Genomic DNA, 121,896 nt, shown 5'->3' on the forward strand with positions numbered 1-121,896 from the left:
TGCACCACGACACGTCAAACTTTTCTCTGCCTTGTGATGGTTGGAAAAGACAATTCACTTAATCAAGACTTTGTTTGGCTGCACTGTCAAAAGCTTCACTAGTTTTATCTTTCAGCCTCTTTTAGCACAAAACTCCTTAAAATGTTTTCAATATTTTTCGGGGTGAGCTACATGTGTGAACACAAACGACTGATCAGTACATCCCAAAATTTACAAGAAACCTTTTCCAGCCAGCCGCCAAATGAAACTCCAGCAAAACTCAGAGTGAGCAGGGTTGATGACATTTATACCACAAGACAAGTGCATGATCGGGCAGCAGGGGCTTTCGATGGCGGTCGCCATGCTGGAGATGCTTGTCTCATTCTAACCAACAGGCTAAGAGCCGGAGCACGTTAGCCTGCTACATCTCTCTGCAAATATTATATTTGCACAAGATGCCATGTCCAGATATTGTAATAATGTTATGATCAAAGTTTATAAAATGGCTCTTTTGTTTGAACTAAGGAGGTTTAGTGCACAGCTGTGTTTTTATCTCACTAAATTTCCCTGCCTTACCTTTTTAACCCCCCCCCTGTATCCCGGTACAGTTGGTGGAGGCAAAGCACCTGCAAGCTTAACAGGCCAAGAAATCCAACTCCCTTTCATTTACATCGACAGTTAGAAACAGAGTATCACTTTATGTCATGAGCCGTTCTTGTGAGCAGCTCTGGGAAAGGAAATACAAGCATAAAGTCCAGCTCTTTTGAAGAGCCGTTACAGAAATCACTTTGAAGTCACAAGTCTCCGCACTTCATCACTTAAGTATTTCATCGTGTCTCTGTACCTGTGAGACAAAAAAGGACCAAACAAATGTGACTGTGAATCATCTTAAAAAAGGGTCGAGTGTTGCAGTAATGAAAAGTTGGGAGACTTGCAAAGACCAGTAAAGGGAGTGTGAATGGAAGCAGCAGATATACCGTGACTCTTAAACAATGGTTTGGATCGCACTTCAAAAGCGTTGGATTTTAGGGCGCCAGTGGCTGAGGCGTTGAACTGGACTGGATTGTGATTCTGTGACATGTGGTCATGCAGTGAAGAAGAAGAAGAAGAAGAAGAAGAAGAAGAAGAAGAAGAAGAAGAAGAAGAAGAAGAAGAAGAAGAAGAAGAAGAAGAAGAAGAAGAAGAGACTTTATTTTATTTTTACTGTAATCTTCATCGTGATTAATAAATGGGTCAGGACAACGTTTCACTGGCAGACAGAGCGTCGGCCTTAGCGTCACATTCAGAACAAAAACCTTTGATGTGTCCGTGTATGAGCGTAGAACTGCAACAGATGTGATATGGACTTTATCCTTGAACTACAATCTCTCTTTGACAGATCGTTGACACATTCTTAACTTTCACAAAGCAAAATAGCCGTATGTTACACCCCGACTCTGCAATATTATCTCAACCAAAGTCAGTCTTTTGTTGTCGTCTGTGTAAAACTGGGTTAAGTCTAACACACGTGTTTCTAGCTGCACTCCTCAGGGCAAGATATCATAAAGATCCAGACCAGGTACATCGATATTACACAGATGTAAATTGCTTGCTATGAACAGTTCAAAAGAAAAGAACATTTTGCTCTTGTCCAAGAAGAGATACGGGTAATCATCCATTGGCATCAAAAAATACTTTGAAGTAGTCAGGACATTGTACTCAATTCATCATCATCATCATCATCATCCTCCTCCTTGTTTCTGAGCCCACACACTAGCTGCTCACACAGATTGGGGGCAGAGTGTTTCACCACAGGGGTGCCAGACAAAGTCAAGGACCGATGGTTTGAACAGACTTCTGTCAGAAGGGGTGGGAATGTAAGAAAGGACGCCATTCACCGAGGAATGCCAGGGGGGGATTCAAGGGCACGCTCCACTATTTCAGAAAACTGACCAAGAAAACCAAATGTATGTGTGTTAAATCTTATAGACAATAAGAGCACTCACACTAACAAGCCTCTGAATGGGAGCAGGATCATTACTTTGTCAGTAACAACATCATCGTCAGCTTCTCAAGTAAATTAGTTATTTTTACTTCCTAATTGGGCAGGCAGACTGAAAATAACACTGCACAGAAAAGTAGGGGGATGCTTTGCTCCAATTTGAGCCGTAGCTTTCATGAGTGTCAAACACTGGGGTTTTATTAAAGTCAATGCATCAAGTGAGCCACAGGGCCAATCCTAGTGGCGAACAGAAGTACTGCAACTAGACAAAGCGTTCTCTTTGTTAATCATTGCATGTCTGGAGGCGTCTGTGAAACTGCTGATAGGACATCGTCAACTGCAAACATTTACATTATTACTCTTCAAACTATGCATCAATAGTATTGGAGCTCGGCTGCATAAAGAGAGAAACGTTAAATGTGAAGAAGAGAGTAAGAATTGTGTTTATTTATTCAGCCAGTTTTACTCTTTTTTATGACAATTATTATCTTCAAGAAAAGTGAATCCAAACCAAAACTAAAACATATTTATTTCACGCCCAATCAGGGCCCCTTCTCTCTTTGGGTCCCTCCATAACTACGTCCATGACCACAGCCGCCCCCATTAAAGCAAAAATAAAGCTCTCCTTTCATCTCATTAGGTTCCAGGTATATCCTCTCTGGATGCAGCTCTGCTCCGGGGGGATGTTGTCAGATGTGATGGGGCATTTGGCTGCTAAGCTCCGTAGAAAGTTCACTGTTTATGTGTTGAAGTTACACACGCAGATGATCATGTAAGGTTTGACCACGTTTGATAGGAGCTTGTAATTTTAATGTCACAGTATAGTGTGACGTTTCAGAAAATGCTGAACCAGGTTTGACCGTTTTCGACACATGATCGTGCTTTCGTATGTTTGAGCTCTTTAACGTCACTTTCTTTACTATCTTGCATCAGCACGGCGGTCTTATCATAATGAAAGAGGAGTCTTTGATTGTTGGCACAGCCCTGACGTCAGTATTATCACTGCCTGGTTGAATATCAAAACTGATAACTGCACAATCTTTCTACACAATAACCGTACGTATGGTGGCTGTTGTGACATGCATAAGAAAAAAATCACAGGTGTAAAAAATAAAACGAGTGTTGCTGAATTTTATTTGGTTTCTGCAACTGTGCGTTCTTGCTCACTGTCACATGGCTGTCATGGCTTGGCGGGACGTTAAAGCAGAACAGAGCCATTGTTAATGTGATTAGCAACACCTGTGCTTTCCCTACATGTGACCAGTCAAACTGTCGGCTGTGAAAAATGCTTTTTTCCCCCCTCATATGTCCCACAGCAGTCAACTGAAATTGAAAAGTGCAGCTATTAGGCTGGAATATTTTTCACAAACTCGCTGCATCCTTATCACTGTGACCGCAGAATGAACAGGCCAATTGAAAACTTTTGACTTTCTTATCCGGCTCACAGTGTTTTGCTGAGGACACATTTCCAAACTGTGCAAGCAAAGCTCTTTTTTTTTTAAACAACAGAGTGCATCGCCCAGGAGGACTTTTACAGTTTGTCAAGCGAACAGAGATAAAAATCTGCCCAGCTGAGTGTGTAATTATGCAGTATATCACCAGGTCACATATGTTTACTGCTGCTGTGATTACAGCTGTAGGTGAAAGGACCTCATGATGAACCGGCTTCGTCTCTGCTCTTAAAATATCCTTACATGTAGAGAGGTTAGTGTTACATCAAGTCCTGCTTCTTGTTTGTTTGTTTTTTCACTCCCGCTTATAATTAAAGGACAGAGTACAAACATAATTGCAGTTTTATTGCCAGAAATTGATAATGCAATAAAAGGACAAAACCCAATTAAATTCCTCTGAAGTTGTGCATTATTCTGAGGTGGCTGCATGCCATGAGATATACCCTTTGAAAACGGCTGTACAGTGGGATGTTTAATTCTTTTCACTGCTTATTTTTGACTGAAAGTGCCACGGGAATGATGAAACACAAGGAATCAATACAATCAGTAGCGCTTGAATGAATGCAATAATTTGAAACAAGTAAATGGGAGGGTTTTAAAACTCAAAGGGAAAAACTTTTCTACGATTAACAAAACGTGTTTGATGCATCCAATTTCATACGGAGCCAGAATAATGTAAAACAGACACCATTTAGTTCAAAAAGTCAGAGTCCAAGGTGTGCAATTGTTTTCTTGGCTGTGTTTGAATAGCACGAAACAATTACACACTCAGTGCATTTCCACTGCTTACACACCGTTATATGATATAGAAAGAAAAGAAACGTGGTTATCAATTGTCTCCTTATCTCCTAATGGTGCCCTTTTAGATTTGTCTTTAAAAAAACATAAACTGACATCATGAATGAGCTCCCGAAAAGAACTTTGTCTCCTCTTCCTCTGCAGCTAACTTTGTGTTATGACGTCCTGTTTCTCAGCACTGTCCTGCTTTCAGTGATCAAGGTACATTAGAGGGTAAAAACAAACACAGTTTCTATAGCTACTTCTGCAGCACCAACCCCACTGAGAAGCTGAATAAATTGAGCACACTGTCAGATGTGATTTCAAGGAATATAAAGAAAGAAAACCATGAGCCTTCACCTCTTGTTAGCTGGGGTGAAATTTTGGAGCCGTACGCTTACAGGAACAACAATCATTAGATATACTACCAAGAATTTTTGATTAGATTATGGTTGGATCATTGTGCGCTGTGGAGGCGTGTGCACGTGTGTGTGTGTGTGTGTGTGTGTGTGTTTTTGTAAGGCAGAGGGCATAAATGAGTTATGGGACCTCTGGATGTTGTTTGGGGGAGGGATAACTGATCGTACCTCCCACCATTGCTCAGATCATGTGACAGGGTTTGCCCTGAAGGGGCCTGTCATGCTCCCATTGACCTCTTGGAAAGATTGTTGCCATGGTCACAAGACGCCTTAATGAACTAATGAATCACTGCGGCACACCTCAGCTCAGACACATCAGTGTCTTGTTGAGGGCGCAGGAAGGGAGGGGGCGGGGCCACGACTCCACACAGACACAATACAGGATTTGGTTAAAGCAGTCTGAGGGACCCAGGTGGTCAATTGTTTAAAATGTAGTGAATCAGGATTTGGTCAGGGCAGCACTTAATCAGCTGGAGACGGCACACTTCTCATTCAGTCCTCTCTGATTACATTAGCAAGAAGTCTAGGACTGAACGGCCTATTTTTCACTCATAATATGGAGGTAATAAAACCCCCATTCTACGTACTGAGGGACATCATGAGGCCATCTTTTAAGACATTTAGTCCCATACGTAATCTATCATATATATTATTATTTTCTGTATTAGTAATCAAATCACACGCTTAAATTAAAGGAATAGATGATTAAAGGAAGATTGTCACCACTCTTGTTTCTGTGGATGGATGTAGCATAGCTTAGCTCCAAAACAGGAAGTAGAAGGCTACAGCTAGCTTGGGTATTAAAATTAGCAATTTTTTTTTATTTTGCTGCCTTAGCAAAACATCTCATAACAATTACATTATTATTAATAAAATAAGCCAGCACCTCCAAATATTTGTTCAACCAATTTACAGTCAGAACTTTAAAGAAGGACAATTCGCTCTTTTACAGAAATTGTCTCTTGGCAGGTGAGTCCATGTCGAAACAAAGCGCTGCCCAAGCAGACCATCTGTCACCCTAAAATGTATTTTTTTTACATCTATGTTTGTGTACCGATATGAAGGATTAATCTGACACAAACCTATCAGCAAAAGCCACGTTCAATAGAGCCCTCGAGGCTGAATATCTTCAGGACACTCTTGAGGGACCACCGCAATATAAAATATAAGAGTCACGTTACTGATTGGGCAAGTTAAGTCAGCACTTAAGATAGTAAACATCTCTGATTACATTCATAGTATTTTTTTAAACTCATCTGCATGTTGACTAACCTTGAGAGGGTATCGTTTTTTTTATTACTTTAGACAAGCATGAAGTTCTGTGAAGAAGAAAAAATGACAACTTCAAGACTGAACACAGCAGCTCAGTGGGCGGCTTTGGATCAGTGGTAGAGTCGGTAACCTCTCAGCTGGAAGGTCAGGCGGTCTCATCCCCGGCCCCTGCAAACACTTGGGCAAGACACTTAACCCCAAATTACTCCCGTCAGCTGCATGCCAGTGTGTATGAATGGAATTATTTCATAGAGATGGACACTTGACAGAGCAGCCTCTGCGAGTGTGGGAACGGGTAAGTGTGACCTGTGGTGTAAAGCTCAACTCTATTAACCATTTACTGCAGACAGGTGTTCCTGTCCCTCGTTAGGAACAAAAGTTGACCTGTTTTTACTTTTGTTAGAGCGTCGTGTAACTTTAGAAATGTTAATGGAAGTTAAAGGAAATGGTTCTACACAGTTTTTATTCAGACATGTTTGGAAAGTAGCCTTCACGTGGATTTAGGAGTCTTGCTGTATCCACCAACTGCGCCTGCATAATTCACATTCACTAAACTGATCACAGACGGGACTGAGATAGCGTTGGATTAGGGCGTAAATGCAAAGGCCTGTGACATGCCATTATACAGATAACACAGACAGAGATCACATGTTAATATAAATTAATAGGAAGGAAGGAAGCAGGGTTCACCTCGTGCACCAAATGAAGAGGAAAAGGTTTGCATTGTGAGGTCTGGTGAGAGAGGTGACAGATATGTAGAGAGGAGATAAATAAGCTAATTTATGTGAAGAATTCAGAGTAGTTTATTTTACAGTGGGTTCAGCTCTGCAGGAGTCCAAGTCAATATTCTTATCAAAATTACCACTTTAAGCAGGTATAACAATGTTCCCAGGTGTTACACAGTGCATAAATAAATCATGCAAGCCTTGAGGATTTCTGTGAGTCAGCCAACTCCTCCTCTAATATGTAATACACACAGTTAGACTTCGAATCTATCCGTACATTTCGCGGTAACAATAAACAGAGCAGCTTTAATGGTGTGGCTCTTGACTTTACATGTGTTCAGTAATCCTTGTGAAATTCAATTCAAAAAAAAAAAACAGGGTTTGCATTAAGGAGCTGGAGCCTTCAGGCGGCTCTGATAAGGCAGCTTTAACCTCCCCCTCCTCTGCCACATTAGCCCTCTCAGCTGTTTACGACTCCGCAGACAAGAAATCAGAGCCTCGCCGCTCGCTCTTTTCCCACAGGCTGAAAACATGCGCTCAAAATTAGACTTTACAAAATGTAAGCAGCGTCCTCAGCAGACCTGGTGAAAGCCCTTTTAACATTTCCCATAGTAAAGAGAGATACTGTTTCATTTAACGAAGGGTCAAGATTGGACCCCTGAAACCGGCCCTCTGCGACTTGACTGACAACTGCATGTGCAGGAGCTAACACGGTCAACCTTACACAGTTCAATCATCCAATCACATTAAAAAGTCGAGTGTGTAGTCGTCCCAGAAGTGTTCACATTCACACCACTTTAACTTTTATGGGGTTTATTTTAGGGTGTAAGGTTCTCCTTAAAGTGCACATAAAAGCTGCTTTTAGGGTTTTATCTTCATTGCTCATCTGACGGATATAAAAGCCATTAATGTGTTGTTGTTATTTTTTTCAGTAAGTGTTAATCACAACCATTTTACTCTGAACTCTTCCTCAATTGGCTTTCTTTTCTGTTTGTTTGTTTTTAAGGTAATTTCTTCCTTTATGTCAGTGACTGGATCGTGGATAGAGTCAGAAATCAGGGTGAAAGAGAGAGTTGGGATTGACGTGCAGGAAAGAAGTCACAGGTCCGAGTCTAACCCGAGCCATTCACTTGGAGAGCAACATCCTCCGGTCATGGGCCGCACACACCAACCAGCACGAAGCTGTCGGTGCCCCAAACACACTTCCTTCTTTGACGTTTTATTGTCTTAGCTGAAAGAAGCTGAAGCTCTTTTTTGTGTTGGTTTTATTGTTCCAGTCAGTGTCGCAGCTCTATTCTGTTTCATCGTGACACAGCAGGGGGCTGTTGTACGTTCAGGTTTCTATAGTGGGACGCTCCTGCTTGCAGCTGCCCCCGGTGTTGTTTTTGTTTTTAGCTATGTTGTGCAATTGTACTTTATATTACTTTTTATTTCACGATAGCTTTGCTAAAATGACACACGCAGGATCCCAGGGTAAAAACATCCCTATTAAACAAATCAGCACCTCTTGATTTATATCCTGAGCTTCCACTCTGAGGCCATGCAGGAAGTTGTCGAAGAAATCCTCAGAGGCAGAAGGTAATAATGCCAATTTGAGAAAGCAGCAGGACATATTTAAGAAAATGCATGGGAGGGAAGACTTTTAAATCCTGAAACCGGCACACGACCACAGACTGTGTAGCGTATGATCCAAGTAACGTAAACGGCTCCGCTCATTTATGACCTCAATATTCTCTTCTCTGCTCTTTTGATGATGTTGCATCCAAATACACGTGGAGTTGATATCAAAGCATTCGGCTCTTTATCCACCACATCTGTGTCGTTCTCTTGATGTCAGGACTTGCCTCCTGGGACCCTCCCACCCCCACTCACTCTTGTCCTCCTGTGCAACAGGGAAAGCCCCCCAGCTGTGAGGTGCATGTGTGAACAACCACCTCAGGTAGATTTCAGGGGAAATACACTGAAACTGAAATGTACAGTAATATGAGTGCATGTGAGAAAAGAGCTGCAGTTGGCGTTCTTATACAATATCTCTGTTTAAATTGTAACGTAAACAAGACGAACACATTGATTGTCTTAACTTCTTTAACTCATCTCGGTATTAAACATAAAACCTGACTGTTGTGTTTCTGTGTTTGAGGTATTTTCGCAGGTGTCAAATCGTAGCTGTTATTATAGGAGGAGAGAGACGGGGATATGGATGTGCTCTGTAACTTATCATGCAGAGTTTCACTGCAGACTTTGCAACATGTTGAAAAACAACAACTTTTAAAAAAACCCTTGAGGAAACGACTGTGCTATATCATGACGCCCCCAAGAACATATCCTGATGTTCCTGCTGACCTCTTGACCTCTACGCCGGACAAAGAATCGAATTATGCAAGAAATATTACTGTGATCGTGATGAGCATACAGTATTTGCTTCCTATTCACTAACAAGATTTGAGCTCCCCTGAGGATGAACCCTGCCCGTTATTAGATATCCTGCAAACAATGACATCACCTCTGCATGCATCATACAGAGCGTGCATCGCCATGAGCGTCGCTTCTCATATTCACCTCTTCTGGTCGACACATCCTTTCCGTGCCACACGTTTTTTTTCTATGCTTTGCTTGTTTTACTTTGTTAAACTTTAACACTATAAACTTAAGTTCAGCTGCAGTTTAGTTTTATTTTCATGCTTTTGGGGCAGGAATCATTTACATTTCTGCCTCCTCTGCAGAGTGAACACAGGTGCAACATCATTTGTATTTATTTGGAGCCTTTGTTACAAATGTGTGTGTACCCTCACTGCAGCTTTGTTTTATTTGCTTGTTTACACCTCAGCTCAGTGTGGGGGCACATCAGGATTTCAAAGGGAAATGGTAACCAGGGGAAACTGGAAATAGCAGCGACCAGCACTCGCCAACAATGGCTGCAGAGAAAGTAACAATGACAACCCGGGCTTTGGAAGCCTTTTTTTTAAACTCGTGTTTCATGCTGAAAAGATGGAAACAAAGGCAATAAACCGGATGTTGGAAAGAAAAGCTTTTCAACAAAATGGTGATGTGATATTTCAAACCTGTCACAGTGGGGGGGCTCGTGTGTGAACAATGGGAGTATTCCTGCCCTCCAGACTGTGTAATGCCCTGCAGCCTCCCTCTGTGCTGCTGATGTCGGTTTAACTCTGCTTCTGCAGCGTTTATACGACTGAACAGCCTTGTTGGGCCTATTTGCTGTATTATGAAGTATCGGTGTCACAATAAAATATTTTTGACTTTAAAATGACTCTAGCAACAATTGATTCTTTGACTTGGCACCAAAAGTCCTCGGCACCCAATATTAGGACATCTCCTGTCCTTACTTACCAGAGGATGAAGGCTTCTCTTTCAGTCCTTCACACTTTCTGAATTGCACAAGTAGGTTTGCAATGTTTTCATAGTAAAATGTTGCCAACCCACTTATTTGCAATTTGGACTGCTCTCTCTCTCTCTCTCTCTCTCTCTCTCTCTCTCTCTCTCTCTATCTATCTCTCTCTCTCTCTCTCTCTCTCTCTCTCTCTCTCTCTCTCTCGCACCTTATGGTAAAAAAATCAGACTGAAGATCTGACCATCTTTAAAAGCTTTGTTACGATTTGATTCGATGTGGTATTATAAGTAATTATAGTATCAAACATTTTTATCAATCTTATTAAAAAGAAAAAAGTTATCCCCCCTCATTATAGATGTTGAAAAGTGCAATAAACCTTTAAGACAGAACAGTGCCCTTCTGTAATTTCCATGTGGTTTTCAATATGTGTCAGAGAAGATACCAGCTCATTGTTCATGAACAACGCTGACCACACAGACTGAAGCTCAGGTACACATCCCACGCTAAGAAAAGGTAACACTTAGATATATACAAGAACATGAAACCTGTTCTCCAGAACACACAGCTGTGCCACTCTGACAATAAAAGGTGTCTGATTGTGTTTGTACACGTCCCCTGAATCTGCTGCATCAGACACGCTGACAGTGCACGACGGGAGGCTGCAGGGCGTTTATTCTGCACGGAGCAGGGTGATTGTATTCTGTCAGACTGGGGACAAAATGTGTTGTGATTAATTTTCTTTTGGCTCACACTAAATTGGCCATCTGGTTTACACGAACAAACTGTGTGTGTGGGAGTGGGCCTATTGACCTGCTTCATTGTTCAGTCTTTTTGTCCCTCAGGGTCGAATATTTCATATAAATGTGGGTCAAGGACTCTCTGGGTCGAAGCTACGATTGTGTCTGTAAATGTGTAAATATGAACGTCTTCAAGGTAAAATGGGAATAAATATACAAATCATAAACTGTATTGGCCAACATGAAAACCCAAAAAAGAGGAAAATAATAATCATTTACTATCACAAACATGTTTAAAAAAAAATCTCGCTGAACTTTCAGTGTTTTTTTGTTATAATTCAGACAAACAAACTGAATCCTCTTGTTACCTTTTGGATATTGTGGTTGTTATTGGCTGCATGTCATCCAGGTACAATAAAACTTTATTACTTTAATAGAAAACTGTTTCTTTGTTTTGTTTTTCAAACCAAACAACATTCAGACAGTCAGTGTTGTGAATCTCAATCTGTTTTGCACCAAACATTCACGTAAGCGTATGGTGCGATATTTACAACATAATGAAGCAGCTGCATGCTCTTTTCTACACATCACTCGTTCTTTGATACATTAAATAACTTTGATTGCAAGGAGCATTCTTCTGAAATCTTCTTGGATTTCTGCAGCATCTTTGATACATCACATCCATCTGTGAGGGTCATGTGTCTGTAAGCAACTCGGGGAACATTTCAGGTGCAGGCTTGTCCTAAAATGTGCTTGAAGTTTTTCAGGATGTCTGAAAACAGCTCTCGAGTCAGGCCTCGAAAGGAGAATCCAGGTCTGGTAGTACGATGCCTTTTCAGAGACCAGAACCTGTCCAGACCGACCCTCCAAGACCTCCGTTACAGACTGTGTCAGCAGGCAGTCTGTGATGAAGCTGGAGGTGCAGACGTGCTGGGTGAAGGGATTTTCTTTTTAGAAACAACTGCTATAGTGAAGTAAAAGTTGTGGACTAACTCAAATCCATCACTGACTACTCACTGACAGTGTAGCTGAGCTTTTTAGCTGCTTATGTAACAGTCAATATGCATTAATCTGCAGGTGAGAGGTGCAGCATTTCTAATGGATTAAAAAGGTTGTTTTTTGTACTTCTAGCTAAACCAGAAAGAGAATACATGAATAAATTGGTTTTTATGTATTTCATAAAAAAGGGGGGAAAGCAGATATGAGTCCTGAAATGTAATGTTGTGGGCTGCTCCTTTCTGTCTCTCATTTTTACTCACAGTTTGTTTTCTCGTTGATTACAACCTGAAGTTCCTGAGAAGTCTGACGCTCTCGACAAATAGATAGATAGATAGATAGATAGATAGATAGATAGATAGATAGATAGATAGATAGATAGATAGATAGATAGATAGATAGATAGATAGATAGATAGATAGATAGATAGATACTTTATTGATCCCGAGGGAAATTCAAACAGGACATATTGCCAGAATCTGAACATGGCACACTTTTAGCAAAGAGGATAAGGTTTAAGAAGTGTGCAAATCCCCTGTTTCACTACTAAATGTCTCAGCCAGAGGTGTTTGTTTTTAGAAACGCTGGAGGAGCTTTACACTCACGTGTTACTTCACTCGTTATAATCGGAGGTGTTCACTGTGAGCAAAGAAACTCTCTTTTATAAAGCAGTGGTTCAATTATTAGCTTCAATAAATCGGCCTCCATATTTGGGTCTGTGGATTATGCAGAACACCAGAGACACTGTTTCTACTGAGATAGGTTGCTGTTGAATATGCAAATGCTTTCCTCAATGCTTAGAGCAATAAGAATTTAATGCTGGTGGAGGCAAAAATTACAAGACACGTATCTCAAATCCTGGAAAACAAAACCGAGTGGATGGATGCGGCTGAGGAAGAAGGAGGAAGGAATGTGTCGTTTCAACTACTTACCTGTTAGCTTGCTAGCACAACAGCTTCCGATTAAGGAAAAAACATTTTTATGCTAAATAGTAGAATGACTTTTTTGTTGTTGTGAGTGTGAAGCGTGCTGCTGTTGTCATTTCCTGCAAATGATTTCAAAGCAAAACGTGACTTCAAGAGCTCAAAGTGTCCCAGATGCCGACCGGCCACCACTGCTTAATGTCTGTTGAGAAAAGACGTCATATTCATCCTTCACAAGATGCAGTTTGATGAACTGTGGAGAAACTAAGTTCTCTGTCTCTTTTCATAGACAAGGATCACAAAAAACACAATTCTGTATTGTTTTAATGGAGCCTGATGCAGCCATGCTAGGCTAATTAGCTTTTGCAAACGTAACAAACTTGTCATCCAAACACATTAAAATGCTTTAGCCTTGTGCTTAGTGCTTGCACGGCATGTACAGAGGCTAATGTCCTCCAAGCGGGCGGTCCAGGTTCAAAATTGACCTGTGGCTCCTCTCTCTCTCTCTCTCTCTCTCTCTCTCTAAACACGTAAAAGCATAATAAGCCCCCAAAAAGAAGCCAAACTTTTAGATATCACTTTAAACAATGAACATGTAACTGATTAACGGTTGATAAAAATGAAGTCAGGGTTACATGTTATATCATAGATTGTTTCAACGTCTTCTTCTTCCTAGATGGATTTTTAGGTTCTGATTCCAGTTTGACAAAGAAGTGTATCGAGCCGAAGAAGACACTTGGCAGCACATAGCCTGATCCAAAATGCTGTTTGATAGTTCAAGGGGCGAAATGTTAAAGGCGCATGGCAAGCGAGTTTACTCCATACTGTCTCTTTCTGTGGTTGCTATAGAAACACGCAGTCCGAATCCCCAGAATGCCGGCGTGAGTGCAATCAGAGCGACGGAGGGGGGGAAGTCCTGCTTGGGTTACTCCCAAAGAGCTGCGTTAAAATAAAGATGAATTCTGTTTTTTCTTTCACACTCTGCAGGCCATGAAGCTCTCACTCTGTGTCTCTGATTTCCTCGTGCCTCGTGCTCCCATTTAACAAGTGGATGTATTCATGTTCCCCTCTTATTAAATATGCATATTTAATCTGGCACTCAGTTCATATTTCAAGAGGTGGAGGAGTTGCTGTCGTGGGACTTAATTTACTAATGAAGAGGGGAAAGATCTGAATGTCATAGCTGCAGGAGCACAGGCCTGAGTTTCTTTGTGACCCTTATTTTGTCAGATCATTTACTTTGATTAAATTCATGTATTTAATTTCCTTTCTGCTGATTGGCAGTACATGTTGTTGGATGTTTTTTGTTCTGAATCGTGACTCCCACTTTCCTCTGCAGAAAGACCCATAGAGTCAGAGTTAAGCGGCTCAAAACAAAGGCAGATTGTTTGAGTGACTCTGTGAAGCTACAAGTCAGTTTTTTGGATTCAGACAAACTTCGACTTGAATTTTGCATCATTTGGCAAAATTCGGGATGCTGCTCTTCAAAGGGAAGTACACACTGACATATCATAGCCGCGCAGATGCTAAAATATTGAACTGTTTCATGGTGAATAATGAACTGTGACTCATCCAAACTCGCCAGATTTATCGTCCATGCAAACATATTTTTGTGTTCAGAGATGACAGGTCACTGACAAGCAGCAGATTGCACACTAGCTTGTAAGAAGGTGAACTACTGATACACTTGGAGCAAGCAGCCCGCTGCAAAATGATGCATCACTGTTACTAATACAAACCAAACAAACAAACAACTTTGTTAATTCTTCCACCAAGACGAAGCAGAGAAACAGTTTGCACTCTTCAAGCTCTACAATAAATGAAACCCTTTAACATCTACCTGTCATTTCTTCTTACAGCCTAGCAGGAATGAACAGATCTTTTTTTTTTTGGCACTTGGGGGCAGCAGATAAAACCATAAACATAACATTCAATCCAATCCAATCCAATCCAATCCACTTTATTTATATAGCACATTTAAACAACAAAGAAATGTCTCCAAAATGCTGTACATATGATAATAATTGTCTTTTTAAAAAAAACACGCATCTATTCTGAGTGGCCTGTTAGGGGCTGAGATGATTTCCTGCCACCTTGTTGTCACTACTTACTCGTTGGAAAGTCAGAGAAAATTTAGTCACCTGAGTTAGAATCCAACATGCCTGCTACGCTACCTCTAAGTTAAAGCTGTAACTATCGTGTTTATTAGATGTTTGTTTGTAAAATTGTGTAAATCAATCAATCAAGGAAGTTAGTGGTGAAAAATGACACTACACATACGATTGGCTAATTTTAAAAATGTTGAAAAATGAACATTTGACATGAACCATGGTGAAGTCCATAAAATTTAAACATTGGAAAAAAACAACGAACCAACACAAAAACGACTCAAACTTTAAATAAACTGTCAGTCTCTCCAGGCAGACACCCACCGTGATTCAGTCCTGGATCTGCCTCTTGCCTCAGAATCACCTCTTCTATCTGGCTCCACTTCCTCTGCTCGCCTCTTTTAATCAGTCAGTCCCAGATGGAAGCTCATCAGTGCTGCCCTCCTCTTTCATAAAACCCTGTCTGAGAAAATGCATGTGTATTACTTCGGACCTACTCAACCAAATACACCTCCTCCCTCACTTCCTGCTGCTAGAGTCGTTCCCAGGCCTGGAGAGAAGGTGAGCGCAGATAAGAGGTCTTTATCTGCATCCCAGAGGGAGGTGGGTTAAGTTTAAGGTGAAGGTTTGACATGGCCGCCTGTCCGCTCACTCTGCCTGTTCCCTCCCTCCTCCTCCTCCTCCTCCTCCTCCTGATGCGAGGCTCAGGCTCGGTCCCCGATCCCCATGTCCTTGGGCTCATTCTTGACGGCCCCCACTGCTCCGGTTTTAATGAGAAAGATGAAAGCGGTGCAGGCTGGGAGAATACCCAGCCCTCCTCCTCCCCTTCTTACCACCTCATTCACTCTGCTCCTTCTCTCTGGCCCTGCAGCAACAACTCATCCAAGACTTTCTGCGTGGAGTGGGGGGAAGTTCTGCTGTAGTGAATTAGAAGTGAGGCTGGTTTCCATTTTAAATTTTCCAGGTATTATTCCCTCTGATCTTATGTGCAAATTTCTCCCCAGCCATTATTTCTTTGTGTTCTGGCACTACGACTACTGTGGACATGTTTAAATCATAAACCTGAACAAGTGCAGCTTTCTTGAAATCTTTTCACTCATCGTTTCTCAGAGGACTCTTCTTTTGAGCTGCGATGTTACACTGATAATTGTACTGATGTCATACAGTATTTACTAACCTTATTATGCAGACACAACCTGTTTGTCCACAATTACTTCCAAGACACCACATAATTAAAAAGAACACCTTGCTCTCTTTTTCAAGCTTCAAAAAATTACTCATTAAAACTTAAAAGCTCATTGGGACAATTTGAAATACTTGAAAGATGCTAATAGATTAATATAGGACAAAATGGATTAAAAAAAATTGATAAAACACAGAGATGATCCACCACAAGAAGTAAATGTTTGGTGTCATTTCGTTTTGTATTTCAGAGTTTAGGTTTCCATGTTTTAATTTCTATCCTTCATTGTTTACTTGTTTTAGTGTTTCCTGTTTTATTTTGTAATTTCTTCCCCTTGTGCCTCTCTGTTTTGTTCCATTCTTCAGTTCTCTGTTTCATGATCATTAGTGTGTAGTTGTCCTCAGCTGTCCTTTCTGGTCTTGTGTTTATTCCTGCCTCTTCTGATTGTCCTCACCTGTGTCTTGTTGGTCTCACCTGGGTTTGATTTCCCCTGTCTATATAGTCCCATTGTTTCAGATCATTGTCGTATGTGAGTCCATGTTAGTTGTCAGTGGGTTCCTGGTGGTGTTTTCTTCTTTTTGAATTTTTGTATTTGTATCATGTAAGTTTTTCTTTTTCCGTCTGCACTTGGGTCCTTTCCCTTGTTTCCAGTCATGAAAGTAAAGACAGGAAGAAAAGTAATCCAAACCAAAGCAGTGCGTCCAGAGTGATGAACAAGTGAAAACACATTACAAACCAATTTTTAAAGTCCCAGTTGCTAACACTCACGCCCATCGCTATCGGCGGCCAATAAGGGCCTGCCCGCATAAATGCTTGTGCCCCCCGACTTGAGGCACAGATCTTTTATTTTTCATTTTAAATCTTAATAGTATATTATCATAGATGCAAATTATGTTGTATTCTTTATCAGTAAACCATCAAAAATATAAAGAAACAATAGTGTGATTGTGTTTGGGAATTTACACTGCAACAGCCAATCACGGACTGACTAAAATGAAAGTTAAGCTGCGTACGTGATGTAGCCTACGTCACTGTAGCCACTTGACGTTACCGCGGATTTTTGAAAGCTGGATGAGTTTTTGCCGGCTTACTCACTTAATATGAGCCATGGATATCAGTATAAATCCAGGCTATGTCGACTGTTCTCACAGCACACACCTTTGCCCTAACTTTAGGAGCTTCTACAGTCATGTGTGAAAACTCATTTTCCATGCTCTAAAGCGTCTTCTCAGAGCATCGGCGCAGTATGCTGCTCGGAAGCAAGGCCCAGCTGATTCCAGCTCAAAAGGTTTTGAGTAGTAAACAGACATAGCTTAGAGTCTGCTTTAAACTATGTACAGTATGCAATAAATGTAATTTCTTACATTTCTTGTAGTATGGGGAAGAGGATCTTCTTCTTCATAAAATGATTGATTTTATGACTGAGCAAACAAAACAAACAAATTTTCTTCTGAAATATGGATCAAAACATTTAGGTATGAAAATGTGTGCATAGGTGCATTGTCAGTGCGAGCTAAGCTTCATTAGACCTTTTAAAAAAGTCCTGGGACCAGATTGTCAAGTGTTTGACTTCAGGAAAAAGGAAGGACTCTGATTTAGTTCTTAGCTCCTGTGTGAACTGCTAGAGTCTGTGTGTGTGGAGAGGAGAGATGACTGTCACTGTTACTCTCTGCAGCATTATTCCAGTGTCGCTCTGTCAAAATATATTCACAATCAATCAGAAACAATACATACAAAAAAACAATATATACTCAAAAGCAATGCTGATAATAAAACCAATAAAAGAGAGCCGACTGACCTGTATGAAGTCCCATTCAGAGTCAGAGGGTTTCTTTATGGCTGCAGGAGACTTCTTCTGGACAATAACATTTCTTCTTTCTTCTTGGAAAACCTTTGAACCAAATCAACAAGACGTGTCAGTTCAGATACAACAACCAAACTACACTTTGAGAAGACAAGGATGACACTTGTTGACCGTTTATAAAACTCCAACAGCAATCTGGCAAAACATAGTTAAAATTTGAATTGAGTGTATATGTATACATTCTCCTGTGTCACTATTGCAACTCATTTAGTAATGCAGACATGTTTGAGGGAAATTGTAATTGTTTGAATTTGTTTGACCTCTCCTGACCCCGCATCACGCCTCCTGGGGGTGGCGGGAGAGGGTGAGGTCGCCGCGACCTCCTGACTCCCTCTCCTGAGGGCAACTCCACGGCACATGGTCCTAACTTCAGACTCGTCTTGTCAATCAGACATCACATCGGGGTCACCAGTTAAAAGATTTTTAGTCTTCTTATCTGAAAGGAAGATCGCGACCAACTGAGATCAAGTCAAAAGCTGGTTTATTGCAGGTCGATCACAGGTAATACAAAGAGCCACCCAGCTGAGAATTTCTCTGCTCGACCAGCAAGAAAGAAAAAGAACTGATAATGGCAAAACAAGAGTTTTAATAAAGACAGTTTCATGAAGGACAGTATCAGGGGACTGTCTTCTGCTATCTAGGCAGTGGACTAATACAGAGAGGTACAACTGCTGATTATTGTGCAACAACAGGAGAAGCAGTGATCTTGAGCAACTAGAACAAAGAGCAGCTGGTGAGAAATATATGAACAGTACACTAATAAAATATGAATTTGTGTGATTCTGTTTCATATGTATTAAATCGAACAAAGACATTTTTATTGCATTTAGAAAGAACAGAAAACAGGATATACAGGTGTTTACAACTTAAAGGCCACGTATTATGTAAAATACACACTACCATCATTTTGTTACTTTAACCCCCGTTATTAGAAAAGTCCATCCTCTCCGTCTTCTGTTTACTAAGTCTGTAAGACAGAGAAGACAAAATAATAATAAAATGCATCCAAATAAAAGTAAGCACCTGTTCTTCTGCAAAGCCTCTCTGAAACAACACCTCCGCTATTCTGAAGTCTCAGCTCTCCTCCAGCAACACACCTCCAAAAACCCCCTCTCCACTCACATTCACACAAAGATTAATACATTTGAACACACTGTAATTAAGCACCATTTAGAGCAGGTGGTTGAAAAAAAAAATCCTTTGATTGAATAGCAAAATGCCATGGTCTGCATTGTAAGCAGGTTTATGATAGCACACTGTTAACCGATAGCATTGAAGCACATTGAACATAAATTGATACAGAATGATCGATATCTAAACACACTGACATGACATCTGAATAAGCAGCAAGTATGTTATTCTTATTTTCTCCAGTCCTTGACTAAAATAACTTTATACACACGACCGTCCCAAGACTGCAACAACAGTACAGCTGGTGCTTCTTACTCATTGTAGACATTTAAAGAGAATTTATTTCTGCTGTTTATGTAAAATGTTGCACTAGCTCCATTATCCAATTTTTTTTTTTTTTTTAACTTTCAGCTGTCATACACATTATTTTGGTTTACATATGTTAATTTGAGGTATATATAATTAGTATATAATATATTTATCAGAGACGATCACTTTAAGAAGATATCCTTTATTGAACCACACACTAGCTTTGTGCTTCCTCTGATTCTTTAGTTATGCTCAAAATTAGCTACTATTGTCACTACTGAAACACATGGTAGCGTTCAGCAGTGACGTGATCATTTTAAATAGCTAACAAAGTGGAAAGGCGAGTTAAATCCCATCATTTTGAAATAAATGTGTTTGAAATGATGAAAGAAAAGAAAACTCACTGAGTTTATGACTTTCAATCATCTATTTATAGCAAATAAGCAATTCATAAGTAATATTTGTACATAAATGATCATGGATTATACATTTTTTCTTCAAAAATAATTTATTTTATTGACCAAAAAGCACGTGTTTGTAATATTCCCAACATCCGCCATGTTCTGAGTTAATATTAAGCAATACGGTTGAGTGAATATGATAAAACACTGTAAAGAAGAAACTGGTCACCACGGAAACACTGGCTGTTTTTTAAAATGTATAAATATATTGAGTCATCAACTAAAATGTTGGAAACAATAATAATTGTGCCCCCCATGCATTTCATATGTCTGCTAACACTGAATCATGGAAAGGCCAGTTACAGTACCACAATAAAACCAAAGCACATCCTAATGTAAGCACTGTTGAAGTGAGAATAAACAGCGCCCCCATCTGGAACCACCACCAGGTGTAAAACAGGGGTTTCTTTCCCTGCTGATTCTGCTAAAACCCATTTGCTCGGCTTTGATTTCACGAGATGGCAGGTAGGTCATCTCTAACAGCTCTCCAGGTGTGTCACTTACTAGCTGGAGCCACACAACCTGCAGCTCATTCATTCTGATAAAGACATCTTTACAAATGTGGAGTTTTTATTTAGGCTGAATCATTTCTTTAACATCTGGCAGTCTTTGTTTTTGTTTTTTTAGCCATACATTATTATTCAATGAGGAACCAATAGTGAATTTGGGTCTCTTTCTTTCCGAGGTGGATTAAAACACATTTGATGCACTACAGAAAATCATGATCATGAGTCTTTTCTTGTTTAAATTCTGATGCTAATGTACAATGAGGGAGTATCAGGGCAGAGAAAGGGATTGTTTTACTCCTTTTTTTCTTCAGATGACTTTATGTAAATAATATTAAATAACGTTACTTTTATCTGTTATCGATGGCATCAAAACGAGGGTCTCAAAGTTCTAATATTTGTCTGAATTGAACTACAACAATGATCATTATATTCTGAAGGGATTCTGTTCGTGCTTCAGGGCCGTGCAGCCCCAAGTGACCGAGTGTAACCACCTTACAGAGAAGTTTATCCAGCTGGGAAAATGATTTCCAATGTTTGTGCAGAACAACACAAAAAGAGCCAATTACACAATAAGTTTGATGCTGCCACCTTGTGGCCAATTGCAGTAATGCATCTAAATTAGAAGTAGATTTGAGCAATATCACCGAATTTAAAAGTAAGGTGGGTCAGAAAAGAGCCATTAATCAATCAAAATTAGAAGAGGAGTAAATACTTAAAATTTAAAGGGTTTTTCTTTGAAATAGTTTGAACTTTTTAAATACAAATTGGGACCTTAGTTCAGATCTTCTCAACTGTTTCAGGGTTTCTCCAAAGGGCCCAAACAAAAATCTGACATCTTATTAATCTTTTATTTTAGTAGGGAGAACCCATGATGTACCCCTGAGCAATACAATAAAGCCTTGTTTTCACCCCTCGATTCAGTAAAAGGCAGAAAACAAGGAAAAAAAGAAGATATAAAACACAATTTAAAATATAACAGAAACATTCATAAAAAGTCACATATTTAAAACACACTCACTTTCCGTTTGCAGTTCAGACACCATCTCTGAGAGAAGGAACGATAAAGCAGTGAGAAAGAAGACGACAAATCTGCGTGTGGCTTTTTTTTAATTCTTTATTTTGAACTTCCTCCATCCTTTATCTTTTGTTGTAAAACACTAACACATCTCTCGACTTTGGGGTCTCATGTTGTATTTAAATAAAGCGATCTGGGGAGTTTTTGAGGGGAATGAGTGTAAACATAAAGCAGTGGAGGGCTTGGAGGAGTGTTTTATAAAAGTTCAGTAACAGATTGTAGATTTCCCTCATAAACATACAAGGCATATTTAGTAACAATGTCTCACGAGGTTGTACAATATTTGGACCTTTACAGAAACCTGACAGTCGCACAGAGCGACAAACCTGCAGGCGAGGTACCTGGTTATTTTGTGTGACAGAACATTTTGTACATATAGCTTTAGAATTCATTTAGGCACACTCTTGAATGTAAGCGGACACTGATCAAAGGGGCGGTACATGTAAAAAAAAGTCTCTAAGGACATCTGTTATAACATCATAAAGTGCCTGAACGAGAATATTAAAGCTGTGGTGATTTCGCGTAAAACTTGAGGATATTTGGCGATTCAGCTCGGCTGATTATCGAGGTCCTATAAGCTCTTGGACTTGTCCTGGTTGTTCTTGTACTTCTGGTAAACGACTCCGAGTGTGGTGAAGAAGTTTCCCAGGAAGAGCACCATGTAAGTGCAGCCGCACATCACAACCTAAAGCACAGCACAGACGACAGCCTGAGTCAGAAGCTCTTGAAACTTGGAGAACAGAAACCGCACGACGACTTTGACTTTGAGTGTCCCTCATGAACTAACCTGCCACTCTTTACACTGCGGGAGCTGAGACATCTTGAAGAGTGTGATGCTGTTGTAGAACTGCCAGAACTGTAAGAAGAGTAACGGCACACGATCAGGAATGTTTTAAAACACGCTGTAAGTGAGTATTTCTGTGTTCTTTGTGTACATGCGAATCAGTGCTTTTCTTTGTTTACTCCCTGCTGGCTGTTAAACAAATTGCCCCTCTGGGATGATAAAGTGGAGCAGGAAACTTTGACTCATCTATGAATCATTTTGTTTTTAATTTAAACCCTTAATATATGCGCTCTACAGTGAAGTTAGCAGTGAGCTGTATGACGGGAAAGGCTACTCACGTGACCAAAGAACAAGAAAGGCAGAAGGAAGGTCAAGCCTCTCCACATCCACGACTGGAAACCTTCTGAACACGAGGAGAGGAGAGGAGAGGAGAGGAGAGGAGAGGAGAGGAGAGGAGAGGAGAGGAGAGGAGAGCAGAGAGTCAGCGCTTACTGCCGCGAGGTTAAGTAAACATGCAAACAATAAAAAGGAATCATCTCCTGAAATTAGCAGCAGACCTGGACAATGTATTAGAAAAAATGAGTTTGGGCACATGGGATAAACAGCGGGAGAAAAAGGGTCATTGTTGTTGACACGGTTGTCAACCGTAGTCCAGCCCCTTCGTTGTTTTGATTGGACAATGACTGTAAGCAGCTGGCGCAGAGAGCAAACTGCACTAGTTTCATATGAAAAATAAGAACTGCCAAGAAAAACGGCATTAGTCGACACCGACCCATTCTGTCAGCGTCTCCTAATTCTGAATTTAAAATGTGACAGCAGCTTCAGCTCGGACTGTACTCACCGACTGTAAGGTCCATGTTATGTCTTTCTCCGAGCGCTCTGAGTCGGTACAAGCAGCCACTCTGGTAGTAGTACTGCAGAAACTGGACGAAGCCTTAACGAACAGAGCAGAGAAAAAAACAAACAAAAGAAGACGTCACACTTTATGTCGTACGTTTGAAAGAAGACATGTTTCGTTCCAAACATTCAACCTGCAGTGGACTTCCTGTGTGAGCCTGGTACATGGACATACAGCTGGGAACTATCGACACTCTCTAATATTATTTTTCATTTTTAGGGTTGATTTTTTTTTGTGAAATGTTTTTTCTGAACATAAAGAACCATCATTAATAACTTAAGACAGTTTTGGACCTCGGAAACATTGCTTATTCAGAAGTAATGAGTTATAGAGAGAGCCGCGTATGTAGACATACAGGAAAGTTCAGTGGCATTTTTTATGTCCAACCTATAGTGATATTCTGTGATAAGAAGAAATGACCAAACTCCAGTGTACAGCTGTTCTTAATGGCGTACTGTTCTGATTACAATGTATATAAATCAAACGGAGACACTTGAGACACTGCTCTCTCACTTTGGTAGAGACAGTAGGAGATGAACTGGTTCCTAAACATCTGGTAGAGAACCCCTTCAGGCCTGAGAACAAAGAGAGACGAGCTGGTTAGAAAAGAGCGCAAACATCTACGAGGGAAAATGTCAATTGGTTACTATGGAAACAAGCAATCGAAGATAAAAGCACGACTCACCAGGTGAGCATGACTCCAGACAGAAAGGTGGACACATAATGATGAAAGACCCACCAACCTTTGATCCTAAAACAACATGGAGGATGGAGCATGAAGGATACAGGACAGTTTGTTACAGGCTTCTCATAGTTTCCATACGTACACCCCGTCTTTTAAAATGACACTGTGTCACTTTCATTTAATGACCAATGGTATTAAAAGGTACAAAAATCTTCAGATCTTAACGTTTAGGTACCTGGGGCTCTAGGACTTCTTTCTTGCCATGGTATCAATAACTAGTTTCAAAGCTCATCTCTAAACTCCAAGGTCCAAAGAACCCCCTGTGTGAACAGAATATCTCTGTATTAAAAACAGTGGAAACAGGAAATGAGTTGCCGACCTCGAGCCGTTGCTGATGAGGACGCTCTCCCGGATGGTGAGTGTGCAGTAGTACCACACCAACAGGAAGTAGAAGAGGGCATCCAGGGCTCTGGAAACACAAGCCATAAAACTTAACCACAGTGGGATTTAATGCGAGTCGAAAGGAGGTGAACGTTTTGGACAATAACGTTCCTTTAATTCCAGCACAGGCTGGATAGTGAAGGCAGGAGTCCTCTGTGAGTTCTCCTCTCATCATCCACCTTGGTCATAGTGACCACTTAATCACATTTCAGGGTTCATTATTAACGCTTTGTTTGACTCTGCACCCCTTCAGTGTTTGAACTCCAAGCTTCATTCCTGCAAGTCCACTGCTCGCTCACTTCCTCCCTTTCTCTTCTCAGCTTCCCTTCGTCTGCGTCCTTTTTTTGGCCACTTTGCCTCGACCTTGATGTTTCTACAAAGAGAACAGAGCTGACACCGGTAATGAGAGAGGTTTCCCTCCAGGGAGCTTCGTCTTTAAGCTTTACTCGCCTCTCCCGCGAGATCAATCGCTCAACCGTTCAACACAAGTCACATGGTCCACCTTCACAGAGGCACCGGCCTCCTTTTATTCTCTGAAGTCAGACTACGGGGGAGGGCTGTCACCAAAGCATAATTTGTAACTTTGATACGAGCGCTTGCATAATAGGACCGCGTGTGGATTCCTTGGTTTTTGCAGCCGCCCTCAAGTGGACACTTGAGGAACTGCAGCTTTTTTTTTTTTTTTTTCACTTAAACGCTGGAAAAAGTTTTCAACACTGGAGAATGTCACTTTTAAGACACAAAATCTTACTGCATACAACATCCACTAGAGCCCTAATTAAATATCCATCCAATAATTAAACCCTCAACTGGCTACTCTGTAGTGCAGCAAATATAAACGAGACTGTGGGAAATCTTACCTGTAGCTGAAGACAAAGCGACACGTGAAGGAGAACACGAAGAGGATGACCGTGAGGAAGAGTTTGAATTTCTCATATTCATCTTTGTAGGCAAATCTGCAAAACACAAATCATGTAAACGTGACGAGAGGTGACTGACCGCGGTTTGAATCGTCTTTGTGTGAACGATGACGGCGTGGCTTACTTTGACTGTTTGTTCAGGAGTGTTACATTGACGCCTCCGAGCACAAGGCTGAGGTATAACCTAAACGGGGCGAGTCAACATTTCATCATGTTTGTGCTGTATCGTCGACTCCTCTAAATACACAACAACAACAAAAATCACATGACTCAGACTAACCCGTTCTTCTTTGGCAGAAAAGCTTCCATCTCAGAGAAGGCGTCTTCTCTCTCTTTGATGGACTCTCTGATTTCAGTGATTGCCTCCAACTCCTCAGGACTTAAAGTTGGTGTCGGGCTGTTCTCTTTGCATCTATTGATGAAAACATTGTGTCAACTTCACCATACATACACCGTAGAGTTGTTTGATAATAACAAGCTAGATCTGTTTTCATGTGTTTGCTCTTTTGCAGTTTTACAACACTAATAAATTTACACGTTGTACTTGTACCTGTTACAATGACAATCAAGATTCATTCATTCATTTACGAAGCACTTTTCACTCAAAAACGGTTCATAAAAAAAGACAGACGGATCGGAAAAGTAAGAACAACCTATACAGAACAGGTTTGGTTCTATGTGGGGGAGACAGGAGACAGGATGTTTGGTTCTATGTGGGGGAGACAGGAGACGGGAGGTTTGGTTCTATGTGGGGGAGACAGGAGACGGGAGGTTTGGTTCTATGTGGGGGAGACAGGAGACGGGAGGTTTGGTTCTATGTGGGGGAGACAGGAGACGGGAGGTTTGGTTCTATGTCGGGGAGACAGGAGGTTTGGTTCTATGTGGGGGAGACAGCAGGTTTGGTTCTATGTGGGGGAGACAGGAGACGGCAGGTTTGGTTCTATGTCGGGGAGACAGGAGGTTTGGTTCTATGTGGGGGAGACAGGAGGTTTGGTTCTATGTGGGGGAGACAGGAGGTTTGGTTCTATGTGGGGGAGACAGGAGGTTTGGTTCTATGTGGGGGAGACAGGAGACAGGATGTTTGGTTCTATGTGGGGGAGACAGCAGGTTGCCGTTGGAGGAGTGGAGGCTGTGTGAAGCAGAGCCGTGAGATAAGAGGGGGCCTGGAGGTTGAGCGCTTTATCTGTGAGGATTTTAATTAGACACGCCCCTTTCTCCTCGCTTCAGTCTCCAGAACTACAGCTCGAGAGCGGCGTCTTCTCCTCAGCTGAAGGGATGTTACCGCCATCCTGGTTATGTATACGATGAATCAGGATCCGTTTAAAGAAGAGACAGAAACTTGGACGCTGGTCCCAGTCAACAAAACACGCAGAGTTCTGAAGCTCTGACACTAATGATTCCTGCTCCCTCAGAATAAAACCAGCGCTGCTAAATAACACGAAATAAAACATTTTAAAAGTCAAACTCGGCCTCGCCATAAATGTTCTGCACACTTAAAACTCATTTTCAAGCTACAAGCGTAACAAGATCAATGTGCTGCGATAAAACGCTTCACAGTACAGTGACGCTGTTGTTCATTTTGGACCATTCTTAATAAATGTTCAGTAATGAATTTCATGGATTGACCGTGGCTCAGTATCAGCCGAGGAGCTTGAAAGACCAAAGCCCCACTTATAGCACAGGAAATGGCTCCTGTAATACGTCAGAGCACTTCAGATGCAGGACTGCTCCCGCACAAATATTTACAGCGTGTCCTCGGAGACGACGCTGATCCATACTCACGCTTTGAGAGACACAGACAGCTCTTTTAGTCTCTTCCTCTGACGGGAGATAGCACTGGAGCTGCTCTCCTGCAGTTTGGTGACTTCCTCCAGCTTCTGTTTGTAAAGCCGGTGGGTGTCCTGAAAGAGGGAAAAACCAACATGAATCAACTTGTAGTGTGTAGTGATGTAATAACTGGAAGTATTTGAGGGTACAGAGGTCACGAAACATCCGTGTGTGGATCGTCAACAATTCTACCCAACAGGGGTCACTCGTGCATATTTATCTTCAGAAGTTCAGCTTGAATCGTCATGTAAATAATCAATGACTTTTTTTTTTTTTTTTTTTTAGTAAATTAGACTTCCTTAATACTGGACACTACTCTCTGTCCTGTCTCTCAAAAATAAATGTAAAACAAAAAAACCAAAACAGGACAGTCCTTTCATTCTAAACCAATTGGATGGAGGTTGTTGTGGTTCAGCCTCATTTATTCAACAACGACTTCACCCATTTGATCAACAACCTTCCTATCGCACACGCCATAGCTGAATATTTCCCTGTCTGTCAGACACACATCGTTAAGTTTGCATGAATGGCACACGCAGACAGAGGCTGATTGTTTTTAGCCGGGTATGTGACCTACAATGGCAGTTGCCTAAGAGTGCTGCATAGTCAGCTCTGTGGTAATCGAGATCATGTTTCAACAACTGCGTGGTCATTGGAGACGCTCATTCACATACTTTTCATAAGCGTGTGATCCGTCGCTCCTGTTAGAGAGAGAGAGCTTTGGAAGGTAACCTGGTGCATCAGGTACAACTAAAACACATTGAAGGTACTTTCACAGAGGATTTATTGCTTCTATTTCCCATCTTTAAAGAGTGATTTGACTTTCAATACATTTATGCCTTGCTCAAGGGAACATTGCCAGTGCTCAGGAGGTGAACTGGCACCTCTCCAGCAACCCTACAGACTGAGCTACTGCCGTTGCACAAGTGAAATAAGTGTGAAAAAAGTTAAATTGATGGTACTTTGCTATGTTTTCATGAAAACCTATTGACGGTTTGGATGTACAGATGTTTTTTTGTGGTTAATTTGGCAAGAAGAAGAAGAAGAAGAAGAAGAAGAAGAAGAAGAAGAAGAAGAAGGAGAAGAAGAAGAAGAGGAAGAAGAAGAAGAAGAATAGAGACAAAGAGGGAAGAAACAACAACAATGACTAAGATACATTTAAAGCTACACTATAAGTCAGAATGGTTACAGTACAGTGTTAGCAGTAACAGCTGATCATGACAATAGACTGATCAGTTTAATATTAACATCAGAGCAACTTATAGATAGGTTGAAGTTGAGCAGAAAACACATGAATTAAAAGTTTATAATGATAATGATAGATGTCAGGATGTTATTAATAGTATTAGTAAAATCAGAGTTTTCTTATTGATTCAATTTAATAATAATTTGATATTGGTAAACCTACAGTATGTACTTCTTTATTAGGTGGTTATTTAATGACAATATGGCAAAAAACAACACGATGTACGATGTATATGTAGATGTGTGCCTTGTAACTAAAATGTGTCAGACTGTAATGAACCCCTCAGTTGACCTTTTGCACTGTTATCATGTCACAAAGACTTTAAGGAGGTTTGTCACTGATTAAATCTACTCTACTTTATCCTTTATTCCCCCCCCCCCTATCTACAGGGACATTTAACACTTCATGCATCATGTGTGACTTTAAGTCACCCAATCACAAAAACTCACCTGGATTTGTTGGTGATCTTTCTCCAGATTCTCCCATTCTCTTAAACACTCAGTGAAACCTGTCGGAGCGAACAGCATGTTCTACAGTGACATGAGGAAACCTCCTGAAGTTGTGTAATATTCACAGTCTGCTGTGCAAGTTCTGCACACACGGCTGTCGATGTCAAAAATAAATGTATCGAACAATGCTTACTTCCGGTCTGAACCTTCACAGTAAAAGCTTTTCTGGGCAAGGACATTTGCCCTTAAGTAGATTTTTCCCTTCTTTTGAGCACACATTGAAATACTAAAAATACCTGCATTTTCCCCTTAAGTGTGTAGGTATTGCCAGCTAAAGTTAAAGTTACCTACTCATTATAACTTTTTGTTTTTTAAACATTTAAATTACAGCTGTATTTATGTGCTTTACTGTCTTGGTTGTTTCTGCTTCAAGGAGCTGCAATATATTGGAAATGTTCACATACCAGAGCAAATAACAGCAATGGTTATTTCCCCATATTTAAGAAGGAAAAATACTAGGAATAAATGTATAATTGAGGCAAAGAAGTTCCTAAAATATTTACTTTTACAGAAAACAACAAAGCCCAGAAAACACCCATCTCCAAATGCCCTCCCATGGGAAGACTGCAACATTCAGGTCCAATAAAAGAGGACATTAAATGTCTGTATTGTCCATAAACATGACTAACAACATCATCTTCGATAATACAGTCTAATCTAAAATCGGACTTTACACTGATCTTTTACTTTTTAAGGTAACGCGAAAGATCACAATATTTTGCGTCATTTCCGGCGCGTGTCACGTGTTTTAGACGTGTTAGAAAGACGTGTTGACGTGCTGGAAGATCCAATCCGAAGTCGAGTTGTTTTTTGTGTGGTTCCTCTTGTCACCTTTTAAATACTTCAAGTGACGTCACAACACGCTGCCCTGACTTTTAACCATGAAGGGAATTCCTTCTTATAAATCACCGGATTTTTGTTTTTTATTAAAACACGAACTTTGAGCCGACTTTTAGCCACAAAAACAAAGTTTATTGATTTGGTTGGTTTGGTATCTCTGACCCATGAGAGGTAATCAATTGGCACTTTGCCTCTATTTTTAGAGCTGGCGTTTTGTAACAGGACAAACTGTCTTCGTCAATATTGTTAAAAAACTCTGGCATGGGAATGGATTTGAATACAACTAATGTGATGAAGTGAGGAGGGTTAAAACACATCTCAATATTTAGAAATAGAAAAAAAAAGCAGAGTGAGAATCAAAGCACACAATAAGGCCCCTAAGGACACTAAAATAATCCTCTTTTTTTCCCTTCTTGCAATGTCCAAATTCATGAAGAAATATTTCAGAGGGGACAACCTAAAACACACAACTCCATATAATAAAACCACTTGTCGATGTTATTCTTTGCCGACTGTGCACACAGACTTTAAGCTTTTTGTTTGCATTTACTTGTTTCCTCCTTTCTGGATCCGTGCTTGTGTTAGTTTTTACTCTCTCATGTGAATCAATCTCAACATCTTTTTCTCAAGACAGGTGTACAAAAGGCAAACTACTGCACACTGTCTACATCACAAAAATCCTTTAGCAAAACATACTTGTATTTTTGCAGTTCTGGCAGGTGTTTACTTGCAATTATTGATTACTAAATAAAAGAAATGACCTGACATTGGGTGCACAGAATTTCTAGTTTTTAGTTGACTTAGTCTAGAAATACAGATCACTAGGCTATCGTTTGATTATTACTCTTATAGCAGAGGTCAAAATTCTATTACGATAACCCCACTGCTTATTTTAGTGAGTGCAGAGTAACACAGTCACCAGTCTTTATTGCTGAATGTGAATAGAGTCATGTTGTCAAAGCTGTGGCTTCATTTGTCAAAAACAAGGTTCACAGGTGTCAGTCACTTTTGTGCCCATCGTGTGAAGCTCCCAGTCAGACAGCTGCTGTAGAAACCCCGTGTTTGGCCTCATGGCGGGTTTACATTTGCACATGTACCTCCAGGCCTCCTGTAAAAAGTCAAATTATTTATACATTGTGAACTTTTAAATGTAGTACTTCACATTTCCTTGAAATTATTAATGTAAAGCTCACATTAGGACATATCCAATTTAAGGAGACACAAAAGCAAAGACTGATACCATAGCTGATATGTGGTTAGATCCAGTTGGGCCAACAGTTAACTCTCTCTCCTGACAGTCAACTGAGCCTGGTCCTACTTATGCTAATGCAGGCAGAACTCTTAGCCTGAAAGGTGCACTATGTAGTTTTAGTAGAGGAATTTGAAAGTTGGAGAAATGCACAGATTCTGTGATATTTGTCCATAACTCAATCCACAAGCTGTCCTCAGAGGGAAATGTGGAGCCTGTTGGAGGTGGACGTTGGAGGTTCCTGCTCGAATGAACCCGACTTGCCTGTAGTGTGCATTTGTGGTGGTGCATCAGAAAAGCGATGGTAACAGCACTGCAGCGGCTTCTGCCATGCTCTGAAACGATCAGGACACGTGAGCCAGTGTTGATGTTCGAATCTGAAAACAGAAGATAAGTGGCTTTTTCAATCAACGCACAACTCAACATTAAGAAGCTTAGTAGTAAAATGTGTGTTGACGTGTGTGTGCAAAATTCACAGACAATTCTGTTCGTATTTTGCTGAACGCCTTGTTTAATTTTTATCCATTTTAAAACTAATATCCAAAACACCAACTTTCTATTTTATTAAGTGTGGTCATGACTTACGGATGAAACTACAAATCTTTTCAAAACTTGAGTACAGATCAAACGCCGCTGAGTCGACAGCAGGGACGTTTAGGATGGTCGGGTTCCCCTTTATGGATCTAGATCTAAAAGAGATTCAAAAAACGTATGAACAGATTCCACCAACAGCAGGTTTGATTCCCAGAACTTTCTCTGACGATGTTAAAAAATAATCAATCCTGCCTTACGCCACAGAGTCACTCTCTGAAAAACAGACGACAGCGCTGATCTTCAGGTTTTTTAAGATACTGGAGTCCAAGCTTTGATTCTGGTCGCCCATATACAGCAGTCCTGCGATGATCTCCACAGGATAAGTCTTCAGGTTTTCCAGCTCCTGAGATCATTCACAAATATCATCAGCATTAATTTGGCTCAACTCAAAACATGGATGGCATATGGACGAGAATGTAGTGTCTGGATATTTTCATAAATACAGAACCTAGGAAAAGGTGATCAGCTTTACTTGAACACTACATTTCAATGTCAACGACAGCAGTGTGCTTGTTCAGTGTGTGTTAAAGACTGTTAAAATGATCCATTTTTTAAAAGCATCATTCATTCAACTTCACCTCAATCTACAAAATAATTTTCCAATTTGAAGATTCAATGCAATCTAAACTGTGCAGGTACTGCTGTTCTAATAGTACTGAACAGGGTTTAGTCTACACACGATGTGACATGTGGGTGTATATTGTTTGATGTGGTTATTCAACATCAGTTTACACAAAAGTCATTTCACCTAATGTTGCACACAGTTCACACTTTCAGGACGCTAAAAAGAGGTAGACACAATTTAAAGAATATCAAAAGAGAAATATGAGGATGGAAAAAAGAAGAGAAAATAAATGTAAATAAACATTTATTGTTTGGCTTACCAAGATGGTGTAGATAATTTTCTCTGTCCTTAGAAAAGTGTACAGAGCTGAGAACCTCTCAAAGCCTCCTCTTAAGATCTTGACTGGATAGAGGCTTCCTTGAGCAAAGGCCCGTGCACAGTCAGCTGCCCTGCCTGCAAATCAAACACAGAAACTCACTGGTGTGAAGGTGAACTTCATTCATTGCTGAATACTAAAAAATATTAACTTTGATGGATTACCTTGCTCCTCCAAACAGCTTGTGTTGCTGTCATAGACTACCACATGCTGCATACTATCCACCTCCACAGCCACTGGCAAAAGAAAAGTACCATCTGAATCCTGTAAATAACAGAAACAGAGGTAAGATCTCTGTCTGTCTGTCTGTCTGTCTGTCTGTCTGTCTGTCTGTCTGTCTGTCTGTCTGTCTGAATTATATCCATACCACTTTGGCATTTCGAGCTGTTGGGATGTGGCTTATTTGGTAATCTTGGGCTTGACGAGCATCTAGAAAATATACACACAAAATCATCAGTTCATTTGAATTATTACGAAGATCAAATCAAACCTTCATGAAGTGGTCAAATCACACCTCTTACCAACCAAACAGAGGTAGTTGATCTCTGCCAGCCTTGAAACACAACCGTGGCGTTGGTTGAGAAGATTGTAAAGCTCCAGAGGCTCACACATCATGATTTCTGCCATCATAGGAAGAAAAAACAAACTATTAACTAAAAGCAAGTGTCAAGATCAGATTAACACTACTATTAGTTAGACCTGTCTGGAAGAGCACAGTTGTTGTTTGTTCTATTGCTTAGCAACTCAGGTCATTCTCCCCTATTGGTGGTTGGAGATGATGCAGAGCCTTAAAGTGACAGGCATCCATTTCTGAAGCAAGAGAAGTTTATTGATGGAAGAAGTTTCAGGGATATCCTCCTTTCAAGGACTTGAAATGAAGTCTTAATAGACTGAAAGTGCTGTAATAAAAAATTAACCAGAGTGAATTCATGGATTTATTTTTAAGGTTGTTTTTTTTATTGTGTATATGAAGACGAGGAAAAACTTCCAAATGGGAAGAAACCTCAGGTAAGGCGTTTCAAAGAGAGGCTGGGGATGCTGTTTTTTTTCTTTTTAGTTCCCCCTCATTTTAATTTGTATTTTTCTGTTCCACATCCCAACTAATTTACTTCTCAACTATTTTTTAAATAATTTGTAATTTCTTGGCCATCAATTTTTAATTGTCATTATTATTATGACTGAAGTTAATTAAATGTTCATTTTATTTTGAAAGCCTGCTAAACTGTACTGTTTTCTATTTTGTGACAGTGAAAACAGTTAAAGCTTCAGGATCTCAACACGTCTTTTGGGTCTCTTTCTTACTTTTAAATGATGCCAATTCAAATTATAGTTGAGAACTTTAGAAAATTTAAGCACTTCAGTTTCAAATTTACATCTATTTGGACGTTTTTAAATTTGCCAATTAAAAACCTATTGGAATTACAATAGGAAAATGAAGTCCAAATTATTGAGTCGAGTGTGTGGGTGTGCATTTGTGTGGGATGAATTATCTTAACCAAGGGTGAAGCTTCAGTTCCTCCAATGTCGAGCGTTCCTCTGGGGCCGTGGTCAAGCACCTCCGGAGGAAATCCTGGCCATCTGGAGAGAAGGACAGAAAATACAGATGAAGATGACGGCTTCACTGACAATCAAAATGAACTATCATGAGCAGATGAAGTGTTTAGTTCTTGTGACTTGACACACAAGTGGGCTTTAACCTACCTTTAGAAAGTCGCTTGTTGATCTTCAGCCTTTTTCCCAGGAACTTCTTGGTCTCGAACGATGACCTTTTGTGCAGACATTCGTACAGGACCACACCAAGCTGCCACACTGTAGTGGGGCCTGCCTTGTACGCGTGACGCTCGTACCACTCTGGAGGCATGTGATCAGCAGTTCCTACAACATAAAAACAGAAATGTTAAGTTGAGGAAGAGGAAATACTTTTGTTGAATATAAGAGTAACAATTACAGCATGAGTTGAAGCTCGATATCTTACCATAGAAAGAGCGAAATAAGGATCTTTGTTTGAAGAAGCAGCTCAGTCCAAAGTCGATGAGTCTAACACGTGGAACAGCAGATCCAGACTCAATGAGGATGTTTTCCACCTTGATGTCACGGTGAAAGATCATATTGTCCTTTAGTTCTTGTGCTGCATCCAGAAGCTGGGTCATTATGATCTATCAGAGAGAAAGACAAAGAAAGAGAGAGGGGGTTAGGCACATATACAAGATAGTTATAGTAAGATGTAATACTGCATTTGTTTTCAATGTTCGTTTCAGCTTTACTGCAGGTTAAGTTCCTGCAGTGAAGCAAAAACATTTACAAGTGTCCTCAAACCTACCTTTGCCTCCTCTTCCTGCAGGCCTCCTCCTTTGTCCCAGACGTAATTTAAGAGATCTTTAGAGGGGACTGGTCTCTCTAGCACCAGTACCAGCTCCTTCTCCAGATCGTACCAGTCCAGCAGTGACACGGATGCTGATGTCCCCACAGATCCAGGGTTTCCTGACGCAAGCCTTTCCATAACCGCCACTTCAATTGAAACCTGCCTCCCAGTCTCGTCCGTGTGTTTGCAGCAAACATTGTCCCTTGGGATGTGTTTGATTGCAACCTATAAGACAAGAAAAAGTCGTTAGCACTTCCTGATCATGTTTTATCTTGGTATGTATGTGTAAGTGTGATTAAGTGTACATTTGTGAGTAATACTTACAGGTAGATTGTCTGCTTTGCGATTGCCGGCAAACACAGATCCACAGCCTCCTTCGCCAAGCTCTTCTCCTTGCTCATATTTGGCCTGGAGTGAAGCTGACAAATCCTCTGTGTTGTCTCGTTTTGTCAAGGCCCTCTTCTTTCCGCTCGGCCCTTCTCCGTCAGCGTTGGACTTTCTTTTGTGGCCCCTCTTGCTCGCATCATCCAAAGCTGTGTTATTGCTGCTGTCTGTAAAATCAAATGCAAAACAGGAATGTTAGCTCGTTGACACTCATTTAACGTGACTAAATAATCTTCTAAACTAAATGACAGTGAAGTTTTTTTGGTTAAAACGATAATAAATATAAAACAGTAACATACCTTTGCCTGTGTCTGTGGATGCTGATTCCAGGTCTTCCTGGCTCGCTTCAACTCTCCTCTTTTTTGTTGCCTCCTCTGAGGGTCCCTCTCCATCTTCTAGGACTTTTCTCTTCACATCCCTGACCCTCAAATCCTCCTTCGTTGAGTTTTGGGACTCAGAATCACAGTTCTTTGTCCTTTGTGTGCAGGCCTTGGTGTCAGGACTGGCCTTCCTTTTAGTCGGCTTAAGTAAGTCATCCATAGCAGAAGCTGCAACCTGTTGCTCTCTGCTTTGGGCTGAAGGTCGGGGAGCCTTCATCATCTGAGCTGATTCCTTTTTCATGATGTTTTAATTAAAACAATTTCAAACGATACACTTCAGATCAGTGAGCGACTGACTATGAATCCAACACTTGTTAACTAATGGACTTCTCTATCTGCAGTGTGCTATACAAAGGTTAATGTTCTCAACGCGCCTTTGATCTTTTAATCTATGACGCCATAATGACGTCATACCTTGAATTGACCCCCGGGAGGGACAAATAAAGTTTTTTTGAATTAAAAAGTCCTTATGAAGTTGCCATGGTAACAAGACTAGATGTGCTGTGTTCCAGGTTGCAATTGAGCCTCTGATTGGTCTGCTGACCACCAATCATAGAGCTCCCTCTTATAGCGACTGTCACTACACTACATTTCAAAACTTTTCTCTAAAGTTACTAAACAGTAAAAAAAACAGTGTGTCTACAGGATCAGCAGTGATTTGTACATAGATACAGTATATATTTCATATATACTTTTATTTACATTATTGAAAAATCAACTACTTAAAGCTTCTTTTTACGTGATGTACAGAAAACTTTCCGGAAAAGGAAAAACATATTTTTCTCATCTCAGGGCAAAATGAGGGCTGAATTCACGACCATTCAACACTACTGCCATGTTTCTAATGATACACAGCTTCATGCAAGTGGGTGAAGAACCCCTTTAAGTTCTAACTTTGTTTTCTTGGATTTTCCATCATCTAAATATTATGTCTTAAACTGTATTATTTGCAATTAATACACAATAATGTCCACATCAGACAGGAGGCTGACATTTCGTGCATAAAGGCAAGATTAATATATTTAGAAAGTTTAATTCTTACCATTGCTCCTGTCTTGTAGAAGTGTGACAGACGGGAAACACAGTGTGCAGAGACATCTGATTGAGACATCTGAATTGAATTCTGATTTTGAATTCTGATTGAATTCTGATATCTGATTGAATTCACAGCAAATTGTGTGTAATTTTGGTTTCCTGTCTTCTGATGAAACAAGTCGAGTGGTGAAACAGGCAGCCATTATGTTCATCTTTGAAGCATATCTGCAGCTCTTTGAATTCAAAAATAAATGTGATGCTTTTCAATCCCAGTGTTTGAATAATGAAACAGACATTTTAAATGGTCTCCTTACTCAGAAAATCTCCAGCAGGGTGTCATCTTACCAACTAATGATATATGAGATCCAATAATTACACAGAAACACAGAGGAAGAAGTCATTAACTTCATTGTACAAAATATAATCACATAACTGAATGTAATTACAGGCCTCTCTATGCAGGTGACATGAGAGCAAATAGACTCAAACCTGTTTACTTCTCTTTTATGCAAATCCAGCTAATAACACTAAATAAAGACATCACAAATCTGATATGTGCTGAGAATTTTGTTTATTAAACCAGGTTTGTGCAACTTTACAAAACTCTTACAAAAGAGTTGTTAATACACAGCGCTAATAACACAGACGAGGTTTGACCGTTTTAACATTTATAAGTTCACAAAGGTCAACACAATGACCTTCAGAAAAGACGACGAGGTCTTTGCACATTCAGATATTCATAAGAAATATGTACAGTGACAATATGTACAAAGAAACAGAAAACATATCACAGTGCACGAGAGACTCAATGAAATATTGAATTCTGTTCATGACTGTACCGGCACTGATTTTTTTTTTTGCTTCTCTTTTTGGGAAGCACAGTGAACTAGCAACACATTATTTTGGAGTTGTGTGTTTTCTGGACAAATACTCAAAAGCAGCATCTTCATTTCAAACAAGAAGAAGTCCATTTAAAATCGATCAAATCAAATAACAAAATCCAAAATTAAAAAAAGACCAGAGGTTCTATAGCTCTGGTTTCTGCCCATATTGCATGTCTGTTTTTATGTAGAAATAAAGTTTAGTTTTTTTAAATGTCAACACTTCTCTGCAGGAAATTGCATAAAATCCCCCCCAAAAAAAATTCTGCAAGAGTTCACACTGAAGTATTTTTCCTCCAACAGATTCAGATTTAAGTCAGGGTACTTTCACTCAGTCATCGACCTCTTCTGTCTGACTTTAAATACCAAGATTTGGTAAACTCGTCTGTTTAAAAACAAAAACAGAGGTGTAAATGAAACCAGCAGATCTTCATGGCTTCTGCTCACGATGACTCGTCTCTCTTCCACACGATCACCATGTTCTTGTCGCTAAGAGCCACCAGGAAGTTGAGCTCAGGGTCCATCGCGACGCTGTTGATGGAGGGGCCCTCCACCCGGCCGAGGCCTTTCTTCACCGGGGCCGGCCACTCCAACACCTGCCAGAACACACAAACACACCAGAGGCTCAGTGGTGACAAGAGGAGACGATAAATGTCTCCAATAATCCAGATATCACCATGGTGACGTGAATGGATTGATGAACACGCCTCGGCCTACTTTCTTAACTTCAACACATCCTGCAAACAATCCTTGGAGTGTCGTGTAAGCGTGACCAGAGGAGAATATGAAATTCAATTTGTTTCTGCAAACTATTAAGTGACAGCAGAGCGCTGAAGTAAAAAGGGGAAAAAGTGAAGATGAGATGAATACCTCAGTGGGCAGGATGGGTTTCCCAGCCTGGAAAGTGTTTTTCTGCAGGTCGCTGACGTGGTAGGTCCACAGCTTGCCCTCGTCATCGCCACACACGATGTAGGCCTGGCCTAAAAAGAGTCCAGGGAACATTTAAATGCTAAGATGATGCTAACACTCAAATGCTTTTTTTCTGAAACACAAAACTCAATGAACAGAGCACGCTGACATACTGGTTTATTAAAATAGGAGCATGTACACTCGACGCAGTGCACTAGTTTCACTTACCAGGACAAGTGTTCAGAGCCAGGTACGGGATGTCCGTGCTGGCCCACTGCAGCTCGGCCAACACCACGGCACACACCTCGCTGTTCTTCTTATCAGGACGCTGAGCCTTCGTCCTGCTCCAGCTCCACAAGTAGATGCAGCCATGCATGTAGTTCTTGGAGGCTAGAGGGAAAAAAAAAAATCCACCCATGAATGTAAAGAAGGAAGAACATGGGAGGACCTCTGAGAGCGTGAGGAGAAAAAAAGATGGTGTTTACATTGTTTTATAATTTAAAACCTGCAGGCTGCTCGAATTTCATCTAGCACAAATATTTACGAGATCATTATCTGTTTCTACTTTACTGATTCTGTAGAGCAGCAACAGATGTGCTCCATTAGGAGTCACAGCCTCACTACACAATAACAAACATTACATTAGATATTAGCGCCCCCAAGTGGCTGACTCAAGTACGACTCTCTGTAGCTTGTTCAGTTTTAGAAACATTTCTAAAAGGACGTCCTCCGCGCAGTACAGCTCAGGAAATACTCATGGATCAGAGGCGCTTTTACTGGACTATTGCTCACATGCTGTATCATCATAATGCAATGACATGTTTGAGGTTTACCCCTCCTGCTCCATGGAGGCCTGGAGGACATTTAATGACGATCTGTTCAGTAGTTCTTTTGACATTTAAAACAAAGAGAGGTCGCAGATGTCTGTTAAAGTTTTAAACGTGTGGTAAATTAAGCAGTGAGAGCTTTTCTCACCAACGATGTCGTCTGTGAGAAAACTGAGCCCATCGATGGTGTGGTAGTCGTTGTCCTTGTCCTCCTTCTTATATATCGGGAAAGTTATTTCCATTTCTTTTGACCTGCTGAGAAAGAAACGCACAAGATATGCTATTGTGTTGATTTTAAAGACACTGTTCTCCAATTAAATCTCCAGTCAACACATCTAATCTTTTAGTGCTTCAATATTACCAAACAAATGTGTATCAGAGGTCTTCAAGGATAATTTACAACTTTACAAAGATAAACACGGCAGAAATATAAACTGTAGGTGTCTTTCTGAGTCCTGACTGTCTCTACTGAGGGAGGAGAAGTGTGAGTCCCGCTGGCTGTGTTGTTGTCAGAGTTGTGTTTACGTCACGTTTGCACGGACAGGAGACTCCTCTTGTGTAAGAAAGCTGCTTTAGACGAGGACTGCGGGAAAGACGCAACATGAAGCTACAAGCTAACTAAAGTGTGCTAGCATTAGCTCGCTAACACAACAGTGCAGGCACGCAGGCACAGTTGGAGGTGTGTTGTGGAGCAGAGCAGTTTGTTCGGGTTTCATGTTGATGCTAAAGGGAGACAACGACTGCATCTAAAAGTTGCACATTCTTCCTTTAAGAAGACGATTACTGTGTGCCGACGTGAGCTGCTGCAACGTGCAGTCAAACATGGATGCTTGAAGAGGTGAGAGGAGTCACAGACACGGTGGAGGCGTTTTACCTCTTGGAGCTGTTGGTGGTGCCCAGCTGTGTGTTGTAGCAGTGCAGGCCGTCCTCACAGGCAGTCAGCAGGTGTGCGTTTGGGGATTTCGGGGGGAGGCAGATGTGCAGAGGAGTGGCACTGACCTCCAACATCAGGAGCTGACTGCAGGGAAGAACAGACCGCCTTAATGCAAGCGCAAACATACAGCGCTCTGAACGTATTTATTGACCCGTAAAAACACAGACAGGTGTGATCATCTCTACGAGACGTTTTTTAAATTGTATGTTGTTTAAAATGGAGAGTCCTTTGTTTTGACTTTAGGTTCAATAGGGACTGATTTGTTGACAGTTATAACACTCACTTTACTTTGAAGTTGTACTGGCTGTCCACTCCACCGATGTCCCACATCACTATCTTTTTATCGTATGATCCCGCTGCAAGACACAAAAAAACCCGCTGATAACATAGAGCTGAAGTGCAGCAACGCAGGAGAGCGTAAAAGGAAATTCATCCGGAGTTCCCGAACAAATGAGCAAAAGTAAAGATGAAGTTTTCATGACTCACTGAACAGGAAGTTTCCCTGCTGGTGGTTGAAACGAAGGATGGACAGAGACTTGCGGCTCGCCCTGAACTCCCCGTAGGCCACGTTGTTCCTGGGGTGGATCAGTTTGACCACGCCTCTCTTACCACCAGCCGCCAGAATGCTGCAGTGCTGAGCTGAGGCTCCGCCCCCTCTAGACATCAACACTGTCGACCAGGCCAGAGAGAAGAACTCCTGACATGGGAAACAACAAACATCTGATCATTTTGGACACAGAATAAAAAAAGCTTGTGTCTGAAGCTCTTTAAGGTTTTATAGAAATATTCAGGGTTGCATATGTGTAGAGGATGAATGGAGCGAACCTCTCCGGGGACTTTGTACTTCTTCATCACCATCCCCGACTCACAGTCGATCACACAAAGAGAGTCTCCACCACAAGTAGCAACCAGACGGGTTCCTCCAGCCCCTGTTCACGCAAGAGAAGCTTTACACACGTCCGCCTTGACACGATCACATGAAAGCTTTTAAGATGCACTCAGAAATCAAATGTCAAGCCTCATTGTGTTCAGAAGGCGGTACCTGTCGAATCAGGCAGCGGCTGGAAAGCACAGGCCCACAGCTGGGTGGAGAAATCCTCCGAGTTGTCCTGTTTACTGTGACACTGCAGGACGTGGAGAGGCTTCAGATGCACCGGCTGTCATGAATGAGGAAGACAGAGGAAGAGATGACGTCTTTGTTGTTGCGCTCCTACATTATCAAACCAGACATCGGGAACACTGAGTATCCTAAAGCTGTATTCACGTTACCTCTGTGTGCACCTCTTTGGCCTTAAACTCCTCCTCTTTAGCCTGTCCCACTCTGGAGCCTCTCCTGGGAGTCTCTGCTCTTCTCTGTCCTCGGGTGGGGGTCGAAGGAGTCTGAGACACCTTAAGAGGGCTCAACCTCACAGTCGGTGATAGCGACTGAAGGCGGCGGCTGGATATCTGAGGACTTTCTTGAGCCGGGGAGGCTGGGAGATCTGCGCGTGGTTTCTTACGAGGTGTCCGGTCTCTGACGGTCTCTGTCGCTGAATCTGTTGGTTTCCTCTTGGTAGGTGTTGAGACATGCTGAGAAAAGTGAACACATGGTATAAGCTTCATCCAAACTGCCTTGCTCATCATTCAGGATTGCTGCACACTTTTTAAAATCAAATGTGTCCTTCATATGATCCACAACACACACGCGTCTTAGTGGCTGTTTTAATGAACTGATGAGGAGAAATCAGGCCCTACAGGTGGTGTACTGACTAGTGTCTGAACCCAGCTGTTCTCGTGATCTTACACAGTTATCTTTAGTGTCATGAGACTCCTTGCTCTCAGCTTCATCTTCTGGTTCTGTCAGAGAGCGCAGATACTCCTTGGCCAAAATCTCCACCTGAAAACCAAAATCCGATTGTTCAAAATAGGACAGAAGGCAACAAAAACAACGAGCCTGCTTCTCTCCACCATCCTGAGCTCACCCTCCACTTGGTGAAGTCACTGACTGAATTGGGTCCAAATTTAACCTGCTGCCGAGCAGTGCTGACAAACTTGGCCTCCAAGGCGGACATGTTGTCCGCTGTGACGGGGTCGGGCAGGCTGAAGCTCTTCTCCCAAACGGCAACAATCTGAAACAAAGTCACACATCAGTCTGGGTGATGAACCCAACAGCCTAAAGATCATCACACGTGTCGGATCATCAGCAGCTGTGCTCGCACCCTGGTCCTCAGGTTCTCGCTGTAGACGAAGCGAACGTGGTTGGCCGTGGTCGTGACGTCTTTACCGTTGAAAATCTTCAAGTTGGGCAACAGCACCATCATCTTGTAGTTATCACTGACCTGCGCCAGAAAAGCAGCGTTAACAAACAAAGCACAAGCCGAGGCAGGTTCACATGTGGAGCATCAATCATACATAAAGCTGTTCATACATCAGCTCTATTGTTTAACACACAAGGACTTTAACCTCTCTGGTCAGATGTAAACAATAAATAACAACAATCAACAACTTAAGACTAATATGTATAATCAAAGAGCTCAACATGTTAGGAGAACTAATTAAAGCACTGATCTATGAATCCATCCTTCCCCAGGATGAAGGCTCACAGTTTGCTCTGTCTGTGTTACTTCTTTGCATGTTGTAAATCAACGTTTGACAAACAGCTTTTCAATTCAAAATCACAGAAAGCAGTGATGTGAACTTCTATCTGTGTATCCCTGATCTATCCCTGATCATCCCGCGCAGGATGTCCGTTGTTGATGCTTGTCCCAGTTCACACGTGGTCAAAGGAGGGGAACGACCCTTAACGACCAATCACAGAGCTAACACAAAGGAAGAGCGTTCAGACCCACAGACACCGTCTGCATGTCTTTGCAGTTTCTGCTCTGTGAAAGAGACACCCACAGACTGGGAGAATATGCAAACTCCACACGTGAGGTCGATCGGAGGAATTAAAACAAAAGAGTCGACGCTGTGAGGTCGAATAGCAAACAATCACTCTACTGTGTCCTCAAATTTAATTTGTGGTCCACTGATTGAAGATATAAAAGACAGAGCGAAACAAGTGTGAACAAGAACAAATATTAATCTTCTTCCTAATGTTCTCTGCTTCATTTAATCAACCAGAATATAATGTCCTTACCGTGATATAAAGGTTATCTTCCATCTTGAGCTCTTCAACACCACACACAGACTCCAGAGTTGTCACATCCTCCATCTGGTTGTCGCTCAGGTCCAGGTAGCGGAGCGCAGGCAGCTTCAGGTTCTTTGGTAACTCCTGCAGCCGGTTTGCAGACAGATCCAAACGCTCCAGGGACTGAAGACGGGAGAGCAGCTTGACGGGCAAATCCTGATGCTTCAGAGCCATCTTGGACAGGCTGAATAGTGGAGAGGTTAAAGTCAGTATTCACTCAGAGACGCCATAAACGTGTGCCATCACGCAGCACTTAAGAGCTATATTATCTAAACACTACATTCACAGCCCACGGCCCTTCGACTCATGTCACCCCCTCACCAACATGTCCTGTCTGTCTTCAGCAGTTCTACCTGATAATGGCCCAAAAATACAACTTAAAAAGTACAAACAGAAATGAACTCAGCTCCTCTTTGTTGCTGCTGGAGAGCCCCTCAATACACAAACACCACACAGAGCAACTTTAACAACGATATGTTGTTGTGAACTGCACTCAAGAAAATATAATTAAAATGTGAACCAGTCGTACTTCAGTGTCTTCATTTTCTCCAGCTTGTTGGTTGTCGGAGAGCATTTCTCCAGCAGAAGCTTCTCTGTGATTTTCTCCATTGTTCACCTGAAGAAAGAAACCAAAGTCAGAGATGAAAAGCAGCTGGACAACAGGGAAGGATGAGTGCAGACTTTGTTGATCTCCACGGCGTTCTGGATGATGCTCCGGAATGTGTCCTCCGTGGGTTTGTTGTGCAGGCGAAGTCGCAGTGCAGACCCTCGTCTCTGCTGATCAGCTCGTTGGAGAAGGTCAGACCGGGCATCAGGCCTCGCTTCTTCAGCCAGAAGATCGCCGCAAACGACCCCGAGAAGAAGATGCCCTCCACCGCCGCGAACGCCACCACTCGCTCTCCTACAGGAAGTACATCAGAGGTCACGTCAGAGCCGGCGAGGGCGGATAGCAGACGAGCATGAGCGCCGTCGTTTACACGTCATGACATCATGTGGTCAGTTTACCGTAGTTGGCGCTCTTGTTTCCGATCCAGTTGATCGCCCAGTCAGCCTTCTTCTTCACACACGGCAGAGTCTCGATGGCGTTGAACAGGTATTCTCTGTGGGTCAGTGAATGCAGTGTCGTCATGACAACAGAAGGTGAAACATTGATATGAGCTGGTCTGTAGTGGACTAAAATCACGAGTCCACTACAGACCAGGTGTGTGTGTGTGGTCCAGTACAGACCAGGTGTGTGTGTGTGTAGTCCACTACAGACCAGGTGTGTGTGTGTGTGTGTGTGGTCCACTACAGACCAGGTGTGTGTGTGTGGTCCAGTACAGACCAGGTGTGTGTGTGTGTGTAGTCCACTACAGACCAGGTGTGTGTGTGTGTGTGGTCCACTACAGACCAGGTGTGTGTGTGTGTGGTCCAGTACAGAGCAGGTGTGTGTGTGTGGTCCAGTACAGACCAGGGGGGACAGCGGGTGTGTTACTGGATGCCCTGAATTTCCCTCGGGATCAATAAAGTATCTATCTATCTATCTATCTATCTATCTATCTATCTATCTATCTATCTATCTATCTATCTATCTATCTATCTATCTATCTATCTATCTATCTATCTATCTATCTATCTATCTATCTATCTATCTATCTATCTATCTATCTATCTATCTATCTTTTCTCCTTGATGTCGTAGAAGTTGGGGCAGCAGACGACATGCTGGTGGTGGTAGAAGCTAGGGCAGCAGACGACATGCTGGTGGTGGCAGAAGCTGGGGCAGCAGACGACATGCTGGTGGTGGTAGAAGCTGGGGCAGCAGACGACATGCTGGTGGTGGTAGAAGCTGGGGCAGCAGACGACATGCTGGTGGTGGTGGTTGAAGGCTGTGGTCTAGACTGGCTGAGAGTGGTTTGCTCCAGCAAGATGAGTGTGGGGTCAAAGCCAGCATCTTCAAAACCCTCATCCTCTGGTTCCTCCTCAACAGCCACATCCTCCAGCATTTGCTCCGTCTCCTCCGTGTCAGGATCCACATCCTGCATTGCCCTTCCAGTCTGGCGGTACAGGTAATCAATACCGATCAGCTCTCCTGGGAAGGAAAAGAGAATACAGAAGTATATAATTAAACAGAGAAATCAAACAATTCTCAATTCATCATGATTTTTCTATTTTGATCTCATTGAGTACAAAAACATACTGTTCAAATTAAATTAAACAGAACCATAAATAGTCAAACACACTTTCATCATAGGACTACAAAGTCAGCACCCCAGCTCCCAAATACTGATCAGAGGGGACTTTAATCAATCATGTTTCTCTTTCTTCTTGTCTCCTATTCACACCTCTGCTGGAGACTCCTCCCTCCTTCCCTCGCTTCAAGGATCTCTTTACTGTCCCCTCTCTTAGATCCCCACCAGAAGCTTCAAAGAACAGCCCCCCCTCACAGCCCAGCTTCCTTCCTGACCTTCATGACACGGAATAGTTCCCCACACCTCTCCTCCGATCACTGCCCCACTACCAGCCAGGTACAAAGCGAACTCTCCAGACTCCGACCAGACCAGACATCATTAGCCCTATGATCATCACACATGTTAATTATGATGGGAAAGCTGCACACACCAGTATACGCTGCAGGGGGTTGGAAGGAGGGGCCAAGTTTCCTTCCAAGTATGCATGCATGTATCTTTGTTTGTATACATGTATGTGTGCATGTGTGTGTATGTAAGGAACATTAGTATAATTGATTGAATTATATATATTTTATATACATATCTTTTTTAACTTAATGTTAGTTGAGAAGACATAATGTTGGCTTAATGTCTCTAACTCACCACAGACTGATGTCCTTTTTCAGCCATGAGCTTTGAAGAAGGCAGTTTAAAACATGTTCCCTGGTTCATGTTTGTCGGTTAGTGTGTGTGTGTGTGTGTGTGTGTGTGTGTGTGTGTGTGTGTGTGTGTGTGTGTGTGTGTGTGTGTGTGTGTGTGTGTGTGTGCGTGCGTGCGTGCGTGCGTGCGTGCGCGGTGGGGGGAGGGAAAAAGTACGTATTGGAAAAAGAGTTAAAAATAGCCTTTCGGGACAATGATAATGTGCGCATTTAAATTTGATCTAAATTCAGTGATAACTGTCCCAGTCTTTATTGTGTAGGAGTGCATGAACCTATGGAGACATATGCAGAGACAATGCTAGTTTGCTGCTCACGCTCTAATTCAGAGAAGTAGTCTTATTGTGACTAAACAGGTAATTAAACGTTGTAGGCTACTATTTAAAAATGTTCAACTTGTACAAGCACTTGGTACCAAACAGTTGACTGACATCAGTACAGCAGGTCTTACCTTTGGAACAAGTCCTCAAAGTGTGGCAGCTGATGATGAACGTTGCTCCGTGAAGAGAACATGTGTGTCTGATTTTAGTCTATTGAGACTAAAATCAAAAACCTCTTCTTCATTAAAATTAATGAATTTTTTGCATTTGTTATGTTCCGATCCAAAAATAATTACATTTTACATAAATTTTCAAAGTTGTTTTTACACACACTCAATCGCTGTAAAATGTTACTAAGAATGTCTTGATATTTGTTTAATTTAACAAACTATTCGTCAAAACAGTCCATAGTTTTTTTTTATTATGTATATTTTACTTGAATTTATCTGGTAAATATTAATTAACCCCAAGGTCAGTTTTTACAGTGCAGCGTCTACGACATCAAGGAGAAAAGGGCAGAGAAGAGATAAACTCTGTCTCATTCAGAATTCATTCAATTTTTTACTTTTTCAATTTGTATATAAAACTTGTATATATTTCAATAAATGTGTGTTCACTTATTGCCTAATATATGACACAGTAATAGAATAATAATATTGCAATTCCTATAATATTTGAATTGTATACCACTTTACTTCTGACTTAAAAGAAAAACAAACACAATATCACTTTCTTACACATTATAAATGCTAAATAGAATGAAGTATTGATTGAATTCAAACTAGATAGGGATAAGTGCTGATAAAGGCATCTGTATTAAATGTAGTTTATTTCTAGCTCTGGAGGCGAGGGTGTCTGAGTTAGAGAGCAGGCTCCGCACCTTTGAGTCACAGTCATCTTACGCAGCAGTAGTTAGCCAGCCTTCTGGAGCCGGTGCGGGCCGACATAGTGTTAAATCTCCCCCGGTAGCTCCCGAGCAGCCGGGAGGCAGTGGCTCCGCTAAAGCTGGGGAACAATAGACTGAGGAAAGAAGGAGAAGAAGGGGGAAGCAGAAAGAAGAGGAAAAGGAAGAAAAAGAGGAAACATTTGAAATAAATTAGAACTCTACATTGTCCTTCTGTGAGTCAAAAAGTTACTCCAAGTCATTCTTTTTTATTAAGTTTCAGAAATTACCCAAAATTATTTGTTTTTCGTAAGGGGGAGAATAAGGAAGTTTGGATCTGAAGATCAGCGGTTCGAATCCTGCCTGGACCAAAACGATGCATGTTTTAAGTCAGTGGTGTCCAAACTTTTTTTCTTGCGGGCCAAAATTGTCGCGTTAGAATGGCTCACGGGGCCACAGGGTTTCTTTTTTTTTTTTTCTTTTTTTAAATATTGGAGGGAACTTTTTGTGTTTTGACCTCTTCAAAAAATAATGTAAATACACAATAACTAATTGCAGTGGGAAACTGTTGTGTTCTGATTTTTTGGAAAGAATAGTCAGGCTTTTATAGGTCTCCCTCGCTAACATGAAAAAGAAAAAAAGAACGAAATATGCCATCTGATGAGGCCTGGGGCCAAAATCTTCTGATTCTTCGATTTGAAGTCAAGGGCCACAAAAAATCCACTCAAGGGCCACAAATGGCCCCCGGGCCGCACTTTGGACACCCCTGTTTTAAGTTGTTCATATGATTAAGTAATTTAAAATTAAAGGGAGAGGCAGGGAGAGAAGCCATCGTATGAGAAGCTAACGTGCGGGGTGCATGCTGTGATGTGATTGGTCACTGGCACGCTGAGGCGGGTACCTCTGATCGTCACGGATTCTAGTGCTGTGATTTTGCTGTGTAGCTTTTAGTAGTTGCAGAAGTCTGGTTGACAAGACCAACATATTCATCTGAGAAGAAAAGCTGAGAAGAATCTACAATGAGTGGCACGGTTTGGGGACTTTTTCCTGACTCGCAGTGCTGTATGGAGTCGGACAGCAAAAGTTTCCAACCTTGGAGGGACTACTTCGGACTTTCGGACACAATGAAGGAGATCGCGGAACGCAACAGCGCCTCTGAGTCCCCGCGGCCAACCCTGAAGACTCCGCTGTCTGAAACGGATGGTCTGTGCGACGCGATCCTGTCTGTGCGCATAAACGCAGTTAGCCAAAGTGGGGACCTTTGCGCAAACCCTGCACCAGACCTCCACGCCAAACTTTCCCTAACAGGCTCCCCGGCTCACAAGCGTTCACCTGAGGAGTTTTGGTATCCCCCAGACTCCTTTCGAGCCAATGTACCAGATGCGTTGGCTTTGAAGCGTGTGCCAACAGAGACGGGTTCCTTTTGCCGTGGCCCTAAAGACCGCAAAACACCGGATCCATCGGCGCTACCACCCGCACCTGAACGCAGGATTTGCAGCTTCTGCAAACACAACGGGGAGTCTGAACTGGTGTACGGATCGCACTGGTTGAAAAACCCGTCTGGAGAAGTGTTGTGCCCTTACCTGAGACAGTATGTGTGTCCGCTGTGCGGAGCCACAGGAGCCAGAGCTCACACCAAGCGGTTCTGTCCGAAGGTGGATAGCGCGTACAGCTCTGTGTACGCCAAGTCCAGACGCTGAACAAACAAGTGACTGAAACAATCAGCATTTACCTTTTTAAATAATGAGAAATTGTTCTTGTTCTTACGTGTGAATACCTGTTCTTGAGTCATGTTATTTTATTTTGAATATTGTGCATTTAATGCTTATTAAACGAGTCTGACTTTGTGAAAAAAAAGAATGGTGTGAATATTCTTGCTTTCAAGCAGTGATTTAGGCAGAAATGGGAAAACAGGGGGTGCAAAAAAAAATACAGGGGGTGCACATTTTTTTCAGTGTCACTCACGGCGGAGCGGAGGTTATGTGCTCCCAAACACACTGGGTTTGAATAAGTCTCTAAATGGTGCATTCTGTTCAATAAGATGCATTGTTACACATTTTAGTTTTCCCAAGCTTCATAATGTTGATTTACTGAACAGCCCCTGCCCTGACACACCCCTTCATCATTTGACTGCAACTCACTTGGTTCATGTTGTCTAAGCCCTTTGTAGTTGGCCCACTGCTTCTATCTGCACTTTCTTTAAAAAACAAACAACAAACAAATAAACTTATAATATTACATGTGTCATCCAGTAATAATAGATCCCTAGACCTTGATAAGTCAATCATCTGTCAGCATATTCGAATATTTTTACAGTCTATGATTCGAATGTGGAGCCGAACCCGAAAAGGTGGAGCTAAACCCTGCAGTCCTCTGATTGGTTGAAAGAATCGTCACTTCCTGTGTGACGTCGGTAAACAGAACTCCGCCATGTTTAAAGCGTTGAGTGTAACACAGCTGATTGTTTCCGTGTGTATTTGTCCTCGCGGCACACAGCCTTCTCTGAAACAAAGCTGGATTGAGTTCTTTTAATAAAGAGTCACATGATGACAGTGACAGAGGAGATGAACTGCTGGATGTTTTCAGCGTTGGTTTTGTTTGTGTAGCGTTTTTCTCCTTTGTTGAATTTATTAGTTAGCTGTTAGCGGTTAGCAGTTAGCTGCTATCATATGACGCTATTTACATAGCGGCTATCGTCATCCGGGTTACACGCCGTCTACCAAATAAGAAACTAAATGTCCACAAAAACAACCATATCTATACTATTGTCATTATTTGACATCCTCTGACTTTATTAAAGCAGCCATGTTGAGCAGCTTAACCAATGGAGTTAACCTTAATGACATCTTGTTATTGTGGAATAACACTCGGATCACTGACTTAATAAATATCACCTGGCTTTATTTCAGAGGAACCACATCAACTTTATCTTTTTAAGAGAACATGCCAGCCGTCAGTGACAGAAGGAGTATGAACATACATATGAAATCAAATCTTCTTGCAATGGCACCAAAAATGTACCAACTCTTGCGTGGAGTTGAAGCACATCCTTCCCCCCCTCACACTGGCTTGAGGTGAATTCTTCCAATTATATCCTGCTGCGTTTTCATACCAGCCCACTCAGACTGTATGTTGTAAAACTTCAGGGAGCTTTAAGAAGAAACTCCAGAGGAAGGCCAAGTAAAAAAAATTTGGCTGTTTGTGTCCATATATGCAGCTCGTCAAGCAAATCTCAGCAACTCGCCGTGTGAAGTTCTCACTGTGCAGCAGTTTTCTAGCTTTTTGGTAAATAAAAACAAGAAACCATTCACCATTAGGATCCTAGGACATGGTATCAATAATGTTTGGTTACACTTGTAATGTCAAAAAAATCAAACCAACACTTAATGTAATGTTGACCTAAATGTAGCATGCTCTCTCAAACTCACTTCAAAGTGTAAAGAGGTACAGCTGAGTTTAAAGAGAATCACATTTATACCTTTCTTTTTATTTTGTAACATTTTACAGTCGATCGGGCCATAATTGCAGTTTTGCTCAGAATATATATCTTTGTTCAAACTGTGTATTGCATCTACCTCTGCATCCATTTGTGATTTGTTGCCTGAACCTTCTTTAAATGCTCCTGACATGTTTAATGAGAGCATCAGTGCTTCAGTAGGTCAGTGGTTGCACTGACCTTCAGGTGACTCTGGCTCAAGCTGCCAAACAGTCTACTGCTGACCAATTAGAGCACAGGGGCGGATGTGAAGAAAAATAAAGCTGACCAGTTATAGTAGAAGTCAAAAGTTCAACTCTAGTAAGAGGGAGGGTCAGGATTGGCTTACAGAGAATGATAGAAGTGAAAAAGAGACTTACTTCAGAGAGGAGAGCTCTCTGATGAGCCCACAGATCAGGTCTGAGGCGTCCTCCTGGAAAGCAAGGCCATCCTCCTTCTCCGTCAACTCTTCTTCACTGGATTTGAGGGTTGAAAAAAAGATTAAATTTAGATGCTAGAGAGCACTGTTGCATTTCAAGCCTCCGCAGAGCTCAATCCTGAGTTGTGAAGCCTTTAAATGCACTAAACTTGATTGTTGGTTGTGTAATTGAAATAATTTTAATAACATCTCATCACATATTTCCTTTGAGTTTACGATGATTCTATTTAATTCTTATCTTATTTTCACTTTATTTAAAGCCATATGTATTCTGCTGTTGTTTGAGCATGTTGTAACTCTGTTTTTAAACAGAAAAAATAATGGTATCATATTTATTACTTTGTCCAATGCTCCTCCTCTCACACACGTGGCATTAAATCTACCTACTTCTTCTTGTTCCTTTAGACTTCTAAGTGAAGCATAGGGCAGCAACAACACCCTTTCAACGGATTCCATCTACTTCCTTACATTAGTGAAATCGTGTTCAGTTGTGAGTCCGACACGTAATCCAAGCAACCAGGTCTGAACTGGTCAGCGGTTTCCCTGGTCAGCAGGAGCTCAGCATCCACAGTGGAAGGACCCCCATGAGGATCCTCCTCAGGTTCACACTGTGTCACAAACATTCATCACGTGCATGTCGAGTAACAAAACATTCAACAGCAATTCAGAAAACTACTCAGACTCAGAAACACAAACGTTGTCAACAGTCAGCTTCACAATGTCAACATGGACATGAAAAATGACAAACTAAATTAGGTGAACTGAAATATCTACTGAAGACACGTATAACAATATTTGAATACGACATAAACTATATCAATAGATTTTTTTTTTTTAATCCTATGATCCTGTTTGAAAATATAATGTTATATCTGAAAAACTCGATATATCACCCAGACCTACTTGGTACATAGTAGTATGGAAGTGGATTAGGACCACTGAAAAATGAGTTTCCTCATAATTCTGTGACTAAAGTCATTTTTCCCTGTAAAGTCTGGACCTGGGTCAGGTGGATCAAAACTACAAGGAGTGGATTTGTGAAACCACTTACACTGTCATCCTTCTCCAAGCCACCGGGTGTCACTGCCACCTCACAGAGCTCCACGGAGCCACAGACAAGTCCCCCTGCTTGGCTCTCTGTGGATGAAGTACCTGCTGGAGCTCCTCCAGTGTTCCCATCATCTCCTGACAACTCTTCCTTCTTCTCATCACGTGTCGTCACGGTCACTCCATTCACCTCCTGGCAGGCTGTCTCAAACTCACCCTGCTCCTCTGCCTCCTCATTATGGGTTAGATTAGAGCAGTGTTTTTAGTGTGCCGCGAGATATTGTCAGGTGTGCCGTGGGAAATGATCAAATTTCACCTAATAGGTCTAAAAAAGAAGTCGAGTGTCTGTACTGTCAAGTGCCTGGCAGAGTTATCATGTAATACTCTTCCCTATCAGTAGGTGGCAGCAGGTAGATAATTGCATTGTACTCTGAGACAAGAGAATTAGTGATGCATTGATGCGACAGGTGGCGGTGACAGTGACATTATGGCTCGCGAGAATATACGGTAACAGTGATGGAGAAGTTTTTGAAAAGGAAAAATGCTCACTCCGAACTGGACCCCGGACAAAATTCGGACCCAGATGAAGGCCCTAGTATAAGTGGAGGTCAAAAGAAAGAAACAGCCAAAGTTCCTCTCTCAGATAACACAATATCCAGACGTATTGATGACATGTCTGCAGACATCGAAAGTGTGATTTTTGGAAAAGATCCGCATCAGTGAGAAATTTGCGTTGCAACTTGATGAGTCTACTGATATTAGTGGACATGCTCAACTCTTGGCCAATGTGCGTTTTGTGGATAGAGACGCAATCGGAGAAAACTTCTTATTTTGCAAGGCGTTGCCGGAAAGAACAACAGGAGAGGAACATTTTTCGGGTCACATCCGAATATCTTGAAAAAAGGAGGACTTGAAGTGGGAAAACTGCACGAGTGTCTGCACTGATGGAGCGGCAGCCATGGTTGGGCGCACCAAAGGCTTCGTCAGCAGAGCGAAGGAAAGAAACCCAGACGTGATTGTTACGCACTGCTTTTTTTTTTTTTTACACCGGGAGGCCCTCGTAGCCAAGACTTTATCAGCAGACCTAGTTCCTGTGTTGGAAGATGTTGTGCGCATGGTCACGACCTGTGAAAAGTCGCATATTTGCATCTCTGTGTGAGGAAATAGGAGCGGAGCACAAGGTCTTGCTGTTTCATATACGGAGGTCCCGATGACGCAAAGCTGCTTGTGCAAGTGATGAGTGGTGTGCGAGGGCTGGCATACCTGGCCGATATTTTTCATCACCTGAATGAACTGAACACACGAATGCAAGGCCGAAATGAAAACCTGCTTACAAGTACAGATAAAAATCAATGGATTCCGTTCAAAAGGTGCACCTCTGGCAACAACATGTGGAAACTGGCAACCTTGACATGTTTCCACTCACTCAAGAAATGGCAAGATGTTAACACTGCTGCATTGTGTGAGACAATAGTTAAACATTTGAAAACTTTGGAGGAGAAGATGTCACTTTATTTCTCTTCAGCCTTCACTGAATGCCTTGACTGGGTTAGGGACCCTTATAGCTCAGCATCAGCTGTTGGAAAGGACATGACTTTACAGGAGCAGGAGGACCTAACTGAACTGAGACAAAATCGTGGTTTAAAGCTGAGCTTTGCAGATCTACCTCTGGACAGTTTCTGGTTGGCTCACTGCCAAGGAGTTCCCTATTCTGGCAAACAAAGCAGTTTTGACTTTGCTCCCATTTTCCACGACACATCTGTGTGAGGTGAGCTTTTCAAGCCTGACTGCTATAAAAACTAAAAGCAGAGAGAGAGACTGAGAGCTGTTGAGGAAGAGCTTCGTGTGTGTCTTTCTTCAATTCCTGCCAGGACATCAACTTTGTGTTCATCCAAACGAGCCCAGGTTTCACACTGAGTGAGTAGAAACATTTTTATTTGTGTTGATTTGATACCAATTCAAGACACTTTGACGAGAATTACTTTATATTGTTAATATGGGCTACATAGTTTCATTTTTTTTAACATTATCGACTGGTGGTGTGCCTTGAGATTTTTTCAATGACAAAAGTGTACCTTGGCTCAGAAAAGGTTGAAAAACACTGCCATAGACATGTCTGTGATTGGAACCAACGCATTACAGCATGTTTTGGCCTTTCAGTCTAAACTCAGGGTGGAAAGCGGCTGAGTGTATTTAAGCCACGCCCACCGGAAGTACTCAGCGTTTCCCCGGGAAAACTCAGCTCAGTTCTGCAGGAGGCAGGTGAGATCTCTCGGTGTTGGTAAAGCAGTAGGTAAGTAGTTTATCCACTTCTTTTATAAGTCAAGTTGAACAAAAACACAGCACGTGTCGCGTAAATATCTGTTTTTTTTAAAGGTCAGAAAATCTCTTGTATTGTTTAAAGTAGTGTTGTTTAAAGTAGAGGGCTATCTGAAACCTGCCACTTCTGTTTGGTTCTTTTTTTCTTCAGCTACATTTCTGTCTCTTCGTGTCTGTTCTTTATTTCAAACTTCATCGTGAAAACGACCCTTTGCTGCACACGAGTTTTCCTTTCAAACCATCAAGAAGGCGTGAAACACATTTTTGTTGTTTTGTAGTTTGTGACATTTCAGGAAAGGACACAACAAAGAAACGGTGTCATGCATTTCACCACACATGTCTCTAAAAAAGACATTAAAATGAACTCTATATAACCTGCATGTGTTGACTAGGAGTGAGGCATTTTGGGGGCTTGGATTATATATTGTATATATATTGTAAAAAGGTCCAATACTGCTGGTTAACAGCCTGGTAGAGAAGCTCAGCTGATCAGTAACACAGAGTATGAGGAGAGTTTCAGCAGACTCAGGAGAGCACTGAATCAACAAAGTCTGCACTCATCCTTCCCTGTTGTCCAGCTGCTTTTCATCTCTGACTTTGGTTTCTTTCTTCAGGTGAACAATGGAGAAAATCACAGAGAAGCTTCTGCTGGAGAAATGCTCTCCGACAACCAACAAGCTGGAGAAAATGAAGACACTAAAGTACGACTGGTTCACATTTTAATGACGTGTTCTTGAGTGCAGTTCACAACAACGTGTCGTTGTTAAAGTTGCTCTGTGTGGTATTTGTGTATTGAGGGGCTCTCCAGCAGCAACAAAGACGAGCTGAGTTAATTTCTGTTTGTACTTTTTAAGTTGTATTTTTGGGCCATTATCAGGTAGAACTGCTGAAGACAGACAGGAAATGTTGGGAGGAGAAAGTGAGGGGGTGACATGAGTCGAAGGGCCGTGGGCTATAAATGTAGTGTTTAGATAATATAGCTCTTAAGTGCTGCGTGATGGCACACGTTTATGGCGTCTCTGAGTGGATACTGACTTTAACCTCTCCACTATTCAGCCTGTCCAAGATGGCTCTGAAGCATCAGGATTTGCCCGTCAAGCTGCTCTCCCGTCTTCAGTCCCTGGAGCGTTTGGATCTGTCTGCAAACCGGCTGCAGGAGTTACCAAAGAACCTGAAGCTGCCTGCGCTCCGCTACCTGGACCTGAGCGACAACCAGATGGAGGATGTGACAACTCTGGAGTCTGTGTGTGGCGTTGAAGAGCTCAAGATGGAAGATAACCTTTATATCACGGTAAGGACATTATATTCTGGTTGATTAAATGAAGCAGAGAACATTAGGAAGAAGATTAATATTTGTTCTTGTTCACACTTGTTTCGCTCTGTCTTTTATATCTTCAATCAGTGGACCACAAATTAAATTTGAGGACACAGTAGAGTGATTGTTTGCTATTCGACCTCACAGCGTCGACTCTTTTGTTTTAATTCCTCCGATCGACCTCACGTGTGGAGTTTGCATATTCTCCCAGTCTGCGGGTGTCTCTTTCACAGAGAAGAAACTGCAAAGACATGCAGACGGTGTCTGTGGGTCTGAACGCTCTTCCTTTGTGTTAGCTCTGTGATTGGTCGTTAAGGGTCGTTCCCCTCCTTTGACCACGTGTGAACTGGGACAAGCATCAACACCCGACATCCTGTGCGGGATGATCAGGGATAGATCAGGGATACGCAGATAGAAGTTCACATCACTGCTTTCTGTGATTTTGAATTGAAAACCTGTTTGTCAAACGTTGATTTCAACATGCAAAGAAATAACACAGACAGAGCAAACTGTGAGCCTTCATCCTGGGGAAGGATGGATTCATAGATCAGTGCTTTAATTAGTTCTCCTAATGTTAAACATGTTGAGCTCTTTGATTATACATATTAGTCTTAAGTTGTTGATTGTTATTATTTATTGTTTACATCTGACCAGAGAGGTTAAAGTCCTTGTGTGTTAAACAATAGAGCAGATGTATGAACAGCTGTTTGTATGATTGATGCTCCACATGTGAACCTGCCTCGGCTTGTGCTTTGTTTGTTAACGCTGCTTTTCTGGCGCAGGTCAGTGATAACTACAAGATGATGGTGCTGTTGCCCAACTTGAAGATTTTCAACGGTAAAGACGTCACGACCACGGCCAACCACGTTCGCTTCGTCTACAGCGAGAACCTGAGGACCAGGGTACGAGCACAGCTGCTGATGATCCGACACGTGTGATGATCTTTAGGCTGTTGGGTTCATCACCCAGACTGATGTGTGACTTTGTTTCAGATTGTTGCCGTTTGGGAGAAGAGCTTCAGCCTGCCTGACCCCGTCACAGCGGACAACATGTCCGCCTTGGAGGCCAAGTTTGTCAGCACTGCTCGGCAGCAGGTTAAATTTGGACCCAATTCAGTCAGTGACTTCACCAAGTGGAGGGTGAGCTCATGATGGTGGAGAGAAGCAGGCTCGTTGTTTTTGTTGCCTTCTGTCCTATTTTGAACAATCGGATTTTGGTTTTCAGGTGGAGATTTTGGCCAAGGAGTATCTGCGCTCTCTGACAGAACCAGAAGATGAAGCTGAGAGCAAGGAGTCTCATGACACTAAAGATAACTGTGTAAGATCACGAGAACAGCTGGGTTCAGACACTAGTCAGTACACCACCTGTAGGGCCTGATTTCTCCTCATCAGTTCATTAAAACAGCAACTAAGACGCGTGTGTGTTGTGGATCATATGTAGGACACATTTGATTTTAAAAAGTTTGCAGCAATCCTGAATGATGAGCAAGGCAGTTTGGATGAAGCTTATACCATGTGTTCACTTTTCTCAGCATGTCTCAACACCTACCAAGAGGAAACCAACAGATTCAGCGACAGAGACCGTCAGAGACCGGACACCTCGTAAGAAACCACGCGCAGATCTCCCAGCCTCCCCGGCTCAAGAAAGTCCTCAGAAATCCAGCCGCCGCCTTCAGTCGCTATCACCGACTGTGAGGTTGAGCCCTCTTAAGGTGTCTCAGCCTCCTTCGACCCCCACCCGAGGACAGAGAAGAGCAGAGACTCCCAGGAGAGGCTCCAGAGTGGGACAGGCTAAAGAGGAGGAGTTTAAAGCCAAAGAGGTGCACACAGAGGTAACGTGAATACAGCTTTAGGATACTCAGTGTTCCCGATGTCTGGTTTAATAATGTAGGAGCGCAACAACAAAGACGTCATCTCTTCCTCTATCTTCCTCATTCATGACAGCAGGTGCATCTGAAGCCTCTCCATGTCCTGCAGTGTCACAGTAAACAGGACAACTCGGAGGATTTCTCCACCCAGCTGTGGGCCTGTGCTTTCCAGCCGCTGCCTGATTCGACAGGTACCGCCTTCTGAACACAATGAGGCTTGACATTTGATTTCTGAGTGCATCTTAAAAGCTTTCATGTGATCGTGTCAAGGCGGACGTGTGTAAAGCTTCTCTTGCGTGAACAGGGGCTGGAGGAAGCCGTCTGGTTGCTACTTGTGGTGGAGACTCTCTTTGTGTGATCGACTGCGAGGCGGGGATGGTGATGAAGAAGTACAAAGTCCCCGGAGAGGTTCGCTCCATTCATCCTCTACACATATGCAACCCTGAATATTTCTATAAAACCTTAAAGAGCTTCAGACACAAGCTTTTTTTATTCTGTGTCCAAAATGATCAGATGTTTGTTGTTTCCCATGTCAGGAGTTCTTCTCTCTGGCCTGGTCGACCGTGTTGATGTCTAGAGGGGGCGGAGCCTCAGCTCAGCACTGCAGCATTCTGGCGGCTGGTGGTAAGAGAGGCGTGGTCAAACTGATCCACCCCAGGAACAACGTGGCCTACGGGGAGTTCAGGGCGAGCCGCAAGTCTCTGTCCATCCTTCGTTTCAACCACCAGCAGGGAAACTTCCTGTTCAGTGAGTCATGAAAACTTCATCTTTACTTTTGCTCATTTGTTCGGGAAGTCCGGATGAATGCATTTCCTTTTACGCTCTCCTGCGTTGCTGCACTTCAGCTCTATGTTATCAGCGGGTTTTTTTGTGTCTTGCAGCGGGATCATACGATAAAAAGATAGTGATGTGGGACATCGGTGGAGTGGACAGCCAGTACAACTTCAAAGTAAAGTGAGTGTTATAACTGTCAACAAATCAGTCCCTGTCGAAACAAAGGACTCTCTATTTTAAACAACATACAATTTAAAAAACGTCTCGTAGAGATGATCACACCTGTCTGTGTTTTTACGGGTCAATAAATACGTTCAGAGCGCTGTATGTTTGCACTTGCATTAAGGCGGCCATGCTAAGAATATTTCTGCTCTGTTCTTCCCTGCAGTCAGCTCCTGATGTTGGAGGTCAGTGCCACTCCTCTGCACATCTGCCTCCCCCCGAAATCCCCAAACGCACACCTGCTGACTGCCTGTGAGGACGGCCTGCACTGCTACAACACACAGCTGGGCACCACCAACAGCTCCAAGAGGTGAAAAGCCTCCACAGTGTCTGTGACTCCTCTCACCTCTTCAAGCATCCATGTTTGACTGCACGTTGCAGCAGCTCGCGTCGGCACACAGAAATCGTCTTCTTAAAGGAAGAATGTGCAACTTTTAGATGCAGTCGTTGTCTCCCTTTAGCATCAACATGAAACCCGAACAAACTGCTCTGCTCCACAACACACCTCCAACTGTGCCTACGTGCCTGCACTGTTGTGTTAGCAAGCTAATGCTAGCACACTTTAGTTAGCTTGTAGCTTCACATTGCGTCTTTCCCGCAGTCCTCGTCTAAAGCAGCTTTCTTACACAAGAGGAGTCTCCTGTCCGTGCAAACATGACGTAAACACAACTCTGACAACAACACAGCCAGCGGGACTCACACTTCTCCCTCAGTGGAGACAGTCAGGACTCAGAAAGACACCTACAGTTTATATTTCTGCCGTGTTTATCTTTGTAAAGTTGTAAATTATCCTTGAAGACCTCTGATACACATTTGTTTGGTAATATTGAAGCACTAAAAGATTAGATGTGTTGACTGGAGATTTAATTGGAGAACAGTGTCTTTAAAATCAACACAATAGCATATCTTGTGCCTTTCTTTCTCAGCAGGTCAAAAGAAATGGAGATAACTTTCCCGATATATAAGAAGGAGGACAAGGACAACGACTACCACACCATCGATGGGCTCAGTTTTCTCACAGACGACATCGTTGGTGAGAAAAGCTCTCGCTGCTTAATTTACCACACGTTTAAAACTTTAACAGACATCTGCGACCTCTCTTTGTTTTAAATGTCAAAAGAACTACTGTACAGATGGTCATTAAATGTCCTCCAGGCCTCCATGGAGCAGGAGGGGTAAACCTCAAACATGTCATTGCATTATGATGATACAGCATGTGAGCAATAGTCCAGTAAAAGCACCTCTGATCCATGAGTATTTCCTGAGCTGTACTGCGCGGAGGACGTCCTTTTAGAAATGTTTCTAAAACTGAACAAGCTACAGAGAGTCGTACTTGAGTCAGCCACTTGGGGGCGCTAATATCTAATGTAATGTTTGTTATTGTGTAGTGAGGCTGTGACTCCTAATGGAGCACATCTGTTGCTGCTCTACAGAATCAGTAAAGTAGAAACAGATAATGATCTCGTAAATATTTGTGCTGATGAAATTCGAGCAGCCTGCAGGTTTTAAATTATAAAACAATGTAAACACCATCTTTTTTTCTCCTCACACTCTCAGAGGTCCTCCCATGTTCTTCCTTCTTTACATTCATGGGTTGATTTTATTTTATTTTTTTCCTCAAGCCTCCAAGAACTACATGCATGGCTGCATCTACTTGTGGAGCTGGAGCAGGACGAAGGCTCAGCGTCCTGATAAGAAGAACAGCGAGGTGTGTGCTGTGGTGTTGGCCGAGCTGCAGTGGGCCAGCACGGACATCCCGTACCTGGCTCTGAACACTTGTCCTGGTAAGTGAAACTAGTGCACTGCGTCGAGTGTACATGCTCCTATTTTAATAAACCAGTATGTCAGCGTGCTCTGTTTATTGAGTTTCGTGTTTCAGAAAAAAAGCATTTGAGTGTTAGCATCATCTTAGCATTTAAATGTTCCCTGGACTCTTTTTAGGCCAGGCCTACATCGTGTGTGGCGATGACGAGGGCAGGCTGTGGACCTACCACGTCAGCGACCTGCAGAAAAACACTTTCCAGGCTGGGAAACCCATCCTGCCCACTGAGGTATTCATCTCATCTTCACTTTTTCCCCTTTTTACTTCAGCGCTCTGCTGTCACTTAATAGTTTGCAGAAACAAATTGAATTTCATATTCTCCTCTGGTCACGCTTACACGACACTCCAAGGATTGTTTGCAGGATGTGTTGAAGTTAAGAAAGTAGGCCGAGGCATGTTCATCAATCCATTCACGTCACCATGGTGATATCTGGATTATTGGAGACATTTATCGTCTCCTCTTGTCACCACAGAGCCGCTGATGTGTTTGTGTGTTCTGGCAGGTGTTGGAGTGGCCGGCCCCGATGAAGAATGGCCTCGGCCGGGTGGAGGGCCCCTCCATCAACAGCGTCGCGATGGACCCTGAGCTCAACTTCCTGGTGGCTCTTAGCGACAAGAACATGGTGATCGTGTGGAAGAGAGACGAGTCATCGTGAGCAGAAGCCATGAAGATCTGCTGGTTTTCATTTACACCTCTGTTTTTGTTTTTAAACAGACGAGTTTACCAAATCTTGGTATTTCTAAAGTCAGACAGAAGAGGTCGATGACTGAGTGAAAGTAACCTGACTTAAATCTGAATCTGTTGGAGGAAAAATACTTCAGTGTGAACTCTTGCAGAATTTTTTTTGGGGGGGATTTTATGCAATTCCCTGCAGAGAAGTGTTGACATTTAAAAAAAAACTAAACTTTATGTCTACATAAAAACAGACATGCAATATGGGCAGAAACCAGAGCTATAGAACCTCTGGTCTTTTTTTAATTTTGGATTTTGTCGTTTGATTTGATCGATTTTAAATGGACTTCTCCTTGTTTGAAATGAAGATGCTACTTTTGAGTATTTGTCCAGAAAACACACAACTCTAAAATAATGTGTTGCTAGTTCACTGTGCTTCCCAAAAAGAGAAGCAAAAAAAAAAATCAGTGCCGGTACAGTCATGAACAGAATTCAATATTTCATTGAGTCTCTCGTGCACTGTGATATGTTTTCTGTTTCTTTGTACATATTGTCACTGTACATATTTTTATGAATATCTGAATGTGCAAAGACCTCGTCGTCTTTTCTGAAGGTCATTGTGTTGACCTTTGTGAACTTATAAATGTTAAAACGGTCAAACCTCGTCTGTGTTATTAGCGCTGTGTATTAACAACTCTTTTGTTGCACAAACCTGGTTTAATAAAATTCTCAGCACATATCAGATTTGTGATGTCTTTATTTAGTGTTGTTAGCTGGATTTGCATAAAAGAGTAGTAAACAGGTTTGAGTCTATTTGCTCTCATGTCACCTGCATGGAGAGGCCTGTAATTACATTCAGTTATGTGATTATATTTTGTACAATGAAGTTAATGACTTCTTCCTCTGTGTTTCTGTGTAATTATTGGATCTCATATATCATTAGTTGGTAAGATGACACCCTGTTGTAGATTTTCTGAGTAAGGAGACCATTTAAAATGTCTGTTTCATTATTCAAACACTGGGATTGAAAAGAATCACATTTATTTTTGAATTCAAAGAGCTGCAGAAATGCTTCAAAGAACATAATGGCTGCCTGTTTCACCACTCGACTTGTTTCATCAGAAGACAGGAAACCAAAATGACACACAATTTGCTGTGAATTCAATCAGATGTCTCTGGGTTTTATCATAGTTACAAACTAAACAAGTTCTAGGTCTAGGTTAGAGAATTTGTGGCTAAGATGTTATCTGGTTTTCATTAACTCGTAACAGGATTTTTCTGATTAATTGTGTCATTTATTATGTATTTGTGTGTATATCTGCCCATGGAGGGACTGCAGATGGGATCTAGATGATCAGCTAAACGTGATTATCAGTAGAGAATAAATGTATGATCAGTAAACTAAACGAAATAGACCTGTCAAAAAGAGAAGAACCAGTAAAGGTTAAGAGGTCGTAGGTACTTGGTTGTGTTCTAGGTGGGGACTTAAACAGGCCTGAAGGAAAACCCCTTTTTTTTTTTTTTTATAATCACGTGTACCTACAAACGTCTTTAAAATGGTTCTACTTGTCACCTTGGTGGGCCACATGTGGACCCTTGTTTACCCCTGCAGGGTCCTGATCTTCCCTTTACAGTACAGGGGGGTTGTTGATGTAGTCCCGCCCCGCCCCCTTTGCCTTGTGATTGGTTCAGCTGTCCTGTCGTCACTACAGCTCGCTCCATCACTGGCCAATGCGCACAAAGCCCTCTCTGTACCCTCTGCTGTGTATTCAGATACGTGCCTTTTGTGCCCATTAATACGAAGCGACCCCTGATGGCCTCGTAGCAACCCTTCAATCCAGAGCTCTTACGGGAACAGGTGGAAGTCCTGTTCACACACACACACACACAGCTCGTCTCGAAATGCGTCCGGGACTTGCGGGTCTAGCGGCCGATATGCTGAGCGGTGCTGCCGGCGTGGCCAGGCCGAGGCTGGGCAGCCTCCTGCGGTCTCCCTTCACCCAAACACCGATGTCAAGCACGGGGAGCCAGAGATTCCGGTCCACGTCCTCCATGCAGGGGTTTTCAGAGATGGCCAGAGAGAGGTCAAAGACTGTCACGTCGTTTTATAACCAGTCTGCTATCGACGTTTCCGCAGAGAAGGTAAAAATGATTTAATGCCGGCATAAAGAACTGCAGCTACAACAACGAGGGCGTTAAGCTAGCTGTGGATTTACAGTACTGTTAGCTGTAGGCTTGTGCTGCGTTCAGGGACACGGAAAATGCAGTAAACTCCACTTTCTCCTGCTTGGACGATTGAACAAGAAAGATATTTCTGCTAAGAAAGGAAGGAAAGGTGTCTAGAGCTCTTTTTAATATGGGAAATTAACAATGTAACTGTAAATAAATCACATATTCTGTAAATATATATAGAGAAGAATGTGTTTGTGATATAGCGATGGCCTTTGACCCACTTAATGTGAACTCAGTTTATAATGTAAGCTGGGGGGGGGGCTGCATTATTTTTCCACGTTTTCATGTCTGATAAGGAGTACTAGAAACATTTACCAATTATTATGTAAGCTAAGAATATGTGCAAACCTGCCGGCAGTGCATCTCTATTATACTCAATGGATGGCTCTTCTATTAAAACTTACAGGCCTCTAATTTATCTATTTAATCTTGCCTTTTTATATGCTTACCAACTAATATTGGTCATCTTTTAACCCAGCAGAACAAAAGCGACATCTACGGAAAATTGAATTAAAAAAAATGTGTTGCTGCATGTCTGTGAGTCATGTTGTTGAGTCAATGGATTTGGCAAAATTGGCAAAAGTTTGCCAGGACGTGATAAACCTATTACTCAGTACAAGGCGGATGGAGGAACCACACAGTGTTACAGCATGAAGCCGCTGAGCTCCAAGTCTGGTTGGTTGTAGTGTTTCGCCTTGTGACTTAAGGTCACATAATAGTGCGGTGCAGAGGGGGTTGCAGATGTCGTGCACGGAGGAGGGGGGCGTGGGGTCACAAGATGATTTCTAGGAATGGAAAAGGAGATTTTAGTGACAAGAAATTGGTGCTCGTTAACCTGGGAGAATGACTCTCACATGTCATTTTGACCTTTTCTCCAGATATGTACACTGTGATCGTCTGCATTCCCGTTGTGCAGAGAAGAACACCTGTCCGCTCATCTCTCCAGCAAACCCTGCCTGAGCAGAGTCAACACAACTTGGTTATACAAGTTAGGCTAAAAAAAATAGCAACATCTGGTATTAACAGTGGGATCAATCCTAGTGTGTGCTACCTGTTTTCAAACCTTCAGTTCTCAGTTCTGCAGCAGTAAATGAGGCTGTCTCTGGGTCAGTTCAAATGAATAATAAATTAATTGACTGTATCGTCGCCGATGGAGAAATGTAATTTTTTTACTCTCCAAACAGACAAGTCCCAACAAGGATAAACAATTACAGCAGGGATCAGACTCACTCATATTGTTTTTTTTAATCAGATAGTTTTATATGAGTCCACATCAAAGTCTTTGTGTAGCTCCTTGTGTTCAAAACAATGAGAAATAAAACGATGGAGTTAAAGATGGGACAGAGCCGATATATTATCGGCATCTTGTCCGATGTTGACGTCACTCACATGTTGGATATCGGACTGACGGCGTTGAAAAAGAAACAACATTGGGGCAGTTTAAACAGTTCTCAACTCGCACGCTCTCACTTTGAGGAGATTCAGTCCGACCTGTGAGAGGGTTTCCACAAATCGTCTCCATGACGACGTTCAGGCGAGACGGCGCAGCACCATCTGTATGAAAATACAAATGTACTTTAACCACATCAGAATCGATCTCTTTTGTTCTTGAACTCTTTACTAACTTCTCGACTCTTCTTCATGAATGCAAGTGAGGAAATATTTTACACCTGTTTTTGAATTAGTCTTCAGCGTCAGTGTGACCTGCTGCTCTCACTGTGTGTGTGTGTGTGTGTGTGTGTGTGTGTGTGTGTGTGTGTGTGTGTGTGTGTGTGTGTGTGTGTGTGTGTGTGTGTGTGTGTGTGTGTGTGTGTGTGTGTGTGTGTGTGTGTGTGTGTGTGTGTGTGTGTGTGTGTGTGTGTGTGTGTGTGTGTGTGTACATGTGAATGTCTCTCCAGGCCTCGGTGCGACTGACCTTAGCAACCCTGCTGTATTCTGGGAAGTCTCCGGATGGACACCATATCTTGGTAAATATTTCAGCTGCACAGTGTCTGTTTAATGAGACGCTTACAGCCTCTGTGAATCTTCACTCATCCTGTTTGTACTATTGTGTGTGTGTGCGTGTGTGTGTGTGTGACATCAGAGCAGTGCCAAGTACCTACACAAGGAGCTGCCCGTAAGAATCGCCCATCGTATCAAGGGCTTCCGTAGTTTGCCCTTCATCATTGGTTGCAACCCGACGATTCTGCAAGTGGTAAGAACACGAACACACACACACACACACACACACACACACACACACACAGAGTGTAGTTAGACATGGCGTGTCAAAGACGGGGCGTTGGCCTTGCAATAGCTTCTATAATAAGAAAGGGACAACTGGGCCGGAGCACAGGAGAACCGTGGCTGAGCTCTGACTGAAGGGAAGCGAAGGAAGAGCAGCGTGACCTCGAGTCGCCGTATCGCTGCTTCAGTCCTCTCCTGTCCAAAATGTCACCCTGACCCTGCTTGAGATATTAAACACCCAAATGTTTGGACGGAAAGAAGCTGACGTTATCGCTCAGGGGTTTGTGTTTAAATCCATAGAGCCGCAGCGTTTAACTTCATGTAGCTTCTGTAACACGTGAGCAAGGTCAAAGACAGGACGGGGAGGGCACTCAGACAGAAGTCAATACTTGATCCTGGTTGGCTAGCTTAGCTTCTTTTGAGATGGGTACAGAGTTAATGGATTTGACTGTTTACTGTGAAAATACAAATCCTAATATAACAACATTAACAGCTGTGTGTGTTGTCCAACTTTTCTTAAGGATCACCTTCAGAGGTTAATCATGCCTTGTTTTTGCCCGTGACGTTCCTCACATGAAGCGACGTCTTGCTTCATACAGCATGATGACGGTTCGAGCGTGGACTGTAAATATACATCGAGTGACGTCGCCCTTTTGTTTGTGAAGGGCTGTTTTACAAACCCATGGGTGTTGGTTTTTGTCTCGAGGCACATGCTGAGACTGAGATCAAACTTACTGTCAGCCTATCAGCAGACGGTGAACTGATGCAGAGGCGGGGCTTAAACCGCTAAAACGTAGCCGCTTGCTTCCAGACCTTCCACGCCTCTAAAATATGTCAGACTCCTCAAACGCACAGTGTGTGCCAATAAACACATTTTATATTCAGACCAAAATCTTTTTTTAATTTATTTTTATTACCAGGTTTGTAAACAAGTTTGCTGTGAAAGCTGACATGTTAACATGAGCCGGGTTTTGGACTTCCAGGGTCTTTTTTGAGCCAGCCTCCAGCGGATCCTCGAGGAACTTTTGGTTGTTGTTTTTTTTGCACTTCATTTGCATCGACTTTGTTTTTCCACTCTGGAGGTTTTCTGTTTTGGTCACAGGAGGTTGTCGTGAGTGAAGGGGCGTAGCTGCCGGGGGTCGACCTGTGTTTTATCGCTGCCCTCTGAGAACAGCAGCTCACTGTATGAAAACACCAGAAATAGAAGATGTTGCTTCCATCACTACAATTACTATCATTCAAGAAGAACTAATTCTATAAATATTGTCCTGTAGCGTCACTTGGCTCCCAACTTTTACATTTTTGAATTTGAATGCTTCACATGTTGAGACTAAAGCATCCCAGTCTAATCCTGGAGAAGTGGGCGAGCTTTCTGTAAGCTTGGAGCTGCACACTTTCCCCCCCTCTCTCCGAGCACCTCAGATGTCGTTGAACCGCTGCCAGACATTCCTGCTCAGCTTATATAATACAGAATAGCATGTGCTTCGGCAGCATATGTAAGCTATAGTATTCAGTATGTAGGTCAGCGTTACATGACCCATTAATGTCGATCGACGCTCCTGTTCCCACTGGAGCAGGAACGTGTTTGGAGCTCAGTTTGCTTTTCTCTAATTGTGAAGAAAAATACATGTTAAATTGAATTTTTAAATATAATTAAATATATATATTTTTCTTTTTACACCTTATTACTTGTAACCTTGAGAGATGAACCTAAAGTCTACACATTACCGTCACAGTACCAGAAGTTTAATCTTTCATATTACACAAATACATCTGCTTTATTACCATGGCAACAAAGCTAGAAAGCGTCGGCTGTCATTGGGTCATTTCTTGTTTTTTATTGACCAAAAATTGTAACTCCTGCGTGCTGTCTTAGTTGCTCAAATACATTGGCAACTTTTCAGTACCAAAAATGTTGTCTGTGTTTTTGTGCAATTCAGACGGTGACTTAAGTTGTCCCCGAAAAACGACACAGACCCATTTTTAAATATTCCATCTCAAAATCGAGGGGAACAGCTGCTCTCTCTCTCTCTCTGCCTCGCTCGCCCCAGCTTTGTGTTTAAAACATGACTGAAGATCTGTACTTCTTTGTAAATCTTTCGTTTGAAAACACGAGGACTTCGATGAGTTTGGAACATTTTGACAGCCGTAGTCTCTTCACAAGATGCGTGCTGACTTCTTCACAGTACAAGATCGAGGTCGAACGTTTTGTTCTCATGTCACACATTAAAATGATTTATTCGAAAATTGATGCAACAGCTTTTCTTAAAAAAAAATAAATAAAAAAAAAACTTCGACTTCATCCGTGTAATAACTGCTGATACTTTGGGAGTAAACAGCTAAACTTTAAACTCTTGTCTTTCATGTGGCTCGTGTCACAAGAGGAGCTCGAATGAAAACCGTCCACAGAGACGTCTGTGGAAACATCCAAACTGACGAGGACTCTGGAAAGTCGAGTTTCTCATGTACCGTTTTAGAAAAACAAACTTCCTTTAAACTCATCTTGTGCTTGGGGGGGTTGCGCAATCCTTGCAAACAGATGTCAATCAGCAGAAGGTGTCCAAATGTTAATGGTGTGCATGTGCTGTTATGATGTCAGAGACCGTCTCACTGAGTTTGTCTTCTCGGGCTCCATGCAGGACGGGTCTCTACTTCTCCCTGCAGAACAGCTTTGGCGCCTCTGCACGTCTCGTTGCAGACGAACTTTCACCCAGATTCCTTCCTTTCTCTGTCCTCTGCCGCGCCGATTACATAAAGTGCAGCTCCTTTGTATGCTGTGCTAATGTGGGTCAGGGAGGCTTTACTCCAACTACTGAGTCTCGTGTGAAAAAGCAAATCGATGTGTGACGCAGGTTTGGAGTTTCAAGTCATTAAAACTTGAACGTATGGAGGGCGGTTATCGGTAACATAAAGACTTCATCATGTACAGGCACCTGAAATATAAACCAGCTGTGGTCTGAGGCTCGGGGGGAGGGGAGGGGGGGGGGGGGGGGGGTGACAGACATGTTTTATGTAAAGGTGGTCTAACAACATCCTCCATCTTCCTCTCGTTCTGTTTCACAGCATGAGTTGTACATCAGAGCTTACCACGTGCTCAGCGACTTTCCCCCGGTGAGTTTCTCACACACACGCAAACACACATGCACACACACACACACTCTCTCAGGAAACACACTGAAAAGAACACAGGGTCAAAAGTTCAAGTTGTTCCTCTCACTCAGAGTATCATAAACAGGAAGTGTCCACACTTCTGACTCTCATGCATCTTTTAGCTCAGGAGTTGTTGAACCTGTTTTTGTTTTTAGTCTTTAATCTGAACTGGACGTATTGAAATAAAAGCCCCAGCTGATTCTTTAGGTGGTCGACACCTGCTCTGTTTGTCTCCACATAACATCATCAGAGGCACTTTACAAATAACGGTTTCACATAGAGGGATTTTAGTCGTTTACAAAGAGAGCTCCTTTCAGTTGCTTTCTTGTATTTCCTTAAAAAAAAAAAGTTTCTAATTGGCAAAAAAAGCTTTTGTTTCTTTTGTTTTGCTGCTTCTGATGGGAATAACTTACCTTTAAGTCTTTGTTCTGTCATCATTTCACTTATTTAAAAACACTTTGTTTTCTTCTCTTCAAAATGATCGTGTATGCTTTCAATAATGTCAGCACTGATTCTAGTCTCGAGCTGTAACATGTTGTAGTTTTGTAATCTGCTCTCTGTTGCATGTATTACTTTGCTTGTTTTGTCTGTAGTGTGCTGTGTTTTGTCTTCTTGTGTCTTTGTAAATGATTCAATTAAAGGGATACTTCACCCACTTGCATTAAGCTGTATATTATTAGAAACATGGTAGTAGTGTTGAATGGTCGTGAATCCAGCCCTCATTTTGCCCTGAGACGAGAAAAATGTGTTTTTCTTTGCTTGAAAGTTTTCTTCATGTGTTGCAAAAAGCGTCATATTGCATCATATGAAGAAAACTTCCAGGCAAAGAAAAACATTTTTCTTGTCTCAGGGTAAAATGAGGGCTGGATTCACGACCATTCAACACTACTACCATGTTTCTAATGATACACAGCTTCATGTAAATGGGTGAAGTATCCCTTTAAGAAAGAGCATAAAATCCAGGGGGAAAAGATTCAAGCTGGTTTGACAACCTGCCACCACCTGATTTCAGTTTCTGCATGTGAAATGATTCACTGCGACACATGCTGGCTGTGGAGATCAGACTCGGTGCTTTACGATCTCCACTTTAAACTTTCAAACGCAGCGTTTAAAAAAAAACAAAACAAAAAAAAACGCCACGCTGCCATCTGAAGTGTTTTCCTGCGTCTCTTGACAGATCAAGGATCAGGATGCGGAGGCTCGCTTCTGTAAGCTGGTGCAGCAGCTGTTGGACGACCACAAAGACGTGGTCACCATGCTGGCTCAGGGCTTCAGGGAGTGTCGCAGACACCTGCAGGTGAGACTTCCACAGCCCTCCCAAAAACCACTGAGCTGCAGAATCAAGACTGAAGCCCAACGTGTAGAGCTGCAAGCCAATCAGCTGTTGGAGAGATGCTGTTAGAGTCTAAATGATAGTTTTACACGTGTCTTGTTTATGTTCTAACAGTTTGTGGATATTTCAGTGACGTGTTTCGAGTTTAACTGGGTCTTTGTTTTTGGTGCCCACCCCTGCAGGATGAGACGATCCTCCGCAGCTTCCTGGATACGACGCTGTGCTCTCGTCTGGGGATCCGAATGTTGGCCACGCACCACCTCGCCCTCCACGAAGACAACGTACGTCTCCGCTTTCAAACATGTGGCGTGTTGTGTTTTTGCACAATAAGATGCATGTGACGCCCAGAAGTTGGGATTGTTTGTTTTCACTTCCCTTACGGTACGGCTGCTCACACTGGGCGGGGCTTTCTGTCCGCCTCTGCTTCCTTTTCCCACTTTGGGGGGAGCACGCGTTGCCTTTGTTTGCCTGAATATTTCCTGCTGTGTTTTAACATTGTCTTTATCAGGGGAAGGGCTGGAAAACATCTGCTTAAAGTGGAAGTAAAAACATAGTTTTGTTTGTGTTAAAACATGAAGCTCGACCTGAAAGTTATAGGAGGCTTTTTTAAATATTGTGCATGTTTGAAAGCAGCGAAACTTAAAGAGTGATTAAAAAAAAAAAAAAAAAATCTAAAATAAATTTTTTTCCCCCTCTTTCAGCCTGACTTTGTCGGGATGATATGCAGACGTCTGTCTCCTAAAAAAATCATCGAGAAGTGGGTGGACTTTGCGAGGTGAGTGTTTTATCACTCGGCTGTGTTTGTTTAACACCTCGATGCGACTTTCAGCTTCTGTTTGAGCGCTCGGCTGATAGAGAGGTCAGAGTTCAGCTGATAAACAAAGTGAGCTCTGCTGTCGGAGCTGTGAATGAGATACGAGTTGTCAATACTGTTTCCCCCCTCTGTGTCTTATCGCCGGACATTTTCTTAGTTCAAACACTGTGTTGAGATTCGCTTCACACATTTTGAAGAAGACGTTGGCATAATGCTTCTCGTGTGTTCTTCGTGTTTCACAGGCGTCTGTGTGAACACCAGTATGGCAACTCGCCACGAGTGAGGATCAACGGACACGTAGCAGCTCGTTTCCCCTTCATCCCTCTGCCTCTGGACTACATCCTGCCCGAGCTGCTCAAGAACGCCATGAGGTAACTTTGTCACTCGTAGGAGTGCCTGCAGGTGCCTTCCTCTCGACCGGACTTCACATCCAGAATTAGTCCAAGAAGCTTTCTTTGTGTTATCAGGTTACAGAGCTCACCGTGATCGATTATCTGTTTTACAAACTGTTTCAGATAAATTTTATGCATTATGTGCCCAATATAAACATTTATTGTAGAGGTCAAAGTGCATCACATTTAAAGACAGGAAAAAATACCGTAGATGTATCCACCATTTAGGGAAAAACTGTTATTTCATCCCAAAAAGAAACGCCAACAGTGCAGTGCAAGCTAAAAATGACTGAATGAGATGATGAAATAATTATTCTTACTACGGAGCCACTTTGGAAACATAAGCTGACATGAGCTCATGAAGAGCTGTTAATAAGGTCGCAGAGATGAGTCAGAGAGTGAAAGTGGGACAGCACTTCTTCTTCTCAGTACCTGAGAGACGTCAGTGCAGCCCAGTAAAACAAAAAAAAACACTCGGAGAGGACGGTCCGGTTCAGACTGCTTTGGGAAGTTGCTGAACAAACGAGGGTGTCGGCTTTGAGTCGTTGTTTGGTGAAGGTCTGAATGTAAATGTGTTTGTGTAAATGCTTAAAGGTAAAAAACCCCCCCCCCAAAAACAAACAAACGTTGGTGGATGAACAGGAGTCTCGTTTACGCCACGTAGAATCCGTTCTAAAAGTCTACGTGTACCCAACACTTGACGGTTGTCACGGTGATTCACCGCTGGCTTTGCATTGACCATCGTAGGCATGTAGAGGGCTGAGGATGAGGCTGATCCACGTGTGCATATTTCCAGATATATCATGATTTATAGAGAGGACATGGCGTGCAGGTGTGCATGCTCGGGGTTTTCTAAATAGGAATTGTTATTTATGGCGCACGCCATTTCAAGGTTTTTGTTGTATGTACACTTGTTGCATGGATTCAACGCACTGTTGAATAAATGAGATCCCAGTACAGTAAGACAGGCGGACATTTTTGTTTATCTACTGATTCAATTTATGTGAACAGAGTTCAAATTTTACAATCTCTTTTTAAATGAAATAAATTAAAGCCGGGATGAATGTTCTTGTGAAGTCTGTAATGTCTTGGCTTCACATGTTCCATCTTCCCTCACTCATCTTAAAAAGAGGGACTCGACCTTTGAGTGGTTTTTAGTCCACGAGTAAAATATTAACTCCATTACAAACGTTGGTGTAATGGCTGTCCGTGATCCGTGTCTATCTTTGGCTGCTGTTTGACTGTCGCTGTACCAAAAACGTTTTCTGTGTGAGAGCACAATGTGCACACACGCCATTTAACACCCATCACATCCTCCTCTTTGTCCCTTCAGGGCCACCATGGAAAGCCATCTGGACACCCCCTACAATGTGCCCGATGTGATCGTCACCATTGCAAATAACGACATTGATTTTGTCATCAGGTGAGTGGCTAAAAGTCTGTTTGAAACAGGTCGAGGATATTTAATCGGACGATGTTGTCAGTTTTTCCTTCAAGCTGCTGAAACCTGTCGTAACACGTTCACCAATTAAAAATTATGGAAGCATAAAATCCTACATTGAGCCATAAATCAAAACTGACCCAAATTTATGAGACTTTAACGAGCTGGAGGAAAACAAAAGGATGTTGAAGAGGGAAGGTTCAGTGTGAGCTTTGATAGATATTCTTGTTTTACCTCTGAAGGATTTCAGACCGTGGCGGCGGCATCCCTCACAATATCATAGACAAGGTGATGGATTATCACTTCAGCACAGCTGAGGAGAGCGCACAGGACCCCCGCATGAGCAACTTCTTCAACAACATTACCAACAGTGGAAACCAGTCCAGCCCCATGCATGGGTAAGACTTTTGATTTGTATGTGATGGGGGGGTGGGGGTGGGGGGGGGTTAACGTCACATTACTGCCTCATACTGGTAAACATGAAGATGATGCATCTCCAGGTTACTTTTTCTAAATGTTACAGGATGTAGATGTTGGGTTTGAAGCATGACATGGATAGACTGCCCCCTGCAGGGCTGATTAGAACGGTGCAGGCAAACTGGACCGTCTCGCTCCAACAGTTTCTGAACAGGATGTTCAACTCAAGTGTCTGAATTTCTTTTTACGGTTTATTTTTCGAGAGATCAACGAAAACATTTCTTTAACAGTGTTGGTTAAAGGTCACATATTGTCCTCCTTTTTGTAAATAAGTCACAGAGCTCACCTAAACGTGTCTGAAGTTTCTTGTTCTGAATCCACTCTGATCTTGTTTTTGATCATGTCTATAAACCCCTCTATTTCAGCCCTGCTCAGAACAGGCTGTTTGTGTCTGTAGCTTTAAATATGTAAATGAGCTATCTCACCACGCCCCCTCTCTGGAAGGGCTCGGTTGTACTCGGTGCTTTCTTGCTCCAAGTTTTTATTAATTACGGTGAGAGGGCGGACTCGGAGGGCAGAACAAACACCTAGCTGTGGGAGTGTCACCCACCTGGGGGTGGGGCTACTGCCCTTTGTGATGTCATGAAGGGAGAATCTCTAAACAGCCTGTTTGAGCACACATTTTCTGAAAAGTGGAGCAGGCAGACGATGGAGAGGATGGACTTTTGTCATAATTTGTGGGTTTTTAGACGATCATGGAACATCAATGTCAGCATTTTGCATCATATGTGAACTTTTTAAAGGTTTTTGTCAGGACCTGCAGTTGGACTACAGATGATATCTAGCTATTATGTTAATTTGTCCGGATTTACTTTGTTTTACATTATTGCTGATAGATTGCTGTAATAACTCAATTAATGTAATGATCCAAATGAATAACTTAAGTTCTGCTCCTCTCAAATTGTGTCGTGTGTTCTGCAGGTTTGGTTTCGGTTTGCCCACATCCAGGGCGTACGCCGAGTACCTGGGAGGCTCTCTGTCCGTACAGTCTATGCAGGGCATCGGCACAGACGTGTACCTGCGTCTACGCCACATCGACGGGAAAGGAGAGAGCTTCAGAGTGTAACGCCTGTCATCCACGTTGATACTTACCCAGGAACCAGGCCATACAGGAGGACAGGGCGTTCCTAACCACACAGGCTGGCCTACATGGACTACAGGACTTCGGTCCACAAAGTGACAGCCTACACAGTATGTTGTCAGAAAGCTCCTATCCACTACTTTTTCTTTCTTTGTTTGTTTCTTTTGCCTTAGACTGATTATAAGCTATGTTAGCTCTCTAGTTGATGATTTGGATTATCTCCCCTTTTTTGTTTTCTACCCTGTGGCATGTCGTCTCACAATTTCAAGGGGTGTATGAACTTTTGAATGTTTAGGTTATCGGGACAAACTGTGCATGATAGTTGGCATCTATGTTACTGTGGGAGGAAGAAGAAGGAAAAGAAAAGAGCTTCAGTTTTAAAGAAGTTCACTTTCAAGTTACTTGTTGTACAGCCTCAAAAAAAACAAAAAAAAAGTCAGGAATATTAAACGACTCAAAGGAAACTCCTGAGACACTCCAGCAGAGACCTGTCGAAATCTCCTCAAAGTGCACAAAGCTGCTCAAGTGTTGATCATTCAGTACAAAGTTGAAATTATCTTTATACTTTTTATCCTAGTTTCAGGTTTACAAGGGAGCGTGGCTCCGTGTGCTTTTATCCCTTGAAACTCCTCCTATGAGATCCTTCAAACAAAGCCTTCTCTGAGTCAGGGTGTGACTGAATACGCAGACGAAAACTGCCAAAACACCAAAAGCTCATTAACCCATTTCTGTCTCGACAACACGCGCAGCAGCGGGCGACTTTTAGGCGGGGAAGCCGGCCGAGACGTTCAGTTGCCTTGCTGTGTCTTTTAACTGCATGCTTAACTTTTTTTTTTATTTGTTGCCTTCATCGGTCCGCGTGGAGCCGCACCGTGTCACTCACTTTCATTAGTTTAACGTCAGAAGTTTTTGCACAGCGAGTAGATTTCTCTGTTCACGATGTAATGCTCAGCTTGCACCGATCATAGTAGCTTTTGACTTTACTGTAACAATATACCAGAGAAGTATTGCCTCATGTTTTCTGCTTTTGTTTTTTCTTTTCTTTGTTTTATCTGCGTTTAGTTTGTTTTTTTGTAGGAAGTGTGTCACTTTGTTTTTCATTTTGAGTGTTTTTGAAAAAAGGTTTTTGTACAAAATAATAATTCAGGACGGCTCAACAACGTGCTGTGCTCGGAAGAGCTGAGGATGCTGGTCTGTTTTTTGTTTTTTTTTACATTTTCTTTGGAGCACAACTTGATGTCATTTTCTCACAGCTACAGAAGATTTCCCTTAAAAAAAAAGAATAAATAATGTAGCATGAGCTTAATTTAATGCTAACATCTCGTACACCAAACTACTGATCTATTTCGGCACTCGGCTAATTTATTACTTCATGGATCTGTGTCGGCCCTGATGATCCCAACTGGTGCGTCTCTAAAAATGAAAGAAACGTGTCTACTCTGAAGTCTTCTGTACAGTCTGACCAAACAACACGTCTTCTTCACTTGGACGCTTTGATGGCGAACCACGAGCTCACAGATAAAAAAAACTAGACCCCAAAATTCTCACATCAGTCGGGCCTTAGATGAAACAGAAAATGACTTAATATTCAAGTTGTCATCCCTAAACGGCGTATCGGAAATGACCAGCAACACTCAAGCATCTCTGGGGTTTTTTTACTCGGGTCAAAACAGAAGTGATGATGACGGTGAAAGATTCGACCCTCTCCTCCGAGCACTCCTCACATTTAGCTGAACATTCCCCGGCGCGCGTCGCTCCTCGAGCATCGTCTGTCTGTGTTTTTACTGTTTTCTCTTTGCAGGCAGGGCTTTGGGATCTCATGATGAAATCACCCAGATATGTGTGTAGACGTTAATATTTAAACCTCAACTGTTGGCTCTAAAACGTAACCTGTTGATTATTAGTGAGTTGAATGATCGTCGTCTTGTAACACAGACGGAGGGGAGAAAATTGCCTGAGAGGAATCTTCGACCTGGAAAAAGTAAAGAATGACGTTTTGCATAATGTTAAATATCTTACAAATGAAGTTAGTGTTTGCTAACATGCGAACATCGATTCTGAGTTTACAAACAACACGGTCTGATCAGTGTGAGAGTTTGAGCTTGTGAGAATCTGCGAGTATGATTTGACGTTTCATTATGTTGTGCGTTATTAGAAAACAAACTTTAACTCATGTAATCGACAGTCGTGATCTCTCTCCCTTTGTTTTATCTGAACCGTGTATATGGATGAATGTTTATCTTGAAGATGTAGTATATATGTAGGTTGTGCATGTGATTGGGGGGGGAGGGGGGGGTTAACGTCACATTACTGCCTCATGCTGGTAGACTATGTTCTGACGCTCCTTAAACATGAAGATGACGCATCTCTAGGTTACTTTTTCTAAATGTTACAGGATGTAGATGTTGGGTTTGAAGCATGACATGGATAGACTGCCCCCTGCAGGGCTGATTAGAACGGTGCAGGCAAACTGGACCGTCTCGCTCCAACAGTTTCTGAACAGGATGTTCAACTCAAAGTGTCTGAATTTCTTTTTACCGTTTATTTTTTTGTTTTGTTAAAATATGTCAAAAGAAAAGCAGATCAACGAAAAACATTTCAAACCCTTGGAGTCATGTTACTGACTAAATGTGCTGCCATGGAGTGTTGTGTCTCTTTATTAGTTTCTCCCTTCTGTTTTCAGTCGTCTTTACGACTCTGTACACATTAAAATGAACTTGTTTGGATCTCTCAGACTGATATTTCTTTGAGTTTACACCAAATAAGAAATCCTCCCTGGTCCAGCTCAGATGGTTTTAGTAACACGAGTCCTGCAGCTCTGAACACGGGAGGGTTTTGTGTTTATATGATCTTTAGCTGAACTTTAAGGACCAAAAAAACTCCTGCTCACACACAGTCTGAAACCACATCAACAGGTTTGTTTGTTCAGGGGAAATACTGACCACACACACACCACACACACACACACACACATCCGCTGAAAATGCAGTCTAAAGCCGGTGATCACGCTGCACAAACATGTTTGATGGAGTGATAATTGTGAAGTTAGTTGTTCGCTCACACAAAAAATGTTTTATTAGCGTAAAATATTTTAGGATCCGCCTGATTATGGGATTTTTTTTGTGGCCGACATTGACTTCAGAGAGACATTTCTGATATTAGTGTTCGATCTTCAATCTTCATGGATAGATATATGGATGTAGATAATACACACGTTTCTGGCGTTGATCCCTCGTGTTCTGTTATAAAACACAGAAATAATTATAATGAAGAAAATGTTTTGTAACAAAAGTGTCATCTACCTCCTTTCACTAAAATGCAGTGAATTAATTTACCTTGGTAAAGTAAATGCTCCAAATAAAACTTCAGTGTTGCAACACAGTCAACTTAAACAACTTAAAAAAATCCAAATAAAAAGAGGAAAGAAAAACACGACACGATGAGAGCTTCATCAGATTTTATTTTATTTTGAAAGTCTCTTGCAGGTTGTGAGTTTTTCTCCTCCAAAGCAAACATCTCCGTCACCTCAGCAGTTTTCATATTAAGAAGCGCACGTCCGTCAACACGAGACAAAGCAGGCCATCCTGTGAGAAAGAAGGCCGCACGTACAACTACACTACAAGTGCACTTTTAGTCTCTTCAAAGAGGCACCGACAAACATCTGAGGAGCACTTTGGTCAGACATCGTTTTTGGAATGTGAAAACAGGTTGGTACATTTTTCTTCTTTTTAAACTGTAACAAAACGACCAACACCGCATGTGTGTGTGTGTGTGAGAGGACTCACTGAGGTGTCCAGTATATTAAATATATAAACATACAAGGTCATGCTGATTACAACATGCACTCTTTGACTGATCTCATCCTCTTCCCCTGTAAACGCTGCTGCTCGTGTAATGACCTCCAGCAAAACAGCAGTTTATAAAAAATAAAAAAAAAGCAAAACAATCTGTAAGGCAGAGCTATATTTGGACAGTAACACATTCATATTGAAGAACTCCGAGCAGCAGAATCGACGAGTTCAAATGGTCTGTGGTCTTTGTAAAAGAGGAGAAAATGAGTTTGAGGCTCGTGTGAGAGTTCGGATGTGAAGCACAGAAAGTTACATTTCCCCTCACAGTTTGACAGGAGAGCCACATTTTTAAGACTGAACAAAGTGTGGAAATGTCCTCGACGGGTGAGACAAACGTTCGTCTCGCAGTGTGAAGCATGACTCGGCATCATTCACCACGAAACGCGCACACACAACACGGTCTGACTCGATGACGAGGTCAATCCTAATCTTTGCAAATCTCTCATTTGTAAAAGTCCGAGCTCTGTAGTCAGCGTAGGTTAAACTGAGTAGGCAGAACATAACCATGCACAGTGGTCTGAAATATTACCTGTTGATGTCACGACAGTTCAAGGTTCAAACATTTGGCACATGCTGTACTTGTTGACGCTAAAATAAGGACGGCTCTGATTCAGAACGTTTTTTTTTACCGAACACGACGCAGCACTCCGTCTCTGTCTTTTGTTTTAAACCGTCTGTGACTGAAAACACAAACTTCAAAATGTCATGAGAGATTTGTTCTGCAGAACCAGATCAGAAAAGCACCTGTCGTCACCGAAGCCCACCGAGGAAACAAACATGGCACGAATAACAGATTAGTAAGGATGCACCAACCTCACACCGATACACCTCAAACATCTGGATTTGGTGTCGTAGACTTTTGGGAGAAATGCCGGGCTCATCTGAATATATATGTGTGTGTGTGTGTGTGTGTGTGTGTTTATGACCTCGCCTGTGTCCTGCAGCTGCCTCCACCTCTTCCAGCACAAAATGCACCAGAAGGGAAAATCTGGGAGAGGGAAAAAACCCATTTAGCCAACGGCTGAAACATGTCTAGCAAACTGCACGTCGCTGATCTTTGACAGAGACTCCCACCGGTGACTCCATCAGCGAAAGAAAAAAGACCTTTAACTTCTTTTACCAGACTTAAATTGATGCATCACAGACATCGATGACGTCGATCCGCGTCTGTCAAAAAGCCAATCCATCATTCGACACGTTAGCGCACATCCAGATATGAGCTGTAGGTTTTTAGATCTACAGGCTCGTCTGACTTCATGCTGTAACTTTAACGAGCATCGTGCAACAGTCAGAATGGAGTCACACAGATGTGCGGTGTCAGCTGTCTGAGCGGTGCATCCCTACACGTTAGCCCTTTTTACTGTAAACGTCTCTTTGACTCTCACATGTTACAGAGTGAAAACGAGGCCGCCACACAGACATGAACCACCCAGACGGAGCGACGAGCTGTCGAGCTCAGCGCCCGAGGACGGTCTGAATAAAGACAGGAACAAAAACAGAGATGGGAAGATAAATAGGGGAGATGAAGGGAAGTCCTTAAAGCTGCCGTCCCGTGTTCACACAGTCTGAAGACCTCGCTCGTGGCCGTCCAGCTGCACTTTGATCTTGTGCAGTTCCTCGATCTCCTGGTGGTGGCGCTCTGTCTTGTGGCGCACCAGAGAGCGGTAGAAGTGAATGGTGAACACCACGAAGATCACCCCCACCGGCACCATGATGATGGTGGAGGCCAGCGCCGCCTTCCAGCCGCTGTCCTGAGCCACGGGTGGTGCCGGGGTCGCCGCGGAGCCGCACGCCGCTCCCTTTTTGGTCCCACAGGAGTCCACGGGCAGGAACTTGATCCAGCAGAGGAGGACCACCTCGGCTAAGAACAGCAGGATGCCCAGCGCGGTGGAGAAGCCCCACGCCAGCTCGATGTAGCAGTGCATGCGCTCGTGGGGCGACTCGCTGACGGAGTTGAGGTTGTGGATGTTGCTGACGGCCTCCACGTTGGGGAGGATGCAGGTGCTGATGAGCAGGGCGAAGAGGTGCACCGCCACCAGCACGGTGGTGCACACGCTGAAGGCGATGAGGAGCACAGGAGGATAACTGTACTGCATCTCCAGCTGCACCTCCACCATGGCCACCTACAGGACACACACACACACACACGATGAACTCGACACCTACGTCCAAACGTAAACAAACATTATCGTCCAACCAGACATGAATGACCTCCGAGTTGGTCTGACTCTGGAGGAACGTCTCCTCTACTGGAGACCCATTCAGTGTGGGAGATGTTTTGTTGTCGTTTTTGAAAGCAGAAACAGGAAGTTTAAAACCATTTCCTGCCACAACCAGCCATGCATGCTACAGAAATAGAAACCCTGAAATAAGCCGATCATTAATGAAGCACAGAACTGTCGAAAAAAGGAGGCGATGAAGACGTACCATGGCGAAGCCGGAGAGCAGAGCGGACGTCCTGCTGGAGGCCTTCAGCTTGGCCCGGCTCAGGTAGAGTTTCCTCCAGGACAGAGCCTGCACTGAGTGGTGGTTGGAGCTGACCAGCTCCAGGTAGCTACGTCGCACCCAGTCCCTGTAGTCCATCCCGCCATCGGGGGCCCGATCGGAGGCCCCCGGGGCCGGAGAGCCCATGGGGACGTTAAGCTCACTGCTCATGGCTCCTGGTGGTGAAAAAAGGGGCGAGAGGTTCGGTCATTTGAAGGCCGATGTAAGATTCTCCTCAACATGAGCAGCTTTAATAAAAGACTCTTCCAACACAATCTCCACCAGATTTTAATCAGAGGCATAAAAAGTGTCAGAAAGTCATTTTTCACTTTTCTTCATACAGTATTTCACAGAAGTTCAATGAAGACACACAGCACTGTGAAGTATATTTACCTATGAAGTCGGTCTGTTCAAATGCTTTACAAAGTAAAAGAAGTTTGACATCCTCTCTCTCTGATCACATCATGTTTGAATCAGAGCTCTGCCCTTTTATGGGAAACAGCTCAATATTCCCACGACGTTCACTGAACTTTTGGGACGTGTCGTCTGTCAGCACAATCATGCTCAGCTCCTCGGTGAACTCGCAGAGAGGCCGATCACTTGTAAACACAGAGCGCCCCTCTCTCAGGCTACGTACTGCACGAGAGCGAGGGCGAGCAGAGTGAGACGGAGAGAGAGAACAGGAAGTCACCAAGATAAGAACACGGATAAATCAGCAGCTACTCCACTTTCACTGTCGCTTCATGTTCTGGTTCATTATTCAGAACAACAATAATAATACATTTCATTTGTTTGATGGCGTCGCTCAAGTCACCTTCCATCAGATAAAATCAACAAAAAAAAAAACAAGGGACGTGAACATCTTTGCTGTCACATCTTCATTTTTGTCGTTAAAAATCAGGAACAGATCGTTCAAAGACCTCGAGTCATTTCATTAAAGGGGGCCGATGTCAGCGAACGTTCAGAAAAAAGCCTGAAGTTACAATCCTTTTCATACTGTTTAACAAACTCTGTTAGATTTTTTCATCTTTGTAATTTAAGAGACAAAATGTACAGCTCATAACTGACATGAGTATTTGTCCGTTCAACATGATATCTGACTCATCAGTTAACCTCCAGCTCATGAACTGTTTACAGACCCTGTGAGACTTTTTTCATCTACAGCTGTTCATTGTTCTTCCTGGTTAAGGCCTCACGGTTCCAATAAACATAAATATGTATATATCGTGCTTGATAAACATTATTTATGAAAGCATTTGATTTGGACCGCTCAGTGTTGTTTCAATCATTTGAAGACTTCACCTGTTAGAAGAGACATTTTAATCTCAATGAGTTTCTCTTCCTGGTTAATTAAAGGTTAAATAAAAAAAAAGGAAGAAGTCAGATTCAAGCGATGAATTCCTCATAACACAAAACAAAAAGTTGAGTCAAAATGTGCTAAACAAATAAAACTTGACTTGACGTGATAACATCCCGGCTGATGTGTCAGGACATGTCAGTGTGTTGTGTTTCAACAAAGAGTCTGTGTATGAATGTATTTAAAACAATGTGCACATCACTACTCAACAATAAAGAAGAACGTGTGTGTGTGTGTGGCTCCAGGATGTCACACGCACACACACACACACAGAGGACTTTGACTATGCACACACACACACACACACACACACACACACACACACAAACCAGTTTCCCAAGTTTGTGCAGAACCTGTCAAGTAAACAAAAACTAGAAAGACATGTGGGACATTTGATGTTAAAAAAAAAAACAAAGAGGGGAAGCACAGAGGATGTGAATGATGCACAACTTCACAAACACATGTGAATTTAAAATCAGCTCATTTACATAAAATATGAAGCTTTTTTTATTTTTATTTAGAGAGCTACATGAGTCCCTCCTAGGATGTCCTCGTTTTTTCTTGCAGGGGGGGTAACTCTTGTGCAGATGGGGGCACTTTTACCCCTTCATGATGTATATTTAGAAACTGTGGTAAGTTAGCAGGATCCTTTTACCAAGTTTAGCTAAGAGAAAGCTAATCTAACACAGAGCGGTGGTGTCTTAAAACATCAAACCAGAAGTGAACTCAGGACAAAGATTTAAACTGGAACAAAGACACTTTACTTTTATCCTCCAGTGATGGTTGAAGGAAACTTTGAAAGTGACACAAAGACAGAGAGAGAAACAACAATAACACAACGTGAAAGCTAGCTAACTTTACGAGCTAACCCCTCTGAAAGACTTCACTTAATCCTCTTTAAAATACTTTAAGCTCACCTGTCTGCTCAAGAACCCGGGTCTAAGATCAGTCCAAACTCCCTCCAGTCTGAGCCAGACTCTCTTGATCTATGTCTGGACCAGTCTGAGGGTTTTGCTTCAAGTAGTTCCCCCCTCTTCTTCTTCTTCTTCTTCTTCGTCTTCTTGGGTTGTTTTCATCGACGCCTTCTTTCAAGACGATTATTATTAATTTATTTTTTTACCTGTCTTCATATTTATATCACCTGGATGAAAGGTTTCATCCCCGTAGCATCAGATTATCGGGTTTTATTATTATAATAATTTTTTAATAAATGTTTTCGGGACGTTTAAACCTTAAAGAGGGAAACTAAAAAAGAAGCGAATGAAGACTTCCGGTTGGGCGTGTTGTCTTCAAAATAAAAGCACGGAGAATACGCTTAAAAATGTGTCAAATTAAAGCAGGTTTGGTATCAATCCATCAACTTTATTTATAGAGCACTTTATATACATTTAAAATATAATACAAATTGAAATTTCAAATGTGACATTTGGAGAAGTGAAACAATTCTGTCATATATTTTCAGGTGCTACAGAAGTATTACAAAGAAATTTATGATTTTTATTTTAATGCAACTCATGTGCAATGTCCAATGATGCCGGAGGAGAGAAGAGAGATTTAAAATGTAATACTGTGGATACCCTTAGTCATGCTCCTGTGATGGTAACAACAGAGGTACACTGTTTACATCAAATAGAGAACCAAGGCTAATCACACCAGCGTGTGAAGCAGAACTACAGAGTTGAATTACTTCTACTTTTGGGATGTGATAACAACAAATATGTGGCACCACATTCCTCAAATGATGGAACAATAACAAGTCCAAACTGTTTAATACAGCTGTAGATATATTATTAGCTGCCACACATCAAACAGAGCAGAAAACAAAGACAAAGGAAAATCAGAACTGAATCTGTCAAACCACCAGACCCGTCGCCAGACCTTAGTCGTAGGGGGGGCATATGAAATGCATGGGGGGGGGGGGGGGGGGGGGGGGGGGGCACAATTATTATCAGCCAGTACGAATATTTTAATAATCCTATACTGTATTCGCGCAGCACGCAAACATCACGTTAAACATAACCAACAGCAATATGACCCTGTACACTAATGAATGATTCTGTAACCACGTACATTTAACTTAATATATCTGATAAAATGTATTCAATATAAATGCATCATTGATTTTGTGGCAATTATTTAAGTTACTTTCAAACAATTTTTTTTAAGATAGTATCTGATTATTTTGGTTGCATTAAATATAATGTTTATGTAATTATAAATCAATATAATTTTTAATGAATCCAATTCAATAGAATTAGCCAGTTTTTAGTTGACGAGAACTTTATTATCGTTATTTTGCGCCTTTCTTCTGCTTTTGAATTCAGCAGCTATCGTCTGGTCACAAGTCAAAGAAAGTGCTGGGAGGTGGGACTTCATTAAAAAAATGTAACTAATTAACTCAACTAACTTAATTATTAACTAAATGGTAAATGCTGACATACTGCAAATATATAAAAACGAATACATAGTTGTCGCTAATGCTATGCCACATGCTAAGCTACCTCAGTTGCATTGAATAAAACATAGCAACAAGGCTAATGCTCAAGCTAAGCAACATGCTATGCTACATCGCACACTCAGAAGAAATGTATGACACAGAACACCCAGGCTAATGCTAACACTACACATAGTCACTTAAATACTTGAATCTGTAATAGACAGAACTCGGCAGTTTTACTCACATATAGATCATGAAGAGGCTTTTGTGACTTTAGGAAAGTTATGTGTGGTGACCAATCACAGCCATGACAATAAGAGAAGTCCAGCACAGACGCTGAGACGTGGTCAGAGCACAAAGAGATGTTCAACTTGCAATGTAAACACTTAACACAACTCATATCAATTAAAAGTCAATAAAAAGGAGAAATTGAGTATTTAAAATATTTATTGAGTGTCATCAAAGACTACAGATGAAATGGCAGAGTGAAATCAGCAGCAAAGAATTGGCTACCAGAGCGGCTCCACGTTGCTGTCATGAAAATCGTTCTTCAGAGAATTCATTCATGAGACTTTATCGCATATGGATCAACACAGAAAAGGGACTTCAGGCTATTGACTTCCCTTTAAAGGCATTTGCATGTTTTATGACGAGCTCCTCACAAAGAGGAGAAAAGGCACGTCTGTTGTCAGCTCGGGCAATTATCATTACATGTTTTAATTGCACAAAACGCCCCGTCGTGAATCATTTCTACGTATAATAGCTCAGTAGATATCTTTCTTTCTTTCTAGCTTTGCCTACATGTAACACATCCTAGAATCTTTATAGGAAAATAAAAAGAAATATAAAACATATCATTAAAAACAGCTCATAAACAGCATGTTATTGTGCAGTATAAATCTACAGTAGTGCTTTTTTTTTGCCCTCTATAAACAACTTATTGTGCATTCACACTGCTTAGCAACACAACAGATCCTGTTAACACAGTCACTTCCTGCAGATTTGAGTGGCAGTCGGGTTAACGCCATTTTTTTATGTTTTTTTTTAGCTTGGAGAATTGGCTGGTCGATAAAAGAGTTGAACTCAACAGAGTTACAGTCAGAGTTTCAGGCTTTTCTGACGTCCTCTGAAATGTTTGACTGGTGAATAAAACACTAATAAGAAGCTGGTTATACCTTCACAGTTCACTGGACTGTGTTTGCAACAAACTACATCAACCAGAACTGGCCATGATGGTGGAAACTTGCAAGCCTTCACGTTGAGGGGAGGTGGAGGTAGGAGGTCTGAATCATGTGTTTGGGATGTTAACATGTTTTTTTTTTTTTTTAAACAGTTTCGTTAGGGTCGCCAGTTTCTGCAAGTCACAGAAAAAAAACGCATCTTTTCCTTGGTGCTGCAGTTTTTGGCCTCTTTCTGCCGCTATGATTCACTGATACTGTTAGAATTGTTCTGCAGAGGCTTGTGGATCTGGTTATTCAGTTATGTTAAGCATATCTACCCCTAACATTTACTCACAGATTTCTATGTTAAAACATCATCAGGATTTGAACAGGCTATGCTTAACCCGCAGATAAAATGAAATTATTGGGCAAATTGAAATCTACACTCTGTCTCAGGCCCGGTCTGTCTGCAGAGAACGACCCATCAGTAAAACTGCTGGCAGGTGGGATGCACGGTTCATGGAGGCTGTTGAGGGTCTCACTCGGGGTTTTACTTCACAGTGACTACCGAGGTGTTGTGGATGGACTCCATGACGGCCGCCAGGCGACTGCACAGGTCGTGGGCCTGGTTGACGTGGACTTTTGGCGGATCTTTAAGAACTACCGTCTCAGCTGAACCGTCCAGAACCCTGGGAAGAAACTCGCCCAGCTTTACCTGTAAAGAGGCTGAAAACAAACGAGGAGAAATGGTCGGTTTCTTGCATCATTGATAGTATTCATATCAACATAAGTTTTGACCTTGCTAAGACTGAATGTATTCAGGGTGTAGTTTTTGATTAGATTTTGTGCTTGGTTTTAGTTTCACATCTGTACTGATACGTTTTTTTGTGTGGAGGACTTTTGTTCAGTATAAAGGGAAGAAAAATCCTGTTTATAACGTGTGAACGAAGTGTGAATCTCACCCTCCATGTCCTGGCCCAGACAGCAGCACCAGTTGCTGCGGATGTTCTCCATGGCGTCCCGGTCCTCCTGGGATAAAGACGAGTCTCGGCTCATCAGGTGAAGGCATGGGATGACGGCCTCGTCCATGATGGCGATGCCCTCCTCCACGCTGCTCTCCTCACCGCTGCAGAACATGCGAGACGCACTTTCGTTCAACGCCTGAATGGAAGGTGTCGGAGAAGAGGAGAACGGAGGGGAGAGTAAAAGGCTCATCAATGTTAATAAAAAAACACACGCCTTGCTTCTTATACCACCATGCGATTACATGTCATGTGACATGAATGATCAACACACGTCACTAAATGTTCTGTAACTCCTTAAAAAGATCCAGTACGTGTCGCAGTGTGGCAGATTTTAATTCAGATTTAAGAATGATCCCGATCACCTGAAATACTTCACCTTCACGTCGGCTCGCAGACTGAAGATCATGTGACTTGATCCAAAGCTACTTTAGTGAGATTGTTTTCTCGGCTTCTGATTCAAAGAATTTGAGCCAGAAGTCGAAGAGGCTTTGTCTGAATTATGGGAACTATTTTAGACCCTTCAGTCAAGTTTGTCTTGTTAACTCCTGTTTATCCTTATTTTTATCCAGGCTGTGTTTTATATACACGCACACACACACACACACGCATATATTTTTGTATTGTCCCAGTGGTAATCTCAGGACCCACCACAAACTGCTTCAGGACAAATCCCTTCTCAAATGTATGATGTTTTTCAACCAAGTGACGCAGAGTAACGAAATGCTACGAAACAAATATGTTTAGACTTTAAAACAGGGGTTTTTGTTTTTACACATTCGCGCTCCACTCAAACGGTTCTGCGACACCTTTGGGTCCTAAAAAAAGTGTAATTTTCACTTTAACTTAAACAGGAACGCAGAACGCAGTGTTTTCGTGATTCACCACACGCTCTGCTCGTTTACTCACAGTGAGACATTTCCTCCTGTACACTGCAATCACAGACTTGTCCACGCCACGCTTCTCCCCGTTCTTCAGCAGCGTGGCGTTCGTGTCATACGCGTGAGCCAGGTAGGTCAGCGCTTCTCTCATCCTGCGGCACAAACAAACACACGAGCAAACAGTCATCATCATGCTGTGTGAAACACAAACGCACAACTAGCCAATTAGATAGATGTACGGATAAATAGATTCACTTTGTTAGATGCCACAGCAACACTAAATAAAGTCAACAATAATACGAAGCAAAGTTACTTTCCCAAGTTATTCTTATAAAGCAGGACCTTCGACTTTTTCTTCACAGTAAATGTTTCATAGTAAATATTAGAAACTTACTTCCCGTGCTGGTAGTGCTCCAGGCCAGTCAGCAAGTAGACAAAAACGGTTCTGTAGAGCCTGTAGTCGTCGTGCCACTGCTGCAAGAGAGAGAGAGAGAAGACAGGGCGATCAACAATCCGTTCATGTGTTTGTGTTTCATGTTTCTGTCTCTACAGACGTGGCAGAAAAAATAGACACTTCACTTCAGAGTTACAATACAATGTGTTCGCGTCTTTGTATTTCTATTGACAGCAAACTTCATGAAAAAGACAATTAACCAATAACGTTTTTCAACACTGACGACACCTTCCTGTTTTTCTCTTCAAACAAGTTAACATCCTCCTCCTGATGAATGAAAACGTTTCGGAGGATTTATTGGGGAACGTGGAGGATTAAAAACAGCAACGTTTCCACAGTAGAATTGATTTTACATGAAATACAATTTAATGTTCACTGGAGGACAGAAACATGAAATCAACAGCAGAGGTGAGGCTAACTTCTTTATTATTTTGTAGTTTTAGTGTTTGTGTGACAGAGACGTGAGGCCTGTTTGGTTCGACCTCACTGACGTTATTTGAGGTTTTCTCCTCACAGCCAGTTCATTCAGACGGAGATCAGACTGTACCAGGTACTCATCCATGTCCATGTCCTCTGGCTTGATGAGGCGCAGTTTGGTTCTTGCTTCTCTCATGATGCTGATGGCCCTGCACGTACAGAACCAACATACCACTCATTTTTACAACAGGATTAAATAACCATTATAAACGTTTGTTCTTCTCTCAATTTACATTTAAAGTTGGTTTTAAAGTGGCTGGACATGAACCACCGAATATTTGACAAGCTTACTTTGTGTTCGTGACTCATGAAACTTTGAATTCGATCGACACAACACTGTGCTGCAGTTCTCTGCTTTGGACACTAGATGGCAGTAAAAGCTTGCTGCATGTTTCACTGAGAGCTGCTGCACCAAAGCGTTTTCTTTCCCGTCAGGTTTGAACAACAACATTTATGCTTTTTCTTCACATTATACATTAATACAGAACACCTTTTTGTATTCTGATGAATAAAAATGTCTTTAAGAATCACATCTTTGTTTAAAGTGATGTGTTAAACAGTTTAATCCTTGATTTTAATTTTGTGATTCCTTTTCTGAAATGACTCAGTTTCATGTAAAGATTCTGAGTGCTTTATTTTAATACAGATTATGTTCAAAGTAAAGGTTGGGGCCATGTGTCTGCTATCCGTGTCTACCTCTCATCAAAGCTCAGGTTGCGATCTGTAAACTGTTCCAGCAGCGTCCTCTCTATCACTCGTTTGGGCGCCTTGTTCTGGAAGAAGTAGACCAGAGAGTGCTGCAGACGAGGGTCCTCCTGGAGCGAGGTCTCCTCCTGGGAGAGCTCATACAAGCGGGAATACTCCTCGTGGAAGGCCTGAGGGAGCAGAGGGAAATCTCACTCTTTAATTACATCTCGATGTGTAGATATGCTGATATATCAAATGTGTTTCATTGGATGCAGCCGGTCAGGGTTTGACCTCAGGATGACTCATACAGAGTGTGTTTCAGAGGTTTAGGTAAACGTGTTTTTAATAGCTTTAAGACATAAAAGGTGACCTACGTTAAAAATCTCAGGATGCGTTCATCAAGTACTTTCTTTAGTTTCAACTTCAGGTATGAACCTAAACTGGATTTTTTTCAATCTAATCAGAAACAACTTCCAATTTCCACTGCGGCGCTGCTCCGAGGGACGGCGTGCGCTCTGCCCCACTGAGTCTGTTTCCAGCTGTTCATACATGACAGGAGAACTACAAGACCACGCAGGGAAAAGAGAAAAAAAACAACGTGTTGTTCTGAGGAGGATTTGTTGCTCGTTTGGTGAATGTTGTGACATTAAGTTGAGAGTGCGTTTATTGTGTTTTATTTTGAAATTGACCAGACGCCTTGTGCGTTTCCTTGGCTGACTTCCTGCCCGACTCGATCCATTCAGTCCAGTTTGACGTGTGTTGCAGCGAGCGCAGTTGAAACAGAACAAATTGGCAGTAAAAACTTTCCGTGATGTAAAATTTGCCGTTTGTTAGATTTGATCACATCGTGTGTCTTCATGTTGATGCCTTTGGGGTTTTTAAATCATGACTATTATATAAACGTTTGAACCCTATACAAGGTTTTTTCGCCTCCTGTGCTCATGCTAACATGTTTATTTAGTAAATGATAAATGAAGGATCCCTTCAAAAATACACTTGAAGCTAAAAGGTCTCTTGAAACACTTTTCTATATCGAACTAACAGAGAAAAGATTTGATGTTTTCTGGACAAAATATTTCAGTAAACATTATTCATGTTGTGATGGAGAAGTGATGTAAAGGGATTTATCCCTCGTCAGCTCGTACCTTGATGAGGCCGGCCTCTGGTCCTTCCTTATCAAATATCTGTCTGGCCTTGGCGATGGCGAGAATGACGCCCTGCATAGCCGGAGTCAGCATCATCTAGAAATCACAGTAAACAAAAAAAATCAGAGTGATAAAAACAAAAACTGGTCAGAAAACCGGTTAGTGACAACCATCTTTAAAAAAAAAAACACACAAAACAAAAGTGGCGGTTTAGCTCAGCGGTTAAAGCCTCTGTCCTTTGTACAAAGGCTTCAGCCCTCGAAACGGCGGCCTTGGGTTCGACTTCTTCCCCTCGGCCATTTAATGCACCTTCTCATCCCTTTTTATAACCGTTTCACGTCCTCTCAATAAAGGTAATCAACAACTCGAAAAACCCAACAACAGAAACAATTTAACACTCTCCAAGTCAGAGTTACAAAAAAAATCTGCATTTGTGTAGCTTCTGTACGGTGTGAGGGTTTTTCATGGTGAGAAAGTTCAAATGTTTGGCTGGAAAAAGAGACAAAATATCTGAACGTGTGTAAAAAATAAATGAAGGACGAGCAGAACTGGAACCACGACTTCTTTACTTTACAGGTCGGGGGTCAGAAAAGGGGCAGCTTGGCTTAGTTCTGTATTGATTCATCAATCAGGGGAAGTCAAAACTTGAACTTCAGATTAAAAATAAATGATGTCAGGTTCAAACCATTAGAAGCAGCTGAGGTTTGTTCATGTCTTGAGCCCTGACACAGACTCACCTCCTCGTTGTATCCATCAGCGTCGGCTCTCACCATGATCCTGCCCACGTTTGGGATCTCCACCTCTGAGACCTCGTTCTCAGCCTGTCTCTGTCTCACCGCCGGGACCTCCTCCTCCTCCTCCTCCTGGTCTTGCGCCTCCTCCTGCTGCTGCTCGCCCTCCTGCTTCTCGTCAGGTTCTGGTGTTTTTCCAGAAGCTTCTGGTTCGCCTTCAGCTTTAACGCCGGGGTCCGACCCCTGTGACTCGTCCTTCTCCTGCGGGTCAGATGATGGCTGCGTGTTGAGCTCTGTTCCAGGAGTCTGACAGACAGAGATTGAACATTGAAACCCCATTGACCATCCTGTTGACGGTAATATTAGTGTTTCTAATTTGAGACCCAATAAGAAGAACAATCAGTGAGCACAGACAGAACAACACGTGTCATGTGTGTCTTATGACTTATGATCAGATTAAAGGAGTGAAAATGAAGAAAGTGAGGCGTCACAGGAGAGCTAGAATAACATAACATGAACACCTCTGACAGCTGAGACGTGATGTATCCTGAGTGCAGTAAACACCCTTAATGTCACAACATGACGAGATCTGAGCCATGATGTGAACTGTTTTTAATGTGAGAGCCGAGCTGCTATGTTATCTGTGTTATTAAATGTTTGAATAATGAATCTGGAGAGCTCGAGCTAATCTTCACCTCTGGGGGGGGGGGGACGATGAAGATTTATTCTCTTCCATTAAACGGTACATACAGTAAACTAGGCAACAGTGTTTTGTTGTTAGTGATAAATGTTTCTGTCTCGTCCACTTTGGGTTTCAGTCCGGGGAGATACCAGGGAAACGGCAGGTTCGTGAACGCATCTCTTTTCTAAAATGAAGCAGCTCAGTTGGACCTCGGAGAAGTCCTTAACTCTGTGAAAGTCTATATATATAACAACACATGTACAGCTTCACAAGTTCTGAAAACCTGTCGAGAGAAGGGAATACATGTGAAAATCTATTCTTTAAACACAACACAACCCCTCTCCTCCAATGAGCTCAGAGAACGTGTGAATTTCACATCGTCTATTTGTATCCAGTGAACGTTTGGTCTTATTTTGTGTGGTCAGGTGTGTCAGGAGAGACGCTCTGGCGGCCCACATTAACTTTACTTTACTAGGTAACCACTTTATTTTTAAGCCATTCAGTAAAGCCTAAAATAAACGTGTTCATCTTGAAGGATATTCAAAGTTTTGACTTCTCTGATGACTGTTCGGGTTTTAACTGAGGGAGTTGTCGGTTTGTTTCTTGAACTGTGGCGACAACAAAACAACAAAAATATTCAGTGACAGCACACGATATGCCTGAACAAGCTGCTGACCGTCGAACAAATCAGATGAGGCAGTAATTACCCGCGACCTTTACTTTATCTGTGCGACCTGACTGACATCAAGCCTGGATCTGCACCGCTCTGGTAAGTGGGGACACCAGATCCTTGACCCACATGTACACTCTTTATTTGTGGCCTAGAATTTCTAACCCATTTTCCAGAGATAGGTGGGGACGGTGGGGGGGACGGGGGACGGGGGACGGGGGACGGGGAGTTGCCCACCTGACTCTGAAGCTCTTTCTCAGCTGTGGTGGAGCTCTGGGCCGGTTCCAGGGTGTCAGTCACTGCTGCGCTGCCGGTGTCGTCTGACAGGCAGCCAGGGGTCTGTGATGGTGGAGCAGGAGGGGGAGGGGTTGACTCTGATTCTTCTGGAGTTAAACAAAGCGAGGAGAAAAGCTGTGAGAGCTTGTAAGCATGTAATGGTGGCAAAAAGTACAGCTCGGTAGTTAATTCCACTTGTGAGTCAGGTACTGTACGAGGAGCAACTTCTGGTGTTGAACAAATGAAGAGAATCAGAAGTGCACAAAACGTTTCCCAAAAAAGTTTCCCAAGTTTCTGCTTTAACTTGGCTACACAAGACCTGGAAGTCCCACAAACACCTGACGTCAAAACGTCCATTTTGACAGCAGATATGACATTTTCTCAGCCTGCCTGTTTTGATCTTAACAAGCTCCACCTCTTTGCCTCTTCCTTGTTTGAGGAAGCATCTTCAAAAATAGCAGCCACCACCTTTGGACTTCAAAAATCCATGGGTGACATCGCTGAGAATACATCCATGTTTTATATGATTATCCTTTTAATTAGTAAAAAATCCATCATCCAATAAAAGATGCTTTTATACATGATAATATTCAAACTTCAACATTTTTCAGCTCCGAAAAAGGTGAAAAGAATTGTAGCTTACTACGGAAGCCCGAAAAGGACAAACATCTGTTTTTTGAGAAATTTGACTTTTTAATAATTGGAAAACCAGCAATGTTAGACAATGACATTAATAAGATCGAGGTCTACTCTGGAAAATGGAGCCAAAATGGCGGCATGTTGTGTCAAGTTTATTTAAAAAGCCTGTTTAAAAACAACGAGCTCGTCCAAAGTATATTACTGAGTAAATTTTATATTTTCATTCCTCTCTACTGTGTGGTTTTTGTGCCGTTGCACTTTTCTGAATTAATGTTCACGCAGACTTTGCTGCAGCCTCATTTCTCTTGTTCCCACGACAAACCTTCAGGTTTCTCTCTAGAATCTGGCTCAGGATCCTTCTCTGCTTCCGGGTCTGCTTGTTGCTCTGAGACGTCTCCCTGATCCAGCTCTTCAGTGGAGGGTCCTGACTGGGGCGCTGGCTCCACTGGTGTCTCTTCTATATTTTCTGGATCCGAGTTCGGGGGCTCTGCAGAAGCTGTGGACTCTCCCTGAGGGGCGGCGGTCTGACAGAACTGCTCCTCCCATTCGCTGAGCTCCTGCTGGAACCAGCGGTTGTCTTCGTGGACGTAGCGTCTGAGGACGGAGGGCAGCGAGTCCATGCCGTGCAGCACCTGGCCGGTTTCATCATCTGTGTCGTCTGGGACCAAGCAGGTCATTATGAGTTAGAAGGCTCGTGTTATTGTTCACACTGTTTCTGATTCAAACTAACTAAACTAAACTATACTAGGTAAGAATATACTCATTTAATAACAAACTACATATCATACAGTATGCTGAAATGTTACTTCCTCACTGCTGAGACTCTGCTGCATGTTTCAAACAGAAGAAGAAGAACATCAGGTCGGCTGCATAAAAAAACAAGAAGAACTCCGTGCAGATAGATTGCTGCATGTCAGCGAATGAATCAGCGATATTATAATGATCGCTTTGCTTTTAACCAAAAGAGACCAACTACTTCTCATGCACGATCCAACAGGGATCATTTCCATTTTTCAATGGCTCAGCAGCTCACCTGCTTTGCGTGGACAGAATTGACTTTATTTGAAATATTTGTCTATACTTGCAATATTAAATTCTCCCCTTCATGGAATCTGATCAAATCCTCAAAGACGTACCTGTGATGAGTTGTGGGAGCCGGTCATTGATGTACATCAGACAGTAGGCACTGGCGTTGGTCATCCCCCCAAATGAGTCTCTCTCGAGCTCCTCCCACGATGACTCGGTGATGTTGATATCGTTGTACTTCATCCAGCGCTGGTTGGCGTGGTCGTAGATGTAGGCCCAGTAATGACCTGCTGACGCCTGGCCTTCATGGACCAGCACTGCATGGAGTCTGTAGGGTACCTGAACAAGAACAGACCCACTGAATAAAACATTGAATCACTTCTGGTTGGGTTTCATCTTCTCTCAGTCGATGCCAACGTGTGAATGAATGTGCTGTTTGTTTGGGTGAATGGTGTGAGTGGAAGTCTCACCTGGCAGAGGCTGTTGTCTGAGTACATGCCCTCCAGCACCTGACTGAGCCTGTCAATACTGGCCTTGAGCTCTACAACACAAACCAAACAAAATCCCCCAAAAGAAAAGAAAAACGGATTAATATAGATCATCAGCAGCCAACGCAAGTTAAGTTTATTTATATTTCAACAACAAGGCAATTCAAAGTTCTTTACACAAGACATCAGAAGCATCATGACAGAGGAGAGAAAATAAACGTTGTTGTAAACCTAAAAGAAATTTTAGAAATCATTGAAATTATTAAAACGTAAAATATGTTCAAGTAAAATTATTTCAAATAAAATTAATTTAAGAAAAAATACAAAAAGAATAAAAAGTTACAATGCAAAGTGAAAGATTAAAATCTTTATTGAAATAGTTTAGTTATCGGCAGCCGTAAACAGGTGAGTCTTTAACCTGGATTTAAAAGAGCTGAGAGATTCAGCTGGGAGATTGTTCTAGATAGCATAGAAGCTGAACGCTGCTTCTCCATGTTTGGTTCAGACTCTTCAGGATTTTAAAATCTATTCTTCTTTTATGCTTACTGTTGAGTTACCACAATTTAATAACAAGAAAGCTTCGGAAAGTAAGATCACCAGTTCGTATTGAAGTGAGAGAAAAAGGACAAAACATGGCAGGCATGAGTCCGAGGGTCCCAACAGACAGAGCTCCTGCTGTCCACAGAGACTACTCTTAATGTTTCACTAACCATGGCAGGAAGCTGCTTCCTGGATGAAGCTGCTTTATACTACTTTAAATGATGGTCTATAAACTACTGAACACATTACAGCATGAAGCAGGTAACGATCCAAACACAGAGCGAAACTTATAAACTAACCAGGGAAACTCAACATTTGACGATGTGAAAAGAGAAAATGGAGATGATCGGAGAGGAGAATCGAAAAACTATTAAACTTCACGTTACAAAAGGAGTCGGACTTTATTATAATAATGTTGATAATTGTGTTAAAACAATGTTAGTGTGTTTTGTCTTTAGCATACCGTTTATGTCGTTCTCTACTTCGGTCCTCCAGCGCTGTAGGCAGTTCTTCACAAAGTGCAGCTCTTCTTCTGTGATGCTGTGAGGCGCTGGGTGTGGCGGGCAGTCAATGGGGGGTCTGCACTGGGTGAAGGGCTTGTATATGGGAGTCCGCTGGCAACTGGAAACACCGGAAACCAGCCCGTCAGCTGACTCTGTTTCTTCAGGTTCACTAAAGGAAGCAGGAGAAGGAGCAGAGACCGGCTGTGAGGTTTGCACGGAAGAAACTTTTAGTCTCCGTGTCGCTTCTTTTGGTCGCTACCTGCCATCTTTGGAGTTGGGTTCACTGAGTGGGTGGCTCGCAGGAGTCGGTGAACAAGAAGTCGGTCTGAGATCTTCAGCTGGGGAAACACTTGTCGGCTTAGTGGTGGCAAACTCCAGAACAAACTGCAGCATGTCAGCCAGAGGATACTTGGCCGGTCCTGAGCCGTAGTTTTTGTAGCTGTGAATAAAATACAATCAGTACCAGGTTGAAACATTTAACCTATCTGTCTTTCCATGGAAAACGTACCACTCCAGTTTCTGTTGAAGAGCTGCAAGCTGTTCCTTGAGCTTTTTCACCTCACATCTCCGCTCATGGGTCTGTTGTATGTTTTTGTGCAGATATCTGTCCGGATGTGTCGGGATCCATGAAAACCCAAAAGCGCACACAAAACAACGTTTTATATTCAACAACTATGGTGCACTTTGCACTTGTGGTGGGAAAAAGTCAGTGTGAAGATTCCTTGTGAAATTGTCTCCTCCCAGTGTTTTGAAGCAGGAGGGTGCTCACCTGTCCATGTAAACAATCTGAGGGAACTCCAGCTTCTTGTGTATCTTCTCCGGGCGACCGAGCTGAGTGTTGAATTCGAACCTTGACAGTTCAAATGTCAAGACTGGTGGTAACTTTTTGAACCATCTCTGCAAAGAAGACAAAATACTGTCGAAGCATCAAACTGCAAAAACACTGAAAAAAAACATATCCAAATATTCCGTTTCTGTTTGTAAGCGGTGAGTTGATAAAACTGTTCACCTCTCGTCCTGAAATGACGTTGGGATCCGAATGCAGAGACTCAATCTCCTTCTCCACCATGGCTCCTTCCAGGCATTCGTCCAGGTTGTTGAAGCCGTTGACTTGCAGAGGATACTGCCCAAACTGCTCGATGTTACACAGAGTCTTACCTGAACGGAGTAACGCAGAGGTGACGGAGCGGGACCAGAACTCATTTGAACTTTCCTCCTTAAAAAAAATACTACTCTTGTGTTTCGTACCTTCATGTCTTCTTTCCGTCACAAAGGTCCCGTAGAAAAGCTGAACCATGGGGTTACGCTGTTTGTCTTCTGCGTTACTGAGAGTAAATCATGACATGTTAATTATAAACAATATTCAGACTGCCGCTTCACGCCGGAACATTTACGCCCCTGTGACGTAATCGGGGGACGAAGTGATCCCACCTCTGTATCGTCTTCAGAGTGACGTAACAGATTTGTTAAAGTGGCGAGACGCTTTCAGTCGAGCCAGCAGGGGAGCTGCTACTTTTTAATGTGCTTTTTTTTGTATGTTTTCTTGTTTTTATTTGCGTTCCATTTTCATTTTCAACTTGTAACAAATTGTTTTAAAAGTGCAATATAGATAAAGAATTATTTACTTACAGCGCTGTGTGTGTGTGTGTGTGTGTGTGTGCGTTAGATAGAGTAGTAAATGTTTGAACTCGTAACTTACTTTCCTTTGGCAGCCAGCTGAAATGCGTCCTCTAACCAGTCGAGAAGTTTGTGAGAAAACTCACTGACGTCCTGAAAAGAAGAAAGAAAACGTCCGTGTATTGACTCTGGGTTTGTTAAACAGTCAGTTAATAATGATGTGATGTTGTTATAGTGATACTAAAGGACGCTGAGATGTTCAAAGAATCAATACATCGCTCTAACTCTTTATCTCGGAGGTAGTTAAAAAAAAAATTTAAAAAAAATCTCAATCAAAGGTTAATTTCCCCAAAGGTTTCAAACCAATCTCTTCCACAGACCAGACATTTTTACATCTGAGCTATCGTGTTTCTATGACAACGGAGCAAACTCCATCCACTGATATGGCTAAAAGTGCATTACACGTTATTCTATAGAATCAATGGGGAACCTGGGCTAAATCAACGCACTCCTCACACCCCGTGACTGAGCATTTTAAAAGATGCTTTTACACACATCAATCTCCCTCTCTATGTATTCTCTGAAAACAGAAACAACGTCTTTACCGCCGGGTTAGAAAACAAGCGAGGCAGGAAGAGAAAAAGAGAGCAGAGTGAAGACTGCATAAAGAGAGACAGCGGCGAGAATAGAAGAACTACAGTTCAGTGTAGTTTCTTTGTGTCTGAGCTATTGACTATCCATGCTCCTGCCAGAGCGATGCGATCATCTGACCACATGCTGTTGGATGTTTCAGGAAACCAGAAGGGACAGAGCTTTTGCTGTGGCTGCTCCCAGTCTTTGGATCGCCCTACCTGTTAATATAAGAACTGCTCCAACCATTGGAAACTTTAAATCACTGCTAAAAACCCTCCTCTTTGCTCTGACCTTTAATCCAAGCTGAGCTTGAAATCTGTCTTTGAATCTTTTATTCATGCCTTCCCAGATGCAGCAGAAGCAATCTGAAGGACTGAGCCTCAAACACAACGCAGCCGGGGATTATCTGACACATGTACGGTTCACCAGATTCATCATTTTCAAGCAGTGGATCCGTGTTCAGTCGTTTGTGTTTGAAAGTTATAAAACACGTGATGTGAACTAACTGGCACCTCATTTCAGTGAATATCAAATGTAAGAACAACAACCAGAGAGTTTCATGACGTGCTAGCACTGTACCCAGAGCAGTCTTTGAACTTCAGGAACACGGACGTACCTGTTGGGCCTCACTGGTCCTGAAGGCGTCTCGCAGTAACTCCACGGCTGCGGAGGGATCCACAAACCTGCGAGTGGAGCCCACCATGAGGGCAAACAGACAGCGCAGCTCCTGCATGAAAGCGATGTTCCTCTTGTCCTGTTAAGACAGACTCAGAGTCAAACTTCAACGTCAAAGTCATCTTTACTGTCAAGGTGCTGGACATACAGAAACATCTGAAGAAAAAAATTTTTTTCTCTCTGAGCCACGCTGTAAAGTAACAGCAGAAAGAATACATAGAAAAATATAAAGGTTAAAAATAAAAGTACAGAACTTTCAAGCTACTGTGTGCGTGGACTTTTATAAACCACAAGTAAATAAATATAAGGCACTAACTTAGCGAATTAAATAATAAATGTTTGTTTTTAAAGTGACTGAACTTATTCAACTTTACCCTCTCTACAACATCTCATCGTGGCTGTTGTGTTTACATTCAGGGAAAGTACCCGCCAACCTCTCTCCATCATGTGGAAGACGTCAGACATTTAGAGAAATGTCAGTGTGTGAATAAAGTATGATCTGGTAGAATGAGATGAGGACACTGTTGTTTTACTTTGTGCGTGAGGACTTTACTCACAGAATGGCTCTTACACTTCTCCAGGATTCGCTCCGACAGGTGGTAGTTGAGAACCAGCCTCCTGAACACGGGCAGGTGAAAAAGGGACTGGAACAAGACAAATAAAGAGAGACCTTTAATACTGCATCAGGGTAAAGGTTCATTGTCAAAGCAGATCACAAATACAAAGGCCATGCAGTGCAGCGATGGTATCACCTGGAGGGATCAGACAAAAAAAAACTGCATAAATACACTTCACTCCTTCAGCATCGCAGAATGCCGTTCCTCAATCCAACACCACTTAGTACATGTTTTTAATCACGTTCTTTGTTTCTTTAATGGAATATGTGACGAATGGAAAGTCAATACATACAGTCAAGAGAAACAACTTGTCTGCTTTACTGCTGCAGCAGTAAGATCTTTCTAAAAAAATCTTTCACGGATGAGGTTTAAATGATGGATTTGACTCTCATCCTGGCCTTTAAAGGAATTCAATTAACATAAAAATCACGACAGGCAGCAGTTTGTTTCCATGAAATTTAAAAAAATGAAAAAGATGCACAAGATTTCACAAGTTGAGAAAATAAAAAACCTTCATGTTCGATATAATAAGACAACGTGTAAAGCTCATAATGAAATTTAAAATGAATATTTACTTCCTTTTTCTTCTGGAAGGAAAACAAGTACGATGCTAACATCATAAGAAATCAAAGTACTCCTTTATTTTTTGCTTTTTTTAACATGATTCTCCAGCTCATAGTCCACTTTGTGATGAGATACTTGTTTCTCCCTAAACACATTCAAACCGATCCTTCACTCTGGTGTGAGTGCCTGAGCCTCTGAGCACTTATGAATATCTTGATCTATGTTTCCACACGAGTAGGAAATTCAATTACAGCTTATCTCAGCTTTACTGTAATTTAAACCACAAAGGATAATAGAAGGAATATGAGCCGACAACTGAATCATGTGGTCACTCAGCCCGGATCTGATAGCATAATTACTTTTTGAGGAGAGGCTGTTTTATCTGGAGTCAGGCTCTGTTTGATCTAAACCAATCAGTTCAAATACAAACAAAAACAAACACTAGCAGAGAGAAAAAAAACCAAGCAAAATGCTTGAACTTGAACACAGTTTGGATTCAAACAACACTGCCTTTAATCCCCACATAACATCCTCCATCCTTGTGGGGGGGGGGGGGGGGTTTGGCTGCAGAGTCGACATATGGGAGCATCACCGTCTCCTCTCAGTCCACTTCATCGCTCGCTCGCTCCATCATCACATCATTTCATTATCTACGCAGCCCGTGCATCTCGACGAGGGCTCCAGTTCCTGCCGAGCCACCTGATAGCTCTGACTCAATTCAGTCTGGGATGCAAGTGTAATAGAATTTAAATGTATGCCCAACACTATTTGTTTTCTATTCCTGATGTTTCTAATGACACCACTCTGGTATGGTACAGAGCCGATAAGATGTGACACTGAAAGAGAGATCTGTCTGCAGCGTCCGAGTTCCTCAACACACGGAGGACACGCTCAAAAGCACGATCACAGGAAAGACACAAGATGGCTCATGATGAAGCCACAGTTCATCTCAGATCAAAAATGAAAAGATGCTACAGGGTTAGACTTCATACATGGTGCTGAACCTCTGATGCACTAAAGTTAGAAATGTGTCAGAGAAACGTCAAGTTTAGAAATGCTTGTACGGAAAAGTGAGACATTTTAAGTCTCAGCCACAAACGATCGGAGAAACTTTTTGGGCCTGGGTCAACTTAGCATTTATAAGCAATAAGTGGAGAGAGTTTGCAGCAGCTCAGTGGAGTTTGAGTTGACGTCACCGACGCTCTTTTTAAAATATGATATTCCCCGTGTATTTGTCTCCTACAGCTCGTACCCTGTACCCACAACCTCCACGCGCCGTGTCCAGACAAAGCAGAAGGGTAAGCCTCCTCAGGTTGATGCTCATCGTGAAGGCACTTCATCCAGCCATCAATTCTCTGCCTCAAAGGTTCTCTCCTTCTTTCTCACCTGGATGACAGCGCTGAACCAGCAGGTGTTTCCGACATTGCGAATGCCCACGGGCCAGTCGTCCTGACGGATCCAGTCTGCGGGGCTGCACATCTCACTCTGGGCTTCACATCTCTTCCTCTTCATTCTCGCTGCATTCTCCTCCGCACTCGCCTCCAGAGCCCTGCGGGTGCATCACGCCACTCGTTTTAAAAAAACAATAAACTGACCACTCCACTCACACAATTTCATTTTGTTCAACTTCCTGGAGGCCACTGTGAATGGATTGTAAAATAGGATGATGATCAAATACCCTAAAGTCTTTTCAGGAGAACATAAAACAGAAGTCGGCTGTGTCAAAGCGCGCTGTGTTACCTGTGAAATTCTCTCTCTTCTTCCTGGGCATTGTGGGACTCCTGCAGGCTGAGCTCTATGGCCGCCTGAAGCTCATCTTTAGGGAGGTCTGAAGAAACCAACAACAAAAATATGTCAACTCTAGAACAGTGTCATGTTCAATTCTACAAACATTAAAAGCAAAATAAACCGCATGTCTCATTTTAAAATAAAAAAAACAAGTGGTGACATCGTTTGAGTCAAACAGTCGACGCTCTGACAGAAGAATCGTTGGAGAACTTTTTCTGGGATGAAAGGAAAGCTACAGGTCACTGCTCCTAAAGAAAAGCTCTCTGTAGCTCTCAAAGAGGGGGGCTCGTCACCACGTTGATGTTTAATTGATGAAAGCTGCAACTTAGAAAAAAAAAGAGGAAAAATACGACTTCCTTTAATGGATACTTTGGCCAGGTGTGTTGGGGCTTCCAGTACAAGTAGAAAGTACTGAAGCTACTTCCTTTTTCACTCCTTTGAACATATAATATATACTTATACTATGAATTCTTTAAAGGCTTATTTGGGGCTTTTTTTTTTACAGAGATAGTACAGTAGTAGTTTTTTTATACAGTTTACAGAATAACAATAGCATTTAATGTGATTGGATATAAAATAGGACTATTGTGTTACACTTATACTGTAAGAATTGACTTTTCACCCCCAGCGTACCTTTTTGGCCCTCCCAGGCCTCCGCAGAGCTTTCTAGAGGTTGAGGTTCTCCAGGATCCTGAAGCTCTGCAGGCTGAGCTGTCAGCAGCCCCACAGCATGTCCGATGTCACCCTGACTGGCCTACAAAGACAAGATAAGGGCAGATAATCCGGATATGTAAAGTGTGTGTGGAGATACACTTCAGCGAAAGATGCAGGAAAACATGAAACACAAGCAGATCAGAATAAAGCGAACAGTGAATATTTAATAAGCTGTTAGGTCCTGCAGTGGTTCTGTCTAACTCACAGGTTGGGATAATGTCTGCAGCACCCTCAGCTACAGTCTGTTTATCGTATTGTTTCCCATCACTTTAATGAGGTTCATTTTAATTAGAGCTCCTACCAGGTTGTTTCTGTGCTCGCGGTCGTGTTTTAGACTTAAGCAGTGAGTTTAGGTGGACATGTGGCACCCTGAGGTAGCCTCGAATGTAATCAAAGAGTGGTCCTTAAACATTAATTACTCTTCAGGAACCGTAAAGGACGTGTGCTTTGGCTAACGTGGAACATGTTTTTAATGGATGACTTCCAAATCATTTCTTCAGACAAGCATCATGTCCTCTAGAGGAAAGATTCAATTAACTACTGTCAGTGCTCACAACATAATCAGCCTGAAAAGAGTAGATCCCCAAACATCCTCTGGTTAATATTAAATGCACAACTATTTCTAAAGACGAAGGATGTGGTTCTCCTCTCAATCAGAAGTCCAGCTCCAAACAGCTGCAGGCACATCCAAAGTGTAGACTTTGGGTTTTTATTCTAAATCTATCTTCCTCCTAAGACAAACACTTTGAGATGTAACGATCCTTTGCATTTACAAACTCTTATCATTCGGACACTTTTAGGACCAATGTCAGTCTGCTGCTGGAAGCACCAGGGGGGACAACAGCTGAGGATTTGTTTGGTCTTACACTCATGGCTTTGTAGAGGATCTGTGGGTCCTGGATGCCAGTGATCTCCTTCAGCTGGTTGATCAGCATTTCGCTCTACAAAGAGAACACAATGGTGAGTTTACCATTAAATCCTTCGCACACCTCTTTGTCCCAAGTGTCCACCAATATGTCTGACCAACTTGAAGAAGCTGAAACACAAGTAGGCTTCATGTTGGGAACACTACAGATTTGCTTGTTGACCCTTTTTCTTTGGATTTTGAAACAAGTCTGCGTTAAACAAATTTGAACCCATCTGGTAAATATTCCACTTTTCTCCCACCGGAGACACTTAACTTTTGGCCCACAATGATTTGTTGGAAACAGACTGGGGCTGATGTGGTAATAGTTCATGCCTCACACATCACTTTTAGCTGGTGACCCACATGGGTAAATCTGGAGCTGAAGGACAAATGTCCTAATGCCAGCCTGCCATGCCAACGACTATGAGGTCAACGTACAGAAAGCTGGTGGAGTATATGGATTAAACAGAGCTAAACGCGGTGTCTTTGAAAAGCAGCCTTAAAAGACAATTTTGACATTTCAAAATAAAGTGCTTATTTGTCCAGTTTGATAAGTGGATTATAAGGAGCAGCTGCTAAACAACTGGAGAAGACTCCAGGAAGTTATTTGTCAGACCTTCGCTAGAAAACGTAAGAACCTACAATAAAACTGCAAAAATGTCAAATTACAGGATGGAGTCAGGATAGTCTTTCAGCACTGCTAAGCTAATTAGCTGCCAGTATTTCTGTATTCATAGCTACTGAAGATAAAGAACATTTCTTTAGTTATTGTCGAGAGATCATTGAGGTCACGTACGGTGGCTGGGAAGTGCAAACTAAAATTGCAAAGTGTGAAAAACTTTTTACCAAGGACTCATTGTGACCTCATGATGTCGACAGTAAAAAGTAAACGATGACCAAAATAAAGAAAGACAAAATACATATTAAAAACATCTGAACTCACGATCACGTGTACTCACCTCTTTAAATTGACCTGTAGTAACCTTTGTATTGAGTTTTAATGTGTTTCAAGTGTGAGCAGCACAAAAGGTAAATAATGTTTTTTTTTTCCCAATCTTAGTGTTCACATTAATCCATCAGCACGCAGCTTGTTCAAGATTCAATCAAAAGTCTGTTAGCAGGCAGGGATGACATGTTGAATCAATACACCAGCTTACTTTAAACCCAACATGATATTAATAAATGAACCTCATCATGAAATGTGTTCTGTGTGAGTTTGAGGGTTTTTATTGTTTTTGAAAGTTTGTGATGCAGCTGTTAGCGTCCAGGTCTCCCCTGAAAAACACAAATGAACGTATTCAGGCTGGTTGCCAACTATTGTGCACCGCAAACCTCCTGTTACTCACACTGAGACTGTCATATGTTTTGACTTTACTGACAGAGACATGAAGTGCTCAAAAGAAATAACAGGGCTCTGCTGAGTGAGAGGCGCTATTTTAAGCCTGCTTCCCCAACAGCAGGTGGACAAGTCACTGTATCACTGTAACACACACAAACACACACACACACACAGGAAGCCAATAGCAGCACTGACCAGACTTATATGGAGTCCAGGGGCTATCTGAGACCCCCTTGGTTAGCCTCTATTTTAGTCTACTGACATGGATAGCTCAGGCTTCTGTTTATCATTCCAGTCAGCATGCCATCAGACATGACCGACAAAGGCCCTGGGTGTCTCTCTCTCTCCTCTCTCTCTCTGTCTCTCTCTCTCTCACACACACACACACACACACACACACACACACACACACGCGCGCACACACACACCTCCCTTGCCAAAGCCAAATAAAAACTCCAGAAGCATTACATTTTCTGACATAAATGTAAAACAAAACAAGCCTCACAGTGAACAATGTTAAACTCCTGGTTCAGTGTTCTGCCTGCTGGCATGTAAGAACAACGGCCTGCTGATAGGGAATGTGTGGATGGGTAAAAGGTGAAATACTTCCTTAGGGGCTATTTTTACTCTCCAAAATAATGAGATTTACTTTTTCTTAATTGCAAAAAGTAAAATACAGAATATTTCCCAACTTTACAATTTTCTTCCTGGAGGCTTTTTGAGTGGAAAAGTTATGTGTAAGAAAAAAAAACCCTTAAAATCATGAGACTGTGAGTGAGAGGAAATTAAGTTAATAAGCATTTGCTGACATTGTCAGGTTGAGATATCATTTTTTAACAGTATGTGTTGTGCACAAAATATTGTACATGTTTGAAGTTAATTGAAATACAGTTTTAAGTATTTTCAAGGTGCCGATTTACAAAAAACAAGTTCTGTAAATGACAGCTGCTTCTCTACCCTGTTCACACACAATAATACCCAGATGAGATTGAAATTTGTGTTTTTTTTTAGTACACACTTGGTTTGCATGCGACAGAGGGGTTAGTGTTCAGGTTATTTCCGAGGCAATAATAAAACAAACATGTCATTTTTCAGGTTAATAGAGGTCCCATCATCCTTTGCGCTCACCGAGTTCGTTGAGTTTTCTCCATTTCCTGCCTGTTCCCCTCTCATTGCAGACACAAACATGTAATTTCTTCACGTTTTCCCCTAATTGTTATGAGCCCTGTTACCGAGTCAAACCAACTCCATCCGTCAAGCGCCGAGAGCGACCAGGCAGCTGCGCGCGCTCACCTGTCAAGACAAGCGCGTGCACAAGAACGATAACGCGCGCGTCCGGGCAGCGTGACAGGACAGTTCTTAGCGTAATAAAATACTTCCCGTGCCTGGGAGTGAGACACTTTTTAAATTGCTTCAACCCTTGCCCGAATAGATTTACAGCATTATGCTCCAAGCAAATCCAGTTTTTCAAAATGAACTTTCCATAAGAGAAATTTTCGGCTCTTCATCCATTCTGCAGCCACAAAAAGACAAGTTTTATAGAAACACTTGGCATAAATTAATTTTAAACGTGTCCAGTCTACAAGGGGAAACCCTGAACCTCTCACCAGATGGCAGAAGACCACACTCCCATATTAATAATGAAGAAATGAAAACAACCCATTAAAGCAATATGTGTGGGAAAACAGATTTCTTTGTTGGTCCCATTTTTTCTGTCAGATAATTTAAGTGTTTTGTTTCATGTCATCTCTTTCCATGTCTTATAAAGTGACCAGAAACTGAACACTGTGATTTAGAGTCAGACATAGGTGAAGTGCCAAAAGTCTTTCTTTCTTACATTTCAAAATAAAACTTCAATCGTTGCTGTAACTGAAAATGAATAAAAATGTTAAAAATCTTACTGATATGTTTGTTATCTTTTATACTGATAAAAACCCTGTTTAAAAAGCTGCTGCAATGCACCAGCTAATGATCTAAATAAAAAACAAATTAAACAAAACATATTGATTATATCATTAGAATAAAGAGTTGTGCTCTTGGGGTGTGTAAATCTCCGTGGAGAAAGATTGTGATTTGTACCTTGTGAAAAGATTGATGAATTAATGAATATTTAAAAGTGTGTGAAAAACTTCTTTGGAAGCAAATCCAGACTGAATAGAAGTGTCTTATTCTTGTTTCCACCAGAATTACAACACCTTTCTATACCAACCTAAATGTTCAAACTCCACTGAAATGAAACATCGCACCGGCTCTAAAACAAACCCTCAGGGAGTTTCCTCTCCTGCCTGCTTCATTATTGTATGTATCACCTTACCCATGGAGGGGAAAAATCAATATCAGTTCATCCAAAATGTCTGTGCCTCCCCGTCCATTGTTCTCCGTCTACACTGGGTATGGCTGCTCTTGAGGTTCTATGATGAAACTGTTGATCTTTTTGTGTAAAGGAGAGCAAGCTGTTTAATGTGACGTCTGGATGATACTTTTGATCTGAAGTTTGACACTGATGTCGTTCATTTGGCTGATGCTGCTGCTCTTTGGTAAGAATTCTTTTTTCTGTCCAGTGCATTTTGATATAAGAAGGATTTGTATGAAAGTTAAAGAGATAGATATTTCTGATTTGGGAAATTTCAATCAACAACACTGAGCTAATGGAAAGTTTTTTAAATATTTTTTTGCCAACTTTGTGACACTTCTCTGAATTTGCTTTTACTAACACTGAATCAGCATCCTCCACTGTCTTTGAAACTATACTGTCAAATATCCTGTGGCGGATGCACTCATACTTTGTGCATCAGAACCACAAATATAAACTCATGTTATCATGTAAAATGATACATTTGAGAGGCGACAAATATGTGTTTGCACTTTGTCTTTTTTCTTGTACTATCCTTGTAATTGTTCTTGGGATCTCTTTGTGCAAACATTAATTCATAAATCTGACTTTTCCCCAAGTTAATTTTGCAACGTATACATATCTCTTAGAGCCCTCTATTATTAGCAGGGGTGGAGTAACTGGATTAAAGGCACAGGGGTAAACAGTAATGTGCCCCCCCCCCCCCCCCCCCCCATTTTACACATCCTGCAAACTATTCATGTTTCTAAAACATTTTAATTTACATTTTGCATTTCAACAGCCATAGTTAGGAAAGGGCGTACAAATGTTATTAATGTACAAAAAAAGTTTTTTGAGGTGTTTAATTCCTCGGTTGAGTAGCATTTAATGGTGTTGCCTTCAAGTACCCTTTAGATATCGTGCACATGACATAAACATGGCAGCTTTTCCAAACAATCCACAGAAAACAATCCGAGCTCAGTGCAGTAAAATAATGAGCCAGTAGGTGCCAGAGTGTGAATTAACATGGCAATCAAACAACAAGTGGCACTTACAGTATATTCTGAAAAAATAATTGCAATATATTTTTTTTTTTATAAAGGGGTCTTCTAGATGTTTACACTTAATTGCCTGTTGAAGGTGCTGATGATTTTACCAAGCGTGAAGCTTTGGCAGTAATCGATCATTCTCTTTTAGCTCCTCTGGCTGAATGTGTGCCAGAGAAGCCGAAGAGATCTGCTCTGAACCAGCTGACCAGAACCCTCCTCAGGAAATACGACTGTGGAGTTCGGCCCGTTCACAACTGGACCAGTCATATCACCATCTACATTGACCTCATTCTGCAGTCTGTCCTCGACGTGGTATTTTCTCCTTGAGTACTCTTTTCATTTCACTTCTACTTTTTTAACTCCACAGCTTTAAAAGCATCACTGACTATGAAGAGATGCACATGTCATGTGTGGCTAATTTAAAATTACTTGGCTACAAGGGCAGACAAAAACACTGCATTTCAAAACTTGAAAGCAAAAAAAGTCTAAACTCTCATAATGTCCTCATGATTGTTGTATTTTTATTTGAATAATTCTAATAGTTTTCAGCTGCTGTTGTGAAGGATGACATCATGTAGCCTCACAAAGTAGCCTTGGTATAAAAGAAAGGCATTCATACTGTTTACAGTGCCATTTAATTATTTTCATTTTTGCAGGATGGAAAGACCCAGAGCATGACAACAAATATTTGGTACAGACAGGTGAGTGGCGTCTCTGACTCTTAGTGCTTCTTTGACTTGTTTAAAAAAGGAAGAAAAGTCATTTACAAAACTTTTTTTTTTTGTACCTTAAATTATGTTGAAATGGTTTCTCCTCCTCCTCCAGATCTGGACAGATGAGTTCCTGGTTTGGGACCCAGAAGAGTTTGATGGTATCACTGAGATCTCGCTGTCGTCTGATGCCATCTGGATACCTGATGTTATCGTCAGTGAATTGTGAGAAATAACTCGATAACATACTGACACGTTATAGTCAAACAACTCAATGTGCTTCACCAGAGTCTTAAATGGAGTCCAAGATACTGATATGAATGTCAATGAAGCATAATGACATCATCGACAGTCATAAGACGAGGACGATAACTCTATAGTGTTGGTGCACACCAGGACTTGAGCCAGCGACGCACGGGTTCCCAAACAGATTGATACTGATAAATACATGTAGCTATGTGTTGTCACTGGTGAAAGGTGATTCATGTAATTAATGATTCTTCATGTGTTCATAGTGTGGATGCAGGGAAGTCCCCTCCGATCTCTTACGTTTACGTCAACTCCTCCGGATCAGTTAAGAACAACCGGCCCATGCAGGTGGTGCTGGCCTGCAGCCTGGAGATGTACGCCTTTCCGTTTGACAAGCAAAACTGCAGCCTCACCTTCCGCAGCTGGCTTCATTCAGGTCTGTCTCCTGCCTGTGATGAAGTTTTGCATACCTGCTGTCTTATAAGTAGTTTGAGGTGCTCTGCAAAACACTCGCATCTCAAAGGGAACTTGAAGCTTTCAACAATCTTCATTAGCAGATTTCTCAGTTTTACAGTTCATGGGGAACACCAGCAGCAGCAGCAGTGAGACCCCCTTATGGGATAGTTTCCATGTCTTAAGAAGACAACTTTAAACTAAATGAATCCAAGAGAGACGGACTGGAGAAGAACCAGAAAGAGAAACCAGTCAGTCAACCTGTGAACAAACCAGTCCAAGAGACAGTATCGACTGAAAAATCAATGAGAGGCCCACTGTGATTGGAGGCAGGGGATTACAATTAGGGATTAATCTGCCAATTACTTAGTTAAGTAACTGACTAATGACTTTGTCTATGAAATGTCAAACATGTTCAAAAATGTCAGCTGCACTTTACTAAAGCTCAGGGTGACCTACAGCACCCAAACTAAAAGATATTCAAATGTTAAAACAGATTTTGCTTAAAAAAAAAAAAAAAAAGACATTGCATGATTATTAATTCCAAACAAGCTATTTTAATTGGACAAGAAGCATACTATGAGTCCTGATATAGAAAACAATAACACTGAGACTTCACAATATGTGTCACTCCACCTCAGCCTACTGAAAACATTCAGTTAGCATGTTGTTGTTTCAACATACAACTCATGACATCTTTATCTACTGAATACGTAAAAACAACAACCTTCCAGTTTGACCATCTTAGGTTATCACATATTTGGAGAGCTCCACATCAAGAGGAGACATGAAAGTGCTTCAAAGGCTTCTTTGAACAGAGATCATGTCAAACTCGCCTGATGTCGGGTGAAGAGATGAGACAAGCCAAAATCGCATTCAGGATGGATGGACGTCAGTCTGAAGAGGAGGATGTTTCTGTAGAAGAAAAATAAACCATCAGCTCAAAGATCAAACGTGGACTTCAGGTTAAAACACCAGCAGGGAGGATGACATACAGGAAACATACATCTTATAATTCACCTAGTTTGTATTTCTTTAGATAGTGTGAGTACAAAGGAAGGAGCTCTAAGGAATCAAAAACATCCTCTTGACGATTTTACCTCTATTTAGGCAAAAGTGACATTTGAGCTTATCCTTTACTGTTATTAAGCGTCTCTTTTGTCTTTCCTCGGCAGTGAAGGAAATAGACCTGGCTCTGTTGAGGAGTGCAGAGGCCATTGCTAATGATCAGAAGGAGTTCATGAATGACGGAGAATGGGAGCTATTGTCAGTTCCCTCCCGCTACTGGCAAATCCACCAGGATGACACTGATTATGCACAAATCCAGTTCAATGTATGTACTCATGTGAATTTGTTAAAAAATGCTATTTCTATTCAATTCAAATCTAAAGGAGGAAATTAGACACCAAAAAAAAAAAAAGAAAAAAAAAAGAAAAAGAGAAGCCTTTTGGTCATAATATTAGGAGACAGCAACAGCTCTGTAACGAGTGAGCCAGTAAGTGCACAGTGATGGCTCTGATAGCTTATCGATGGCGAGCTTTAAACTGTAGCTCTCTGTGGGTTAGACTCCCTCGCACATGCTGTGCGGCAGGATTGCAAAGTGTTAAGCAATTGGCCGCGACCTCCATGGATCGGGCTAGTGAGCTAATGCCAAATGATGAGACTGAGGCTGTTTCTGGCAAGTAAAGACACCGATAGAGAGGGAGGCTGATAGACAGGGGAGGGTGAGGAACCATAATGAGACTGTCTCAGTGGCTGCCTGATCAATGGACTTCTTGTTAGTGGTGAGGAAAATGGCTCCATAGCCCATTGCAGGTGGAGAGCAGGGAGGGCTGCTATTTATTCAGCTCTAAGAGAGAGAGAGCCTTTTGGTAATGGAGCGTTTCATGGCTCTCTGGGATATTGTTCCACTCCGGCTGCATTATTTCTGTAATAGGGAATGAAATTTTTACAGCGTGTTCAGCAAAGTTTAACGAAACTTTAAAAAGATCTTCGGAGGCAAATCATGTGAATTAGCAGCTTAAACCTACTAGGAAGTGCAAATCTTAGGGTCATAAGATACTTTCTTATCATTCAAATTCAATTCAATTAAAACTTTTTTTTTTTAAATCAGGGCAAGTTACCACAAACCAAACATACAAGGACCCAGTTTGAGACATTTGATTGAATAAATTGTAGCTGCAACATGATCTATGGCTTCTGTGCATTTCTTCTTCTTCTTCAGGTGTTAATCCGCCGACGCCCCCTGCTGTACGTGGTGGGTCTCCTCATCCCCAGCATCTTCCTCATGCTGGTAGATGTCATCAGTTTCTACCTCCCTCTGAACAGTCGTACCCGCATTGCCTTTAAGATCAGCATCCTGCTGGGCTACACAGTCTTCAGAGTCAACCTGACAGACGATCTGCCCTCAACTGCAGTCAGAACTCCGCTCATAGGTCAGATACGTTCAGCCCATTTCGATCAGCTTCTACTGAACTCCCATCGTCCGCTCCTATAACCTGGATTCACTTATGACCACAAACGCCAAGTTTCTCACTTTTATTTCTTACTGTTTAAAACCTTGAACCTTGTCTGAACTTATCACTAATCATTTGCCATCGATCTGTTCTATAAGCAGAAAGTGTCTCTCCCATTTCCATCCAGGTGTGTTCTTCGCTGTGTGCATGGCTATGCTGATGCTCAGCCTGACTAAGTCCATACTGGTGGTGAAGCTGCTCCACCACAGCGAGAAAGAGGTCAAGCAATTCTCAGTGTCGGCCTGCCTGCTGGACAAGTACGGCTCGGCTGGCCAGGAGTTCACCGAGAGCGCTTTAACCTCGCTCAAAACCCTCGAATTCATCAGCCAGTCTGAAGGTTAGACACAGTTAGATCACCAAGTTACAGACCGCCAGTAGAATACAAGTTAATTCAACATGTGCATTTTATAAAGCTAAGGCACGTTCTGTCTTTGTTGGAAAGCTTAAATCAATTATATCAGCTGCAGATGTGAAAATGCTTTTCGTTGAACACAGTTCTCACCTTCTGTTTGATAAAGTAGTAAAGACTGACCTACAGTGAAACCATAGTCGTGAACGTCTTGGCCATATTCACCTGTTTGAATGCTTGATTTTAATGTTCTCCTGTATTTAACGATCAAAAAACAACTAAATCAAAACCAGATTGCTTCATCTTCTTTCTAGATTATGAGCTCAATCCCTCACTGGAGGAGGACCTGCTGTCCCTGAATGAAGTCCAACACGCTCCTTCTGGTCTCGACTGGCTCCTCCAGGAGTTGGTCTCCCTCCGTCTGGCCTTTTCAGAGGACGACAGGGAGTCTTCAGCTCAGGCCGATTGGCTGGCTCTCTGCCTTAAACTGGACCTCTACCTGTTCCGCTTTTACCTATTTGTCCTCGTCCTGTACACCAGCACTCTGCTGCTGCTCTGGGCCAGTTGGAGCTTCGCCTGACCCTGACAATTATTTAAAAAAAAAAAGTCTGATTCGTTACACTTACAAGTATCGTATGTAAGTGGTAATATCCATCTATTGATCATCTCCTGTATATTGATGTCTCAGCTGTCATTGGATGAGAAGCGGGGTACACTCCAGACCGGCTGCTGGTCAATCACAGGGCATATTATTCCTTCAACTAAATATTTTAAGTAAAGAGAAAGAAGGATGCATTTTGTACTGTATGTTAATGTTGAGAACATGTTCCAGGAGAAAGTTGTAACTCGCCTTTCTGTGTTTTTTTTTTTTTTAAATCATCGTCGATATATGAGAGAGCAGGGTTGGCAAAGTATCACAACATCAGAGAGGTCGTAAATGGGGCTTTAAGGGTTAACATGTCACAATGACAACAAGGTCCAAAATCAACAACTTCTTTTTTTTTAAAATTGCAATTAAAAGTATGTAATTTTGTCCCTTTTGGTGCACCATAGTTTCGCCCTGCAGCTGTGGCAATGGAAAATAAAAACACCGCTGCTCCTTTGGTAGTTTAGTAGGAAGACAGGAACAGGAAGTAAATTACCTTTAGCTTAAAAAAATAAAAGCATAACAGACCTTGAAATGTAACGTGATGGAGATTTTAAACATGCAATTAAAAGGTCTTTAACTTCTGTTAGCAAATTATATTCAATGTGTTCGATTAAAAACATGAATCGTTTGAGTGCCAAGTAAAATGAGTGCACACACACACACACACACACACACACAGTGTTATCATGTTGATACTCCCCACCCATTCTAACTAACGTCTAATGTAACTTTCATATGAGCATAGTTAGCTCAGGTTGGAAGCGTCAGTATCTGATGCTGTGTTATTGTAACACGATACGCTGTTCTCCAAAAAACACAAATAAATCCACCAACCTATACTAACCATAAGACTATGAACCATTTGGAAAACACACGTTTTTTTGTTTCCTCTGACAGAAATCCCATAAATTAAACGTTAAACAAAAAGCAAGTTCACCTTGTCAAAGAGAAATGTAACTGTTGATGGATGCTTACAAATGGTCATGTACGCAGTTATCCGTCTCTTCTTGCTTCGCCCATTGAACTGCTTCATGTCAAAGTGTCCCAGATCTCAGCTCTGACTGTTGAGTTTAATGGATTCAAAAGAGCCAAAATGATTCCTGAATACCTCGAGAGTAACACTCAAGCTGTTTAAAATCAGAACGTCTTTTAAAATATTGAGTTTGGATCAGCTCCAGATCCTGTGTAACAACGTCACACTTTGACAGACGTTATTGAATGGAGTCTGTTATGTTTTCCCGACAGTGAAGAGTCACTCAAAGCCTGTGAGTATAATATATCAGCTCTGGGGAGAAACTCTTCAATGCCGGTGTGATGATATGATATTGTATTCATACTTTAGTCTCCATCCCACTGCCACAGAGCAGATCAATAAAACCCATGCAGAGTGTCTCCATTCCCCTGATGGTTTTTTAACAGTCATGATGAGAATATCAAGAGTGCTTCAAAGAAAACCTGCCCCTGGAAAGATCCATGGTAATGCAATTTTCACAGTGTCTGCAAACCTCTTCTTCCACTGGATCTGGTTACAAGTTGTTACGCAACAGAGCTGAAGATAAATGTCTGCCGAGCGCTTTGTTATTCTCTGTAAGAGCTAACGAACGGATCTGTGTCGTGAATATAAATGCCACCTCAGGATGACTGTATTTCATGGAAAATCATTTCAACCGTTGTCTTAACATGACACATGAGAAGTGCAAATAAAAACATTCAAAGTGTCAAACTAACTGCACACCCGTCTGTACTTCTTTCATGAAAATAAATCAGCCTATTGTTTGGAACAACAGCTGTATGCTGAAAGGATATTTTAAACACTATGATTAAAAAAATAGATAAAGAGCTACTCTGCATATTTGAAATGAGAGTTTATATAAAGGCTGGACAAATAAAAATGTTATCACTCTATAAATGTTCAGATCACTCAATACTGATAATTATCACGATACATGTGAAATCACAAATTCTTACAAATTAAATTAAGAAAAAAAAAAAAAAGGTTAATTTTGGTTGAATTATTGTTAATCATCATTTAACTATCTGTTCTTGAACACTGGAACTTTTCCCCCTCATGAGCTCAACACTTATTCCATCTCTGCCACCCTCAGGATGAACTTTCTTTTAAAAAATGATCTATAGATCTATTTTGGATGAAGGATTTTTTGTCACATCGTGCAGGCTTAACTTTATTCTAAAGAATTTACAGTTCAAATAGGAAGCTAGTAAACAAGGGATTACAGATGTACATTCGCCTGGTCACAATCTGCTAACATGTTCATGTTCATTAGTTTGCATGTAAATAAGTAAACAGCCAACGCAGGTGTGATGAGAGAAAGGAGATTATTGGTTAAATCTGTCACCTCTGCCGGTTTGTACTTATATATTCACTGGGCTTGTGTTGGTGAATTACTTCTTTACTCACCTGGCTTGATGTTTCAACACTTTCTCAGAGAGCTGCTGCGTTATTGAGCCGGGAGGAGGAGTGGCATCAGAGCCGATGGAAACACCCTCCTGAGCTGAGTGACACTAACAAGGTTTCCATACCGGGAGAGGACGAGGTGATGGATATGGAGGAGAAGGGTTTGAGGCATCTCGTGGATTTCATCAGAGCGGCAGGCAGACTGTCACAGGGAGAGAAGAAAAACACAGGTGAACTGTCACCATGAGAGTCGCTTCAGCCTGGACTGCACTTTTACTCCTGCTTATTCAGGGAGCCACCAGAGCCTGCACAGGTACAGCAGCTTTACTTTACAATTCATGGTGATGTAGTTGACTGTTCATATATCTAAGCCAATGATGGGACACCGTAACAATAAGTTACTAATAAACTTTAAACAACATCTGTCTCATAACAGTGCTTCAAAAGATGACAACAATAAGTTACTTTGGAGACTTTTTATTTTTCTCTTGACTGAAAAAGGTCCATACGCTCGTTCTGCATTAAAACAGGGTTAGGGGTTAAATCAGAGTGAGGAATAATCAACGATTAACCAAACTACTCTGGAAACACAGAAGGAGCATCACATTTATCTGATGTAATTAATCAAACAAAACTATTTGTTTTGTTTGATTCGAATGTTTCTTTAGTGAGAAAGGTATTTGAATGTGATGGCATTTCAAAACAACAATTTGCTGCAAACATTCAACTAAAATCAGCTGGAGGACTTGTTTCTAGATTCTACTGATTTTTCTAATAATTCGTAGCCAAATTGTACAACTGTTTTTTTTGTACCTTTTCCTTTCTTAGTTTGAACCTGCACAGAATCTAAAAAAATAGTTTGTATTTTCCAAGCTGTAATCTTTTGAGGCACTTTTATGAGACGGCTGTTGTTTAAAGTTTATTCTGAGAAATATTCCTACCACACTGTCTTTTTGTCTTGTTTGTGTCAGAGCACCTCAACTTCCTACTTTTTTTTTTATAACTTTCAGTGAAGAAAGCGGGCGGCAGCACCGGGAGATTCGCCAACGCCACTTTAGTGCGGCTGTCTGAGTTTCTGAGTGCTGGGTACAAGAAGGGGGTGAGACCAGTGAAGGACTGGAGGACGTCCACTATGGTGTCCATAGACCTCATGGTTTACTCCATCCTCAATGTGGTGAGTTATGATGCATCTTAATCTCATTAAGGCTTTAATTTGATTTGTAAGGCGTTAAATTCCTCTCATATGGAGACAGGAGCGTGGACTGATGAACATGCTACGGTCCTTACGACACACAGATTAGCTGCAGATTCTGTCCTCGTCTACAGGGACACACTGTGAGCCCAGGTTTCCTGTGTGGTAATTACATTAAACCGAGGAATCTATTAAAATATGGAAACACACAAAAAAACACCTCTCTTTAAGAGAGAGGAGCTGACTAAATATTCATAAACTAAAAATGAGAACGAAATGACTCTAAAATGTTTTTCTCTCACGTCATCTTGTCCACAGGATGAGAAGAACCAGGTTTTGACTACGTATGTTTGGTACAGACAGGTAAGACAAACATGAAAGCCCCTTTAAGCGTAACTAAACCCCCCAGAGTTTCAGCTGAAGTGCTTCGACCCATAATGGATATAAAATACATTAAGACTGTTAATTGTGAGGTCTCACCACAGACGGGGTTGGAGGAGAGGGGAGGAGACCAGTCCTGAAAAATAAAGCCAATGTGAGAGTGTAAAACCCTGCAGTTCATCGAGGGTCAATAATTTAAATACTGAAATGTCGAAAACATACCAAAAAGGTTTCAGCTGAAATCGTGGTGTGGGGGTTTAGTGAAGTTATATGTAGTATAAATTGCACCATATATCACATCTGGAACGGCTGGTTTGATTTGACTAATTATTTAAAGTCACATCTTTTTGCCTCGATCTTTTAGTCTTGGAGGGATGAATTTCTGGTCTGGGATCCAGAAGACTTTGATGAAGTGAAACAGGTGTCTCTTCCCACAGCCAACGTGTGGGTGCCTGACATCCTCATCAATGAGTTGTAAGAGCGGCTGCTGTTGGTACGATAGTTTCGGTATCTGCTCAGGCTGCTCCTTCACAAATAAACACGTCTGTCTCTGACCTGCAGTGTGGACGTGGGGAAGTCTCCGGACATACCTTACGTCTATGTCACACATGATGGAACGGTTCGAAACTACAAACCCATCCAGGTGGTCACAGCCTGCACTCTCAACATCTACAACTTCCCGTTCGACGTGCAGAAATGCAGCCTGACCTTCCAGAGCTGGCTTCATACCAGTAAGACCTTCTCATTCACTTAACATGAAGTGTTAGCATCACTGTAAATCATCTTCCCTCTTCAAGCAATAATAACAGGCGCAAGCTAACGGATAACGTGCAGCAGCACGACAGACAAAGCACGAATCAGAGTTCACGAGAGCATAAAGGTGGAGATAGTAGCGCTGGGTCATTAATCCAAACCCACATGATTACTTTGATTATTTTCAGAGCAGAGTCACGTGACGACACGTCCAATCCGTGACATGGAACTAATGTCCTTCGTTTGGACACATTTCATCTCTAGAGAAGACAAGAAGTCAAACGTAAACACAAACAAATACTGTTCTTTGCCTTTCTAATATTTAACATCATAGGCTGCTGTGGCTCAGTGGTCGATTTGGTCATCTCTCAACAGGAAGGTGAGGGGTTCAATCCCCCAGCTCCTGCAGCCATATCACGACCAAGACATGTAACCCCAAACCTGCCAATGAGACACAATCTATTTAAAGTTATCCCTAAAATAAATAAACATGAAATCCTTTAAACCAACCACTGACATCGAACGCTCTCCTCACAAACACTGGATCAGACGCACACTTTGTGTGTCTCTCAACTCTCCTGCTGTGAAATGTGCTCAGAGAGCCGAGTGCTGAGTGATGGGTAACTTGTCGCGGTGGCGGTTTCACGCTGCTCTCGACATTGTGTTCGATCTGCAGTTGATGACATCAACATCACCCTGATGAGAAGCCGCGAGGAGCTCAGCGAGGACAAGAGTGTTTTCATGAACCAGGGCGAGTGGGAGCTGCTCCACATACCGTCCAACTACAAGATCTTCAGCGTGGACAACGATGACTACTACGCCGAGATGAAGTTCCACGTAAGAGGAAACGTTTGAAGAGTTCACGTCACACATGTGGGGGGAAATACGGGATGATAAACAAATATTCAGTTGAACAAACGACAGCTAACTTAACAAGGTATTTACTGGTTTGAATGTCTGGAATAAACAAAAACAAACAAACAGAACTACAAATATGAAAGTAATAAAAAGGTACTTGAGTGGAATAAAAGTGCAGCACAACAATCTATTTTATCTCAAATGAATGACGATGAGAGTGAAATCATGTCCGCTTCTGTGATGTGTAACAAAAGACTGGTAGCATGTGTTGATTTAAATTAAGATGTTTTAACTTCCAAATGTAATAATTTTATATTATAAAACTTTTTTTTTGTTTTAGCAAAGTGTGACGACACGTTTTATATCTCAGGTGTCACACTTTTATATTTTTCAGCATGTGCTCCAAACAGAGATCTGCTTCCTCTTCTTGTTCCAAACAAAGCCTACCAGCTCATGCCGGTTCACACGGCGTGCTGATTTAGTAATGACTGTGTTTGTCCCAGGTGGTGATCCGTCGGCGGCCGTTATTCTACACGGTGAACCTGCTGCTTCCCAGTATCTTCCTGATGGTGATGGACATCGTGGGTTTCTATTTGCCACCAGACAGCGGAGAGAGGGTTTCCTTCAAGATCACGTTGCTGCTGGGCTACTCTGTCTTCCTCATCATTGTGTCCGACACACTGCCCGCCACCGCCATAGGAACCCCACTGATAGGTGACCATCATATAGGCAACCGTACTGTTACTGCGATCGGATCGTAATCAATCATCTCTCTCTACCTGCTCCGTACAGGTGTGTACTTTGTGGTCTGCATGGCCCTCCTGGTGATCAGCCTCACAGAGACCGTGCTGATCGTGCGTCTGGTGCACAAGCAGGACTTGCAGCCCCCTGTGCCCCACTGGGTCAAGTACCTGGTTCTGGAGAGAGCGCCTGTCCTCTTCTGCATCCACAAGAAGCACCGCCTGTGCTCCCGACTGTCCTCCCAGGCCTCCGACATGGAGCAGTACAAGGACAGCAACTATGGGTCTGGTAAGGTGTACATGTGCTTACATGTTTAAAAGCCTGTGACAGTATTATTATTATTACTAACAGGAACAAAAATAACAGCAGATTACATGTCCTTGTCCAAACCTGCAGCCCAGTGCACCCTCCACCACACCTGTGAGATCGGTCAAAGGCTCAGCCATCACGACAGAGAAGGCGGCCTGCTCGGATTGGGTCTGCCGCCCTCCAGGGAACCCACCCCACCTGTCATGGACAACATCCTGCAGGAAGTGACAGCCATACGCCACTTCCTAGAGAAGAGGGACAAGTGCCGGGAGGTGGCCAAAGAGTGGCTGCAGGTGGGCTACGTGCTGGACGTGCTGCTCTTCAGAGTTTACCTGGTGGCTGTGGTGGCTTACAGCATCACGCTGGGCACGCTGTGGTCGGTGTGGCAGGTGGCTTGAGGCTAACACCCGTACTGCTGTGGACACGAGCTCGGGGGTCAAGCACGGGATTAAAAAGGCGAGAGTTACTGGCTCTGTGCCGTTTGTGGTTCAGTGGATACAGGGAGGCAGACGCATAGTCATGGAACAGGCTGAGCCTGAAGGTGACATAACCTACGATGTGAGCTTCTTTATCCCTGCACACTTTATGATTATCTTTATGATACCGTTCCCTGATATAAGGGCAATCTGAGATGAGTTTTTAAGGAGCAATGACATTCCCAACAAACCTGACAAAAAAAAAAAGTAACCCAAAAATCCTGTCTTTTAAGAGTGGGAAGAACTTCAAAACTTCCAAGGAAACTAAACCGACAGAGTTAATAGACAACAAACAAAAAACAGCAAATACATGAAAATAGTAAAACATATCTGTGAAGAGTACTTCTTTAAAGATCAACAAGCAAGTTCCCTTTTAAGAGGCCTTAAAAACACAAGTCATCAGTGGTCTGCGTTGTGTTTAGAAGAAAAAGATTTTAGAATAAAATAATCCAGTCACAAAAAATACTGAAAATCAGATGAATAACTAAAGACGGCCACGTGGTTTAAAGCTGAGAAGATCACAGACACAAGATCATATCCAGACAATGATGATAAATATATATGATTTGAAGAGGGGACATTATTTAAAAATAATATGATTGTTATTGTTGGTGTCAAATATCTACATAAATATGTGAAATATGTCCCTCCACCTGTTTCCACGCATGCACGTCTTCTCTTCAACCTGAAGAAACGTCCTCGTTCAGAAATCTTTGTACAGATTGTAAGAGAGGACGTTATTGTGTTTTTTTTTTTTTCCTATTCTAGTGGTCGTTTAAGTATCAGTAACATATTGGAAACTTCTCGAGCCTTAAATAAATAATAACGTTTAACTTTCATGTCCCAGTTCATGTTGTTTAATGTGTCTGAAAAATCTGTCGTGTTGAAATAATTGTCTTAACTCACAGCTTCAATAACAGAGCGTCAACACGTGACTCGACTTATATGTAGTAGGTTTGCGTCTATTATTTAACTGTGTCGTCATGGCAACATGAGATGTAACTCTATTTAATAAAAGAAAATAAAACACTTTTATAATCGTAATAATAATAAATGTAAAATCGTGATAAGCAGCGAACAATGTTCCAGCCTGTTTATTGATTAAATGATTTCTCTTCTTTATTGACGGATGTCGAACTGAACACAAGAATCTCACGGGGGAATTATTCCCGTTTTGAAGAAGATCACGGATCATAAAACGACATGAAATATTGGAAGATCATTTTGATATAGCCTCTTTTATATAAAATGTGAAACTCAATCTATCTATATTTCCAGTTTTGTTCCTGCTCAGCAACGTGAAAGAAACGTTCACTGAATTTTAAAACCTGAAGTTCATCCATGAAAACATGAAGCTTAAATAACTTGTGTGTTTTTCTGTTGATCCAAAATAAGATAAAGACTCTTATTATTGACAGTTCTTGTGTTTATGGACATACAGTGTTCTAGGATAGGATATTACTTTATTGATCCCCAAAGGGGAAATTCAGGCGTTACAGCAGCAGCAGTGCAGAATCAAACAAGAAGTCAAAAGTAAAAAAATAAAAAAATAAATTCTAGTCTTAAGCATTAGTACTCCATTCTCTCTTTCTGTGTGTGTATGAAATGACTCCAGGGCCAAATAAATAAAAAAAATCTGTTGACTTGATCTGAAACGACTTTAGATGACTTCATTGTAACGTCAACAAAAGGCCTTTACACATTACAACAGAGTGGCCCCTGTTTCTTCCTCTTATGTTTTACAAGGTGTCAATCGATCAATAAATCTTAATTTGTAAAGAACCAACTCATAATGTTCTCTCCAGACACTTCACTAAAACATCAGGCCGACACCACTCCAATGATGAATGATCAAAGAGAGTGTAAAT

The 121,896-nt window shown here is 42.0% G+C and overlaps 11 protein-coding genes and 1 long non-coding RNA gene across 14 annotated transcripts; 5 read left to right on the plus strand and 7 right to left on the minus strand.

The window, feature by feature from the left end:
• Positions 1 to 21,255: 21,255 nt before the first annotated feature.
• Positions 21,256 to 28,715, minus strand: LOC306831323 (transmembrane protein 120A-A-like). Its single transcript, XM_079355360.1, has 12 exons — positions 28,500 to 28,715; positions 26,760 to 26,878; positions 25,258 to 25,389; positions 25,102 to 25,161; positions 24,918 to 25,013; positions 23,996 to 24,085; positions 23,617 to 23,682; positions 23,445 to 23,506; positions 22,875 to 22,967; positions 22,372 to 22,436; positions 22,037 to 22,105; positions 21,256 to 21,934 (listed from the first exon to the last, which is right to left on the minus strand). Exons 1-12 carry the CDS (start codon positions 28,575 to 28,577, stop codon positions 21,821 to 21,823), a joined length of 1,044 nt encoding a protein of 347 aa, XP_079211486.1. The 5' UTR covers positions 28,578 to 28,715; the 3' UTR covers positions 21,256 to 21,820.
• A 1,571-nt stretch (positions 28,716 to 30,286) lies between these two features.
• On the minus strand, positions 30,287 to 32,998 carry styxl1 (serine/threonine/tyrosine interacting-like 1). Of its 2 annotated transcripts, XM_079356732.1 has the most exons (8): positions 32,705 to 32,994; positions 32,551 to 32,612; positions 32,348 to 32,447; positions 32,127 to 32,260; positions 31,440 to 31,585; positions 31,234 to 31,337; positions 30,913 to 31,025; positions 30,287 to 30,507 (listed from the first exon to the last, which is right to left on the minus strand). In XM_079356732.1, the coding sequence occupies exons 1-8, from the start codon at positions 32,811 to 32,813 to the stop codon at positions 30,376 to 30,378; spliced, it is 900 nt and encodes a 299-aa protein (XP_079212858.1). In that variant the 5' UTR covers positions 32,814 to 32,994; the 3' UTR covers positions 30,287 to 30,375. The 2 variants fall into 2 exon arrangements, with proteins under 2 accessions (XP_079212858.1, XP_079212857.1); XM_079356731.1 differs by lacking the exon at positions 30,287 to 30,507 and having other exon boundaries at positions 30,681 to 31,025; positions 32,705 to 32,998.
• Positions 32,999 to 33,224: 226 nt separating this feature from the next.
• LOC306832223 (serine/threonine-protein kinase pim-1-like) lies at positions 33,225 to 35,685 on the minus strand. The gene is made up of 6 exons (XM_079356728.1): positions 35,229 to 35,685; positions 34,870 to 35,096; positions 34,504 to 34,770; positions 34,159 to 34,339; positions 33,885 to 34,058; positions 33,225 to 33,761 (listed from the first exon to the last, which is right to left on the minus strand). The coding sequence occupies exons 1-6, from the start codon at positions 35,548 to 35,550 to the stop codon at positions 33,670 to 33,672; spliced, it is 1,263 nt and encodes a 420-aa protein (XP_079212854.1). The 5' UTR covers positions 35,551 to 35,685; the 3' UTR covers positions 33,225 to 33,669.
• Positions 35,686 to 36,898: 1,213 nt separating this feature from the next.
• LOC306831961 (leucine-rich repeat and WD repeat-containing protein 1-like) lies at positions 36,899 to 43,676 on the minus strand. Its single transcript, XM_079356270.1, has 15 exons — positions 43,594 to 43,676; positions 43,014 to 43,248; positions 42,094 to 42,213; positions 41,857 to 42,003; positions 41,679 to 41,771; positions 41,165 to 41,464; positions 40,938 to 41,052; positions 40,721 to 40,824; positions 40,382 to 40,592; positions 40,179 to 40,251; positions 39,836 to 39,979; positions 39,110 to 39,216; positions 38,363 to 38,524; positions 38,096 to 38,205; positions 36,899 to 37,821 (listed from the first exon to the last, which is right to left on the minus strand). Exons 1-15 carry the CDS (start codon positions 43,671 to 43,673, stop codon positions 37,669 to 37,671), a joined length of 2,154 nt encoding a protein of 717 aa, XP_079212396.1. The 5' UTR covers positions 43,674 to 43,676; the 3' UTR covers positions 36,899 to 37,668.
• Positions 43,677 to 48,151: 4,475 nt separating this feature from the next.
• On the plus strand, positions 48,152 to 48,851 carry LOC306831170 (nanos homolog 3-like; the record flags this gene model as incomplete). The annotated part of the gene is made up of 1 exon (XM_079355116.1): positions 48,152 to 48,851. One exon carries the CDS (start codon positions 48,152 to 48,154, stop codon positions 48,830 to 48,832), a length of 681 nt encoding a protein of 226 aa, XP_079211242.1. The 3' UTR covers positions 48,833 to 48,851.
• Positions 48,852 to 50,956: 2,105 nt separating this feature from the next.
• On the minus strand, positions 50,957 to 52,341 carry LOC306831838. Its single transcript, XR_013780132.1, has 3 exons — positions 52,098 to 52,341; positions 51,515 to 51,654; positions 50,957 to 51,083 (listed from the first exon to the last, which is right to left on the minus strand). It is a non-coding gene; the product is annotated as an uncharacterized lncRNA (long non-coding RNA).
• Positions 52,342 to 55,030: 2,689 nt separating this feature from the next.
• On the plus strand, positions 55,031 to 61,452 carry LOC306831955 (leucine-rich repeat and WD repeat-containing protein 1-like). Its single transcript, XM_079356266.1, has 15 exons — positions 55,031 to 55,113; positions 55,469 to 55,703; positions 56,510 to 56,629; positions 56,720 to 56,866; positions 56,952 to 57,044; positions 57,259 to 57,558; positions 57,671 to 57,785; positions 57,899 to 58,002; positions 58,131 to 58,341; positions 58,476 to 58,548; positions 58,757 to 58,900; positions 59,517 to 59,623; positions 60,213 to 60,374; positions 60,532 to 60,641; positions 60,916 to 61,452. Exons 1-15 carry the CDS (start codon positions 55,034 to 55,036, stop codon positions 61,066 to 61,068), a joined length of 2,154 nt encoding a protein of 717 aa, XP_079212392.1. The 5' UTR covers positions 55,031 to 55,033; the 3' UTR covers positions 61,069 to 61,452.
• A 1,317-nt stretch (positions 61,453 to 62,769) lies between these two features.
• On the plus strand, positions 62,770 to 76,957 carry bckdk (branched chain ketoacid dehydrogenase kinase). Its single transcript, XM_079356727.1, has 11 exons — positions 62,770 to 63,227; positions 65,216 to 65,284; positions 65,401 to 65,511; positions 68,607 to 68,654; positions 69,871 to 69,990; positions 70,209 to 70,307; positions 70,728 to 70,801; positions 71,083 to 71,211; positions 72,566 to 72,655; positions 72,916 to 73,071; positions 74,072 to 76,957. Exons 1-11 carry the CDS (start codon positions 62,988 to 62,990, stop codon positions 74,214 to 74,216), a joined length of 1,281 nt encoding a protein of 426 aa, XP_079212853.1. The 5' UTR covers positions 62,770 to 62,987; the 3' UTR covers positions 74,217 to 76,957.
• A 721-nt stretch (positions 76,958 to 77,678) lies between these two features.
• On the minus strand, positions 77,679 to 83,190 carry orai2 (ORAI calcium release-activated calcium modulator 2). Of its 2 annotated transcripts, XR_013780200.1 has the most exons (4): positions 82,841 to 83,190; positions 80,510 to 80,742; positions 78,568 to 80,205; positions 77,679 to 78,523 (listed from the first exon to the last, which is right to left on the minus strand). XR_013780200.1 is itself a non-coding variant. In XM_079356733.1 (3 exons), the coding sequence occupies exons 2-3, from the start codon at positions 80,735 to 80,737 to the stop codon at positions 79,639 to 79,641; spliced, it is 795 nt and encodes a 264-aa protein (XP_079212859.1). In that variant the 5' UTR covers positions 80,738 to 80,742; positions 82,841 to 83,190; the 3' UTR covers positions 77,679 to 79,638. The 2 variants fall into 2 exon arrangements, 1 of the variants encoding a protein (XP_079212859.1); XM_079356733.1 differs by having other exon boundaries at positions 77,679 to 80,205.
• Positions 83,191 to 86,049: 2,859 nt separating this feature from the next.
• On the minus strand, positions 86,050 to 105,892 carry usp28 (ubiquitin specific peptidase 28). The gene is made up of 26 exons (XM_079355799.1): positions 105,724 to 105,892; positions 103,216 to 103,290; positions 102,269 to 102,389; positions 101,588 to 101,675; positions 101,234 to 101,396; positions 99,224 to 99,310; positions 98,608 to 98,745; positions 97,441 to 97,511; positions 96,990 to 97,066; positions 96,751 to 96,899; positions 96,511 to 96,638; positions 96,250 to 96,345; positions 96,001 to 96,180; positions 95,702 to 95,910; positions 94,681 to 94,751; positions 94,321 to 94,549; positions 93,507 to 93,842; positions 92,507 to 92,652; positions 90,924 to 91,223; positions 90,187 to 90,282; positions 89,051 to 89,229; positions 88,425 to 88,503; positions 87,818 to 87,897; positions 87,452 to 87,575; positions 86,483 to 86,681; positions 86,050 to 86,246 (listed from the first exon to the last, which is right to left on the minus strand). The coding sequence occupies exons 1-26, from the start codon at positions 105,781 to 105,783 to the stop codon at positions 86,071 to 86,073; spliced, it is 3,657 nt and encodes a 1,218-aa protein (XP_079211925.1). The 5' UTR covers positions 105,784 to 105,892; the 3' UTR covers positions 86,050 to 86,070.
• A 1,972-nt stretch (positions 105,893 to 107,864) lies between these two features.
• On the plus strand, positions 107,865 to 112,990 carry htr3b (5-hydroxytryptamine (serotonin) receptor 3B; the record flags this gene model as incomplete). The annotated part of the gene is made up of 9 exons (XM_079355190.1): positions 107,865 to 107,913; positions 108,125 to 108,288; positions 108,633 to 108,677; positions 108,802 to 108,911; positions 109,202 to 109,371; positions 110,564 to 110,721; positions 111,613 to 111,823; positions 112,032 to 112,241; positions 112,568 to 112,990. 9 exons carry the CDS (start codon positions 107,865 to 107,867, stop codon positions 112,831 to 112,833), a joined length of 1,383 nt encoding a protein of 460 aa, XP_079211316.1. The 3' UTR covers positions 112,834 to 112,990.
• A 1,005-nt stretch (positions 112,991 to 113,995) lies between these two features.
• On the plus strand, positions 113,996 to 120,405 carry htr3a (5-hydroxytryptamine (serotonin) receptor 3A; the record flags this gene model as incomplete). Its single annotated transcript, XM_079355191.1, has 9 exons — positions 113,996 to 114,017; positions 116,329 to 116,492; positions 116,829 to 116,873; positions 117,256 to 117,365; positions 117,453 to 117,622; positions 118,321 to 118,481; positions 119,006 to 119,216; positions 119,295 to 119,531; positions 119,640 to 120,405. 9 exons carry the CDS (start codon positions 113,996 to 113,998, stop codon positions 119,948 to 119,950), a joined length of 1,431 nt encoding a protein of 476 aa, XP_079211317.1. The 3' UTR covers positions 119,951 to 120,405.
• Positions 120,406 to 121,896: the final 1,491 nt, after the last annotated feature.

Source organism: Symphodus melops (assembly GCF_947650265.1).
Source record: "Symphodus melops genome assembly, chromosome: 11".
In the NCBI taxonomy this organism is placed as follows: domain Eukaryota; kingdom Metazoa; phylum Chordata; class Actinopteri; order Labriformes; family Labridae; genus Symphodus; species Symphodus melops.

Bases quoted from the DNA above. Each gene is read 5' to 3' on its own strand.
- LOC306831323 (XM_079355360.1), bottom strand. From the start codon at position 28,577: ATGCTGTTCGCTCCGACAGGTTTCACTGAGTGTTTAAGAGAATGGGAG. The intron at 23,507-23,616 runs GTGAGTCGTGCT...CTTTGTTCTCAG, and splicing joins TCTGGAGTCATGCTCACCTG to GCCTGAAGGGGTTCTCTACC. The intron at 21,935-22,036 runs GTTAGTTCATGA...GCTGTGCTTTAG, and splicing joins CGCAGTGTAAAGAGTGGCAG to GTTGTGATGTGCGGCTGCAC.
- styxl1 (XM_079356731.1), bottom strand. From the start codon at position 32,813: ATGATGGCAGAAATCATGATGTGTGAGCCTCTGGAGCTTTACAATCTT. The intron at 32,261-32,347 runs GTAATCCATCAA...TTTGATTTGCAG, and splicing joins AAGCTGTTTGGAGGAGCAAG to GCAGGGCAGCTGACTGTGCA. The intron at 31,338-31,439 runs GTAAGGCAGGAT...AATCTCTTTTAG, and splicing joins TCAGAGAGTGACTCTGTGGC to ATCTAGATCCATAAAGGGGA.
- LOC306832223 (XM_079356728.1), bottom strand. From the start codon at position 35,550: ATGAAAAAGGAATCAGCTCAGATGATGAAGGCTCCCCGACCTTCAGCC. The intron at 34,340-34,503 runs GTAGGTTTGAGG...TCTCTCTGATAG, and splicing joins TGCAGGAAGAGGAGGCAAAG to ATCATAATGACCCAGCTTCT. The intron at 33,762-33,884 runs GTAGGTTAAAGC...CCTTCTCTCCAG, and splicing joins CAACAAGCGACTTTCTAAAG to ATGGCCAGGATTTCCTCCGG.
- LOC306831961 (XM_079356270.1), bottom strand. From the start codon at position 43,673: ATGGAGAAAATCACAGAGAAGCTTCTGCTGGAGAAATGCTCTCCGACA. The intron at 40,593-40,720 runs GTTCGCTCCATT...TTCCCATGTCAG, and splicing joins AGTACAAAGTCCCCGGAGAG to GAGTTCTTCTCTCTGGCCTG. The intron at 40,252-40,381 runs GTGAGTCATGAA...TGTGTCTTGCAG, and splicing joins GCAGGGAAACTTCCTGTTCA to CGGGATCATACGATAAAAAG.
- LOC306831955 (XM_079356266.1), top strand. From the start codon at position 55,034: ATGGAGAAAATCACAGAGAAGCTTCTGCTGGAGAAATGCTCTCCGACA. The intron at 58,342-58,475 runs GTGAGTCATGAA...TGTGTCTTGCAG, and splicing joins GCAGGGAAACTTCCTGTTCA to CGGGATCATACGATAAAAAG. The intron at 60,642-60,915 runs GTATTCATCTCA...GTGTTCTGGCAG, and splicing joins AACCCATCCTGCCCACTGAG to GTGTTGGAGTGGCCGGCCCC.
- bckdk (XM_079356727.1), top strand. From the start codon at position 62,988: ATGCGTCCGGGACTTGCGGGTCTAGCGGCCGATATGCTGAGCGGTGCT. The intron at 69,991-70,208 runs GTGAGACTTCCA...CCACCCCTGCAG, and splicing joins AGTGTCGCAGACACCTGCAG to GATGAGACGATCCTCCGCAG. The intron at 73,072-74,071 runs GTAAGACTTTTG...TGTGTTCTGCAG, and splicing joins CAGTCCAGCCCCATGCATGG to GTTTGGTTTCGGTTTGCCCA.
- orai2 (XM_079356733.1), bottom strand. From the start codon at position 80,737: ATGAGCAGTGAGCTTAACGTCCCCATGGGCTCTCCGGCCCCGGGGGCC. The intron at 80,206-80,509 runs GTACGTCTTCAT...TGTGTCCTGTAG, and splicing joins TGCTCTCCGGCTTCGCCATG to GTGGCCATGGTGGAGGTGCA.
- usp28 (XM_079355799.1), bottom strand. From the start codon at position 105,783: ATGTTTGTGTCTGCAATGAGAGGGGAACAGGCAGGAAATGGAGAAAAC. The intron at 90,283-90,923 runs GTGAGTCTGTGT...TGTGATTTCTAG, and splicing joins CTGATGGATACAACGAGGAG to ATGATGCTGACTCCGGCTAT. The intron at 86,682-87,451 runs GTGAGTAAACGA...CCTTCCATTCAG, and splicing joins ACAGGAGGAAATGTCTCACT to GCGTTGAACGAAAGTGCGTC.